The sequence below is a fragment of the Plectropomus leopardus genome, chromosome 21 (assembly GCF_008729295.1).
Source record: "Plectropomus leopardus isolate mb chromosome 21, YSFRI_Pleo_2.0, whole genome shotgun sequence".
Classification (NCBI taxonomy): domain Eukaryota; kingdom Metazoa; phylum Chordata; class Actinopteri; order Perciformes; family Serranidae; genus Plectropomus; species Plectropomus leopardus.
In genome coordinates, this window is record NC_056483.1 from 23,710,413 (window position 1) to 23,854,591 (window position 144,179).

Consider the following 144,179-nt stretch of genomic DNA (forward strand, 5'->3'; position numbering starts at 1 on the left):
TAATTTTAAATGTATGATTATGACAATTACTGATACCGTTTTTTGACATTTTTTTCCTAACTTTCTTAAAAAATATAATTTTCTAAATCCACTAATTTCTTAATTTCTTGCAATTTTTGGAACATTTCTTACTAAGTTGTCACAGCTGCCCCCTCCTGGGCTTCCCCATAACCTAACTCCAGTAACTCCAATGCTACGTGAACAGTGCCAACTAGCTGTTTGGACCTGTGCTTACACCATGCTATAAACATATCCCACTTTCACTCTTACACCAATTAACAGCTTTTGAAAGGCTGTGAAGCGGAGTGATACATGCAGAGTTAAAAGTGAACAGTCCCAGTGATGTTGTACTCCTATATCAGCACTCATGGAATGCCTCTTGACCAATGAAATTGGAACTAACTGTTGTATAAAATATAAATAATGCAACATTATATATTAAAATCATAAAAACGAACAATCATAGGGTTAGGGAGGGACTTGAATATGATACCTACATCTGCAAAAAGTGTTTGTAAAAAAAGTTTGGATAAAAAAAATAATGATTGTTAAAAGTCTAATAAAATATATTCGGGCTACAACTAAATACTTTTATGTCACTGTCACCCTACAGATTGTTCAATGTAAGCTATAGGGTCAAATGTTGTCTTTAATATACTTGTGTGGCATGGAGTAAGTGTGCAGGCATTATTTTTTTTTCCCGTATGAACATTTTTTTGTAGCCTTGCACCTATGTGATGTGCATTTATCTACCATCTTTCAACTTCATGTGTGACGCCCATGTTTCTTTTTTCTGATGAAGAATAAATCCCATACATCCTCAATTCAGGTGTACATCTTACTCACAACAACACAACACACGCAGAGCAACAGGAGCAGAAACCGCCTGTAACAGCAGCTCATAGAAAGACCCTGCACAAGGAGTTCAGCAGCTATTAACCATGGATCTGTTATCTTAAAGTCTGTCTATTTGGCCCGGAAAGTACCAGTACAGTGTGTTCCTTTTGAATCCGAAAGCAATTAAATGAAGGCGATAGGATCACTGGTGGTAATGAGAATATCCAGCAGCAAGGTTTTGTTTTGCTTCCCACAGAGACATGCCTTGTGGGAGGCTGATAAGAGGAAGGCCCTCCACCCACGTCCCTACAGCCAGCTACTACTCCGATCATGTGTTTTCTCGTCTCAGCTTTTGTTGGCACTTTATTAACAATGCAGAATGCAAAACAATGCACAAGGCAGAGGTACACAGAGCCATGAGTCAGCAAGATTCTTGCCAAAACCCTACAGCGACTGATTGCACTGGTAGATTCCTCTTGATGAAATCAACTGCTGCAATGCCTGATAGGTACAATAACCTGCAGGATGGATTGGGACATGACATGCAATTCAAGATCCCAGATACATACTGCATAAAGTCCACATCTGATTAAAAAACAGAGTTCATTTTAACACTATTTCTCCACTTCTCACCGCCCGCAGACCCAGACATTTCTTAGGAACTTCTCCATCCATCCACCAAAAGACCTCAGTCAGTCCACTGGTCTCAGTCAATCCCATATCCACCTGCTCAGCTACTCCTCAAGTCCCCGGTGGACCCTGTCCCTTTGTTGTTAGCCATTAGAGAGGTTTCCATTAACCCTCAAATTGCGCAAATTGAAACTGTAAATATAAACTACGCCACATAGAAACATGTCAATTTAAAAAAAAAAAAAAAATCCCATTCAAAAGTTTTTACACTTGCATGAGGTGGTTTTTCAGGTGATTTGAAAAAGCCATATTTCGCAAATCTGCAATGGAAAGACACATTTGGCTTTGTAGGTCACATGATGCTATGGCTATGCGCTTGTCGGTAGGAACAAGCTCCTTCATGATACAGCAGGAGCTACAAGAGGTGTTATTGTTATATTATCACACAACTATTCAAAAGAAGAGCAAACTTTGATCTTTCATTCTTTGCTCTTCATTCATTATCTGCGGGTGAACACAGAGTTGGAGCTTGTGGAATGCAGGGAAGCTAAACGCTGTTTTTCTGCACACGCTGTCCACAATGGAATGACATGGAGCTGGATGAAAGTAGGCACAATTTCCTTTTAACTATGAAAATTATTCATGTAGACTATTTACAAACTGACACCTTGACATTTGCGCATTGCTGGTGTTCTACCTTCACTTTGTCATTTCTGAAGTAAAAGTACTGTTAGATTATGACCATTTCTATCTCAGTGTAATATTTTTTGCCTTAATGTTTTTGCTTGTGTAGCCCTTTGAAAGGAATGGTTGAGAATTTTCCTCTCTGTATGAAACCGTTTTTCCTTCGATCTGTCAGTAACTTACAGACTGCAGGTGTTGTGCCCTATCTGTCTTTGATAGTTTTTTCAACCTGCACTGTGGAGAATTCCCAAGCTTCAATGAAGCAGCCATGCAATCTTTGTCTCATGGATTTCCTGTGGACAGGTTGCTGGTAGGTTCACACAGTGATCTCACTCAATGACTGTTGTACAGTCTGAACAATGTTGTTTACACCAAAACACAAGATACTGATCAGTCACAGCAGAATGAAGAACTGTTTGTTTTTACAATTATGATCCATACACTCTTAGAATAGATTTTTTACCTTTGCTTCCTTTCCCTTTGTCAGCTGCTCCCACAAAAATGGGTTGAATTAATAGGAAAAAGACTATAATAGGCATCATTATGTGCTGTTAAGAGAATAAAACACACATAGGCAAAGGCAAAACCCCACCTTTTGTCAGATATGGTTTTAGAGGTGCTGTAATACTTAGAAATCTTGTGTGTGTCCACTGCGTATCTCGAGAACTGTTTATCCAGACTACTTCACACTTGGTGAGTGTATTGTTGAGTACTAAATGATGTGCATTGCCAAATCTGCAAAGTGACCAGTAATATTTCTCTATCAGGTAATTGAAGTGGTTGGCGACAAGGTCTTTTTCTTAAGTAAAAGTAGAAATACACAGTAAGTAACCAGCATACTGTTGAGATGCATTCTCTTCAAGTTGGTCCTTTCCATTTTTGAGTTATTTTGGGGTACAGTAATTTAGAATAGGTAGGTAATTTAATATTTTTGAACTTTATAACTACGGCTGTACCCAACTCAGACTTATATTGATCAAATGTGATTTGGCTCTTCAATACAAATATTCAACCATTTGCCCTGTTTTCCATAAAAGTTCTAAAGTTTTAATGAGGATCAACAGGCTTTTTCATTTAATGTGACAATAGGCTGGTTTCCATTAACGCTCACATCGTGCAAACTGAAACTGCAAATATAAAATATGCCTCATGGAAACACTCTTCTTTCTTGCAGAAAAGTGAGGTGGTACTTCAGGTGATTCAAAAGAAACATATTTTGCAAAACTGCAATGTAAACACTTTTTTTGTTGCTTTTCTTGGTCACATAATGCTATGACTATGTGCTTGTCAGCAGGAACTGGCTCCCTCATGATGCAGCAGGAACTACAAGAGGTGTTATTGCATCACATAACTCTTCAAAAGTTGAGCGGATCATCAGGAAGTTTTGAATCCACAGAGGAATTGTGGACTATCACCTCTCAGAAATCCGTCATACATGGCTGCTCCCAAGTATAAGGGGCTTGCCTTTCCATTATCACTCCATAACACGCCTACGTGACCTTGGTGTTGTGGTCTGATATTTGGCTGTGTTTTGTTATGCGGGTGTCTGACTTTTCTCTCCCTGTCTTTGCAGAGTGAGCACCGAGGGGCGCGGGGATCTCCTGGAGCACAGGGCGCCTGGCACACCTGCAGCTTGTTCTGCCCAAATTGGCTGGCTTTATAAGCCACGCTCCCTTTGTCTCCTGTGCCGGATGATTCCCCAGTGTTTCAGCATCTCGCTCGTGCTTCCTGCGATCTCCTGCCTCTTGCCTCGTGTTCCGCTCCTGCCTTTCGTTAGTGATCGTAAGTTTTGGGTGCATCGTCACCGTTTACTTTGTCGTTTTTAGATCTGCTGTTTTTCCCATCTCGATGGTGATTTTTAGTTCGCTCCTTTTTGTTGTTACTTTTCCCTTCGGGTGATTTTTTGTTGATCCTTTTCTCATATTTTGTTTCTGTGTACCGCTTCCGGATTTGTAATAAAAGACTTTTTTGTTGATACTCTGCAACTGGGTCCTGGCGTTTGTGACTGACCGTAACACTTGGATTAGAAATAATTATGGTTAGTGCAGTGGCTGCAATAGAAATAAAGCTGCTAATGTTTTGAACATCAATCTCCATGCTTCTTGGAAAGTTACTTCCTGAGGAAAAGACATTTTTGTAAAGTAAGCAAGCTTTGGTTTTACACAAGTCTGCAATGGAAACCCGCCTAATGGCATGTAATTTATATAATATTACATGTAATATAGTCAACAAGCTCTCAATGCTTACAATGGGTCAAAATGTACCAATTTTTTGCCAACACAAGATATCAACAAAAGTCAGAGAAAGCAGTGTATTAACTTGCTCTCACCACCTGTAAGCAGTCCATGGTCTCTGTCTGTGCCAAGTGTCTGCTTCATGTCACCCACTGCTTGCATGTCAGCCACTCTGTATCAAGGAGTAATGTGAAAGTCAAGACCGCTAACTCTGCAGCAAAATCTGGAGACCAAAATGTCCCCAGGAGCACACATACGCTCAAGGATGCCTTTACTGTGATGCCATCATCCATCCTCTACGCAAAAAGTCTGCTGTGTCTTGTCTTAATGACTACCACCCTGTGGCTCTAACCCCCATCCTGATGAAGTGCTTTGAGAAATTTTCTCTCTAGCACATCAAAGACAACATCCCTGCCAGGCCTGGACCCTCTCCAGTATGCTTTCAGAACCAACACATCCACAGAGGATGCCATATCTACTGCTCTTCACTCAGTCTTCACTCACCTGGAGAAAAAGAACAGCTACATCAGGATGCTGTTTGTTGATTTCAGCTCAGCATTCAACACAATCTCTCCCACAAAGCTGATTGGAAAACTTAACACTCTGGGCTTCAGTGCAACACTCTGCAACTGAATACTGGACTTCCTCACATGCAGACCCCAGAGAGTTAGGATTGGCAGTCTCACCTCTACATTAGTGCTCAACACCGGAGGCCCCCAGGGCTGTGTGCTCAGCCCCCTCCTGTTCACACTGTACACCCATGACTGCACTCCCAGACATCAGGAGAACTCTATTATGAAGTATGCGGACAACACCATCGTCATTTGCCGTATTACAAACAACGATCAGAGTTCATACCAAGAGGAAATCAACAATATTGGAGAGTGGTGTACAGAAAAGAACCTACAGCTCAAAGCTGGTAAAACCAAGGAGCTGATGATTTTAGAAAAAAGGAGGCAAAGACACACACCCCTGTCTACATCTGTGGAGCTGAGGTAGAGCAGGTGAACAGCTATAAGTTCCTTGGAATCACTATCACTGAGAACCTATCTTGGTCATCGCACATCACCACCCAGGTTAAAAAAAGCACAGAAAAGGCTCTACTTCCTACGGAAACTTAGGAAGGCTAAATTCCAGAGCAAGATCCTGCTTAACTTCTACAGAGGAGTAATAGAAAGCATACTGACTGGAAACATCACAAACTGGCATGGCTCGTGCACAGCCCAGGCTCTACAGCGGGTGATTAAAACTGCCCAGAACATCACGGGTTCATTTCTTCTTAAACCACATTTGAGAAATATTACAATAAAGTTACCTCGTACCTTGTACCTTGTCAACAACTGCAAATGGTGGGATGAAACAGCACAGCCCTTATGTTTACACATCAGCACATGGCAACCGAAACATACCGTCATGATGGTTAGGATTGGGCAAAAAAGGCAAGTGGTAAGGTGTAGAAAAAAAAAAGTCAGTTGGTTGGTTGGTTGTTGAGCCCATCCACCTTCCCACTGGCCCGCCTTATAAGCACACTTGCGCACTTCATCACTTTATTACTGGCAGCATTATTACCTGATGCCGTCCTTCAGTGTTTCATGTGCAAGAGAGTGGTTCCTTCTGGCTGCGTTCAAGTGACATCACCTGTGCCCGTTGCAAGTAGAGACATCCAGTGCTGTCCAGCCGTCTGCCAGGGTATTATAACAATGCCACCAGTTCTCTGCCTCCAAGCACATTCTCATCTGATGCCATCTAGCTGCGATCCGGCTGAATACAGAAGGTGGCTTTTGGAGTCACGCTCATTCGCCAAAAACACTGACAAAGTGGACATTTTTGACGAGTTTTGCGTGAGAATGGGTTGCTCCAACTGATGATTCAAATCTCTGATAGTAACATTGGCAGCCAGTGTCAAGTGCAAAGTAGTTTTTATGAGCAGTTCAAGAAAACTGCAAGCAGCAATATTACAGGTCAAGTAATCACTTCATACAGATATATTTTGAACAGGCACTCTACTAGTCTATCAAATTTGGAATTACTGCATAGTTTGTCAATGTTAAATGAACTGAGTGCTGTGACATATTTTAACTTTAACAGAGGGAGATATAGTCCTCCACAGAGTGAGAAATGCCTACAACAGTTTTGTTCATCCTCCCACTTCTCTCCACAACACTTCCCTTCTCTTCATTCCCCAAGCCACATTTCCTACTTTTTCCCCTCTCTCCATCCTGCTTGTCCTGTCTCTGTGATGGCGAGGGATGTGTTGGCAACAGATGGCGTCTAGGAGGCACAAGCAGCTCCTGATGAGACAGATGGAGATGCTGGTCCCATTAACGCTCACAGAAGGGCAGGCCGCCGCCTTGCCCAGTCACCTGCACGGAGAATGGTCACACAGGTGGATAGAGGAGAGAGAAAGACAGGAATCACAGATGATGGAGGAAGAGTCATACAATGAAGCTGTAATGACCCAACAGGGAAGCTAATTCGCAGCAGCAGCAATATGTAATACAAAAATGACAAATGAGTGATGAGACTGCTAATAAGGGGTGGAGAGGGAACATTAAAGGTGCATTGAGTCATCAACTGTTATTGTCCTCTATTACAAAGCAAAATAAATGAGAACATGGAGGCCTCTGACATCATTGTTACGGTAACGGGTGGTACTAGAACCCAACGGCAGCACAGAGGAAACCAGGAGCAGTTGGTAATGGCGATTACTGTAATTACTCAGCAGGTACAGGGTAGAGCAAGTTAACAGCAAACAATACAGTCCAACACGGCAGCAAAGTCTCTCTGCAAAGTCACTGGCAGCTGGCTGGTTTGGCAGGCTGAACCAAGCTGAGGGGCAGGCAAGTGAGCAGCGCCATTAGCCCAACAACAGACCCGGTTTTGTTCAATAACAGGGAATGGTACCGTGGAGAAGGAGGCAGGGCACGTAGTTGTTGAGGCAGAAAATCCAGATCCAAGTGACAACACGGTCCAAGCTGACAAATCAGTAGGAGGCTGGCAGAGGGTAGGTCGAGGGCCAGGTGGAGGGTAAAGAAGCCAGCAGGAAAGTACTTACAGGACGCACACACAAAAGCGAATCAGACAACAAAGTAAACCAAGTCTCTGGACCGCAGGAGACCACAGGTAAGCAGAGTCTGGAATAAAGTGCTAAAGAGTCTTGCATGAGTGGCGGAGAACAGTCTGGCAATAAGCGACTGTAAGGCAGAGGTATAAATGTTGGCTGAGAATAATGAGTAACAGGTGAACTGAGTTGCCTTAATGAGGTGGGCATTGCTAGTGATGAGGAGCAGGAAAACAACATGTTGTCTCCATTGTGATTTATGATGGATGTCATCATCTTTGTGTTAGTTTATAGTTTACACCAGAGGTGCCCAACCTTTTTTGACCCAAGATCTACTTTTCAAGTAGCCAACCTCCCGAGATCTACCAGTCCAGTGTCAACATCGCAAACTCACACACATCGTTTCCAGCCTGCAGTAACTAATCTCACAACACTTTCTTGTTGTCACACAACCACTAGACATCACATCACAAACTCTCAAACACACACACACAGACAAATTCCCCTCACACAGTTGCCAGTTTGCATAGTGCGCTGTAGCACAAACCCGCTCTCTCTGCTCCTCTCTCTCTCTCTCTCTCACACACACACACACACACACACACACACACACACGCCAATCTGCATGATGAGCAATAGCCATAACTGACCTTAATATGAACCAAACAGAAAAATAAACCAGGTACAAAACAGGTATATCTCTGCGTTTGAAAAAAGGAAATCACTTCCTACCTTAATGGGAGACCTGGCACTGGGAGGAGGAGGCTAGCTTCTCGTAGTCAGGAGTGTAGGAGCTGGTTGCAAGGCGTAGGCAGGCTGCAAGGTGGTCATCAGTCATTGTTGATCTGTACTTGGACTTGATGATTTTCATGTGCGAGAAAGCAGACTAACACAAATAAGTTGATCCAAAAAGAGCTGTCAGTTTCAAGGCACATCTTCTGAGATTGGGATACTTCTCCACCACCAGTAGTATCCAGAACACTACATGCTCAGTAAAATGCCTCTCAAACTCTGACGAGATGCTCTGAACATGCTCCTCATAACGTGCACTGTCAAGCTGTGTCACACCTTTACCTTGATGTTGTAGTCCTGCTTGCATGTGAGGGAAGTTGCAAAGGTTACCACACCGCAGCCTGCTTGACATCAGCTGTAGCTTGCTTTTAAACGTGTTCACTGAACTCATCATGTTGATTACATCTTTACTCTTACCCTGCAGCTCTAAATTCAATTCATTGAGCTCGCCAGTGAGATCAGTGAGGAAAGATAAATCTAAAAGCCACTGGTGGTCCTCTAGCTTTGTATGGTAATCCACATGTTTTGAAAGCTTCAGGAAGTCCTTGATTTCAGGCAACAGCTCTGTAACAGGCCAAAAATTTACCTCTGCTTAACCACCTAACATCCGTGTGAAGCAGCAGGTCTGTGTGCTCAGCATCATTCTCCTCCAAGTGAGCACGGAAAAGCCTTCTCTGCAGACTCCTGGCCCGAACTGAACACACAATCTTCATCGCAATATCCATCACTTCTTTCATATTTAAAATCTTTCCACACAACGCTTGCTGGTGAATTATACAATAATAATTCAGGATATCCGGGAAAAATTCACTTTCTTTGCACAGTGCAATGAACCCACTGGTGCGACCGGTCATAGCAGGCGCCCCATCAGTTGTGATGGAGATCAGCTTGAAGAGCGGCAGTTTTGTCTCGGTAACAAATCCCATGAAAGCATTAAAAATATCCTCACCTCTGGTGTGTCCTTTTAATGGCAAAATGGTGAGTAGCTCTTCCTTGGCGCTCATGTCTTAAAAAACCATCCTGATGAAAACACACAATTGTGCCACATCCACCAAATCAGTCGACTCGTCAAATTGGAGGGACAAGCACTCACACGCGTCAGTATCCTTCCTCAGTTGCTCCTCCACATCCACAGCCATTCCCTCACATCGCCGTGTAGTAGTATTGCGGGAGAGTTGCACTTCTTTAATGGCCTTCACGATCTCTGTTTTATTTTTAAAGTCGTCAAAAAGGCTATCCGCTGCCTCGAGAAAGGCTTCCTTCACAATATTGAATGGCTTCTTGTGTTTAGCAAGGACGTGACTGACAGGAAAGGAAGCAATAGTTGTGGCCTTACTCTGGGTCTTTGGTTTGGTGAAGATTGACTGCCGTGCTGCAAGCTGTGCATTCAAATCCCGCACTTTTGTGGAGCGTAAAAGCGTCTTTGCAGGGAAATCCCTCTCGTAGCTCCCGTGTATCTCCAGTGTATCGTTTTAAAATGCCGCTCCAGATCTTCCTCCCATTCAGGGTGAAAATGGTAGGTCTTGGCTCGTTTCCCCTCAGCCATGTTAACATTTAGGAGTGCGTGACTGCTCTGATCGCTAGCTGCTAGCTACTGTTGACAGCTCTCAACTTCCTGTCACGCGTGTCACGCGCAACCGTAGGTTAAAGGTGACTTTTTTTTAATCTTTTTTTAAAAAAAATATTTTAAAAAAGAGAAAAAAACGTGTTTAAGAGACTGATGCATAGGGAATGACTCATGATAGGCTGCAGTGTACATTTAATACAAAATATAACACACACACACACACACACACACACACACCCCCCAAAAAACTTTTTTTTTTTAAAATTTTTTCCTACACCCCTCGACTTGGGATCAGTCCGCGGTCTACCAGTAGACCAGTAGGCCTTTATTATACGATGTAAAAAGATTTACATCCCTCTAATCGGCTCCGTGTCCCCCTCAGTATGTAAGCTGCCACAGTGGTAGAATTTCTGCAAATACAGTAGTTAAGTTCAAATCATTAAATTTTCTCAACTCATCACATGTTGCCACTTTGCAGTGGACTACCAAGTCCAAATATTATGCTCTAGGTATCCTTCTGCGTCTGCTGTTGATGTTCTGGGATGCCGCAACCATGATGTCATCACAACCACATGGTGGAACAATGCTGCACGTGATTATGTTTAGGCAATAAAAGCACATGGTAACCAACACCAGGACGTCAACAAATTAACATGGTGGCATGGATGGTTAGGATAAGGACCAATAAGGACCCTCATGCTCCTACGTCAGTGGTTGGCAATGTCCTGCCCACGGCACAACATTGGCCCTCCAACAATAATATTGGCAAGCCAGATTATTTTGATAGTCAAATTTTTTCTTTCTTTCTTTATTTTTTTTACAATATCGGACTGCCTGTCACACAGAATCTACCCCCTTCTGAAGAATGCTGATTATACTTATACTTATATCCATGTTGAGAGTGAGAGTGAATGACAGAGACAGACATGGCAGGCTGCACTGTAATAGACAGCATCTGATGCTGAAATAGCAACATGTAATGTGCGGTATGAAAAAATTATCAGCAGTTCAGTAAATCATTCAAGTGTTATTTTACTTATGTGACTGTGGACCACAGTGCCACATGTGTGAACAGGAACAAAGGTCATTTAGTTTAATTTTGTGAAAAACAGGGACACTAAATCAGTGCAAAAAAGCAGAATCTGACGTAAATGACACAGTGATGCAATTATCTGACGAATAGCCCATTACTATAAAAACACAGACTACATAGATAACCCTGAGTTATGCACTAGCTAGGGAAAAGGTATTGGCCTGATTGAGACATTGATAATAACTCCGTGCTCAGCATTCGGCAGCATGTCTATGCGGCAAGTAGCGGACCTCGCAGAAAGGGGCAACTGTTTCACGGAGGCAATGATACCATCCATTGACTTGCCGTCTGATATTATAATCTTTGCTTGTAGTGACAGCTGCACTGCAGTTAAGACACACCGGGTTTGCATTCATGAAACCAAGTAGAATGAATGCATATTTGTCTTTCCATTCTTTGATGAATGCCCTATTTTCACTGTCAGCTTTCCTCTTAAGACTTTTTGATAGTGACATTTTCTCTGGCTATAGCAGGTTAAATGTTTAGTTAACCACTCTGCACAAATAATGTAATGTAATACGGTACAGAGGAGTGGGGTCACTGATAAAAAGAAATAATTTGGAAAGTAAAACTATATCAAATAATTATTAGATTATGTTAGGCTCAAGTTAGGCTACATGGTCAGTCCAAGTTCTGTGTGTAAAAAAAAAGAAAAAGAAAAGGAGCAGTCATTTTCAAAATTAAAATGATAGGCTACATGCTTATTAATCACAAAATGAAAAGGGGAAATAAATCCAAGCTCATTAACAGCATTTCATGACTCAATTCTAAATATGAAATTCATGATTTAACTTCATAATGGGCCCATCCATGTCCTCTGTTATTTCTTGAGTTATCTTTAACAGCAGCATTAAAATCTGACACTGTCCAGCAACATAATATCATATAGCCACAACAGGTTCCAACTGGCCGCATTATCAACCAATGCCACCCGTGCAGGTATCATACAGCTGTATAAGTTGGCTTTTGGCGTCAGTATCTTATGCCGAAATCACTGACAAAGTGGCGGTATTGATGACTTATGAATAAAAATGGGATGGTAAAATATATGCATATATCTCTTTTCTTATACCTGAATGCAGAACAGAAAAAGTTCTAATGAAGTACAACTCAAAGTAATTATGACTTCAATTAATTTTTGTTGGCATGTGGAAGATTGACAGTTATTTAATTGGTGAGAAAATGTTTGCTTATAATAAATGAAATGTTCCTTTGGGTCTTTGGCAGAATACTTTATAAAAAGAAAAGTTTATGTCCAGACATACTTCTGTCACTTTGGCTCAGTCCTAAATGAGCTGAACTGACAGTCGCTGACTTCTGTGTTGCCCACTTGGGTTTTAGAGACCTTGAAAATTAAAGGATTTATGGTCCTATAGTCAGTGCTGCTGATGCTGGTTGTGTCACAACTGCAGATGATTTTCCTCAGGTGAATATTTTACTTTTCTTGTCAAAACAAACATAAAATTTGATCTTACATCTGTCCCGGTCAATCATCCGTGGTGGAAAATAACTAACTATATCAGCCCAGTCAACAAAAGAAAATATTCTTGCAATATGACAAATCTGAACAGTCTGTATGTATCATCAAGGTTTCTACAGTGACGTAGGTATAAGCTGACTTTGTCATCAGGAGGTGAAAGGGATTATGGTTGGTGTGTTACCTCAGTGAGATGCCCGCCAAACTGCAGACCACTGTTAAAAACCAACTAACAACAAAACCATTTGTGATTTAGTGATTCATCACCAGGTTTTTAGCAGTGGTGGGAGTAGTACAAAGTGCTTTTACCTAAGTTAAAGTATTAATACCACACTATGAATGAATGAATACTCACAAGTATTAAAGTGAAAGTATGTAGTCAAATCAGGAAAAAAACCCATCCATGTGGGCAACTGGCATGGAGCCATTATAGAACCTGTGTAAAATCCCATATAGGGTCTACTTTTGGCTAACTTATTGGCCACATGGGCCCCACACAGAGTGTATCGTACCGGATACACTGAAAAGATGGTTCAGGTTTCTATCAGTGTACAGTTAAACAGTAAACAGTGAATGACAAACTTCAATGTAGCAAGCTCCATGATAAAAACCAGCAAAAAAAAGCATCTGTTCTATCTGCTCTGTTTGATGCTGCCAGCACTGTCCCAGGAGCTCTTCCACCAAAGACGAAGACAGGTGTATGAATTTTCTCCTGGAACAAACACAACAAAGTAATGTTTTGATGACTCCTGAATCTGATGGAACACAACACATTGCATATGCTTCTCTGTGTTATATAATCTATGAGGGGAGATCGATATGTTACATTGGGCCACATGCAGCTGCATTCTCTTAAATTTCTCTTCTAGTTTCTGGCAAAAGAAAAATAAAAGCTCAACTCCAGATGCACCAAACGCTCTTAAACCATACAAAACTGCTCTGACCAGATGTACCCAATGATGAATCCCACTGATCATAAGTCACTTATTAATACCTATAACTTCCTCTAAACATTATATGAGGGCAGGTTTTGTGCTGTGTGCAAAGACTCAGGCACATGAAAAAGAGACATGACACCAACAAAGGCTGAGAGAAGAACTTCAGAAGGAGTGAAACTGATGTAGGCCTTCTGCTAAATAAACTTCAACAAAATAGATGTGTATTTAAGTAAATGTACGCATGCAAAAATGTATGAATTTAATATATCAAAACAATCAAAGGAAAAGCAGCAAGTCCTTATAGATACCATACATATAAGAAGCTGGAACCATGTTTTTGCATGAAAAATGATTAACACTACTTTATATATATATATATATATATATGCACTAATTTCATGTGGTTTGTGCATAAAAATGTATTTATAAAGTAGTGATCTTATAATAGCAGTGGAGTAAAAAGTACAATATTTTCTCTGAAGTGTAGTGGAGTAGAAGTAAAAAGTGGCATGAGATTAAAATACTCATGTAAAATAAAACTTCCTCAGATTTGTACTTAAGTGCAGTACTTGAGTAAATGTACTTAGTTACATTCCAGCTCTGGTCAGCAAAGAGACGTACCGTAACTGAAATTATACAAGAATCATATATATTTCTTTAGCCCTAAAAAGTAATAATCCTGTCATTATATTTACTCTAAAATATTATCTAAATTTGATCAAATGGAATTCATGCATTTTTTAAAAAACTAAAATCTAGCTTTTTCTGGGCAACAATTTGTAGTCTGTGAAAATGAGATGTTTTACTCTTAAATATCTAAAAGTGCTTTCAACCACTCGTAATATTTCCTCTTACCCAAAAGAAAACGAAAAATACAAAAATATTGTTGAATCCCAAAATCTCCCTAAACCTCCCTAAATTGGTTCTCTTTGCGATAAAAAAGCTTTTGAAACTGCTGATCCCTACTGCAGAAAACTGCATTCAAATGAACACCTCAGCATGGCAAGGTAAAATGTAAAATTAAATATAAAATTCCAAACACTAATAACCTTAAAACAGCAAAGCTGTCATGCAGGACTTGTTCCACTGCACCTAGAGTTTAGGATCACAATCCTAATTCCCAAACAGAGGGGAAAAAAGATGGTTTTGTTTTGTTACATGGCTCTGCTGATCTGTGTTTTTTGTTTCTGACATGACAAACAGACAGACGTGACGCAGGCAGTCCATGTCTGCCTTCGTGCTCTCAGATAAAGTGCAGCTGAGTGAAAGCCAAGGCCACTGCAGAGCTGTACATGAGCAGCTCTGTCCTCCAGCCACACACAGACTTTGACTGACCACTATTTCCTAAAAACTACCATTGTATTTACAGAGAATTGATTTTTTAAATCTTGTTCTGTAAGAAGTTGTATAACTATCAGCTCAGTGTCCTTCATGTCAGTGAGTCTGGCGCTCCAAAATCAAATGTCTGCAGTAGGGATGTAACGATTCACTCACCTCACGATTTTTAACATTTTAATACAAAATGAGATAACATAAAAATTATTTAAAAAAAGAATATACACAAAATACTGCATTTTCTCTTCTTTTCTATATAAAATTAAAGAATCCCGTTTTTTTTTCTGAGATAGGGTATGAAACACAAACTATGCAATGAATACATTTCTGGACATTCACCATGTCCCCTGCTGTTAAAAAACTAGTGACAGAGATGGCTGCTGTGGAAAAAATAGCTTTTTCCTGCGGGGAAAGCAAAGAGGGTGAGATTGAAGAACTAAGTTGGACATTTCTGACTTGTGGGTGATAAGTTGGGCACTCTCTTTGGCTCTTGTACTTGTTTGGGTGAGCGGGCTGGCAGCTTGTCACTGTGGTTTGACCCTGTAGTTTGTTTCTTTTTGGCTGTGTGGTTGTCATTAAGGAGTAATGTGCGTAGGCGGGGCTGAACGGAGCTTCTCACTATGATGCTGGCTTTGTGTAGTTCAACACCTTCTTGCAATATTTACTGACTGTTTCTGTCTTTTCTGCTATAATATCGCCTTTATTACTTTCTGACTAAAGGAAGCACAATTCCGATTTGAAACTGGAGGGTGCATCTTCTTTTTCAATATCACCTGTTGCAGAGCCCTTGCTTCAGCTTATTTATGTTGGTGAACTGTCTCTGGTCTCTTACATGACGTATGATGCTGAACTGAAATCACTGGCAACAACATAAGTTACAGCATAAAATAAACTGAGGATGTGTATATTAATCATAAAAAAATGGGACCACTCAGTGCTGTTCTCGCCATTAAAGGACACATTTTTACCACTTTTTGTTTGCACTGCACCTACAGAAACTCTCTGGACACACACAGGAATGCAGACTATAGATCTACTTTAACAGCCCAAATTAGAAAAAGAAAATCCAACTCAGTCATGCCACACTACTTCACACCTATAAAACTGGTAGGATACTGTTCAGCTGAGTCTGTAGCAGCACCCCTAGTGGCTCACCCCCCAAACTTATCCTGGTGGATATTTTCCGTAGTGCTATTCACCCTTAAGAGACCGCACATTTTATACACTATTCATTTCTTAATTTTTTCATAATTTTGGCTGTGTACGCATATGGCATACTTTTTAGTAAGATTGTGTATTTTGTTTAATCTTGGAATTTCCAGCTCAGCTCCTACAATGAGTCTAAAGCACACTGTGGAAACTAAGTTGTTACATTCAGACTGTGAAGTGCAAAAAAATGTGCAATTGGAACTCATTCAAACTGCAATTTTTTAACCCAAAGCCATCAAAGTATTATTTCTGCGTGTCATTCTGGGCTTTTGACTTGGAATTTCTCATTTTTACTATTTTCCACCTGATGATTTTACCATATTTGGCATGTGGAGAAAATACATGCTATTTCCACTAGTTGCACTGTCACAATCAATGTTGCTGCAAATCACTGACATACCTCAGGCTGTGATCATCGAAAAAACCTACCTTGGATTCAATATATTGAAATTTTTGTGTGTGTGTGTTTCATCTAATAACACAGAAGCATCATGACAAAAAACTGGTATTTAAAGGGTTAAAATTAAAAAAGTAAATCAGTGAATATTTGATACTTGAATGAACTCAATGAAAGTAAAAAATAATATTAATCTACAATATTTTTTTAAGCTCAATTTTAAAAAGAGCGTTTTGTGTGCAGAGTCCAAGTGTGTGTAACACTACAGTGGGTGCTAAGGGTTAAATAAAGTCACAATTTACCTCTCTCTCTTCTCTCTAATGAACAAGCAAAACTACTGAAATTCCCCTCAGCTGTTGTTAGTGTTGAGTAACCTTTTTCAGTGCTATTAACAGTATTTCTTTATCTTATACTGCCACTCTGTTCATATTTATCCTTTCTTATTATGTTTTTCATCAAAATCTCATGCCAATAAAGCTTTATTTACTTAAGCCTGTTTATCCAGAAGAGACTAATAACGTCAGTATAAATAGATGCTCAATTAAGTTTTTATATCTGCGAGGTTCAACATTTGGAAATCCAATCACTGGCAATTATTCATGAACGCTCACTTTTTCTTTTGCACATTAAATGTCAAATAAAGTCTCTAATGACTATTATTTTCAGTGGAGCTTTGCGCCGTCACCAGAACACTGTGACATCTTATTAGTGAGATTCACCCTCTGTCTGCTGAACACTGTGTACTCTCTAACTTGAATTTCAGCTTTGTGATGATAATGCCTAGAACTGGAGAGCTTAGAGGTTTGAGTCCAGAATACATAACTAAACTGTGTATCAGTAGCACTCCTCAGTGCAGTGACTCACCTCCTAAACGGAACATTTGATTAAAGTAAACTGAATTATACAAACGAGTCCTCTTGACGGCCAAACTCCAAGCGTTTGTGAGAGCTTTGCAGAATTTATGAAACTTCAACAAACATCCCAGAGGAAAGACGCTGCATTAATAAAACATTTGCTTAGGGTTCTCTAGATTGGCGCACAACTTAAATCCTCCTTCATATCATCAATGAAAACATTTAAAAATCATTTGGAGCAAAGGAGAAATTCCCCTGGATACTGGCCTCAATAGCACAAGTGTTTGGTTAGCCATAGGTCAATGGTAAGTTCATCAAAAAATGATGAACTTCAAACCAAACTTAAAATACTCTGAAAGACTCTGGCTGTGGAGGAGGATTCCTGCTCTGTTGAAAAACTATTTTCATTTCAAAAGTGAGATGTTAAGATTGATATCAATCTAATGTCAGGAGGCACGTTTCCATTAACCCTCAAATTATGCAAATTAAAATTGTGAATATAAAGTTCGTCTAATGGAAACAAGTCCATTTCGAAAAAAGTCCCATTGATCCCAAAAAAATGTTTTTACGCTCATGTGAGGTGCTATTCAGGCAATTAGAAAAATCCTTATTTTGCAAAACTGCAATGGACACACTTTTTTTTGGCTTTTCTAGGTCACATGATGCTATGGCTATGTGCTTGTCAGTAGGAACTGGCCCCCTCAGGCATGATGCAGCAGGAGCTGCAAGAGCTGTTATTGCATCATATAACTCTTCAAAAGTTGAGTGGATCATCCGCAAGTCTTGAATCCACAATTCCTCTGTGAAATCGTGGACTATCACCTCCCAGAAATCCCTCATACGTGGACGCTCCCACGTTTCAGAGGCTCGCCTTTCCATTATGGCTCTATAACACGCCTACATGGCCTTGGATTGTAAATAATGACGGCTAGTGTGGTGGCTGCAAAGCTGCTAGTGTTTTGAACATCCATCACCATGCTTCTTGGAATGTTATCACCAGAGAAGAAGTTGCAGAAGATCAACAGATATTTGGCATTTTGATAATAATCTGTATCTGTGTTTTATTTTAATAATCTCCGAAAGAAAGTGTCAGCACGGGAGCTTTTTTTATTCATTCATTTTTTTCATTGAAATTGTCACTTGACTTTATTAAAAAAAAAGTTGCTGGGAATGCTGTATTTGTTGTTGAAAGTTTCAGTTATAAATAAACATTTGCTAAAGACATTGAGAGAAAAGTCTCGTGTTGAAGTTAGTTAAATTTCAAATTTCGAAATATTGACAGAAAGACTTTCATTTTTGTCGTAAATGCATATTGCATATTAAGTATCAGTTATTGCTCTCATGAATTACTAATAATCGGTATCAGTAGCAGCCCTGATAAACCAATGTTGCTCTAAAGATGAGCACCCATCCAGCACAGAAAGCTATTTCAGAGTCAACAACACGTTATCTGTGATCTGGACACAACAATCAACCACCTCTCCTTGAGATTGGACATTATACTACGTGCACCATCTGACAAGTCTGACACACTTCGCCCACTGACTGTTCAGTGTGCAGGTGATGATGAGCTGGGAATTACATTTCCTGCACAGCTGCTGTCACTCAGGGCCTGTTTTAAAATGGAGATTGCTCAGCAGTCCTCAGTCTCCCAACTTGCCAAGATGCTGATTGTTGATCATCACTTCTTAACATCTGCCCCTCTGGTGAGGCGTGCACTGTCCTGCTGTTATTTTGGACATTTCTTGTGACAGAGGCAACAGCTGAGCACTCCTTCTCCAAGTTGAATCTGATCAAGACTTACCTGAGGAGCACCATGAGGCAGGAGAGTCTGAGCGAGCTGGCTATCCTGTCCACTGAACCTTGTTCATGAAGGGCAAGCATCAATGGCATGCACCGGGCTCTTTCTTGGCTAAAAGTTGAGGACAGAATATAAAGTCATCTCCTTGTCTCGTTTCAAAACATATGCACTAGGACAAAGTTTCGACTCAAAGATCTCATATATCAATAACAGACACAGTCATATCACTCAACAGGTCACGAATGACGTGCTGTACTTCCTGCACCTAGAACATGTGCTATGCAGAAAACAGATTTGTACAGGGTTTCTAACACAGTGGGACAAGTTGCCATGTTCCTTGAAAAAAACTACAAGTAAAATTAGCTTTGACAAAGGACTTTAAAAAGGAATATTTAAAGATAGGTCAGCACAATGAAGTTGGATTGTCTCATGGGACATGGCAGCTTGCACCATGGTACAGTCCTTCTTGGTTCTATTATTATTATTATTATTCGTAGTAGTATTTTTACTTCTTGTTGCTATTGTTTTGTATATTTCATCCTGTTCGTCTTTCTCTCTGGTCTTAAGTGACATCCTTCCTGAGGGAAACAGTTTCATTTCAATGCTGTCTCATTTGTATTCACTCAATCTGAATCTGTTAGTTGCTTTTGTTGCTAATGTAGATTTCACTTATTGGATGAGGTGTTTTAAGGGGAGAGGCATCATAGGGTACTGGGTGGGTCAGGGGATTTAGGTTTTGGATGAGACACACAAATTATGATTCTATTACCTTCTGTCTCTGGTATGTGATCTTGTGTATATTTGTGCATTATGTTTTATGGCAGGATCCCAGGAAGATTAGTTGTTGCCCTGGTAGCAACAAATGGGGATCCTTTCAAACAAATAAACAAAACAAATAACCGTGCCAGAGACAGGGAGTTTGACATTGAGTTCACTGTCGATGATTTTGCACAACACATGGTATGGCTACGTGATAATTTGTGGTTCAGCAGAAACAACTTTTCAGTGACAAGCTGCAATCACTTTTTGGCAAGTAAGAAATTGCATTTTATGCATTGCATTGGTGCTTTAAAGGTATTTACACTGGTATAATCTGTCAAATATATCACCATGAATGAAATCAAGTCATTCTGAGGCAGAAATAACCTTTTAGTGAAAAGATAGGAGCTGCAATCACATTCTGGCAAGTTTTTATGTGTTGTGTTTATGTATTGGCTCTTCAAAGGTATTTCAACAGGTTAAAGGAGGTAAAAAGGACTGGAGGAGTTATAATTGACTACTTTCTACTATGACTACTATGACTACTTTCAAGACTAGACTACTTTACAAATGTAAACAAGATTTTAGACATATTAAACACATACAAACAAATAGAACAACAATACTGTCTATAATCGCGTAAAAAAAACGCAGTGTATGCAACATATTGGACCGCATGGGTTCTTGCTGTTACAACTGAAACAAACCCTCACAACACTGTCTTCACAAGATTAATATTAATATTCATATAGATTTATCAAACAGACTATTCTGTTCACTCAAAATCAGCAGGATGAGACGGATGGAAGCGGCTGTTAACAGTTTGTAGCACAAACTTTCTCTCGTAACTCTGTTTTTCTACCTTCAGCCAGGTTTCTACAATGGGGGAAAATGTGGAATTAGGTCTGAATTTTAGGACCGAACAAGCAGGCGAAAGGACATCTGTCTGTCTGTACCTCCATACTGTTTCAGCACTTCAGACAGCAGAGTGTCAATAATCAGCACAGACGCAGCCAAGACTTACAATAAAAATATCTTTCTACTTTTATGCTTATTAGTCCAAAACAGCCCATAAAAAATCCACAAAGCCCTCAGCCTCCTCCTCCCTGCTTGTTTCTTCACTCTCTGTGTCTCAGGCAGTTCTATGTCCTTTTGCAACCACTGCACCATAGTCTCCACACCACTGACCTGCCAAAAAGACTTTGGCCTGCTTAGGGTCCGACTATCTGGCTAGTTTGAAGAAATTCAGTAAACATCAGCTCACGTGAGGGGCACAAACCTCCCAAACGCCACGTGCTGCCTGACCTGAGGTGCCCCCTCTCTCTTTCTCTTTCTCTCAAATTCCAATTTAAAATGTATCCTAAATGGACACACAAGAGATTTTTGTGCAACTTCAGAGAGAAATAAAGGCCAACAAGAGAGGTAATAATAAATATTACACAAAAATGTATCTACATATTGTCATAGTGACACAGGAGGTGACGGATCCAATTGGGTTGGGTTCCGATCCCAACGTGGGAGGTGCCTGAACATGTTCTGGCACGTTCCAGCACAAATGAAACCCTGACCATAACTAATGAGCCCATAGGTGTGTGCTCTTCCTAACTAAGGGCCCATTATAAAAGGCTGCACTGGGGCCCGTTGTTGCAGAACTCTGCCACTGTCGGAGAGTGAACATTCAGCTGCCAGGCTAAAGGCCTTTGTCCACAAAGTCAGTTTTTTTTTTTTTATCTGAATTTGTTGCACATTGAAAAAAAAAAACACAGCCTCACGTCATGTCAATCACAGCTGCACATTGAGTCCAAGACTTTTGACTACCATTACATTTTTCAGGACAGGTTTGATTTTTCTGCATTTTTCACATCCCTCAAAAGCTTTTAGAGAGAAGAAAATGTGGCAGCGAGTCACATGGTGACAAAAGAGGAGCGGTTGGCTGAGAATTGCTCAGAGCACAGACAGCTCACTTTTAACAGGCCAAACAGTAACATTCAGGTGGAGGAAGATGAAGAAGATGAGGACGTGGAGAGCAAAAGTGTAGAGACAGAGAGGAGGGCAGCTCAGACTCTTCACTGCAGATTTTCACAATAAAAAAAACCCAAAAAAAACCCAATCAAACACATTGGACTCAGTGTGCAAGTTTTCTGTTCATAACTTTTTTTTCGGATGACAGATTTTAAAAAAGCATCCAAAAAAATGGACTCTGAGTGTGCAAAGGCCTTAAAAGTGAGGGATGTGCAACCTTTCTTTCTCAGAATCTGAAGGCCACATGTGTTTGTATGAGCTGTATGTTACTGTTTTGATCTCCAGTGGAAACTGCCATAATATGGCGCACTGCCTCTTGATCAAAATGTCAATCAAATCAGGTTAATCTGTGATTTTTTCCCCCTTCCTCTTAATAACTTCTTTTAATGGGTTTATTGTGTCCCTTTAACATGAATGTCAAATTATTACTTTAATTATTAATATAATTATTTTTTTTCTTTAATTTCTCGCACCATGTGGTGGAGGGTGGGCGTGAGTGGATAGAGAAAAGTGGGCATAATTGTGTAGTGATCTATCTATCTCTGTGAAATCAAATAAAACACCAGAGTGGGTGCTGCTGGCATACCTGTTGCCTGTTGCCTCGGGCCTGGAGCCTGGAGCTTGGAGCCTGGAGCCTGGAGCCTGGAGCCTCAGGCCTGGAGCCTCAGGCCTGGAGCCTGGAGCCTGGAGCGGGCGGCTGTCACTCGGTCAACTCGCTCTCCGTGATCTAGCGTTGCTTCAGCACGGCATTTGCGGTCCATTTGTTGACATTAAACACATACAAGTTGACGGGGAAATGAGGAAACTCCACCGTCCGTCTTTTCTTGCAGCACTAACAAACATCTCTCCTCCAGCGGGCCTCCACACCTGATCTGAACCGTCTCCTAATCACGTCCGCACGCCTCCTTTCAGACTGCAGAAAATGTCTCGCGGCCAAGGAAAGAAGTGAAGGAGAATTCATCCGACAGAGGTGTTTGGAGAATCCGCACATCCTCACCTTAATGGTTTTTATGCAACTTTTTCTTTCTGAAGTGATGTATTTATTTTCGTTTAAAAACTTGATTTGTTGCCTTGTTGTTGTTGTTGTTGATGATGTTGATGTTATTATCTTAATTACTTCTTTCCGTGCGTTTTTACCTTGTAGTGTCATGGACGTTACACAGACAAGGCAGCTTTATTTGTAGAGCACATTTCATACATCAGGGCGATTTAAAGTGCTTTACAGAGCAATAAAATACAAAACATAATATATTTACAAGATAAGAGCAAAGAGATAAGATATTAAAGGTAAAAAATGACTAAATGACTAAAAAAAAAAAACTTTGACCACAGATAGGCTCCAACCCGGCCAGCCTGACAGCCATGCAGGACAGCCAAAAAAAGACAGCAACAGCAACAGAAATGGCAACAACAATGATAAGAGTTATTGACAAGACAGACCGTTTTAAATGTGAAATAAGGCAATGTTCACTACAGTTATCGCCACACGGCAGCACAGAGGATCTCTACAATCAGCAGTTTCAGGATTAGTCACTGACGTCTTGGAAATAAAATGTCAGCACTTCATCATTGCATCCTGTCAGACGTGTGTGAAATGTGAGTGAAGGAATTCTAGAGTTATGACCAAAAACATGTTACTAGACATTTGTGTCAAATTTGAAGAAATTCCCTGAAGGCCACTTTCGGAAATTGCGTTCTAAAGAATGAGACAAATGCAAGGTTACATTGACCATGACCTTCTACCTATGGCCACCAAAATCTAATTGGTTCATACCTGAGTCCAAGTGAACTTGCCAAATTTGAAAAAATATCCCTCAAAATTTCCTCTGTTTGTTTGGATGAACAACCCATAAAACATAATGCCTAATAAAACAAAACAACCCGACACAAACAGTTTCTTTCCCAGGCTGTCACTCTGATCAACTCTTAATGGCCAAAGAGTGTCAGAATAATCACTAATGTGGGAAAAATCACTGTGCAATGACCTCTCAGCTCGTATGATCCTTTGCACTGTTTTTAAATACCTCATGTAAACTCCCACATCGTTACAAATTTTTATCCTGTATCCAGTTTATCTCAGCATCTTTGCACTTCTTGTAACTGCACTATTACGCACATGGACTTGTATATATTAGCTAAAATTGTTTAATTAGGGCTTGTACATATGTAAATTTAAAACTATAATTTTCTGTTTTTATTTTTCTATATTTAATGTTTAATTCCTGTACATTGAGAGCAATGCTAACCAGAGTCAAATTCCTTGTTTGTGTAAGCATACTTGACCAATAAAGCTGATTTTAATTCTGATTCTGTGCAAAAGAGAGGCACCAGGTGCCGTGACCTGGATCTTCAGTTTTTATTTTTATTTTTTAAATTTTTTTATAATGCCTATTATGTTTGAGATTACACCCTCTGTATCATCCATGTTACCTGCTGGAACTCTGATAGGACTTGAAACAGTGTGTAGCAGAAACCACATTCACCCCTGATTGATTTATCATTGCTCAGAGAAAGTGCGTGCGTGCGTGTGTGTGTGTGTGTCTCGGTGGATCAAAGATGAACGTATACCTCGGTCCTGGAGCACACTTTGATTCTTTGATTTCACACCTTGTTTTTTGAAAAGTTTTGATCACTAACTTTTTGCAACAAATGCTACACCAGGACCGGTCTCAGTGTTCCTCGCCAGCTTTCAGCCCAGTCTGCAGATACATTACTGATATTGTTTGTTGATGCAGCGGAAGCCTCAACAATGAGTCTGATTAAAAAGTTAATCCCAGCTTTTGGGTTTTGAGTGGTGATGTTTGGATTTGTGAAGTTTGCGAAGAAACACACAGCAAAAACACTTTGTTGGTTGTGGTATTGTTTTTTTTTTTTATATTTCATGAATTATGCATCCTGTTCACTTCCAATTCTTTTTGTAAAAATTCACGGCACTTTTGAAAACAGAGCGATGATGAAAAGAAAAGAACACTTAGTGAGTCTTATAAACCGTAGACAATTTGGTAAAACAAATTGGACATTATATAACTGAAAAACACAGCGAGAGCAACAATGGTCCTGGTGTTATCATTTTAGAAACACTCTCAGCTGATTGGTCTGGCTCCTCCAGCCTGCCTGAGGGTTTCTACGCTCAGGACAGCTAACTGCTTTAGTTATACTCCACATCATTGCATTTACATCACAGGTCAGGAGAAATGAGCTTCCTGCTAAGAGTACTGCTCTCCTCAGCTTCCAGAGGAATGCCAATTTGGCTGTATAACAGGACAAAAAATCATAATACATGAACAGTTTAACACTTTGTGATCAGATTTGTCATTGCGGAAATAGGAGCTGGAAAAATATGTAGCTTAGCTTGGCATAAAGACTGCTGTTAGGGGAAACACTTAGTCTGGATGTGTTTAAAGTTCACAAGTACACCCAACAATTTCTTCTAAAGCTGGCCTGTTTTCATGTTTTCAAATACTCTAAGGTTGTCCCCCCTTGGTGTGTGAGATCGACCCTATAGGCACCTTTTCGTTTTTATGAGACACACCAGGCTTTTTACTTACTCCAGTGTAAATCCATTTGCAGCAATACTTGACACTGAAAGCAAGTGTCGTAGTAGTGGGAGGGAGGGAGGTGAATCAAACAAAACAAGACTTCATCCAGCAGATCACCGTTTGTGTCCCATGTGAAACCAAATGTCAATGTTGTTTTAACTTTACCTTATTTCACTTATGCACTGTATAAAACCAAAAGCCAATGTTTTAAAAAAACAACACACAATTTACACACAGTCATTGTGCGCCAATATCACTCACGTGACAAATTTATGTCATATTATGTTAGTTAACATATTTTAACCCACAGCATGGTCTTTTTTCTAAACCTAACCTGAGAAAATGACCATGTTTACGCAAGTATTTTAAACTCAGGTATATCCGTTAAAAATACTCTTTCTTTCCCACTGCCAGTAGAGCAGAGCTGTGTTAACGGGCACCCTGCGGAACAGGTTAGGAAACAGAAAGCAGCATGGAGGTCTGTGAAAACTTTATGGTGGTTGCTTCTTTTTCTATATCTCGAACTGACTCAGTCTGTTTTTTTTGTTTTTTTTTTTTTAACTTAGTGCAGACTAATTTGGATCAACGTTTGAACATGTTCACCTGGTGTTGTATTTTCTTCAATGCTGATCAGAGCCTGAGGCAATAAATAACAGTGACTCAGAGTCATTTGATGTGGGTGTTTTTTTACAAAGCCATACATCAGCGTTTTTTTTTTGGTTTTTTTTGGTGCAGTGGAAAAGCAAATATTTTAATTTATCTTAAACTTAACCATGACTGCTTCACAACATTAACCATGTAAATGTGTTTCAGCTGTACATCACATAGATATGCTAAAGGGTGCCATGTGCATCGCTATGAGACAAAGTGGTGTGACAAAGCCTCAGTATTTGGGGACCTGGGAAATAGAACAGGTTGCTAAGGCTCAATGATTGTCTGTTAAGCACCTCCCTGGAATCTTTGTCCAATCACAGTATGCAACACCCAGCATTTGATAGAATTGGGAGGGTTTGAACAATGTATTGTTAGAAAAAAAATAAATTTTAGCGTAAAAACTATTATGTGATACAGTGTTTTTTTTGTCTCAGGATTCACCAACAGTTGAGAGAGCTGACTTTTTACCTGGAACATGTAGCTTCAGCTTGTATTTTTAAGTCAGTACAGAGTACTTCATCATCAGATATGTAGCCATCTAATGCTATTCAGGATCATTTTGCTGGATTGTCATCTTCATATAAGTTAGTCTGAGAAATTAAAAAAAAAAAGTTTGGTAATCAACTGATGGAGCTAATGCTAACATTAGCACATGAAGAACTACTGTTTGTCTTAATCCAACAAGTATACTCCCTAAAACTTCCCATTGTCTTTTTTTTTTTTGCATTTCTCTTTTTCGGTGAATGAAATGTTAGTTAGTCAGCTTTAGAAGTGTTTTCATGGCTACATTTAACTTTGGACAGGCTAACTCTTCCCCCTGCTTTCAGTGTTCAAGCTAAGCTAAGCTAAGCTAAGCTAACCAGACATCATGTCTGTACTTTTTCCCAAAATGCTTAACTATTCTTTAATCTGAGAAACTGTAGCAGGAAACAATTAGTCTTTATAACTTTTAAGTTTTGAATGTGTGAACTCTTTTTTTTCTAATGTGGCAATAAATCAAATTAAACACTGAAGACAAGTAACCAAGTTCCTGGTGGCTCCAGAGGACACAAACATAACAACCATATTTATATTAAAAATAATAATAATACAAATAATAATATTTGGAGGAGCCGTGGTGAGGGTTCTCCGCTACAGAGCTGCCTAGCACAGTAATACTGTTAGAGACGGGGACACATTGTGCTGTACAGGCAGAGAGACAAACACACAGAGACGGGACAACACACACACTGTAGTACATTCTGGAGTAAAAACACTTCATAATTGTCATCATGCAATAAAGAATAACAGCTACTTGCTTAAAAAAAAAACATGGCACATAAGCGATCATTATCTCAATCCAGATACACATCAAATATAGAGACACTTCTTAACAAATATAAAGTTATTGCATTTTCATTATTACTTCATATAAGACACTATATGCAAGGCATACTGTGGAAATCTTCCCTACCCAAAATGGATTGTGGGTAGTGACTATGTGATTGTCCTTTTGTTATTACATGGCTTCTAGTTCATATGTACAGACAGGAAGCATCCCTTTAATGCCTTTCAGAGCTACTGGCCTCACACAAAGGGAGGGGTGGTCAGGGCTTTTCTGCTGGGGGACGTCCTGGTAACACTTTATTAACAGCGGCTCCTCAAACTTCACTTCAGCTGTTTCAACAAATGTGAAGGAATACAATGATTTGGCATGTTGTGGCCCACTAAAGAGACATTACCCAATTTGCTAATAATTTATTGGTCCAATAAATGATGTTGTTGGGGTTATCGCTGCTTAGTCTTGGAGACTAAGCAAGAACTACTCACATAGTCCATGTCTGTGAAAACATGGATGCTTCACACACTTCTTCAGTAAGCGGTTAATCCATTCATTCAACACAGTTTCAAGGAGGACACCAAAGATTAGTGTTCCCAATTTAGTGTCTGATCAAATGTCTCTCATTCTGTTACTGACTTATGATGTTGGGTAATGGCCAGAAAAGTGATTTTGCATACCGTTATGATTTACCAGTTGACCTTTGACTTCCTTGCTATAAAAGTCAGAATTTAATCATTATATCCAATTAGATATTTGTGTGAAATTTGAGTGTAGAATTCTCGATTTATGGCCAAAAACATGGTTTGTAAGGTCACCCTGACACTGACCTTTGACCAATGAACAACCCAAAAACATAATGCCTCCAGCCTCAGCTGACTCCAGCATGGTGGCATAAAAACTATATGAGGATGCTGGCGTTTATCAAACAATGAGGATCCAAAAAATTTCATGGTAAAATGGGTTATGGAAATTTCAGAATCCAATTCAAGGGACTAAAAGTCAGGATATCTCATGTTGACCATTAAAAGCTTTTGCAAGTCCTCTGACTTCATGAAAATGCAACAATGAACTGGCAAAGTATTCCTTCAATTACAAATCAACTGCTCAGCATTCTTGTCGACCATTTGCCAAAGCACACAATCAAATTTTAAATTGTTTCCTCCAGACAGCGATTGGTTTCAGTTCATTTCACAACGCTGTAATAACAACTTGTAGAACTGCAAAGTGTGAGATGGGTCATCCATCACAATGAACCCTCTGATTTCTGTCTTAGAGCTAAATTATCATGTCATGCCGCTGTAAGCATGGACTAAAACTCAATCTTTTTCATGCAAAAAATATTTTAATTTGACTACTGGATGTAAATTTTTGACAACAAGGCACTGTGCATTACTACTTTTGAAGCATCACTGAATGCACAGCCTCTCAAACCAAAGTTATGCCCTTGCTAACATGGCTGTGAAACAAGCTAAAAAGTAGGAAATCTATTATGTTACACTTTGGAAAACGCTTAGCAGAAGTACTCACAACTTGAGTTATCAGGCGACACTGGTACGGACATTAGCTGCTCTTTTATGATAGAATTAATTGTTACTCCTTTTTCTTTTTCTGTGACACATTATTGTCATTGTAAATATTACATCATGTTTTGATTTTTGTTTTTCATGCACTGGGAGTGTACTTATAATGTATGAATGATAGTTCATGAATAGAAAATCAGATAAAGTGTTACCAGGAGAAAAGCCTCATGTCGTCAGGTAAAACTGACATCTAACCAATAACACCCCTGACCACAGCTTCAGCTCTGATCTGCCTCACTGCGCTGCTGCGTGAAACAGAACACAAGCAGGCCTCCCTTAATATTTCAACATTTCTGATTGACTTTCTGTAACTTTGTTTGGTCAGTACTTGGAACCGACTTTGGAGGCTGGATTCGTTTCGTCTGAGCTGGCTCAGTCCATGAGCATGGCACTAATACTGCTGAGGTTAGAGGTTCAAAGACGAGGTCCATATACACCTCACATGTATATACAGTACACTGGGGTACAGACTGTGCATTCTCGTAACCGGAGGCTTGAAGAGTATCACTGGAATCAGACTCCATCTAATAGTTGGTTTACACTGAAGTCTGGACTGAGTGACACCAATCTGTGTGTGTGTGTGTGTAAAAGTGTGTGTGGCTGAGGGAATTTTGGGTAATTTGTTAGACAGATGTGCTGCCAGACGGGGATGTTTTGTCCTCGTCTGTCTCCGAAATTCAATCAGACACACACACATGCACAAACACACACACTCACACATAAACCCACACACAAAGCCTCAACGCAAGACAGAGTGAGTCATGAAATTTACATCCCACTTGACAGCTTCGAGAGGAGAGCTTGCTGCTGGGACTAATGGATAAACACTGCTGGTATGAAGTCAAATGCTTCTTAAAGGTCACACACACACACACATGCACGCGCACGTACACACACACACACACACACACACACACACACACACACACACACTTAAGCACACTTCACTGGAGGGAGACCCAGTGACTAACTCTTCCACTGAATAACACTGTTGATACAAAAGCTTTTCAAAATAATAGCTTTTCCACCGCCTTGATTGTTTGGCACGCAGGTGAGTCAATAGGAATGATTGTCGAAAAAGGCGTCACCACCGCTTCTTCCTTCGCCACTGAATACACTCACCTCATAACATCCCCATCATCCTGGGAAGAGGGGCAGAAGGTGGGGGGTACTTTGGAACACTCAAAAGTTAGTGAGAGAGGCTAGATAGGGATAATTAGACCTGGTGGAGGGCAGTAGGGGCTGCAGTGATGAGGAGGCCCAGGAGGAGGCACAGCCCTGGTGACAGAGGTGAAGGCAGAGCGCCCCCAGATGAGCGGATGGAGGAGGTCTTGATCTCGGACATGAGGAAGGCAGAAAGGGGGACGTGGGAGACAAGCGTAGGGCTGGCATAGTTGATGAGGGAATCGATCTTCTCGGCCTCCTTACTGCAGGCTTCGATCTGGAAAATACAAGAGAGCACGCTCAACACTCTGATTTCCCAACTCCTCCATCTGAGTCAGCATGGGAGCACTGCCAGCATCTCACTGTATCGATCTGTTTTTATTAGTTTTTAAATGCACTTTGCTTTTATGACAGACTGGATGTCAGCAAATCACTGTCATTCACCTGTTATCATGTGTATGAATTAGTCCAGTTACATGTTAGATGTAGTGTGTTTTACAGGATGTCCACACCGGACGAGGGTCAAATACCAATCCTGTGTTTGCACAGAATTCTTGCCAAAATCTGCTCCTGAAAAAGAAGAACCTGGGGATATGGGTTGTATTGTATATTTTTCATATAGTATACTTTTACACAGGAACTGTTCACAGTGCAGCTCCTTCAGCAGAGGAAATTACTGGTATTGTACATTTCCGCAAACCACAGATATGTTATATTTGCACATTTCATATGCATGATACATTGACTGCAAAAAATAATGCATATAGCTACTGTGTTGTCAGCCATTGGTTTGTGGACTTGTGTTTCAATGTGTTCTCATCCAAAGTCCTCACATTTTGCCACTTTGCTATGCAACCAACGCTGGGACGTCAATATATGCATGTTAACAAATGGTTAGGAATTGGCAAAAGATGCACATGGTAAGGTGTAGAAAAAAATGTCACATTCAGGCCATGTTTAGACGAGAACTGTCCTACTCTAAACGTAAAAGACTTTCCTTCGCATTTCAATTAAAATTAAAAAAAAAGGCATCTGTATGGCTATGCAAAAAACAAGCCGAGAAGGCTTTAGTATGCACACCAGGCCAGTGGTTGGTGGTGTAACTTTGTATTTACACACTGTAGAACAACACCACGTACCAACATAAGGCACATGCATAAAGTGCAGCCGTGATGGCATCTTTCTCACAGGATCCGTGCATTGCCAGTTCACATGGCCACAGAAGGTGTTGCACATTTAAAAGATTACACTTTAGACCCTGTTGTTATGTGAATTACAGGCCAAACCGCAACAAAAGTTTCAGATTTCGTGCAAGAGCCTTTGTCATGTAAACGGCCTCTCAGACTCCTGCATGAAAGTCCAGGGATTTTTGGATCAATTTACTACCCCTCCTTCTTGCCCGCCCTAAAGGGATTTTTGTCCAGCTGTGTATATGCAGATGCGACAGGTTCTGTCCTGCTACATTCTCAACTGATTCCCCCCTCATCGTATCATTCTGCTGCGGCAAGTGCCATCCAGCGCCCTTTAAGAGAGAGTCGCGTCATCTCTATTTACTCCAATGGATCGTTATTTCACAGCAGAACTTGGAGGAACGTGGAGCAACAAAACAGTTCCTGGAAGTAGCATTAATTGCTTGTGGTGCAGTGGAGTTGCAGCAGAGGAGACCATTTGTGATTGGCTTTAACAGGGTAAGACGTCTAAAGAATTGTTTTTTATATTATCAGCATATCTTAGCTAAATTAACATGTGCATTAAAGCATGATATTGAATTATCTGCTGCTAAATTAATAGATTTCCGTAATAACAGACATGCTAACAGAGCATCTTGAGACATCTAAACAGAACATAAAAAAACATAACTGTAAACAGAAATGTAATTTAAGGGTGAATGTTTATAGCTTTGTGATTCTGTTGACTCCGTTTGTCTTTATTATGTTTCAGCTCAGCTGATTTTCCATTGATGGCAAAGGGAGGGAAGCTGAAAGACCTGAATGAGATCACAGTCATTTATAAAAATGAAACAAACTAGGCTTAATGGGGAATTATTCTAAATACTGAAATTGTTACACTACTGTATTATATTATTAATCATGCTGTACATATATTTTTTATGGTGTTATTATGTAATCTTGTTATTGTATATTGGTGACTTACAATAGGAGTACTGGGTGCTGGAGGAACTATTTCAAGGCGAGTTATGAAAACACAGATGCCTTTAGTTTAAAAGCAGTTCAATAACATAGAAATACAGTTGAAGGCAATATTACACAGCCTGATGAAGGCTCTCCTCTGAAGCACAAATCTGACTAATTCATGCATTCACATGCGGTGGTTTACACTTTGTATTAAAATCACTCTCTTATGTTAACAGTAGTGTGACGACATAGAACAATGAAGTAGCCTAGACCTTTTTAAACAAATGAAAAAGCTTGGACACAGGGATGGGCAGGTTGACCAAGGATCAGGATCAAAGTCTGATAAATTAATAAAAATGGACCAATATTTGTAGGCCTATGACACACTAAAGACAAATGCTGAGGTTAGCACAGCAAAAGCTAATTTCCAAGTGAGTAATTCACTATGATAAGCGCAAACTTAACACAACTAACAAAGTTCCATAACTGAAGTTGGGGAACAAACACGCCTCATCTCCCGAAGCGCTTTCCCACCCAGGCCTATAAAGGTATGTCTAACCCTCTCTCCTGTGTAGCTCTTTTGCTGAAAGAGGGAAAAGAGCTACACAGGATTCAATGGAGTCTGGAGACTCCCTGCAATGAGACAGCACCCTCATCCTGAGTATCAGCTTCCTGTCCTCTGCAAGCCTTTCCTTGTTTCTTATTTTTATTAAACCATAAACAAGGCTTCCCAATGGTGTGGTCTTTGTTTGGGTAAAATGCTCTAATGCAGTATATATATATATGTATGTATGTATATATATATATATATATAATAAATATACTTTATTTTTGTAATTTAATCTTATTTAGCTTTTTTCTGTTGCCTCTGACTCTTGAGCTGCTGAAATATGGGAATCCCTCAAGTGTGAGATTAATTAGTCAAATCTAACCATAGCTGTTAAATTTATTTTTCAAATATTAGCACGTTTTACTTTAAAAAACAATATAATAATGAAACTACATAGAATGCGCTCCGTGTATATAATAAATCAATGCAGTTATTGGCTGCTATTTAGTGAATATCAGAGTTTTGTCTCTCCGTATAATGTATTCAAACAGCCTGCCACAGACTTCCGGGAACTATTTGAAGCCTCCGTGAGTCACGTGACACCTGAGCATTTTGAACATCCGTTGTTATATTCTGTTTAGTCTAGTGCACTAGTGCCATCGAGCTATCTGGTACTGGTCATAAGTCCTTGAAAGGTGGCTTATGGCACCAAAATCAATGCAAAAGGTGCAGTATTTGACAACTTATGAATGAGAATGGACTGAGATTTACTTTGTTTTGGAGCCAGCCTGAAGTAGCCACTTGGCATTTTATCAATGTTCCTAAAGTGACATAGTACATGAGTTGAATTTGTCATGTGTGGGCTGAGGGGATGGTGGATGGTGTTTTACCAACGCAAGGTGCCTGCCAAGCTGCAGACCACTTTTGAAGACCAACAAATAACAAAATGCATTCTAGGATACTGTGTTACCCACACAAGTCAGCTCCTATAGTATTCTTGATAAACCAGTCGGGGTGAGATCACTGCTGTTGTGGACTGTGCTTGGCTGGATGTGGATGTAGAGCTGGAACAGTAGTTGGCTGTGACTGATGACTGAATACAGAATTTAAACTGGGAGAACTTTGGTGAATGAATGGAAAGCCATTCTATGCTTCATCATTCAGTTTCAAGGTTGGTGGCTGTACTTTGCCAAAAAAGCTTTGTTTGAGGAGCATACAGGTGCACAGTGTTCAGATGTGATTAGAATTGTTGAAAGTTCTGGCACTGCTGCCGTCAACCTGGGGATGAATATTACTTTACTGTACAATCAAGTTGAAGATGCTGTTGCCTAGTAACAGCTAAAATTGCTAATAAGCTTCCCTTACACACTGAGACTTGCTTGTTTTCTGTTTTTTCATCTTCATCCTTGTCTTTTTACTTCGGTTGCCCTTTTTTTTTTTTAATTACAATGCCATTCATTTACCTCTCATCCTTTATGATATATAAAATCTAGTTTATTGTGGTTGTGGTACAAGAGCTAATGAAGTTTCAATCAAGTATTGATATTGTTTTTCAAAAACTCCATGTGTCTGTTTTCCTGCACACCTTCTTCTCTCTAGGTCTTTTCTTTTTAGTCCAATTGTGCTCCTGCTCAGCTGCAAGTTTTTGGAATTTCTCAAAGCATAAATGATGCATTGTACAACTGTTAGTTCTACAAGTTGGGCTCATTATTGCTGTGGCCTTGAGAGAGTGAAGCAAGAGTACTGCAGGTGAAAACTGAAGGTGTAAAAAAATGGCTGGTGAAGAGTGCAGAGATGTTGTTTCTTGTTTCATCCTAACCCGTAAAATAAAATATAGCCCTAGAAAACACATTGTACCAGACTATTTGAAAAACTTTGGTATTCAGGCAGTATATACACAGCAAGTAGCAAACCTGTAGAGGCACAAACAATCTAAACCCACTCAAACAAGGAGCAGCTCCTCTATTATATGCTGTGTTTATTCCCAAAGTGTTTTCAGCTACATTACCACACTGATTAAGGCAAAGTAGCTGAAAACATCTGGGGGGAATAAACCTAACATATGGTAGGAGTGTTGTTTACACAAAGCATTAAGCACATACATCAGCCCCTTCCATTTCTATCAGCCTTTATTTATAATTAAACAGTAATGCATGTTCCATGTAATATACGTTCAACCCACCCCTGGTATAGACATGAAATATGCAAATATATATCCATCTAGATAAGGAAAGCACATTTGTGATTAAAAAAAGAATGCTTATTTTTTGTTGGGTGTGAATGCAAAGTGATTCACAACAGTATTTAGGTCATGTATCCAGACACAGATTATATGTTAATCCCAGGTGCAAATGGGGCCTAAAGTCAAACTGGAATTGAAAAGCCCTGTGATCTGGTGATCTGTCCGGGTGTACCCAGCCTCTCGCTGGGAAAGGCTCCAGCCCCACCACGACCTTTAAGAGGACCAACGGTTACGGACAATGAATGAATGAGACATATTATGCTAATTTTTCAACAAGTTCTCATCCCAAGTCATCACATATTGCCACTGCGTCAATGCATCTGCACATTACACCCTAGGTATCCTTCTATGTCTGCTATTTATGTTCTGGTTTGCCGTTACTGTGATGTAAACAAAAGCACATGGTGGGATCACACTGCATGTGGTTCTTCAGGCATTCAAAGCACATGGCAACTGAAACCAGGAGGTCAACAAAAGCTCATGCTCAGGATTACATAACAAGGGCAGGGATGGATAAGATTAGGCAAAAGAGGCACATGGTTAGGTGTACAAAAACACCTTTAGGCAGGAAGTGAACACCAGACTCCAGCATAAAAGTCTGGGTTTGTTGGATCCATCCACTGCGCCTCCCGCTTACCCTTTATGGACCTTTATGATCCTTATATCATGTTTTTACTGGCAGTGTTTCAACCTGATGGCGCATAACAGTGTATCAAATGGACATGACAGGGTCCGTCCGGTTTCGACTCACACTGCCCGAATCATGCTGATGCTGCAGGTGCTGTCCGGTGGCGATTCATACAGATGCAAAAGGTGGCTTTCGGCATCAGAATCTCATGCCAGAATAACTACAAAAGCAGCTGTATTTGACAGCTTCAGAATGAGAACAGGCTGCATGGTCACTGCTTTAAAACTGGAGTGCATGACTTTTACTTACAAAACAACATCCAAATGACACACACACCAAATGAGTTTACATAATTCTGATTAAGCCTATCGATAGCTGGTAAAGCTATCTGCTACCACTTTTTCACCAAGTTAGGTTTGGTTCTTAAACTAGTTCTCTTCATGATTCCTTGGTGCTGTTGGTGCAAAACTGCTAACAAATGTCAAATGTTTAGGACTCATTACTGGGTTCTCTATAAGTTCATCCTTCACTCCAAGTCCATTTGCAGAAATTCTTTTAAGGTGTCCTTAAAGATATTGCATTAATTACAGTGAGATGCATGGACGAAAAGCCCAAATTCATAATGCCTGGCTTGCGCCATCGCAGAGGCATATAAACACTGTTTAATTTACACAAAGAATGGTAAACCGAGGTGAACGTTAAGATAGTTTTCGACCTAATGCTTAGCCAGCAGTATTGAGTCCATGTGAACACCGCCCTAAAATGTATGTAACATTGGGCCTCAATAAAACGTAAATGGATGAGTTATAAAAAACATTCACATTAGCTATAGAGACAAAACATGTTTTTTTTCTACCTCTTTTCAACAACACTTTCCCCTTCAGAAACACTGTAGCTATAATGTCAATGCTTCTTGCTTTTATTCAGTGGAATAGAAAGACCTTGAGCTAAAAAAAGACTGCAGCACCAACAAACACTGAAAAATCTGTGCCGTCATACCGGCACCTTCCTCCCACAGGCCCCGATGTCTCCTGTGACCATCAATAGCTATACTAAATGTGTTCACGATTTCCTTAGAAATGAATGACTAATGTAATCTTGGCGAAACTTTCCCTCTGCAAGAACGTCGCAGGAATTATGCATTCTGCTGTTGTTTCTGCTGCCTAGAAGTGATGATGTCGATCTTTTCCAGGGGAAGTTATGTTATACAGAAAAGTATCAAGGCAGTCAGGCTGAACTGATGCAGTCTGGTATTTACTTTATTCAAGCTGAACTTTGAAACACTATTGTGTAAATAGACTGAGAACTATTCTCATCATTCTCTCGACTCAAAGAGGTGCCAGTACACAGTAAAAATTCAAGGTTAATGTGAAAATTGCTGTTCTATTCTCTGGCTTCATGTCTTTCTTTGTTACTCTCCTCCTTTCCCTCCTTTAATTCTTTCCCTACACAGTAACAGACTATCTGCAGATTTTGTGGGAAGCATGTTTGGTGCTTTTGGGCATGAACTGATTCCAGTCTAAGATTAGATTAGATTGCTATCAGCAGCAGCATTTAAACACCAGCCTGAAGACACCTCAGCTCCAGATAGAGTGCAGCTGTACTGTGTTTTTAACCCACTTACTGGTTGGCACACATAAAACTCTTCCCATTAGAGCAACCTGACATGATCCCCTTTCATGACTTGAGGTAATAATATGAGATTTTATGTCATTTAAAATTACAATCAATTAAGAAATCATGTCTCTGAGTCCACAGATATAAAATACAAGAGCTGGGATAAAAGCAAAGTGATGTTTCCGTCATGCGGAGGTGCAGTCTCAGTGGTGTACAGGTTGCTTTGCCTTCCTTCTGGTAACTGCAACTCTGCAAAATGATGCAGGAAGTAATAATCATAGACTGTATTAGGCTTGGGCAGCGTCATGATATACCATGGTATTCAGAAATCCTGAAAGTATGTTTTTTCAATACCATTTCAAATACCGGTGTTTCTCATTCTATTAAAGTCACTTTATGTAGTGCACAGCACGCACCACTAGAGCTCAGTCTACGGTCTCTGTTGGTGGAACAGGCAGCTGAGCTGAAAGACACAGTGACACCTAGTGGTGGAGGGAGAAGCGAGAGAGAGCGAGGAGAATAATGGCATGTTTTTTTTACATCTAACTTGGTGAATCAAGGATTTATTTTGACCAAACCAGAGCTGGTGATTGTTGGAAAAGTGGATTTACTAATTAAATTACTAGTGAGAGTAACTAAGGTGGTTTGGGTGAGTTTATTTTTTTGTTTTTTGATGAGTTAACAAAGCAATTAAATTTGTCAGTCTTCTTTGACTGAATGCTGTTTAACCCTTTGAAAACAAAACAAATTTGCTTGATTTTTTTCAAAAACTTTGGAAGGGGTTGACGAGCAAATTAACAAAAAATGGCCCATAAATTAGCAAGAAGTAAAGAGTTGAAAGAAGGAAAGAAAAAAGAAAGACAAGTAAAAACAAACAGAAAACAAGAAAATGACCTAATGAAAATGTTGTTTGTTTATATATATATATATACAGTATATATTTAATACATAATTGAGAGAAGACAGAGAATTTAATATAGCTTTTTGGATTTTTTTTTACGTTGGCAATTTGTTGCCAAGTTGCTCATTATTTTTCTTTTTTCCTGATTTTTTATTTTCTTAGGTTTCAGAGGTTTAATAAGGAAAACAGGCATGAGAATATTACTTTTGTTTATTTTTTTTTAACAGTTTGGGAGGGCTCTATTGCATATTTATTATTCTGACAAGCCTGAAGTAAGTAGCGCAAAAATTGATTTTAACTTCTGCACCAGTCCACAGAAAAAATGTCATTCCTGGGGCACTCTGTTCCATTGTGATGATTGTCTTATATCACAACAAGCACCTCAGTCAAGTTTACACATGATCATCTCGCTTGGACCTGTAACATTTCCATAACAGTTTCATTATGAAACAACTCTGAATTAAATGCTGTCATATTACCATTCACAAGGAGTAAAGAGATAATTGCATGCCTGTTACCAACTTCTTAAGAGCACTTTATTAAATTTATCACTTCATTATCATCTCTCACACTCAAAGGAAATTAAATTGTTTCAATAAACCAGCAAAGATGAGCTAATTATCAGTTGTTAATTAGATCACATCACTCTAGAAAGGTGTTTTTTTCTTTGAACAAAAGAAGGTCATTTACTCTCTGAATTTACTGTGTAGTTGTAGACGCCCATAAAATGCTGAGAGAGCATTGCAAAGCTCTTTTAAACTGATGCTGGTGGCTGATACACAAATAACAAATACACAAATAACTTTACTTGGATTTTACAGATTGAGCAAATGTAAAATATGGCTACAAACATGTTCAGCATAATTAAACAGGTTGTTGATGTTTTGGTGCATTATGAGCATTTTGGCATGCTGATAATGATGAGCAGTACATGCTTTTACTACTGACATCATTTTATTTTTGTGTGTGTAAGAAACAACTTTTCAGTCATATATTGTGGGAGTAATTTGGGAATTTTGTATGAAAAATAATCGCTCTTTATGATAATAAAGTTAATAATATAATAATAATTTGTGTTATTTTTTAAATATGATTTACATAATATTCTGTTATGAGAAACTGTTTTTGTTTTTCAAAATATAGTATATAATACTCTATAATAAACAATGATGGCATTAAAATAATGCAAATGGAAAGTGGAAAAAGAGAACTGAGTGAAGGAGACAGACGCGTCCTCCCCCTCAGTCTTCTACTCTAATCACATCGAGCATAAATATTTATGTCCAGAGGGAGAGATGTGGATAATTAGCAGAGCTAAATACAGCCGTGTTTATAATGTGTAGGTGTAAAAAGAAACTGGAAAACTGAAAGAGCTTCTGTGTCAGGACAAAACTGTGCAACCTGAACATGCAAAAATAAATATATTCATACATAACAAATGAACCTTTATGATAATTGTATTTATTGGAGCACAGAGTGGAGTTTGCTGTGAGGTTGAGGGTCCTGGCTCCACACTCTTTAATCTTGCTTATAGTATTTTAATGCATTTAACTTGACAATTGCAGTCATGAACAGCATTTTGTCTTATAAAGTCAGTCATAAATGTGATAGCAATCTAAAATTGAGTCGTAATTATTTTACTTACCCACAATACAATGTTGAGAGAATCTGCACTTAAAAGCCACGGTCACAGAATTATGAAAAAAATATGACCTGCCTGGTCAGACCTCTATGCCTCTATGGGTTATAGTGTCATGTATTTACAGGTAATAGCAGACTTCTTGTTATTGTCCATCCAATTTGAAATTTGGAGGGGAGTCAATTGTTTCTAGTAATATAGTTTGGAATTCGTTTTGTATGACAGTGTCATGTGACCTCATGTAACTGATTTAGACATCCAGCACTAAGGCTGGTGTTATTCATTATTCATGACAACAAATACAATAAAAAAGCCCCAAACCAGTCAATCTCTAAATATTTTCTAACTTCCTGTCTGTGGCTCTTTAGCATGTTTTCATCTCAAGTAGTCGCATGTTGCTGTTTTGCAATGGGCCTCCACATTTACATTTTATGCTTGAGGTATCCTTCTGTGTCTGCTGTTGATGTTCCAGGATGCCGCTACGCTGATGTCAACACAAGCACATGGTGGGATTACACTGCACATGGTTATGTTTAGGCAACAACAGCACATGGCAACCAACACTTGGACGGTAACAAAAGCTCACGCTGGCACGCTTTTTTAAGATTAAGGGAAGTAAGGCACATGCTAAGGTGTAGAAAAAAACATCAGGATAGGAAGCAAACACCGAACTCCCTCATGAAAGTCTGGGGTATGCTGGACCTATCCACCGCCCCTCCCAACTGGCCTATGGATGCCCTTGCACTCCTTATTTTACGTCATTACAGGCAGTGTTTCAACCTGATGTCATCCTGCAGCGTATCATGCAAATGCAGCAGGTTCTGTGTGACCAGTTCTGGTCGGCTACATTCTAAATTGAAAGCACTGCAAAAGCCGTGGTATTTGATGACTTCGGAATAAGAACAGGCTGGGCTCTAAGCTCTGAAGATTTAAATCTTACATACACTTTAAGAATGAATAGCTGAATGTAGTTATCAAACATCACTCAAACAGGAAGAAATAGTGCATTTGTTGGGGACTATTTTCAGCAGCAGATTTACCACATTCCGTGCTCTAGTCAGTATTTGTGGAAACAGGACAGTGTGTGTGGGACTGAGTCAAAATAAACTACAGTGTGTGTGTGTTCATGGTAATGAAGGAACATGTCAGCCAGTGCAACACTGTAGATCACTGATGTGTTTTTAAGAGTTATGGACAACAATGGAGCTCTGCGGTCTGAGGTCAGAGGAAGGTGATAAATCAGGCTATAAACACACTATACTTTTTCATAAAAAAACAGTTTTGGTCTCTTAATGGAATTTGACAATAAGAAATGTATCATATTTATCCAGCCTGGATACTACTTAATAGATTGCAGATGGACCACATTTATAAAAAAGTTACATGCCATCGACTTTTTAAAATCTTTTAAAAAAAGAAAGTTATTCTTAAAAACAAACTGTCAGTATCATCCATCTTTCATCATCCATCATCATCTGCTTTTTTTTGCTTTAACTTCTCTCTGTGTGACATTCCCACCAAACTCAGTGTATCTATGGGGGACGTGGCTTAGCGTTTTGTGTCACTCTATCTGTGGTGTCACTCTAATATCCAGCGTTTTTGCGGGTCCATGAATGCAGCTGGTGGAATTCTTTTTAACTCCTTCGCAGCTGAATATCACTCCTGAGGTCGATTGATCTGTTGATACGTTCACAGCTGATCAGAACGATGGATGAGAGGAGATATTTGCAGATTTTTGTAAGTGAAAGAGAGTTTTAGGCCCAGCAGAATTAACGGTTCTGTTTCTTTTAACGCGCCTGACGTTCTGCTGCACGTCTCTGCCGCTACTGTTCTATAAATAACCCAGAGTGTTTTAATACGGCTCTTAATTAACAGTCCAGCTCCACTGAGACTATGGCGGGACAAATTAGACTATGGCAGCCCGCCATAGTCTTTGTAATTAATGGGAAACACTGGTGGGGCTGGAGGGCGGATGGTCTGTGTGCCCTGTAAAATTACATCGTTGACTGGAAAAACAGTGGAATTTGGATTTTATCTTCCTGGGTGGGTATCGGTTTATCTGGGTGGCCGCCCAGCAAGAGTACATGTATGGTTAACACCTGGTGTGTGTGTGTGTGTGTTACCTGCAGGGGTGTTGGCTGCTGGTCCACCGGAGTGATGAGGACCACCAGCTCGTGGTTGATGCTCAGGTAGCCAAAGACATCGCACTGTGGCACAGAGACATGAAGACGCAGGATCTGCAGGACGTCGTGGACCGTCACAGGCTGGTTCTTATTCAGCTACACCCAGAGGTGAGAGGACAAACAAGCAGGGAGGGATCAGACAGTGTTAAATGAATTTTCCTGGGCAGCTCTTGAGAAAAACTTGAGTGTTTAAAAAAAAGAAATAAATATGAAAATAAACAAATAAAACAAATAAACTTGATTTTTGGAGGGTTAGGGACTGTTTGTTGTTTATGACGGGGGTAAGGGGAGCTGCACAACGGGTCAGGTATTTAAAAAAGTATAAGTGCTGAGGAGGGACTTGTGTTTTTAATTTTGGATCAGGTGAGGGTCATACAGCTTTAAAAGGTAGTATTCTATATAGATTTTAAATAAAAAGGTCCCAGCCACCCCTTTCCACTGATAAACAAAGAACAGTCCCACAACACTGGTCAAGTGATGTCCTGTTTTGGACGGAGGGAGCTGCAACAAAACATATTTTAGCCACCTAAAAATATATATATATATATATATATATATATATATATATATATATATATATATATATATATATATAAAAAATATATACACACACACACACACACACACACACACACACATATATATATATATATATATATATATATATGTGTGTATATATATATATGTATATCAGTTATTCAAATATATAACAGAGTAAATATAGTCTCCTCTTTACTGCCCACAACAGCTCATGGATGCAGCTGTAGAGCAGCAGCTCTGCCATTAAGTGGAGTAAATTGACAGTGGAGTCTGGTGTTTTTTTTTGTTTGTGTTTTTTTAATAGGCTTCAAATATGGTTTCAAATCCCCATCAGTAAGGGCTGTTTTATGGAAAGTTAAAACAGTGAAAATATTCTAAATACGGCGTACACTTAAACTGATATTGACTTTTTAAGTGGCTTAAAACTAATCAACGAAGGCAGATTTTGCTCAGCACCGTCTGATTATATCCACGTGATGCTGCGGTTTTCTACCCCAAATTTAATGTAAATAAACAGTCATAATTGTGACTCAGTCTATATCATAACCTGTATAAATAACATAAGTTTACTGCAACTAGCTAAAAGGGGGCATATCTCCACCTGCCGTGGTGGAGTTGGACATACTTCCTTTAGTAAATGGATTCTGCTGCGGAGCAGGACGAGGACAGTAGTCCAATTAAATTACCTAACTGAGCGATGACCATAGCTCGACTTCACTGTACAGGTAAATATACAGACTGAAGATTTTCTACTACTTTTCTACATATACAGTGAAACTTCTAAACACCTGGAAATGTGTGAGTTCCTCTTTGAGAGCAAATGGCCTCAATCCTAAAGCTTTATTTGAAAGTAAATGAATAAATCTCAGCTGAATGGCTGAGCTGGTGTAAAGGCAGCCTGTTGCTGAGCAAACAGGACAGAGGAGGTCTCAGCAGGCTGAGTCGGAGCTGGAGCGCAGCAGCACACTTTCACTTATATTCTCATGGATCTCCGCAGCTGCAGATCAAATCAGCTCTGCTTGTGTTTGGTATTAATCGGCTTAATGCTGAGTCTCACTATGATGTGCTTGTGCTGGGGATTACAGCCAAGTTGACTGACAGCCAAAGGGGCTTTGTTGTATAATTAAGCTGATCGGAATGAGATGCCAGTGGGACTTATTAGCAGCTAACATGTCGGCGTTTAGGCATCAGCAGGCTTCAGGCGCTGCTGCTGTTCAACAGGCTGGGCACACACACACACTGGGGAGGCTAAGGGGAGGAGTATGAGAGGACGCTGTGGCCAAAGGTGGAAGGAAGAAACAACTTCTGATTAGTGTGTTATGAATGTTCAGTCAATTGATTTTCTTTTGGGATTTTCTACACATATATATATGCAGGGGGCACTACTGAGGCACACTGACTGAAAATTAGCATATGGACCTGCTCAGGGCTGGACTGTTGTCTGACATGACATGTGTGGAGAACATTTGAGTATGTAAAGTTACAATAACCCCCCCCCCCCATGGCCAAACACCGGCATCTGATGCTAAGACACAGACACACGTAAAAGTTTTGTGCAGAGTTTTTGATAACTTTCAGTCATGAAGGTCTTAAGATCATACAGAGAGAATTTCAACTGGATTGGAATAATTGTCTGGGACATTTATAAAAGTATACTTTAGTAGTATACTACTAGGTCGTACTATTACGACTAGTGAATTATTATTATAGTTAAACTATAATAGTTATTATTATAGTTTCAGGTAGATTGGACAATGTACACCAAAGTTACAACAGTTTCCTGTTATGGCGAAATATCAGAATTTGACGCAGCATCATGGGAAAACCACAAAAGTTTTGCATGGACCTTTGATAACTTTTCATCACCAAGGGGCTAAACTTGGACACCCCATATTTGAAGTCAATCGGATTAATCCTGTGGGACGAGTTCGCAAAAGTACTAGGCCGGAAATTGGCAAAAAATCAGCATAAAATTCGAAATGAGTGACTTCCTGTTGGGTTTGGGGGTTGGGTCCAAGAGGTTTGTTTGTGCGTCTGGGTGGGTATGATACATAATTGTAGGTGAAACTGGCCATTGGGGCTACATGTTAGGGGGCACTGTAGAACCATTTTGCCGCACCTGATATGCCAGGCCAATATCAAGTTTCATGAGTTTCTGGTTATCAGCCAAACTAATTTATAGGTCTCTCTTTTGGCTAATTTGATATGTGCCATCCATGCTTTGTATTCACTTGTTGAAGATGGCACTTGTGAGGTTGAATGAACATTGCCAGCTGTAAATTTTTGCTTAATACATCCATGCTTTGTATTCACTTGTTGAAATGGACTGTGAAAAAAAAAAATTTGTTTAAAAAAAAAAAAAAAAAAAAAAAATTGGGAACAATAGTTTAAAGTAATTCAGTGAAGACATAGCTTCATTTTGCCAAGACCATCTATATTAATTGTTGATTTAGTATCTATAATGTTATTTAGGTTAATTCTTTCCAGTAGCCAATGTAAATTTCCAAAGATAAAAGCATGTCATGATCTGTCTTAAGTTATCAGCTTACATTAAATAGTAAAGCCTAAACTGTCCAGGGCAGCAAGCTGGCGTTAACATGTGGGCTAATGTTAGCTAAAGTATATGTTGTAACGTTAGTGCCTTTAATACTGGTACTGTCATTGTTAGTTTAACATTAACATTACACAATGCCATGCGGCCAGATGTTGTTCATTTAGCTGTTCAATTCCCTAATATTTGTGTCTCTTATATACTCTTATATTTACAATAAATAATATAATTTAATTCATATTCAGTACTTACTGTCTGTTCAGTTCGGAGTGTATCCTCATAAAGTAATATTTTGGTGGTACTTGTTAAATAATATTTTCCCTTTAAAGTATCCTGTATTTTTTGTATTAATCCAAATCACTGGGCGGTGCTGTTGTGAAAAACAAGGGTCCTAGATCTGCAGTCCTGAAACTGCTGTCTGCTAGCCTGCAAAAAGATACTATTGCATATAAGAGAATACAGCTGGACATGCTTTCTCAGGATGAGCCAATCAAACACAGGAGTCAACGGCATGTTGCAACGTCAAAAATGTGACTCATTTGGCAGAAAATAATAATTCCTTGCATTCCAAGAGAGTCCTTGCACTGTTCGGTGCTCAGGCGCTACTAAATTAATAAATAATTTAATTTACTGTGCTAGCACATTACTTCTATATAAATCTAGGTGCTATATACATCAACATTATTATTATTATTGTTATTACTATCATTATGATTATTATTATTATTATCAAACTGACCTAGTTTTAACTACTACTACTACTACAGTTAAATAGCTCAGTCAAGTGGTTCCCAACCTAAGGGTCAGGCCTCAAAAGATCACCAGATAAATCTGAGGGGTCATCAGATGATTAATGGGAGAAGAAAAAGGCAGAAATTATGCTGCAGAACATAAACTTTACATCTGACCTCTACATCTGAGCTTGACTCACGGACTATATTTTAGTCCCAAAACACACTTAAGAAACAGCTGGAGGAGGATCAACTCTGTACTCAGGATGTCTGATAGGAGGGCTATGAAACCATGCTGGTTATGGTCGCTTAGCAGCCTCAGATGCAATCTGCCACTTCGCTCTTGAAAGTTGGCATTAAGAAACACCCAGCACCAACCTTGCGTTCCCTGAGTGATTAAAAATGCTGCATGTGTCACCGCCCTTAATCCTTTACAAATACAACATACTATAAACTTCAACCATGTTTTCATGTAAAATCTACAAAGTAACCACAGTTTTCAGAAAATTGTGAGTAAAAAGTAAAACATTTTCTCTAAAATATAGCAGAGAAGAAGTGTAAAGTAGCTGTAGAATCAAAAAATACTCCAACTGTCAGTTATTCTATGGCATTTGGCTTAAAGTAAGGTGCTAATTTGTTGCTAAGGTGTTTGTTTATTGGCACTCCTGTATATCGCTAACACGGTGTGTGGAATACTGCCAAACTGGAACAGGACACCCAGGGTCCACAGTCTAGGTCATGTCAGGACTTCGACCATTTTTAAAGGGACTGCATTTACTCTGCTACAGCAGGAAGTGTGTTTATTTTTGGACAATTAGAATAAAAACGGACACATTATATCAATAAGGAAAAACAGTGAAACAGCTTTACAATGTCAGCGCTGTGCTGTTTTACATTATGTGCAGTGTGCTTGGAGCTGCAGTGAAGGACTCTTTGGATTTATAGCGCTCCCAAGTGGTCGGCATGTGTAATTACATGTGAAACCCCAGCAGCATCCAGATTCAGAGCACTGTAAACCCCTTAGGGTTTAGCACTTTTTACACACTTTTCATTCTTAATTTTTTGATAATTTTGGCTTTGTTCATTCATATGGCATACATTTTGGCGATATTGTGTATTTTAGTTTGATCTTGGAATTTCCAGCTCAGCTCCTACAATAAGTCTATAACATGCTGTGGAAGCTAAATTGTTACAATGAGACTGTTAAGTGCAAAAATGCTCCATTGAAACTCATTCTAACTGTGATTTTCATCAAAGCATAAACACATGCATTGTATCATTTCTCTGTGTGTCATTCTGGGCTTTTGCCTTGGAATTTGTCATTTTGACTATTTTCCAGATGATGAAGTCATTTTTACCATATTTGGCATATGGAAAAAATACATGCTGTTTCTACTAGTTCATAATCAATATTGCTGCAAATCATTGACACATCCCAGGCTGTGATCATTGAAAAAAAGTCTACCTTTCATATAGTATATTAAAACTTTTTTGTATGTGTGTATTTTTTATTTTTATTTTCATTTTTTAATCTAAAAACATGATGGCATCATGACAAAAATCTGGCATTTAAAGGATTAAAATTCTGAAATTAAATCATATTTGATTAATTAGGACTGATGTTGTCCTAATCAAAAATAACTTAATGAAAGCAGAAAATAAATGTATGCAGATTGGTATAAGTGTGAGTATTTTACACTTTACAAAAAATAATAATGTATAAAAATCAATGTTGCTGCTAATTATTGACATATCCCAGGCTATGTTAATCAATTAATTATGATAATCAATTTGTGTAATTTTTCCATATAAAAACATAGTGACATTATGATAGAAACCTGGTATTTAAAGGGTTTAAATTCTGAAAATTAATGCATACTTTATATTTATGATTAGGCTGATGTTGTTAAAAAAAAAAAACAAAAAAAACAACAACTCAATGAAAGTAGAAAATATTATTAATGTATTACATTTTTTTAACCTGAGTTTGAAGAGTGCATTTTGTGCGCAGAGCAAAACAAGTGTGTGTTGTCCTAATGGAGGCCCTTTCTCTCCCTCAAACTTGGACCAAAATCTGACTGAACAATAAAAATAGGCAGTGCTGACTGATTACATTTCAATATTATGTTACTGCACTGCATATTTCTCTCTGATGTTTTCAGAAACATGTTTTATACGCCATACTTATCCTACACAGTGAAAATGGAGGATGAAAAATGAAGATCAAACAGTAAAACTAATCATCAGTGATCAAAATAAAAACCAAGACTCTGTTACTGAGCTGCAGCTGAGCTCTCCTCAAATGTTTTTAGAAAAATTTATGGTTTACTGTCTAACTAGAATACGAGATCTGGCTGGCTGCCATTGTTTCACATGGACCAGTCATTATGTCACCCTAGAGTAGGAGCATTTATTGGTCTGGTATTGTCTAGTGAATTTTGGTAGTTGTAGGTTTTCTACCAAAAGTGTCTTTTTCTGTTTTCTCTGCTCATGTAGCACCAATTTCAAAAGTATCTTTCCACTGCAGAGATGGCCTAGTTTTATGTGAGGTCTCTCTTTGTATCAGTGACATATTTCTTTGAACCTCAGTTTCATCAACATCTGCATTTGAGTTCTCTGTAGAGAGACGGCAGCCTTGTCGCCAAAATGACACAGATGAACTGTGAGGAATTCCTACCTTAGAGAAAGTGTTCATCTGCTCTTTGTTCCAGAGGATCTGCAGCATACTGGCACATATCGGACAACAGGCCCCTGGGAAGAGGTCAGAGGTCATGGATTACTAAAATACAACCTCCAGAAAGTAATGCTGTATACATGTCGTAAGGAAAGATCGTCAAGCAGGGTTCCTGCTGTAATGAAAAACCTGGAAAGTCATGGAATTTGCAAAAAGCAAGTTCCAGGCCTAAAAAAGTTTTGGAAGACTAAATGTATCCTGAAAGCTTTGAAAAAATCCAAGGATTTTTTTTACTCAAACCTGTATAATAACATATGATATGTTCGAGGATGGTTGGAAATTTGAACATCTAATGATCATTTGTTTTTGTAGTTTCTGACTGTGATAAAAGACATACATATAATTTTTTTTTAAAAGAAAAAAGTCTTTTCTTTAACAAAAATCCCCAAAGTGTTTATAAAAAAAAAAAACAATTTTTTTTTTCTTTAAAAATCATTTAAAAAATATATCACCTACATTTTTCATTAAAAAATCAGCAGTGATGGGTGCTTGCTGGTAGCTCAGCCTTTGGATAGTACAGCTGCATGCACCCCCCCCCCCCCCCCCCATGTACTTAAAGGCAATATTCTGTCCTGTCCGGCAGCAGCCTTTGGTTTGCTCCCAGATCATGGCCCTTTGCTGCATGTCACCTCCCCCCCCCCCCCCCCATGTGACATGCCTCTTCCCTTTTTGCACCACCCATGCCCTCTCATAAATAACAAACAGTGTCTGAGGTATTTAAATATTCAGTTCTCATCCTGTTCTAAATTAATTAATTTTTAAACAATATGTTAAAATTATCTATGACGTTGATATAAAGTAAAAAAGCTGAACCATGAAAATCAGGATTTGGCTGAACAATTTGTTTAGAATTACACAGTCTTAAAATGGTGATGTTGTGTAACTCACCTGGTGGAGTGACAGGCTGGCAGCCTGGAGCAGACAGAGGTGGACAGGGTATGACACTGCACGCAGACTCTGGGGCCACATCAGACACGGCCCCCACAGCGTGGCATGAGCCCTCGTAGTCCACAGCCACGCGGTCCGAGAAGGCATCACACACTGTGGCGTAGGTCTCGCCGTTATGGCCACAAACTTGCTGAGGCTTCCTACAGGCGTCCTGACAACAGAGCACACCAGGTAGCTCTATAAACTGCACATTTACACACATAATTATTTCCATTCTGATATATCCAAATAAGCATGGAAACTATTTTACATCTTCTCCAGTTACCTTCACAACACAAAAGCACCATGGTAACATTTCTAGCCTGAAATGATGGATGAAAACTCTAATAAATATGTGCAGAGCAAGGGTTCATCTTCTGAGGAGCATGAATTTCAAAAGTAAATTTTTTCATCAATCTCTTCATTACATTTGGATAGCTCTTGGAGTTTTGTCCTGATGGTGACACTGAGGGAAGATTTAAATGGTGATGAAGAACATCGGGAGTCATCCTCTGGGAACCAGGTTCAACTCACTTTACTTCTATGGGGTACACCACAGTCTGTGAAAACAGCTGTATAACCCTTTAACAAACACATTAACAAAAATTATACAACATTATAGACAATAGAATATGTTAACAAAATGCATCAATTTATGAGAAAAAAAATTCCCAGTACAATGCACTGCACAAAACTGCAAAAGTCAGTGTAATCTAATAGAAATCTGAAAATAAAAATAACTTCACACAACAAACATATAAAAATAAATAAACAAAAATAAAGAGATACAAATAAAAATGAATCTAGTTAAAAATAAAAATCTGTATAAAATATATGGTTAAAAACAAATTGTCAGTGTTATAAAAATATAAGAAAATTATAATTATAAAAATAAAAGTCATTTCATAAAATAAATAAATAATAGTAAGAATAAATACAGATAATAATGAATCTAGTTGCAGAATGTGTTTAAAATAATACAATAAACATATAAAAATAATAGAATTGCAGTATATACTAAAATACTAAAATGCATTGTATAAAAACATCTGTATGAAATAAATTGGGTTTTGCAAATTTTTTAGAAAACCAAATTGATTTTAAAAATGTCAGCCTTGCTGTTACAATGCCTGTGAAAGGGATAATGTGCGACTAAATAATCTAAATTCAAAGTTTACTTACTAGCTTTTTCTGCGCTTTCAGTCACATCTCAAATGGAAAAGTCATGAAAATTTGTTAGTAAAAACATGTGTGAACTCAAGTGAGATGAACCTCGTCTAAAGTTAACTGCCAAAATACTCACTCTGTTAGAATTACCAGAATGACCTGTGTGTGGAACGTCTGTCACAAGAAAATCAGTTTAGAGCCATTCACTGATGAAGACCATGAGATGCTACTAAAAGCTCTGACAAGCGAAGTGAACTTTGAAGCTGAGACTATTTTGTCCTCCATGCTGATCCCAAGGTCAAGAAAAAAAACTGATGAATTCATCTTTTTTTCCTGCATATACAATCATTCTAAATTTGATACTAACAATAAGTTCCTAAAGTTTTGAAAGTGAAATTCCTTCCAGTTCTAGCTTAATATACGGCTTCAGTTGCCCAATAGTCCTGGCTCTCCATTTCATATTTTGTGCTTCCTAATGTGCCGCACATGTCCAGTGGGATCAGGTCTGGACTGCAGGCAGGTCAGTGTAAAAAACCTACACTGTAATACTATGAAGCCACGCTGTTGGAGCATGTGCAGAAAGTGGCTTGGCATTGTTTTACTGAAACAAACAGGGACGTCCCTAAAATCCTCACACTTGTGCATTAAGAAAGGTACTTAAACTGCTGGACTATTTGCTCAGTTTTACACTGAGTGGTGAACCTCAGGTCATCCTTGCTTAAGAACGACTGAGCCTTTTGAGAATGCCTTTTTCATACCCAATAATGATACCAGTTAACCTGTCGACCCATGGAATTAAGTCTGGGTGATCTGGCTTTAAAAAAAGCATCATGATTTCTTAAGGCTATATCATGATACACAATATATATCTCTATATATTTAAATGTCCTTTAAACTAATGTTAACGATGAAAATACACAATTATTGAATGAACTGCAGTTACAATAACGTTAAAGTAGCAACTGTCATATATTTAACTACTGGTATAATAACATTTAATAAAAAACGGTTATAAGGAAGATAATTGGAGTGCATTTAAAATGAAAATTGAAAAAGGTATTGTTATAACTATAACTATAAATAAAAGCAGAACCCATGGTGCTTTTATTTTTGAAGGACCTGGCTTGTCTCAGGCAGGAAGTATAAATGTTTTTGCGGTGGACTTGAAGCTTCCGGTCAACAGTTGGACGTTATTGTTAGATACTGTTAAACAGATATTATGCCGTCTTTAACCGTGAGGATTCATTCACTTTGAGCAGGCAACAGACTAACAGCTCTCCAGTTCATATATTAGTGATGTTTCCAAGTCGCACTGGTCCCAAAATGTGACTAAATAGTCACAATTGGAGCTCTGCAAATAAAAACACACACCTCACCTGCTCACACAACTGTCACTACCTCTCATTAAATTAAACTGTTACTGCAGTGCCTTCAAACGTAATGATTTATTCTCTGTAAGCTGGAAACAAACAGCTCTACAGCTCAGATATTGATAGTATTTGCAAATTGCAGTCGTGCTCTGTGGTTGCAAAATGTGACTAAATAGTCACAGTCTGGAGTTCTGCAAAAGTCCTGCTCTGTGTGTGTGTGAGAGAGAGCCCAAACTCAAGTAGCTTACAAAAATGATGTGACAGTTGCTACTTGATGTTGGCGATGTAGTCATTTATAGTCTTTTTGCACGTCGAATAAGCCCCAATACCTCGAGTATACTCGATATATCACCCACCCCGTATGCTGAATGTTCACAACAGATGTTTTTCTGAGCATTTAACAACTTTCCCAGTCTTTGGTGTTCCTGTCCCAACAGTTTGGGAACTTCTTGCAGTGATCAAATTCAGAGTGAGTGTATATTTACAAAAAACTTTAACAGTGTCAAAGTAAAATATCCTGTCTTTTTACTGTATATAGGTCAAAACAGATTTGCAAGTTATTGCATACTGTTTTTTATTTTCTTTTTACACAGAATCCAATTTTTGGAACTGAGGTTGCATGTATGCCCACCCCATCCTATGTGCCAGGTGCAGGACAACAGATTCAATGTTTAGATTTATATCACCAAAACCAGACAAATGGGCAACATGACAAAAAGCGGGGCGCTGGTTTATACAGTGTAGACACCCAATAAGTTATATCATGTTGACATCATTAGATTTGTAATCCATGACTGGACTCTGAACATAATCAAGAAATAATCAGATTGCATCAAAACATTGTCTTTTTCAGTCAGATACATTTTGGGAGCAAAAAGCAAGCCAGTACTCCACTCAGCAAAACCTCAACTGGCTAAATGACCATCATCTTTCCTCTGCAGAGCAAGAATTCACCTACTAATATGATTTATAACTTTTTCCTTTTAACGGCACCATCAGGTTATGCATTCGCTGTCCTTCTGTCTTTGCTCTGTCCTCTACATCGCACTTAACAACACTTAAAGCTGCTCATGATTTTGCTTCCAGGTCTGTACTGCATAGATGTATATAAAAAAAAGAGAAAAAAAGATAACACAAAGCAACAGGAAGGTCAGCGCTGAGTTTATCTCAGGCAGCTGCCTCCTGCTATAACCTACTTGACAGTGGCCCATGTAGGCCAGGGTTTTCCCAGCCTGCTGCATCTGGCACAGACTGGCGTGGACCATTCCGTCAGTGTCACACACCGGCTCCACGCTGTTCTTATCGCAGGCTCCGGGCCGGCCGACGCACTCGTACTGCGGGCAATCTGACGAGTCACTCAGACACACGCGATACTTTGGGATGCACCTGGAAACACACACAATGTTTCTTTATAGATTCATCTGTACAATGCAACCTTTTTTCCATACATCAGCAGTACAGGTGAAAAGCCACAGACTACTAATTATATCTATGTGTATTAAAGGGTAACTTTAATATTATTCAACCACGGCCCGATTTTTCCCATGATTGTGTATGTAAGTGAGTAATTAGAACAACAGTTTCTAAACTGGTCCAGTATTGAGTAAGAGTGCTGCAGCTGGCAGCCACCAAACAGGCTTCTAATGTAAGCAGTTGGGGCATTTGTGCACTTTTTATTTATATCCACTGCGGTGTTTGTTTTTGCCACTAACAGACTCAGATTGTTATAAGTGTCTGATAACTTCCAGATCCCTACAGAAATATAACTTTTATTTAAAGACACAGATCCTTTCTTTTCAACAAGAAACACCTTAAAAGAACGCTATCTCCATACCCACCAAACTTCATTTAAATAAATAGTAACTTTAGCTTGTATTGAGGAAGCATTTTTTTTCCACATCTAGCTGGATGAATCACGGGTTTATTTCAACAGAAGTTGGTGATTGTTAGAAGGGTGGAGACGCAAAACACGAAGACGACTTTTGTGAGTTTTATTTTGTTCCTGTTGACTTTGAATGAAGAGTGTTTCATGATGATTAAATAAGTATCTATTTAAATGGAGTCTGATGGGTTTGGCGATACTCATTTCAGGGCTGTTTTGGGTTAAAAATAAAGGATCTTACTCTTGAAAGTGTTGTTCCCACTAGTCACTACATGAACAGTTAAGTCAAGCTCTGGATATAGCTCAATAAGCCAATTTAACTGGACGACTGTATACAAGCACCAGGGGAATATTGATTTATTGATGGAGATAAGTGCAAATCTGCCACAGCAGGTGGAGATCTGCCCCCTTTTAGCTAGTTGCTATTGGACCTTCTTCTTGCTGACCTATTATGTCACATAACAGACATGTTAGCAAGCAGGAAACAGGTTGTGTGTCCCACTGTGACAACATGGATAACTTTTTGGCATGGTTGATACCTTTGTCTTAGTTTTTTTTTTTTCCCTTCTTCTTCCTCTTTTGTTCTACGAAGCTATGCTGTTCAACTTCCGTGTCAAAACTCGGCGTGGGGACTTGGGTGCAGTCACAGAGAGACAGTTCAGGTCTGGTTGAGGCGTATATGTATAAAGAGTAAAAATAATTTCAGTCAGACTAACATGTTTACATGTATTTTAAAAGTCAGTTTTAAGTTGGACTGAAACAATAATTTGACGGCATGGTTGCTGCAAACTTGTCATTTTAAGAGAGTGGAAGTCAATATCTCCTCCCTGCTTCAAAAAATGACTTAATGACATGGTTTTTTGTCTTCATCTCGAGCAGATTCAGTACACTCTGTCAGACTCTCATGCCAAGTTTAATAAAATTTGGGGTCCTTAGAACATAGAACTCCATAGAACATATCAGGAAGGACTGATCACAGTCTGTGTCCTGCTCAGTTGTACTGTACTGTTTTTTGTATTCTCACCCTGGAACTTTGCTATCCTAGCTTGCATGGGGGCTGCCTTGATCCCCTTTGGTACTGGTCTCTTGGTCTTAATGTCTGACTCCCAATTTATGAATTGAAGCTACCCATTAAGCTCACAAATATACAAATCAACAACTCACATTCACACAGTGACAGAGATAAAAAAAAAAAACACACTCAGGAGGATATTTGGGGAAAAAAAGCTGCAATAAAAGCAAAGCAACAAGAGCAAACTGCTTCCTTCCAAACCCACAAAGACACCCTGCTCTATCACCATAGTAACCACCAAGGCTCCATACACACATACCACAACACATTAGTGTGTGTGCCTTAAGAAGCTTTATACAATAAAGCATTAATATAGCAGCAAACAGCTATTTGTAGTTTGAAGATAAAGTGAACTTATATAGCTCTCTCGTCTCTCAACTACTTAAAGAACATTTACCTTTTCTCCGTTTCTACACATTCACTCACGCACTCACACACATTCACACTCTGGTCGCTGAGGCTACTATACAAGGCACAGATATAGAAACGTAGATACCACATCCCCATGGATGTATTAAGAAAGTCTAGATACAGCCACGGAGGTGGGGTCCTGTTCATTCCTATGCATATGTTTAGCACTTTCCCAGCTAGAATGGACGTCTAAAATATTTAATCTTGCAGCTCTTTTAGACTTTCCAAAAGTTATCGAACTGGATGGTTTAAATCTAAATAGTGAAATAAGTCGTTCCGTGGAGGTTTTGACCTTGCAAAAAATTACCCACTGCTTTACAGACGTCTCTTCCCCAATGTAACTCTATGAGGAAAAGTCTTTCTGGGCCTGTGAGCATCACATGACGGACCCAAACAGTGTAATTCAACTTTTGGCCACTATGTAAAATCTGCATCAGAGCCTGCCGCACTTCCTGGGGGCTTGCGCGTTTTTGGATTGACATGCGTACGGGCGAGCGCCTTATTGAGGAGGTCAAAATCTAGTAAAATAGTAAACAAATGCATGTGTATTGAAATATGTAGATTGCACTACAAAATCAACTGTAACTTGTTTAATTCTGAACCGATTTTCATGAAATTTGTTGTGTTTTAAACATCGGAGAGTGAACATGGATTAATTTGGATTAATTTCAGGCAATCTAATCATCTAAAAATCAAGTTTAGCCCCTGGCCCATTTTTTCCTTTTCCTTTTTTTTTGGGTTTGAGAGTAAAATCCAAAGTAGGAAAAACAAATAACAGTTTGTTGGATTCCCAGTAGTAATGAATAACAAAATAAGGTTTTTTTGTTAAAACTTGCCTAATTTGGATTTCAAATTAAATATTAAAAGAACAAATGATAAAACAAGACAGATCAGAAAACCACATCTTACTAATTATATCTTAAAGAAGAAAAATGTACGCCTATATTTTAGTTTTTTGTGTTATTGTGTTTTTGTTTTTCATTTTTCCAATCATTATTTCTAAGAATATTCTTTTAACAGGCCTTAAGATCCTGTAACATTGCATTTTATTAGACATATTACAACTTACGTATGTGACAAATACGCAAATCCTTAAAGCCCTCAAAACAGTGAAAAAGCTTGAATTGCCGTTGGTGTTTGAATATCACTATACATGTTGATGAGGCTGAAAATATATTTTGTCTTTGTTTCTTTGGATTTGTAGTCCTCAGGGTGGAATTCTTCCAAAACAGCATTGTATATTTTGGGTGAGGGGTCGAAGCTGATGGCAGGAGGCATGGGGGCCGACAACGATCTGTGAATGAAATGTAACAAACCCCTCGCTGATACAGACCCCGGGGTCAGTTAACTCATCACAAGCACAGCCACCTGAAACAACAAGTGAGCGGAAGAAGTGTTGTAATGACTTTTTTATGACGGACTGTTCATTATTGGAGCGAGGGGAGGGGGCTGAGCTCAACACATCAAATTATTTTATAAGCACTAAGGAGATTCAAAGTTTTTATTTTGGCTCCAGGATGGACATACAACTTGGTTGGATTTTGTATTTATTTTAAATACCCACAGAAACCACTAGCATTTTTGAAAGGCATATGTTATTTCAAAATCACCCAAATTTGGCCATTCATCTTAGCCAGAGACTGTAAAAACAGAAATTACCTTTTGATTTTCAAATTCCCATGAGTCCTTGGACACATCATGTGCAAGGAATATTTTTGTCAGGAAAAATAACCACATCTAAGGTTCAAATACCAAAATTTAATTAAAATCACTTAATTCTACATGTTTTATTTAAACCAAAAATAAACCATTTGTACTAACCAGATCCTGTGGGGGAAAAAACTAGGGCTGTCAAGTGATTACATTTTCAAATTGTGATTAACCTTTGAATTTCACAGCATGTTTACAAGTCCATTATCTTGCATTTGAAAACAGTTTTATATTGACAGTATTGACAAGGTTGATCAATTCTCACCAGATTGTCCTGATTTGGAACTTTTTAGGACTTCCAGTTTAGTTGCTTTCTCTGATTCATACACATCGTGTATACGTGTAACTATTTTTCCCCATGATAGTAAGACAAACGGCTGGTCACAACATTCTGACCTGAGGACGCCGCTTAGACCCGAGTCTTCCAACATGTGCACTGGTCTGCCGGCAGTTTTCACCCATTTAGCAGCACTGCAGTCATCTTCTATGATATAGTTTCATCCACAGGTCTGTGGGGATTCTTTGGCGATGTGGCTGCCCGCTGACATCAGCGTGACATCAGTTTATTTGCTAATGTGCGTGCTGGGATGTGTATGTATGATATGTCAGCTTGTTAACCCTTTGAAATCGGAGTAAAATGGTTTGATTTCTTTCAAAAAAAGGAATGATGGAAATGAGCAACTGAATAATATGACTCAAAAATGACCAAAATGACTTAAAAGTAAGGCCAACAAGAAAATTATCAGAAAATTTGCACAAAACAGAAATTAAAAAAACATAAAAAAACAAAGTAACAAAAAAAGCATTAGACAATTTTAATTATATAGTTTAATAATAATGAAAACTGTTTTTAATTTTCCCCTGTTTTTGATAATTATCCTCTCTTTTCCTCTTGCTCTCTCTCTCTCAGCTGCTGAAGTGCAAACAAAGCTTGTGTGATGATGTGGTCTGTAAGGAGGATTTGCATTTTACTTAAGAAATGAGCAGTTTGTCTTGGTGATAACTCTCAGTCCCTCTCCGCTGTTTGCTCTTTACCTTAGCTCCAATACCTTCATGTGGTTTGAATATTAAAAAAAAAGGTTATTTATAGTGGGGAGAAGATCACGCATTTTACCTCAGTTACTCAGGGAGGCTGAAGGAAATCTGTAGCTGTGGGAAGAGTCATGATAAGGAAACAAACATAAAAACAAAGTCACGCCCACCTCTCTCCTCTGATAAATTAAGAACAGTCCCTTACTGTTGCTGAGTTGGTGCTCCGTGTCAGCAGCAGCTGAACCTACCTCTGGTTTCTCTGGCAGGGCTTGCTGATGCAGGGGTTGGACAGGCGGCAGCGGCCGAAGACAAATTGATGGTCCTTGAAACCCATACAGCGAGCCACACAGGCGCTGGGGTAGGTTCGCCCGTTAGACGCACACACAGGGACAAAGCGGTCTGGACAGCTACAGGGGAGGCCTGGAGGAGGACAGTGGGGGATAACAGCTATAGTATGAAGCAGGAAAGTATTAAAGGCATGTATTGTGATGGAATGAAGACATCTGACTACATTCATCTAAAATCCTCTGAAAATTAGAGAGGAAGCAGCAACAAATCAGCCGAAATGAATTAATAGTACACACAGGACCAGTGGTGGAATGGAACTTAGTACATTTACTAGAGAACTGTATTTAAGTACAAGTTCCAGATACTTTTCTTCACTTTTCTTTACTTCACACTTTCTAATTTTACACCATTACATTTCAGACGGAAATATTGTACTTTTTACTTCACGACATTTATCTGAAAGCTTTAGTTACTTTGCAAATCAAGGTTTTTGCATTAAAAAAAAAAGTGTACAAAACATGATGTCATTTACACTGTGTGCTTTGGCAACTATTTTAATCTACATTTAAGTTATTTTCTTTTTTTTAAGAGTTTGAATTTTTTTGGTTGTTTTCTTTATTTTTATGAATTAGGTACTTTGGTTTTGTATTTTAGTACATATAAGTCATTTTATTTTTTTAAATAGCTTTGAGGGTTTTTTTATTGTTTCTGGCTTAGGTAATTTGGCAATTATTTTAATAAACACTTAAGTCATTTTCTTGGACAAAAACAACAATTTTTTTTTCTCCCCTTTTTTTTTGATTTTCCAGAGTTGGGTACTTATTATTTGGCTTTGGCTTTACTTTATTAGGGGTATTAGTACTTTTACATGGACATTTAGAAAAAGGTGAATTAACACAAGATTATCAAGTGCTGTGTATGTAATGTGAACATTAATGACACTCGGTTGTCTTTTATGTTGCTGTCTGAAGTAATCAGTATGATTTAAGATTAATGTTGATGATTCAGTGTTTCAGTGAATAAAGCTGCTGAATGATTCAATGCTGCTGAATGCTATAGGTGAGAGAGAGCGGCTCTGTTCAAGCAGAGTTTGTTTCATCACTGCACACTCACATGGACACTGTGTGTGTGGACAATAAAATGGGGCATTTGACAAACAAACACACACAGAGACAGACCGGTAAATTGTCTGCGCTCCTCGTTGGAACTGTCGATGCCGAGACATTCTCTGGTTGAGCAGATGGTGTCACCGGCGAAGCAGGAGCAGGTGTGGCAGTCGACCCTGAAGGACGTCCCGTGGCCTGGTGGTATCAACAGCAAAACAACACAGAGACAACACACAAGAACACATCAACAAAATGTTACAGTATGCTGAGGATCTAATAGCTTAAATTACAAAATACATTGTTGGTGTGCTTTTCTCTTAATGTAAAAATAAATGTCTTGTTGCTGGAGCTTTTTCGCCTGTGTTGGACAACAGTGATCTTTTGTACGTGCATGCCTCTGCTCAGTGTCTCCACATGGTAGATACAGCTCACCATGTGTCCTTGAGGTCCATTGTAAATTGGACAGCTGTGACTCACCACTGTGAGTTGTGCTTGCAGGTAGGATGTCCCTCTCTGGTGACCCGCAGGCTCTTACTCTGGTACACCTTTATATATAAGGCAATTCTTGGTCTGCTCCCACAATACCTCTGTGTTTTCATTACACAGAAAAGTGCTGGACAGTTCTCACTGCATTCTCAGAAACTCTTCATGCTCTCCGTCCTGAACTCTTGTACAGAGATTGGGAAAGGGGCTTCTGGGTGTTCTGTACCCTCAGCCTCAAATTTGTTGCAAAATAACATGAAACTCAAGGAGCTGGTGTCTCTAAATGTTTTTAAATCTAAACTGAGAGACTTGGAGGCAGATATTATAGGTTGTAGATGTTGTAAGTCTGCCTGCCTGCACAACTGATTCTGTGAAAGCTCTCTTTTGACCCATAGAAAGTTCTCTTTTAATGCAAATTTTAGTGTTTATAAACTGTATTTTGCCACCCTTTGTGTCTCTGTCTGCAACTTTGTGTTTTCACAGCTGACTGTCTCTGTTAAGTCTCCCTATAAAAGAGATTCTTAGTTTAAGCATTTCATTAAGAGGAGTAAATTTGCAGAGGTTGCCAGCAAATATACAGGTGCATCTTAAAAAAAATTAGAATATTGTGAGGAAGTTCAAGAATTTCCATTAGTTATTTAAGAGTGAGTGACATTTTAATATAATCTAGACTCATTACATAAGCCAAAATGTTAAAGCATTTTTCTGTTTTAATTTTAATAAAATGGCTTACAGCTAGAAAAATGTAAAAAAAAACAAAACAAAACAAAAAAACAACTCAAACATAATCTTCAAAATTAAAACAAAAACAAGGCTAGAAATATTTTGAGTTACGTGTAATGAATGTACAATATATGAAAGTTTACCTTTTTGAATGAAATTATGAAGAAATTTGACCTTTTTCACAGCATTCTAATTTTTTGAGATGCACCTGCACACAAACATCAAAACTGTTGATAAATATACAAATGCAGCATGAATATGGTTAGTGCATACAAATAACTAGTACAGATGCCACTCTTTTGTAAATTACCAAAAAATAAAAAAAATACAATAAATAAATAGAAAAATATTATTCAAATAATTATTTAAACAAGGAAAAAAAAAGACATTCTTAATCGCAATAGGACCAACTTGGTTAAATAAAGATTAGATTAAAAATAAATAAATTAAAAAGAAAACAAACAAAAAAACATGCTCCCTACACTTGTTGTCATTTTGCACTGATTGGCTTGATTGATAGTGCTAGAGATGGTTATGAGGGTCCAGTGTTGTGTGATGGGGTGCAGCCTTGGGGGTAGTGCTGAAGTTAGTTTGTGTTCAGAGGAGTGACTCATTTCCTGAGTGATAGAGTTGGATATTAGTATGAATATGACACATCTACTAGTTCCTTCATGAGAGCAATGATTTATTAGAACTATTACTGCCCCGCTGGCTCTACTTCTTTTCTATTACATTAAAAATTCATCCATTTAAAATTCTGAATATGCCTCAGGAACATTTGCACTAACCTCGCATTTATTACTAATGTTCCAGCAGGGAAAGTTAACTTTTTCAAACTCTTACTTTTCATTTAGATGACTTCATAGGGTTTGTGTGTTTTAAATGAAAATGGGCAATAGCTAATTAAGAGGGAAACAAATAAATGCATAAAGCTAATGGAATGTTTAATGAATAAGGGCTGTGTCTCAAAAGCTCTACACACACACACACACACACACACACACACACACACACAACACTTTAATTGCTAGTGAACAATAGAGATGTTTAAATATTCAAAATAAATGAAAGTGCTACGTGCTCATGTACCTGTTGTTTTCATATCTGTGGATGTTCTATAATTCAGTTTTGTCAGAGTAGCTGCTGATAAACATTAAAGAGCTTTTGTCACGCTTATTGAAATTGAGGGGTTAAAGGCAACCAAAGCCCCACTCAGACAGAGAATCAACATTTTCCCCACAGCTTTCCATGTGTTTTCAGGTGTGTTTCCTCCTGCTTATAGTCTTCATGCTAAGCTAAGCTACATAAGTCCTGGCTGTTGTACTGAGCACACATAAAGATTAAGATTTATATCTATCCTGACAACATACTCTTGTATGCTTTTATCAGTCAGTTACAGTGTGCATCCATGTCTGTCCAGACTCACATAGCCATGACAAAAGACAATACTTCAAACACAAATGTTGCTGCAAAGAAGCTATAAATTCTAAAACACGGATGCTTCACACACATCTTCAACCTGACAGCACAGAAGATCTCCACAATCAGCACAGTTTCAAGATTAGTGTCAACAATTCAGTTTCTGACCAAATGTCTCCCCTTCTGTTCATGAGATATGATGTTGAGTAATGGCTAAAAAACATTATGGTATCACAGTGAAACTGACCTTTGAATTTAAAATGTCATCACTTCATCGTTTTATGAAGTAAGTGAGTCACAGTGACCTTGACCTTGGACCACCAAAATCAAATCAGATCATCCATGAATCCTAGTGAATGTTTGTGCCAGATGTAATGTGATTTCCTTGAGGCGTTCCAAAAAACTGTTGCTGAAATGGCATAACATACTGTGTTCACTGTTTAGAACTTTTTCCAGATTAGTCAGGATGCATAGCCTCTCAAAACCAACAAGAAAACTAAAATTACATTTGAAGGATTCTCTCAAGGCCTTCTTTAGAATTCACATTCATGAGAATGACATGCATGCATAGTCATGGTGACCTTGACCTTTGACCAAAATCTAATCAGTTTATTGTTGAGTCCAAGTTGCAGTTTGTACCAAATGTAAAGGAATTCCCTAAATGCCTTCTTGAGATATGTTGTCCACGAGAACGAGATGGAAGAGGTCAGAGTGAGCTTTGACCACCAAATTCTGATCAGTTCATTCTTGAGTCAAAGTGGGACTTTATGCTGAATTTAAGGACATACCCTCTAGGTGTTCTTAAAATATTGAAAACATAACGCCTCCGGCCACGGCTCTCGCAAGCAGGGAGACAATAAAAGGAAATGCCAGCAAGTAAATTAAACAAAATGTTGAACCACTGCTCCAAGGTGATTCTTAAGCCTTAAATTGAGCACTTGCAGTAAAATCATTTTCTATAGAGCCATGCCAACCAGTCATAACTTCTGACTGATAAGTAGCATCAAATGAGCAGCACTCAGTTCACTTCATCCAAAAATGAACAAATCCAACCTCTAACTGTGGAAGGAGCATCAGCTAGCTCATGTCAGTTCAGCCTGATATCTTTCAGCAATGTGATAACTGGTAGTTTGACAAAAGAATCGGAACAAAAGTTTCAAGGTTTCTTTATCAGTAACAAAGGGTGCATTTTTTGTGCAGATGGAAGATTCAGCATTCCGAAACAAGATATCACAGTGATTCTGACTGAAATGACATTTAAACAAAATGTATTTAAACTAGTATCATCGCAGTACCAGAAATGGTATCAAACTCTTTGGAAGGTCCTGATAAACTGCTTTTACAGTTACGTGCACACACACACACACACACACACACACACACACACACACACACACACACACACACACACACACACACACACCAAAGCCTAAACTGCCAAGTACATCATTTAGTGCTAGCTTTCCTGTAGCAGTAGCTACACCTGTACAGTGTACTGTATCTTTTTGTTCTACATCTACAGGCCACAAACAAATCGCTGGAGCGAAGAAGCTGCAATTTGCTATGCAAGGGAAGGGAACAGTCATAACAGTCATTGCCCTACGCTCCAGCTATGAGGAGAAGACATGACACCTCTTCTGAACATATAGGGATTCTTTCAACTCTGGCAGATACTGCTGAAAATACTGTCCCACCAACAACAACATTCAGGGAGCCTATCGAGCCCTGATCCAACCTAAGGAGCTGCTTGCTGTTGCTCTGAAAACAGGTTGGAGGTGCACAGAGCTTCACAAAATAGAGTCAGGGAGAGTGGTTTTCACACATGTGTGTGCAAGCCTGTGTGCTAACACACAGAGCAGCTGTTTTCTGCTGTTAACGTTCTGGTATGCCGCGACCGTGACGTCAACACAAGCACATGGTGAGACTGCACATGGTTATGTTTCGGCAACACAAGCGCATGGCAACCACAAGGGTAGATCGACAAACACACAAGCTGGCACAGATGATTAGGATTTGGCAACATGACATTAAGTATGACGTGTACATCAGACTCCTGCATGAAATCCATCCATCCACTGCCTCTCCTGTTTGCTCTACACAGACCTTCATGCTCCTTATGATACATCTCTACCGGCAGCATTTCAGAGTTGGGGGAGGAGATTTTCTTTCTTTTCTTTTCTTCCTTGGCAGCAGTTTGTGAGTCGCAAGGTAGATAATCAAATTGTTTATCCGTTCACAACTGTTGTGAGTGAATGCAAACCTTTAGACTGAGTAAACTGAACGGTTGAGTTTCGCTTTCAATGCTACTGATGTTCTGATGCCAGAGTACTCTCGGTGCTCCGACACTGCGGTGCAATCATTAACCAAACGGTATATATTTTTCAACATAATCTTAATGTACAGACCAGTTCCAAAAATGGAAAACACACCTCCTCCACCAAGCTGCACTTCCCTTGTTGTTTCTCAGTCTCTGCTACCACATGCTATGATGTCTTGATGGAATATGGTACAGAAAGCTTCACAGCACTTAAAGCAAAAATTTCTCAATGAGATGACGGTCAAGCAATCACTTTAAAAGATTGATCTAAGAGGATTAGATACAGACACAGCATTTATATTTCTTGGCTCCCTTTTAATCACGAACTCTCTCACCTGCTTCGAACAAGTGAACTGCTCTTAACTGCTTTTTGAAATTTAAACTTCCTGCGATGAAAAGATGCACTCTGGAGGATTCTGAAAAGGTAAGTGATGTCTTTATCCTTGCTGTTAGGCAACGGGAACATTTAATTTCCAGACTTTTGAAAGGAGTTTGGCTCCACACAACACAACAGCGTGTGTCCAATCAAACCAAACATCTGTCTTCAATAAGAGCAGACTGGCTCACCCCTCTTTAGAAGTGCAGGAGAAGACAAACACAAAAGCACAAAGCTAGAGGAGCAATAAACTCTGTGGGCTGCTGAAGGAGACAGGAGTGACGTGCGTTTGTCTTTGTAAACAGGGACAAAGATCTATCATTAAATGGAATGGCTAAATGAATGCTGACTAATTAGAAATGGTTAAAGCCGCTGTTTGATGACTTTGAGAGTTTTTGACTTTGGTGCCCCCCCTAGTGGCAGGATAGAAAATGATGGCAATGCATGATAAAATGAGTTGCAGTGCAATGTAAACGAAATGATGAATATGAAAAAAGACAAGTATAATCCAATACGTGATGAGTTCCTATGTGTGAGTACGGAAGAAACTGGCTATCGGCTTTCCTGCAGAATTATCTGTTCTGCAAGTCTGTAGTGCACCCCCTTTAAGGAATAAAACTGGGGCTGTTAAGGGATTTTTTTTAATTAGTCTAAAGAAATTGGATACATCACTTTTTTTGCTGTGAAAGTATTTAAAAAAAACTATTCATATTTATAAGCACAAATTCCACTCATTTATGAAGTTGTGCAGCTCCTGCATTGTCAACAACACAGTCCTGCAAATATTTCAAAATAAAATGCCTTTTTTCAACAACTGATGGGATTCTGTCAACAGAGATGATGTCAGAGGACTTTTATTTTGAAACAGAAGCAGGGATGTTTGAGTAAAACAGTCTTGTTTGTATTTCCTCATCTCTGTGACACATAGAGACTTTAAAACTGAATTAAAAGGTGGTTTAGAGTCAATGTAACTATCAAAACACCATTTTCACAACTGGCAGTTTATTTAGCAGCTTAGCAGGTTTTTTCTGTTGCAGCCACCACACTAGCCTTCATTATTTTCAATCCAAGGCCACGTAGGCATGTTATGGAGCCATAATGGAAACGCAAGCTCCTTATATGTGGAAACAGCCACGTACGAGGGATTCCTGGGAGGTGAGAGTCCACAATTTCACAGAGGAATTGTGGATTCAAAACTTCTGGATGATCCGCTCAACTTTTGAACTGACAAGCACATAGTCATAGCATCACGTGACCTAGAAAAGCCATAGCAGTTTTGCAAAATATGGCTTTTTTGAATCAATTTAAATACCACTTTATGTGAGCATAAAAACCTTTTTGAGTTAAATAGAAGTTTTTTCAAAAGTTTTTTCCATTGAACATATTTTATATTCCCAGTTTCAATTTGCGCCGTTTGAGGGTTAATGGAAACCTGCCACCTGTTGATACAACATCTTAAGCTAATGCATCTTCTCTTCTCAGTGCAACACTGACAATAATGAGTGTGTGAGAGTTCAGGGATGAACTGACTCCTGTCTTCTCACCAATCCACTTAGTAATCATTAACTATAATTCTGGGCATCGGCTAAAGACTTCACTATTAAAAAAGACTGCTGTTCAAAGGACATCAGTTTCTAGGTTGATTATGAATTTAGCATTCATGGCATCATGCTTTGTTCTCAACTGCATTGATGACACATTTTGAATTTGTCCCAAATTCTTGATTCGTATGTCTGACTGTATTTCGCTCCATAGCAATGGCCACTGAAGTTCATGGTTATTGTATTTAAAGTTGTGCACCAAATCAAGCCAACACAATCATAGTTGGAGAAACAAAAAGTGACGGCTGCAGCAAAAACATACAGGATTGTTATATGATCTGGGAGCCAAACGGGCAACATTTCAGAGAGGGGAAAAATCTACAACAGCATCACTAGTGGTGCTTATTCTGTATTCAGTAAAATTAAAATTACTTAAAATAAAAATGCTATTGAATTGTACTTATTATTTTTTATTCTTTGAAAGTCACCTGAAGGTGAAAAACGTGGGGGGAAGAGCCAAGACCACACTTTCTGTGGTTTCCTAATCCTCCTTATTTTTTGTCTAAAGATTGATTGGTATGGTAATATGTATATTTTGTAATTTTAACTGTAAGTTGTGTGTATATGTGTGTGTTTGTGTTTTAAAATAGAACTTTAAATAACTTCCTGTTTACATCCTTATTAAACAGGGAAAGAAAACAGAAAAGGGACTGTGACATTTGCTTTTGTTCAAGCAGTTGAAAACCTACAACTACCAGAATGCACTGCGCCTTAATAAACGCTCCTGCTGGGGGCTGACGTAATGCAATAAAGTTTTAGCTCAGTCCGAAAATAATGGTGGCCTGCTACTGACATTTGCTCATATTAAAGTTTAAACAGTAAACTAAAATAGGCTTCTCAAACAGAAATAGGCAATGTTTTATCTCAGTTTTTTCTTCATTTTTACAATACATGAAACAGTATGGCCCCCACTCTCTGTTTACAAATTCTCATATTACAGCCAAACTAAAATATGTTTCTATAAACATTTTAGCTGAGCATAAGGCAGTGCAGTAACATAATGTTGCTGTATTTTTACTGTTTGATCAGAGTTTGGTCTACGTTTGAGAGACAGAGAGAGGCGGGTCTCTCTCTTGATCTGCTTCAATACTCTTTGTTGTCTGCTGTGGTGGGCATAGAAAAGCAGAAGTACAATCTGTATCATCCAGCAGATTTTTTTTGCTGGGAGATGAGCAGGGAGATTTGGGCGTTGGCACCAAGTATCCCTTTAATGTGAACAAAGAAATGTGACGGGGCGGTGTTAATCTTTAATAAAACTATGTAGCATGCAGAGAACGGTGCCCTGCTGCTCTAACAGAGATGCTGTAAATTAATCATACTCATTTAAATGTAATTATCCTCTCCACAGGAAGTGATGAATTTAATGACTTCATCCATGAATATCGTCCAGGGACGTCATTTCGCCAGTGGTGGCATAACCTTTTCATCTGCTTTCCCCCTCACAACAACCAGGAGATTTAGCTAATGGATTAAATACTTCGGATTTGAACACTTTCATCTCAGCACTGTGTGCTGCTAGACAATAATAAGCGTGTACAGCAAATCAACTTAAGGCCTGCAGGCCAAATCTGGCCTCCAATATGGTCCTGGCTGGTCCACCAAACAATTTTGTAATTGACAATAAAAATAAAATGATACTCACTGAGAACTGGCTTTGTACTTTTGGGATATATAAAGTGCCAGAGTGGATAAAACAGCATCAACACAGAGCTTGTTGAGCAATAAAAGTGCCAGTGGAGGATCTTCCACACCCCTAACAGAGGTCCTAGCTAAGATCCTAATGTCTTGAAATCCAAGAAAGGTTTTAAAATCACAGAAATAAAATGTCCTGTAGCGTTGACTAGCTCACCTTGGCCCTTTGCTCCAACAAATGCTGTTAAGTCCTAGAAACGTCCTAAAATCCTAGAAAAATATCCAACAACCCTAGACATGTCTTACACTAGAAATGTCCTAAAAGCCTACAAACATCCTAAAATCTGAAAGATGTCCTAAAACCCTAGAAATGTCCTAAATCTTAGAAACATGTTGTTTAAATCCTAGAAATGTCCTAAAATTCTAGAAAGCCCTAAAATCATAGAAATGTGCTAAAATCCTGGAAATATGCTTACATCCAAGAAATATCCTGAAATCCTAGAAATGTCCTGAAATCCTAGAAGTATACTAAACTCCTAGAAATCTGAGAAACGTCCAAAAATAACAGACCTGTATGCAACTGGCCGCTGGCCCCCAGTCATTTTGCAGAAGTAACCCCAAAGCAAAGCAAATTGAGTATCCCTGCTGTAAAACATATGCAGACTTCTGTTGCAGTCTATCTGCATCAGTGGAAACTGTTTGGACTTTTAGATTGACATCGGGTTGCTCTTACTCTTCCTCTGTCCTCCCACGATGCACGGCTTGTTGGTGTCCACACAGGGCATCTCCACACAGTTCTCCAGACGCCCGCTGGGACCACAGCTGCACACCTCGTAGCACCCAGCAGGACCAGTGCGAGTGGGCACCTGGATACGGGCGTCCTGCTGCACCAGAAACTCTGAGGCCTCGCCCAGTTTACAGCCTGAAAACAATCAAACACACACACACACACATTCACACAGACTCATGAGCGCCATGCTTCAGAAACAGTGAAGCTGCTGAGGTGTAACAGTATGTGGTGGTACCTGGTACACAAAGGTATGGCTGACAGTTGAGTTCATCGAGGCAGCCCTTCCTGTTGACCTGACAGAGGTGGTTGCTGGGGCAGGGGTTGGGGTTGCATGGATGGATGACCTCCTCTACGATGTTGTTGCCGAGGGAGCTGGGGGCTGGAGGGAGTGTGTGAAGGGGCAGGGGGGTAGGTGAGGGGTGGATATGGAAACAACATTAAAAATGATTGTCAGGCAAATGACAGTATTTTATGTTGGTGACAATGCCGATATGTCAATTGAATGTCATTGTATTGAAGAGGTTCCAAAATAAAAGCCCATTCCAAAGAAAAAAAGCCCTTACGTAGTGTTTTGGGTGAAATCTAAGATAGTACAGCTGTAAGACAGAGCTGTCCCCCAGTAATGTTAGAAATATTTCAACTGATCAATTTATTTTTAAATCACCTTTAAATCATAACACCACTGTCAGGGCAATATAGTAGCTGGCATTACAGAATCAGACAGTAGACAGGAGGAGCTGATAATGTTGGTGTCTGAGTATCAGCACCACAGAAGCAGCAAGATATTACAGCACATATGTCACAGCTGAAAGGACAATCAGCACAACAACACATAACAGTTCATCTCCACACAGCTCATGCTCTACTGTCACATTTATTACTCAGCTGTACTTCATGGGTTTTGTTTTTTGAATTTGTTTGCTTGTTTGCAATTGATATCTATGATTTTGTCTTAAAAGAGTATATTATTTTTTATTGTAAAAAAACAAAAAAAGTCTTTAGATGTACACACACAACCACAACCCATACCAGCCCCTCTACTGGATTATTTCTCTCTCATTTATTTTTGTTTTTCACTGTTAATTGATACACATTGTTTGAATCAGAATCAGAAATACTTTATTGTTTCCCGGGGGAAATTGTGGTTTGTTTCAGTCGCTCTGATGCCAGCATAGAAAATTATAGCAAATAATAAGTGCAAGCACAACTATATAGAAATGTAAAAGAGAAACACAGTAAAAGCAGTATGTGAATATATAAAAAATAACAGGATATACAATACGCTGAGTATTTAAAGTGTGTAAAAATATAAATGTAAAGAAATACAGGTATAGACAATTAGCACTAGTATGTTAATATCTAAGTTATAATATGGATGATGTGCTGAGTGTCTGAAGTGTGTTAAATATAAAACTTAAGCTAAAATGCAATGTATTAAACTTGTACGTAAGTTAAAAACATAAAAATATAAATATGTGTGCAATGTTACAGAGAACAAGATGCATACCTGAGTACAAATACCAATAAGAATATATACAATATATACAGTATGTGTCACATGTTAAATATTGCCTATATGCAAGAGCTGGAAGAATATTGCACATAAGAATAACTGCACAGAGAATTGCTGTGGTTGAAATATTGCACCAAATATTGCAGTTCAGACAGTGATATAAAGAATTATTGCACCTTAAAAACACCATTGCATATTTAAAGAATAATGATTATATTTCTATTGTTAAAAAAACATTTGTCCTTGGAGCTTATGTGCTAATAAAGCACTTTGAACTGAACTGCTGCTGTTTCTGCTAAATGTATAAATAGCCAAGTCTTTTGTAAAATTTAAGTCAAATCAGCTTGATGAGAAGATAATGTTGTCAGTGTCTGTCAGTTTCTGTCCTCTCCTGCCCCCTGGTGGCCACAAACACATTTACTTGCAGATTTGGCAGAGAGAGCCTTTAAAGGACTGAAGCCAGTATGATTTTCAGAATCTTATTTGGAGGTTTTAAAATGTTTCTTTCCTTTAACAGCACTACATCTGATTGCTATTTTCATTTCTAACTGAGCCAACATTTCAGTGCTGACTCACTGAGGTATCTGTGGAGAGGGATGCAGCGTTCAGGGTCATCAATGGGTGACAGCAGCTCACAGATCCTTTCTGGAGTTTGTCCTTCATGGAAGCGTTTCCTGTCTCCACACTGGGTAAGGATGTCCACACAGTCTGACCTGAGGACAGATAAGAGACAAACACTCTGACACCACTTGAGACAAATATATAAGACGCAATCAGCAGAAAGTGGTTGTGTGTAACTTGGATTTTGCAGATACAGGCGGACCGTCAGCTGGACTGAGAGCAGAGTGAGAGACTCTGCCAACACACACAGCCTGGAGCTGGGTGTGTGATGCTGTAATGTCATTCAAGACAAGTGGGGCTTTAAAACCTGAGAGGAGGCTTGGATCTGACAAATGGCTGAACAAAATGTATAGCCTGAGGGGTGCGCACACACACACACACACACACACACACACACACACACACACAGTGCAGACATGACACAGCAGATCCTGAGAGCAGGGCAGGGCCTCTCCCTGTCCATCAGATGTCAGACTCATGTATTCTGCTCTCATCACTCGGTGGTGACTGCTCCACAGAGGAGGAAGATAATCAGTGAGGAGAAGCAGAATTCACCTCGTGTTTTTGTGAGGAAAAAAAAAAGGTTGTGCCAAGACAAATGTCAACCACAAAAGTTACATGGAAGACAAATGATTACCAGTTATTATCATGAAGTGAGTATACGTCCATAAAATCCGTCTTAAACGTTGACAGTTGTCTTGATGCTAGTTTTAATCTAGATTTTAGAAAACTGTTCTACCAGTACATCCAACAACAATAATAATAATAATAACGTTTTATAATTTCCTGAAACTGTCACTATATCCTGTAGTATCTGTAGTCAAACTGTTCAGTTGTAAAATGAGAGACTTTACTCCGGCTGATGGGAAGCGCTTGGTTTGGTTAGGCTTGTGTTGCCCTTTTGAATTCACTTATTTAAAAAAAAAAAAAAAAAGATATAGGCTAACTTTAATTTTCCTCCCCATTATTGCTTCTGGTCATTCACCCTGGTAGTGTTTAATATGGGCAGTAAGTGGTCACAGGATGGTAGTGGACATACTTGCATATGACGCTCCCTCTGGACTTGCTGTGGCAGGGTTTGATCTGCAGCGAGCAGGCCACAGCCTTCCACATGTCCGGCAGGCACTTCCTGATGTCCAGCACAGGGATGTTCATGAACGGCATCTTGATTGTCCCGTTGGACCACAGCTTAATGTCGTTCATGGCGCCCTGGTCTGACTGGACGTTACAGCTGCGGAACAGCTCTGTCGGCCTGAGGAGGGACAGACAGAGGTGATTTCACAAGAACCCAAAGTGAAATAATGCTGAAAAATTAGGTAGTTTTTGATATTAAAGTGTTTAACAATGCAGGGGGCTAAATAAAAGTGCTTAGAGGGAGTCTCTGTGGATAATGTGAGGGTTGTTTTCCTCTCCCACTGCACCAGGAAGTGTGTTTGATGTCTGATTGGTGGGTTTGGTCTCAAGTGAGTCAGCTAATTGGTGGTTTAAAGGGAGAAGGTTCCAGTTCTGGGTGTGGTTCCATCATTCCATTTGCTCCTGATGAGTGGATGCTTTGTTTATCTTTAACGGACGTGTGTGTGTGTGTGTGTGTGTGTGTGTGTGTGTGTGTGTGTAACCCTGCATTCTTAACTTGGTCACCAGTGGTTTTCCTCTGAAACCTAAACTAAATGTGGCAATCAGATGATTGTTATTGCAAGCAGCTGAGCTGAATCTCTGTCCTCCTGAGCTCAGGAGGTCAGTTTTCATTAACCCTAATATTTTTTTGGCTTTTCTAGGTCACATGATGCTATGGCTATGTGCTAGTCGGTAGGAACAGGCTCCCTTGGGCATGATGCAGCAGGCGCTACAAGAGCTGTTATTGCATTGAATAACTAACATGCCTACGTGGCCTTGGGTTGGAAATAATGACGGCTAGTGTGGTAACTGTAATAGAAATAAAGCTGCTTATGTTTTGAACATCCATCACCATGCTTCTTGGAATGCTATCACCAGAGGACAAGTCACAGAACATCACTCACTGGAAACGTAGTCGTCTCCCAATTTCATTTTATCGACATTTTGAAAATATTCCTTAAGTTTCGCACAAATCTGTAATGGAAACCCGCATACTGGTGGAGAGTGTCAGTCCCAGCAGTTTAATCACGGCTGCTGCAGCACACACAATCAGGACTCATCTTCTTTAAAAATAACTACAGAGAACAAAGGAGACATTTTTCAGGTTGAGAAGAACAAACCCACTGATCACAACTTCACACTCCATTTTGTTGTGTTTTCCTTCCTTTTAATTCATTTCCAGCTCAGCACTCCAAACTTCTTTGCTAATAAATCACAACTAACATCACATCTGCTGTTAACGTAAAGCTATGACATTGTTGCAATGCCCTGCATTACTCTTTGGATGGAAAGAGTAAAGCCTTTATTGTGCAGGAACATTTGTTTTCACAGTTTACATCTGCAACCTGTTTCACTTTTCATCAGCTAAAATGTGCGTCATAGGTACACAACATCAAACTGCTGCGGCCTGTTGCCATGGTGCAGGTGTGTTTTAATCTCAGTAATGTTGGCTAGTCTCTACCATGCTTGGTCTGATTGTTCTCTTTCGCCACAAATGCTGCAGGCTTTCTGGTATGTTTTAAAATACTTATCTATATGTTTATTACTTTATTATATATATTATTATTATTATATATTGTGTTCTGTAATATTTGTTTAAATATAAAATTATTAGAATTCGAAATATAGTTTTATTCTTTTCAGAGTCATCCCTTCTTTTTTTTAGACCATTTTAAGGTTTATTTTTTGTTTGCTTTTTTTTTAAATCATTTGTACTCATTTCTTGCAACTAGTGGGACATTTCATGCCCAGACGGTCCTTGCCTTTTCCCCCATGTTTTTAAGATCAATTTGCTCTGGTCTCGAAGGGTCAAATAGCTTTTGAAAGACGCCTGAACGCAGCACAAGGAAACTGATGTCCATCAAGGTATTAAAGGGTTAAATCCCTGAGCTCAATAGGCTTATATTTGGGACAGACGTCTACAGGCTTTTATTTCCTTTAACACTAAGCTGTTGCTCAGCAAAGATGGAAATAAAATCTTACAAAATACAGTCTACAATCTCATCTCTTTCGTATTTGCTATGCTGGTATTATTGTCTTCTCTGGTGCTCATGGTTTCAGTAAAATGAACTGAATGACTGACTTGAAGAGAATCTTGCCAAGCTATTAATGTGTGTAGCATACCTATATCGACAAAAGTTTATATATTACTCATGGATCTCGCATGGCCCAATGTAGCGCCTGCCAGACGCATTGTGGCGAGCTTAGAGCAGCCAACGAGGTGCCTATCTATGCAGCAAAGGGCTGGAGGCAAAACCTGCAGCCGCTGTGTCAAGGACACTGCCTTTGTACATGGGACACCTGCACGACCCACTAACCTACTGGGTGCTCTTAACCAAGATGTAAGTTTTATTTTGTTTGTATTGATTTTTAATGAAGTGTGGTTAAAGAGGATAAAATTGCTGTTCAGTTAAATGTAGTCTGGTGAGTTTTGTGATGGTGATTTTTGGCTGTTTCTGGTTAAACAAAAAGGGATCTTACTTGCATAACAAAACAGTCTATTCTTTTTTTATGCTGTCAGACACTTATAATAACAATCTGAGCCAGTCAGGGCAAAAACAAGCACATTTAGAGGGAGGTATACCGACACTGAGAGTGGTTACATTGCAGCCTGTTTTACTGCTGTGGGCTGCAGCAGTTTCTTGCAACACAGGACCAGTTTAAAAATCTTGCCGTTCCCTTTCGTCACTTAGACATAATAACATGCAAAACAGTGTCCAGGTTCAAAAGAATACCAAACTTAGCCTTTAAACATTGAAAAATGAATGAATGAACTAAGTGAGTCTCTTTAGGCATCAGTGAGGTGTTTTGTGACTAAAAAGCACCCAGTTTTGGACACAATGCTGCTCATCAGGTTGGCAGGATGGATTTAGGAATTTGTTTCTAATTTAAGGTTCAGACACTTTTGTGTGTCTTCCACCTGCTGAGACACACAGAGACACACACAGTGAACCACTACCTCCAGACAAGTGTTTGTCTTCATGCTGCTCCTGGCTATACAGTGCAGTGTTTGAACCCCTCAGGGAGGCAGAGGGCTGTACAAGGCTCCCCTGGAGAGCCCATCAAAGAGCCGCACACACAGTTTGTCTGCCTGAACTTCAAATCCCACAATGCCACAGCATGAGCTCTGTGCAATCATGATCTGAAACCACAAACGTGTCCAAATATTGTCTTTGTGAGTAATAACAGAATGCTAAGGATATAATCCAAGTGCCATTTCAACAAAACTTTCAATCAAACTTTGACAGAATAATCTTTTCTTTTCTTTTCTTTTTGAAAAATGTAAAGGAATAAAGCTTTTATATCACAAGTTAAGCCCAAATTTCAAGTTGTCCAAAAGTAGCATTTTTTATTTCGCTCAAAGCACTGCTCTGCCTTTGTATACCCTCATAGAGACATCCGGTGCTGTAGCAGCCCGTCCCACAGTAGTAAATGTCTAAATATCTATTTTTGTCTTTCATTGTAAATCACTTTACTTTTAAGTTACTATTTATAGTTTTGCGAGCAGCATGTAACACCCACAATGCACTCTGCAAAGCTACTGGAAGGTTTTTTGTGCTCCTGCTGTCATTTGCATAGAAAGGGGACAATTTTGCACCAAATGCATTTATATTGCCTACTTAAATATGTGAAAGTAGCAAAGGAGCATTGAAATGCTGTTTGTGTAGCAGTGTAGTTAGGAGTGGATCTCACCATAAGAAGGTGACTTTTTTTTTAGTAAATGTTTAGGTTTAGTAAGTGTTTTAGGTTGTTTTCTTCTCCTCAAGTTTAAAAAATATTCAAATAAAAAAATATGTCCATCTAGGTGTCAAAGGGTTAACATATTCAGCAGCTGCAGGAATGTATTGGTAGAACTATAACTGAGTGTTTTCAACAAACTATAAAGTCATATTTTTAAATGATTTCTATTGAAATTAGATTTGATACCCTGATCTAATTATATTTCATGTGTAACAACAAACTCCTGTTCATCGCTGGTGTAAAAGCCAGCCGTGGTTTCTCAGAACGCTGCACAATATCAGATGACTGCAAGCTTTCGTGGTTGCTTCACTCACCAGGTGACCTGCAGACCGCTGCGTGGATATGTGAAGTATATTTGGGTTTGTTTTGATGTGTGTGTATAAGTGTGACTTCCCAGTGCAGCCTTTGAAGCCGTTCCATTTGGCCTTTGGCCCATCTGTAGACAGTGTGTAAAACATGCTGTGGTCCTGATAACTCCAGGGTCACTCCGGGTTCATTTATAACAATGTCTCTTGTTTTCCCTCTCAGCCTCTTTCTTTCCTTCAGCTGTTAAATGATGCATTTTCACACAGATGTTCAGAGGCGCGGTCTGATGATACGCTGATAAAAAATACGAAAGGCAACATTTTCTAAAGCAACTCTAGGTGTGCTTACTTTGTTGTATGACAGTTTTAAATGATTTAAAGTTTAACTTTTTAAAATCTAAGCAAATTGGCTTGACTTCCTTTGAGGGAAAGGTAATGGAGCAACTCAAGGTGAAATGACAAGAAATTAGTAGAAAGGTCAATTACCTGAAAATTAGCACAAAAAAGTAAAAAAAAAAAAACTTGAAAAAAGATTAAAAAAACAACAACTGATTATTGTTATTTGTAATTGTAAATATATGTTGACAACAATTATAAATATAATTTTTTTTATACATTTTTACCGAGCTTTTTTATTCTTTTTTTTTAAATATAATTTTCAAAATCTACACATTTCTTGCAATTTTCTGAAAATTTCTCGTCCAGTTGCTTGTTGCCTTTTTTTTCCCAAAGAAATCAAATGAACTGCTCACAAACGTTTAAATACTTGTAAACCATGTGTGAACACAGCACAAAAAAGTCAAGTCGATCCATGTTTCAAAGGGTTAATTTGTTGCACATGTAATATTTGTGTGGGGGATGCAGACTATTTGAAGTATTGAAATGAAAACACTGCAAGGACATGAGCAGCCAGATGAAGTGTGTTAAATAAGTGTACATCATCCGAAGTGAGTTTCAGTAATTTTGAGTTTGAGGGTCAAGTCCTACAGGCAGTGGAGTTAGGAATTCCCATCTAAGTAATGAGAGACTAGTTGAACTAAATTTTAAAGCAAAGCGCTGTAAAGCTTGTATATTGCACCATGAAAACCTCCCATGAGTTGAGCCCCGCTGAGTGTGGTGCAGTCTGACCTGTTGTTGAAGTTGGTGCAGTAGGTGAGGTCCTTGCAGCCCAGCTGACAGGGCTCTCTGACATCAGCCAGGCAGTTGATGAGCTCCGTCTCCACCGGGTTGTACTCACAGAGCTGGTCAAAGTCCTGCCAAGTCTGGCTGCCCAGTTAGTGCTGATCTCCTGACACATGTCCCTTTCAGAGCACAGCACAAACGCTGGGTTAGAATAAACACATTTCACCTCAACCTGTACTCTGCTTCACAACAAGAAATAGCTCAGTACCCCCGAGCAGCATGCCGTACCTGCAGAGGGACGTGTTGGCCTTGGAGCAGCAGTGCAGCTTGGCACAGTCCATCTTGGCGGGGTGGGGGGTCTCCTCTTCAGGTGGGGAGGGAGGGTGGGCGCTGCCTAGAAAGCACTGCCACATGGGCTCCTGAGGGAGAGGCTGGGAGCCGCACTCCTCGATCAGACCCTCCATGATCTCGTGCTCCGTGCTCATGGTGCGGAGGATCCGCCGACATGCCACCTGGCAGTGCGTGGCCTCTGCTCGGTCACAGCAGTACAGACCTGGATGGGAGAGACAAATGGATTGACAAGTGCTGGAAAATGTAAATTATTATGTAAATATGACTGCAGAAAATGACATGTGGTGCCATAGACATGCAACATCCATGTTACCCACTCTCACTTCCATGTTTAAATAATAATCTGTTAAGAGTGTAGTTTCTCTTCTGCTCCCTAACATTTTTTTTACACTTACTTAAGGATGAAGCCTTACATATTCCTTGGTATGATCAGTAAATGGCCAGTGTGATGGAAAATATTGGTACTTGTTTTGTCATTTTTATAACATGGGACAATTTTTTTCATGATGCAGTTCAGGATGTTACCACATTTCCATGTCATTACCCTTTGTGTTATACTTTGCAATGAGATGTTAACCCTTAGGCCCCGCTTTAATATTACACACACTCATATCACTCTAAGCACAAAATGCGCTTTTCTCAATCAGGCTATGAAAAATATTATACATTAATATGATTTCCTAATTTAACTAACTTTTTGAGTTGTAAACCTTTAAATGCCAGGTTTTTGTCACAAAGCCACCATGTTTTTAGATTTTCAATATAATACATGCTAAACAGATTACTTTATTTTTTATTTTTTTACAGCCTTGGATATATCAATGATTAGCAGCAACACTGGTTTTTATACATATTTTTTTGAGCAGTGTAAAATACTCTGCACAGAAAAAGTGCTTTTCAAAATCACGCAATTAAAAAATATTGTACATTAATCTGATTCTCTTTTTTAAATTGAGTTAATTTTTTTAACCAACATCAGTCCTAAATATAAATTCCAAGTCAAAAGCCCAGAATGACACCCAGAAATAATACAATGCACGTTTTATACTTTCATGGCAATGGGATCAAAAATGTCAGTTTGAATGGGTTTTAATTGAGCATTTTTTTGCATTTCACAGTCTGTAGTAGTCTACACAGTGTGTGTTTAGACTTATTGTAGGAGCTGAGCTGGAAATTCCAAGATTAAACAACAATACACAATCTCGCCAAATTATGCCATATGCATGAACACAGACAGATTGATCAAAAAAAGAAGAACGAAAAGCACGTAAATGCACCAAACGGTCCAGGTTACTAATGTGCTGACTGTCAGGGTGACAATGGGGAGTAAATGTAGTTGCTCTTTAACGTATTCTGTATGTTTTGTTCCTACTATTGTTTTACAGTCACTAAAAAACTTAAAAACTGAGCTTGTGTGAGTGATGCCTGCAGTGCTGGTGTGTGTCAGTGTGTGTGTGAGGTGTGGATGGACTCACTGTCTATAGGGCTGCGTATGGGGTAAGACTTGGTGAAGTTGGTGACGCAGCCGAGCAGCTGAGTGCTGTGACTCTGACAGTACTCTTTGACAGCGTTGATCTGGGACACAGTGGGGGTCGAGTCTGTCCTGAAGATGGCCTGGCAGTACTCCCTGCATGTGGTGTGACGCCCCGCATAGCTGCAGCATGTTGAGCCCACTGAAGGAACACACACATACATACTTAAAAACACAGACTGACTTAATGTGAGTATTGTTAAGAAAACTACAAATAGCATCTGCTTAAAGGAATAGTTTTGACAGCTTGGAAAAAAAAGTATTCACACAGAGTTGGAATATAAGATCGATACCACTGCAAGAAAGTGGCAAGAGAGGAAAAGGGTCACTTCCAAAATTTTCCAAAATGTAAAACTTGAGTAACCATCTAGGGCTGCTCCCTGAAAGTCAGAGATACGAACTGAAGACCCTCAGACGACTAAGATTCTTTAAGTCTACTTCAAGTGTACTTGAATTAGGGCTGGGCGATATGGCTTTGATAAATATTTAATAATACTGCAATATTTTAAGGCTATATTGCGATACACAATATATATCTCAACATTTTTAAATGTCCTTTAAACTATTCATACTAAATGATGGTAATTCCCATCTTTGCTGAGCAACAGTTTTATGTGAATAGAATTAAAAGCCCGTCTCATTTAGACACCTGTCCCAAATATTACCCTGTTGATTCACTGATTCAAACAAATAATAGCCCAGGCTATTAATTGAAATTTAGCCTGTAAATATGGTTTTCCTGCTAAAAATAGACAATAGGCTCTTGTGTGTGTTTATTTATTTATTTAGTCAGTTTGTTTTGTTTTGTTTTGTTGTCTGGTATGTCATGTTAGATGTCATGTATGTGCCAGGAAAACATGTTAGTAAACAGTAGAGAGCAGCATGGAGGCTGTTGAAAATGTCAAGGTGGTTGCTTCTTTTTCATTTCTGTTACTTGTTCAATCGCTCTTTCAAACTCAGTGTGACTAATTTGGACTGATGTTTGAGCTCTGCTTGGATTTTTGTACTGTTCTTCTGTTCTGCAGGTTGATTTCACTGCGGTAACCCTCCGGCAGATAAAACACTCAGATGTGATCAGAAAAAACAACAGACTTCTCCACAGGAAGTTACTGACCTCACATCCTTCCAGGCCTCTTCTCTGTGTGTGTGTGTGTTGTGTATTTACAGAAAGAGAAACAGAGAAAGAACACAAACAAGCCCGTCTATTGGTCCAATAAGATAGCGGTGTGTTTGATGGGTTTATGTATTTATTGGCTGGAAGAAGATTTGAGATCTGTGTTTGCAGTTGTTGGCGTCTTCACTGTTTATCTTGTGTATGTGTGTGTGTGTGAGTGTGTGTATGTGTGTGCGAGTAACAACTTACTTTCATTTTTGGAGATGCAGCTGTAGAGCGAGTTCTGGAAGGAGAAAAGCAAAGCTGTGGTGATAGATTATAACACGGTATAAAACAAAAACGCGCTCTAAAGCTCTGTTTCAGTGGCTTTCTACACGTCATGCTCATTTATGAATTATCAAAACGTACTACTTGAAACCAATTAACATGAAGTTTCTGAATTCTTCTCGGACTTACCTCTGTGACTTTTTTGCATACTTTTGTTATATCATTTTTAGACGATGCCTGTAAGGAAAATGGAAATTAAATCTTGAAAACCAAAGAGCAAACAGCATTGGTGGACATAAAGGTCTGAGAATGTTAGAACAGTTATTCCTAAATAAAGTTGGACATCCTGTATTCACAAGACCTCACCTGTCTGCATTCCCTGCGACACTCAGCTGAGATAGCCAGCTCACAGCAACCCAGCCCCACCCAGCCGTCTGACTTCCTGGATACTCCTGAAGATAAATCAAACACCACAAAATATGTTACGTGTATCTATTTCATGGAGACTGTTTTATTTGTAAAATCTTGATCAAAACCTTGATTTATGTGTTATCTACTGCTAATATGGTGGTCATGGTGCAAAAAAGGCTTGGTAGATTTAAATTAATTTTGGTAAAAAGTTTTTTTTTAAACAAGTATTTTATATTTGGTAAACCAGAGAACGAGAGCCGGTGCACAGCCTTTTATTGAGCAGCTAACAGCAGCTAATGTTAGCACCAAAAGCACACAGGTACAGCAATGAGCACTAACCACCGGCTAACCGGGGAGCTGATTCAGCCAGAAAGACAGAAGTATTTCATGTCATGTATCATATGTTTGTAAAGAAATCACTGATATTGCTTTACGCAGACTCTAACGAGCCCATTTCAACCACTCGTAATTCCTGCTTTGTGAAAAAAAAAAAAAAAAAGTCCAAATTATGTTAGTTTTCATACATTCAAAAATTTAAAAAAAACTGTCAAGGGACATTTCTCTAGCATCTCAGAAACAGAAATGTTTCTTTTGTTTGCACATGTTGTAACTACAACACTACATTCAATTTTTTATAAGGAGCTGTTTCTGTTTTATATGCTGCTAAGAAGAAGTTCACGCTGCTAAAGCTCCATCATTGTTCAGAGTGACAAAAGGTCATACTTTATGATGTGAGTTTTAATAAACAAATGAATTAAAATAAACATTTGAATAAAAAAACAACAAAAAAAACAACAAAAAGTTACAAATAAAGACAATTTCTCAGAGCTGCTACACTACTGTACTATATCAAACCGAACTGTGAAGTCTGTAAACCCCTACGATTTAACATGCTACACATATGTTGAGTTCAAACAAGTTTCACAGTATGTTGTTAAGAGTTGAGGAAAGGCATTCCGAGAAATGAAGGAAATCATTAATTAAGGAGAAGTGGTTCCATCAACAGAGTAAATCCCTGAAAGCAGCTGGAATGCAGTGAAACACGAGAGGGATCGATGATATCCCTGACTGAGGATCTGAGGGAGGCGGTTGGGTGTCTGGACGCCAGTGTTTATAACAATACCTCCCAATCTGGAGGCTATTAGGCGTCTGACAGGTAGATTTGTTCCGAGCACAGGCAGCAGGATTTAGGCCTTTGATCCATCGGCTGCTTTCTGCTCTGCTCAGGACCGGCTCGCTCTCCTCTCTCCTCGCTTCACTTTCTACCATTACTCTCATCCAGCTGGGTACACACAGTAGATACAGCTTGGATTAAATGTCATGTTTCACCTCATTTCTTGAGCTAAAGTGTCTCCTTTTGATTTACTGTAAGCACAGTCAGTTTAGTCAAATAGATATGAGTGTTATACTCTGTCTCTAGTCATTTTCAGTGACCTTTCATAGACAGACTCACCAAAGTTAGAATATTGGAATACTCAGAAGAAAGAAACCATTTTGGCACTTTGGCATTTTTGGCATGGCACTCTATAGTTTGGGTAGATGTTAGGTAGGGTAAGGTACCGTACCCTTCTGTACCCTACCATACCATTCCATACCATACCATTCCATTCCATACCATACCATACCATTCCATACCATACCATACCATACCATACCATACCATACCATACCATACCATACCATACCATACCATACCATTCCATACCATACCATACCATACCATTCCATACCATTCCATACCATACCATTCCATACCATACCACACCACACCACACCACACACACCACACCACACCACATACCCATATACCATACCATACCATCCTGATGAATTTCAGTCTAATATTCTCTCTCTTTAAGCTCTTTTTTGGTCTCCATCAACTCCTGAGAGAAATATCTCTCTTATAAACATGTCTCTTAAGCAGCTAAAATGACACCAAGTAGTCTTTAACTGTGTCTGTCTGCTGTGTGCTGCAGAGCTTTTTTGCTGAAAAGGTGCTTTCATAACCTGCTGTTTGAGCTGCTACTGTCTCTAAGAGGATGTGGAATGCTTATTTTCACGTGAAACAAGACAACCTAAGGCATCCATTAGTGCCAACTGTGTCATACTAGCTTGTCAGGAAAGGGGCGAAAGAACCTCTAAAGCTTGGCTAAACTTTTTTAAGGGAGAAAATGAAATAGCAATTTTCACAGGGGTCCCTTGCCCTCTGACCTCAAGATATGTGAATTAAAATGGGTTCTATAGGTACCCACAAGACCCCCCTTTACAGACATGCACAGACATCAAGACCTGCAACAGTCATGGTTATCTATATACAGGCAATGATATTTAACAATATTTCAATTATATTTAATTTTGACCCCACCATTACAACAACAACACAAACATTTTATTTATTGTTGCTTTAAATACTGCAGTCTGCTTCAAAATTCAAATCCCCTGAAACTAGGAGAGAAAGCCACACATGCACTGGTATGAGTAAAGCAGATTTGGGGAGGGCCCACTAATTGGACCTTTTAAGGTGCCCAGCCTTCTCTGCTACTCAGAGATGCAAAAGTCAGGCATTTTTGAAATGCTACATATAAAGGGCTCAATATTAGAGCTCTTGTCTTACCTGGAAGTGTGGAGTTGATACACATCCAAAGTTCATTCTAGAAGATAAAAGAGGAGAAAATGAATGTCAGTTGACGTGAGGTTTAATAAAGCAACTAACATAGTGCAAAGAGTAAGTTTTTGAAGCAAAACTTGTAAATACCACAGCTAAGAACATAAGCGAAATTGGAAACATCATGCAATTTTGTTTGGTATGTTGCAAAATATTTCCCATTTCTTATACACGCAGTTGCTTTTACAGAATGAAGCAATGCTACTTATCCTCCTACTGTCCTCTAACATAGCTGGTCTCCAGTCAGACTAAGATTAAGTCTTGGGTAAAACCATGTATATAAATACACATCCATGGTTGTGGAACAGTGCACACACTCCACTGGTGCCTTCTTTCGGCCACGGCACTGGACTGTTGGCTGCAGCCTTATCCAGTCCATGTATTCTCATACAACAGTTTGTATGATATCTGACGACGTAGTGCCCTCACAAATGGCACCACATCATATTGAAAAAAAAAGAAAAAACGATTGGGTATCATTACAATATGTACTTAACATAAAATACATATAATAAGGTTTAGGAAGAGTAGAAACACTGTGATAGTGTAACTTAAATAACTCAAAGTTCAGGTGGTTTCACAGTGGACATGAACACCTATCTCCTGGGGGAAAATCTCATTTGACCCATCCATTACCCCATTCTGCATCCTTATGTCTAGTTTTTCTGTTTATACTACTTACTTCCCTCTTTGTCACATTGATCATGTGATTACAGGCTATCAGAATAAGTGGGTTATTTACAAATTACTGTCTCAAATGTGGTTTAGGTACTCTGGTGCATCACTTTTTGCAGTATGAGCAGTTCATGAGAACAGCCTTATCATGTTAGTTTCAGATCCATGCCTCACCATATAAAGGGCTTGTAATTACAAATGTCTAATGAGCATACTAAGGGTTAGGTGTGAATCATTTTCGGGTATGTGTTGAGAGACCCTTGGGGCTAAGGTTAGAGGTACAGTCATTATCCAATCATTATAGAAATCATACTGAACAATCAACTGAGATGGGAGTAGTTGGTTTCTATAATTTCACAGAGAGCAAACATGAAATTCCTCAGATCAAAACAGTGTTGGAAGACAAGGAAACATATGAATTCTATGAACCTCCCGTTGGGTTTGTGGTGCAGTGTTGTGGGATTAATCATCACAAACAAGCTCGGCTGTCTGAGAAGGCAAAAGAGAAAAACATGGAAATAGAAATGTTGTAGAAAAAAACATCCCTTTCATGCTCCTCTGCTTTTACACGACAGTCATTTGTGTAAAGTTGCCACGTCACTGCTGTTAACACTCCCCCTGTGTCTGTTGGCCAGGGAACAAAGGTTCCCGTCAGCAGGCGTCAGCATCATTTATGAGGCAGAGTGAGGAGTAACATCGTCTTTCGTGAAGCATAAACTTGATTTGTGATGAAGCAGGGGCCAATAAGGCAACAACATGACAGCAGTAGTAGTGCTGCAGCTTAGATGAGCCAAAGCAGAAATCCATCCAGTCCATCCTGAGAGCCGGGGCTTGTGACTGTATGGGTCTAATAAAAGGTCTTTGGGTTGTTTTTTTTTCACAGAGAATGTAGCAGGACCAGAAGACCAAGACACCTCAAATCTGTCTGTAAAGCTGCTATGTAACATTAGCTTTGTGATGCTAACAGTTGTCACTGTGTGTGTCTGTATCACATGTATTATCCCCAGAACAGGGTTGCATGCCAACATTTTCAGAGCAAAAAAGAGCAGGCTGGTGTGAGAGTCTCTCTCAATGGAATATTTAAAAACAGCAGGTTTGCAGTGGTTTAGAATGCTGGAGCACTCCTGAACGATGTGCTGCCAAGGTTTTTTTTGTTTTTTTCCCAAGTGAGGATTAGAATTTGCAATTGATAAAATCTGGTTGACGTTAATATATAGCGCAAATGGAATGGTCAGAGTTGTCATATTGAAAATTAAGGTGTGTTGATGGATTCACGCTGTCAACTCATGCATTGAGCAACATTACAAGTAAACATTCCACCTAAAAGTTGCCAGCTGTCGCTTGAGTAAAAGGATAATACGGGGCCTTTGCTGTTAACGTGCTTATTTTCTTCAAAATCAATCTTTTCTACAATCCTTAGTTCTAACAATATCTAATCCTGTTTTACTGAACATATTCGTCTGAACTCAGAGGCCCATATGAACATTCACAGGAGAGTGATTATGCAAGATTTGTACACATGCTGGTAGATGTGATGGAAACAAAGGTAAAGGTAGAGGTACAAGAGATAGTCTTTGCCGTTTGTTACTTTTTGCCAAATATTATTATCAACTTCACCAAGAGGTGGACTGTTTTTTCTTTCCTTTCTTTGTTGTTGTTGTTGTCTTTCTTTCTAAAAAAAACAACATTGTATCATTGGTATCACTGTCGCCAGTATGAATAATTTTTCAACATATACTACTAATTTATTTTGATTTAACTTTATGTCTTTCACACTTTAATGTTAAAAACAGAAAATGTAAGTGCTGTATAATGTAAATGAATTTTAATTCAAAATAAATAAATAAATAAACATTTTAAATGTTGCAGGAAGTTTGCAAAGCGAATTATTTTTTCTAAGTCTCCAGGTGCTGCTTTCATTTTATAGTTTTAGTTTATTAATGGATGTCAGACCTGTCACTGTATGAACAGTGGTTAAAGCAGCCACAGGTCAGCCCTGAACACAGTGTTGATTCTCTACTGACCAATCAATGGACTGCACGGTTTCTAGCTCCACCTTTAAGTCCTGGATCAGTGTGCTCGGTCCCCCAAAGCAGAGGGATGATGAAAAAATGTTCCAAAAAAGTTCCATTGATATCATCCACTACATTGCACAACAAAAGCGCAAAAATACTTAACAAACTAAACCGAACTAGTCATGTGTAGTGTGCATGAGACACGACTTACAAACTTAATTAACACCGGTTTTGAGTGTTTCTGCTTTATAGGATCACTATCAGAACATATCTGGTGTTCATCTGTACTGTAAAGCCATGTCAATAGCTTTCAGTCAATTTACATCAGCTCAGCTAAATAAGAGCAGCACACATGTTCATTTCAGACTGCCTGAGTCTAATTACTGGTGTGTTTCTAAAGGTCCATAAAGGGACACGAGGCGAGCACCAAACCAGACTCTCTGCTTTCTAATTAGCCACGGTGGGAGGAAGGGTTAGGGGTGTGTGTCTGTGTGTGTGTGTGTGTGTGTGTGTGTGTGTGTGTGAGATTGTGTGGTTTAACCAGGTGCTCCAGTATTCTGGTAACCACAACCACCAACCCACTTGCTGTTAAGGTCTAATGAGAGAGTTGATGCTAATTCTGTCTTCAGTCAAGATATCACCACCAACAACACAGTATCTGACATGAAGTCATTTCGCACACCGTCAATAATTAAACAACTATTTACATTTTTGTAGTTTCGCTTTCAATTTTCACAACATGCACTGAATAACACACTTCATCCAACCAATAAAGGTGGAGAGGAGCACATGTTACATTACTGTAATTTTAGTGAACACCTAAATGAAATTATCTCAGTTCAACAGTAGTTGAGTAGCATTTAAAATAGTCTAATAATATCATATTTTCTTTGTCTTTTCCATGAGTGGCATTATGTCGAGTAACTGTGTCTAAAAACTCGGACATACTTTCAACCCATGTCCGCGGAGAACTGAGCATTTCTACCTTGAAACATGAAAAGTAGCTACAGTGTTGATGTAATCGAGAGAGTGGACTCACCATCAACTCTGGACAGTAGCTGGGTAACCTCTGGAGGAGATGCTTCAGACGAGACTCACTCTTTATAGTGGCGAGCTGTGAGGAAAGAGCAAAAATGTTGAATGAATATAACACCACCTTATCCATGTGTGAGTCTTGTATAAAGCCAGTAAAACATTTACCTCTTAAACCAAATGAACACAGCTTACATCTAAAGGTGCAGCCCATCCCTGAACACACAGACATCATGTACAGGACACTGCTGGAGTCAGGAGAACTCATTCTTGCAGTGATGCTCGTTGCCAGGCGACCAGCTTTGCATGGGTGTGTATGAAATATCGTTTTCATTGACAACCTGCCTAACTTTGTGTTTCTTGGAATGCCTGTGTTTTTGGGGCATACGAACATTTTGTTAACCTTTGACTGCATCTTTTAACATTTTATTTATATTTATTAAGGTCTTATAACTCTATGTATTTTATCTCTGCTTCTGTCTATTGCTGTTGCTGTTGCAGCTTTGCATGTCTGCATGTTATGCTTAGTGTGTGCCCTTGCTTAATGCTGTGTGCATGGCTATTTGTGCCAAAATGCTACATGTTGTTGCTGTGCTATTGCTTTGTACTGTGGCTCTCCTGTTTCTTGTTGCTTTGCATGGTTTATGTTCTGTCTTGGGAGTTGTTTGTTGTAGCTGTTGCTATCTTTATGGTGCCCTGCAGCTGTTGTTATGTGAATTTTATCATTTTACAGGTTTCACAACATATTGCCGATGGACTACGGTTGAAAATTAGCCAGATGGCTAAAACTGGCACATTCATAGAAATGTTGATTAATGTGTGTTGACCTTGTAAATAAAACAATGGTGAAGGTGGTGTACAAAATTCACCACAAAGTCAATAAATGAATCACATATATATCCAAATAAATGTTTTCCTAAGGAAAATGAGCAAAACCAACGTATTTTTTTTGTGAGTTTTATACGTCACACTTTTTTTGTTTAACACTATTATCACATTTTTAGAAATAACTAGATCTCAGGTTGTTTCATCAACATTGTTAATGTGTCATGGGACCACTGGCACTGTTTTCTATCTGCATTTGAAATATTTGGCCTGTGTTGGCAAAAATATCATAAAATAACTTCTGTGCCGACTGTTAGTATGTTGGTGAGTCTAATGTACTATGAAAATAATCAACTAATTGCTCGAAAAGCAGCCCGCTGGCCAATTGCAATCCTCAGAAACAGTTTGTGCCGGCCCTGGACATGAAATTCAATACTTTTACCTTTCAGTAGCCTACATTTAAGTCTTAATTGTAGAAAAGCTAACAAATTTTGGCTAATTTGGTGCTAAACACATTTGATTTTTCACAATAAGATTCTTCACAACAAAAGTCCCCTGTTATTTTTGTATGTAAAGGCTTTCATTTTGATAATACAGAAATGTTGGATTTTCAGCAGTAGCAACTTAACAGACTCCTGTATAGCTGAAAGCAAGAATGAAACAGTCAAATAAAGGAGATATATGAAGTAAAAGCAGGATGCAAGAGAGAAACTAAATGCAAAACCACAGGGATTCAGCGAGAAGCTACAAAAGTCGGACGGGCATCTAAATATGGTAAATATGATATTTCTGATACTTCCAAGGAGGATCAGAAGGCAGCATATGGACTAGGTTTAAAAGGGTCAATCATTCCACTTCAGATTCCAAATTGTTCCCCTGACTGGGTTTTTCCCACAGAAATGGTACTGTTCCTGCTAATGATCCAGGAGACTCCTGAGCATTGTGAATATCATTTTGAAATATTGGTATTTGAAGTGGGAAAAATACTTCACTTATTGAGTCATTGGAGGTGATGAAGATATTTACATGTAGTAAATCATGCTCACTTTGATCCATAAGAGGGTGAAAATGTTCTGGTTGCACCTTCAGCTATACAGAATGTTTCCGCCACAGAGGAATGTGATCCAGCCATGGGAAAGGCTTGGATAATGCAGTCAGTCCCAACACTTCAGCGATATGCTCACTGAGTCTTCCAAGTCTGTGGTGTGTATCCACACACACAGACACACACACACACACACACTTAGCCGTAACACATCCAAGTGTTGTGTGAACATACAAGGCGAGAGCCTGGGAGAATGAAGCCACTGCCAACACACTCTGGCTGAAGTGTGAAGTCAAGAAACCAAGTGGGCGAGATTTACAGCTTCACACACTCAGACTGCCGGCACGATTAGAGAACTCCACTCTTCCACAGCTATTAGACATCGCAGTGATTTCGAACACGGCCTGTGAAAACTGATAGGCAAGGAATACCAGAGATGCTTGATGGTCTGAAGTCACACTGTCGTGATTTTTATCTCCTGTGAGGAATGTGAAAAAAACACTGTTCATTCAGTCGTTCTGCTATGTGGAAAAATAAAACTATAAAATGAACAATAAGCAAATATTAAGCAAAGTCTGCTCTCTAATCCCTGCTCCCCAGTGTAAGTGTGTGCGGTTTGTAAGCCAGAGCTTTTCTGACTGTAAGGGCGAGATGTGAGGTAAAGACCATGCATGAGGTGAAAGTTGGGTCAGGTGTTGTCCACATGCACTTGCATGAATTTGAAAACACCGCTTTTTTGCCTTTCACATGCAAACTGTGTTTTAGGTCACTAGCTGCGTTTACATGTACACTTTTTCTCAATCTGATTGAAATCAGTCTGAAGATTTCAGGTCAGCTGTTTACATGGGATGTGCTCTAATATGATCTGGTGTTACATGCGCAGAAGCATGTAAAAGGAGTAGCTATGTGACATGCACAAAAATTATGAATATGGTAACTTGACAGGGTTGCCGAGTCTCTCACTGACAAATGCAAATGGCACTTTTCTCACACTCTCACAGCACAAGTGCATTTTCTTGCAGTGAAAAATAAATAACGGTTAACTTCTGACACCATCGCAGCGCCCTCTCCTTTCCTCTCACCATACAGGCAGGAGGATATTTATTGTCTGTCGTCTATTGTTAGTTCCTTAAAAAATTGGATTACAAACAAACTCTCGGCTGTAGTCTATTTCTGCTTGAAAGTTGCCATCTTCTGGAAGTGGAGAAACATACGTCTTAACGTTCCCTTACGTGAGGACAGAGCATGTGCGGAAAGAACACAGCCAGAGATAAATTGGCTTCATCATTTACATGATACAAATTTTCTTTAAATCGGTTTATGAAAAGGTTTAAACTCCCCCTCAACAGCCATTTGAAATCTGAATGGGTTCAGGCCGGTTTAAGCTGATTGAGGTATTCATATGGATCATGTTTAATCTGTGTGGGCTTTTAAACCTATTCTAATCAGATTGGTAGGCTCCATGTCAACGTGCATATTATTTATAAAAAATGTTAAAATGCCATGATTTTTATATTCCTGGAACACTAGATGTTTCCATCTACCTCTTTTATGTGCAGTTTTTAATTTGTGCATTAAAAAATAAACCCTGAGTGGAAATGCTAAAATAATAATAAAAAAATAAAAAAAATAAAAATATTGCAAAAAAAGTTTTGACGCTTGGGGAAGGTGGAAAAGGTTCAGTCAATAAATTATGTTATTGTTACAGTTTAGGTGCTGCCAAAGTCCACTGTCTCTATTTGATTACTAAAGTGTCCTCTTATTTGTAATTTAAGTAAAAAAGATGTTTGAATAATGTTTGATTTCAGCAGCTGTAGCACTGAGCTCTGTTTGAACATTGTCCATTTAAAGCTTTTTTGTTTTGGGGGACATGTCCTTCATGGCAGGCTCCAGGTGCTCAGAATGTGTTTGTAATCAGGTGTTCTTGGACTATTCTTAGTTGAAGCAAGCTGAATCAAAGGGCTGAAACACAGATTGCCAATAACTTCAGCCACTGCTTTTCGGAGTGCCTTTACATCCCTGCTGAACCGACAGAAACACACAACAACAAACAGAGCGGCGGCGATTCACTGGCAGATAATCAAAGAACTCTAATGCAACAAAAGACCGACTCTGATAACCAAGGAGCCAAGCGGGCCGTTTGTAAGACTCTCAGTGAGTATGAAAGGTGAACGAGTGTTAGCTGGCAGACTGATGGGCTCTTTCTCCAGAGCTAGACTCATCGGGCGGTGCACGCTGCTTCAGTACAGAAGCAGTTTCCAATCATGTGCCATCAAGACTGAGAGTCAGCAGGTTTTCATTCCAACAGAAGTCAAAAAGAGCTAATTCTGTTTCTAAGAGCCTCTGTGTATGAAGGTGTGTGAAATTAACTTATGTGGTGTTTAGTTGGAATGATTTCCTTTAGACTTCTAGATTTGTTGACTGTAAACAAAACTTTCAGGAAATGTTCTCACTGGGTCCATGTGTGAACGACAGTCAGTACATTTACACGATGTTCGAAAAGTTGAATTATTGTCTTAGTCTGACTAAAACTGGACTTTAAAATACATTAGTCCAAGACTAAATCAAATTTCTTGAAATAAGACTAACACACCCTGATAATGTGATTGGAAGTCGAGCTATTCCATCATGTAAACACCTCAGTCAGATTTTAACTGGCCTTCTGGGTGTGCGCCTTGTCACCACCATAGGTACTACACCGCTTTCCCTCAGTGGTTAGAGATAGGGACTGTTTGTTATTAATAAGGGGCAGGGAGCGCTGCAAAACAGGTCAGGCGTTAAAAAAAATGTAAGCACTGAAGAGGGACTTGTGTTTTTAATTTTGGCTTAGGTGAGCAACACAGTACTTGAAAAGGTAGCATTTTATATTTGTTTAAAATAAAAATGTCGTCCCCCCATCCCCCGCGATAAATAAAGAACAGTCCCACAACACCGCCACTGATGCTAAGTGATGTCCTGCTGTGGACGTGCTGCAGCAAAACATACTTTAGACATCTAAAAAAAACTGAAATCAGTTTAAGTGTACACTATATTTAAATCTTGTCTCCTCTTTAGCTTCCACAGCAGCTGATGGAGGCAGCAGTAGAGCAGCAGCTCTGCTGTTCAGTGGAGTAAAATGATTTTTCTCAGTGGAGTCTGCTGTTTTTAATATAACGGCTTCAAATCCCCGTCAGTAAGGGCTGTCTTACAGAAAGGCAAAGCAGTGAAAATATTCTAAATATAGCGTACACTTAAACTGATGTTTATATTCGTTTTAGGTGGCTTAAAACTGATCAATTAAGGCATAGTTTACTCAGCACTGTTTGATTATATGTGACACAAATTTCTACCCTGACGTTATTGTAAATAAACAGTTATGATTGTGATGCGGTCTATATCATAGACTGTATAAATAATATAGGTATAGCAACTAGCTGAAAGGGGGCATATCTGCACCTGCTGTGGAGGAGTCAGGCACACATCTGTAAATAAATGGATTCTCCCCCGGTGCTTGTATACTGGGACAAGGACAGTAGTCCAGTTAAATGGCTGAATCGAGCTGCGACTGTTTATGTATTTACTCTCACTGCCAGAGGAGGGAGACAAAACTTCCACACTCCAGCTTTTATAGACATATTAACATACATGTAATTAATCACAAGGACCATCCAGATATTGAAAACCCTACGATAATATTAAACCCTTGACTCTGAATCATGGCCCTGATAACAAATCCCTAAGAAATGTCGGTACTTTGATGGCAAGTTGTTGACATTTGTGACATTAAAGTTAATATACTTGTATTCCTCTTTTATTAGAAACATACCAAACTGCGGTATCAGGAGAGCTTGGAACCACATTAGAACCTTTATTTTAAAAAAAGGCCATTAGGGCTCTCCATATAATCAACAGAACCTTTGAAGAACCGCTCATTTGTGTGGGTGTAACCAGGCACAAGGCAGCTTCCATTAGAGCTAAAATGGTCTTGGTGATTACAACGTGTATCTGACACCCACCCCCACCGCTGACACACACACACACACACACACACACACACACACACACACACACACACACAGACAGACACTTCAGACATTAAGCACAACCTCTGAGAGGTATTTTGAGGCCATTACGCTTCTAAACGGCCATTATCTTTCCTTCTTCATCCTTTTCATCTTCATCACTTTTTCTTCTTTCCTCCTCAACTTTTTCTTTCTTTTGAGATGCCCCTCCCATTTCTGCACTACTTTTTGTCCTTCTTCTTCATCTCTTGTTTAATGCCTTTTCTATCTGTTTTCTTTCTTTCTTTGGCTAGCAAAGTGGTGATGTCAGCCAGTAAGAGCACAATAAGTTCTGTCCAACCTCCCTCTTCAGTTTCGCCCCACTTCAAAAGCAGGAGAAGGGTTTGAACTCTCTGCCTGTTTGTTGCTCGTAGAGAAAAGCTTCTTTTACGACCATAAAGGAGGACATGGAGGCTTCAGAGAGACGGACCGGGAGAAAGAGACAGGGAGAGAGAGTGTGTCACCTGCTCCCAATTGAAAGAGGGTGAGACAGAACTTTTATTCTGCACTTCAAAGAGCCAAAAGACAAAAAACTTTACACCACTCCCCTTCAAAAACCTCTATTCATAGGCCGACTATAATGGGCTGAGGGGTGGGCGTGTGTGTGTGTGTAAGCGTGTGTGTTTTTACCTGGTCACAAGCTTCTTTGCAAGGCGAGAACTCGGCAGCATGTTGGCAACAGGAGGGATCTGCAGAGAGACGCACAAAGTTAGGCCTGATACTGCAGTGAAGGCATTACCGTTAGTTTACAGCATTACAGTTGGTAGAGCTCAACATGTTTGTCCTGAGGATGGCGCTCAAGGAAAGGTCACGGGGCAGAGAAACTCAAGTTATGGCCAACGGGCCAAATCTTGCCCCCCATAGGATGCTGGGTGGCCTGACAAGCATTTTCTAATTCAAATAAAAATAAAGTAATTCACACTGGGAATTATTTTTGTCCTTTAAGTATACATAAGGTGCCAGAGTGCATAGCAGCATTAAAACAGAGCTTGTTTTTAAAAAAAAAAATGCCAATGAAGGATCCCCCATACCCCCCCACAGAGGTCCTAGCTAAGACCCTAATCTGTAAAATCCTAGAAACTTCCTTAAATGCTAAAAATATCCCGTAGTCCTAGAAATGTCCTAAAATCCTACATCCTAATGTCCTAGAAATGCCCTAAAATCCCTGAAACATCATAAAATCTTAGAAATATCCTTAAGTCCTAGAAATGTCCTATAATCCAAGAAATTTCCTGAAATCCTCGAAATGTTCCATAATCTTAGAGATGTTTTAAAATCCTAAAAACGTCCTAAAATCACAGAAACATCCAGAAGTCGCAGTAATCCCCTAAAATCCTAAAAATGTCCTAAAATCCTAGAAATGTCCTTAAAATCCCAGAAGTGCCCTATTATCCTGGAAAAAATCTAAAACCATATACGTGCTAAAATTCTAGAAATATCCTAGAACCTTAGAAATGTCCTCCAATTCTAAAAATGCGCTGAAATCCTAGAAACATGCTAAAATCCTAGAAATGTTCTCAAGACTTTAAAACATATACAGGGCTGCCGCAACCGGCCCCTGGCCTCCTGTCATTTTTGTGCAACCCCAGCAAAGCAGATTGAGTATCTCTGCAATAGAGCGTCCATAGTGGAAAGGGTTCATCCTCTGGGATGATGGAAGACTCACTGAATTTGGGGAAGTGTGGACAGATAGACACTGACTGTGTCTCAGTGTGGGATGATGTTTACAAAGAGTTGCAAGGAGACATTTCAATCCTCATGTGAATAATATCGACTTGTCTATTAGCTAAACACAAGCAATAAACACACAGAGAGGCAGAGATGTTGGCTGGCACCAGAGCTCCAAACCACAGCCCAGCCCAGGGTTCCAGTAAGAGACTTGGCTCACCCTGCTGCTCCCCCTCCTTGTATGTGCACTTCACTTGACACTTTAACACAGTGATGCCGAGCTGGACTCTTCCAGTAATTTTGAGTTAGGCTTAGGTCAGGGTTATGTTTTGACCAATAGTGGCAGTGTTCACAATGATATTCAACATGGTTCAGTCTGTAGTGCTTCCAGAGGTCCATCATAACCCCAAGAAAACAAGACCAGCCTGCCTGAATGACTGTCGTCCCGTGGTACTCACCTCTGTAGTGATGAGGTGCTTTAACAACTGCTTAAGGTTAACATCTGCTCCTCCCTAACCAACACTCTGGACCCACTACAGTTTGTCAACCTATCTATGGAAGACACCATTGCACACATCCTCCACAGCAGCCTATCTGACCTGGAAAAACAAGGCAGCTGTGTGAGATTACTGTTCATTGACTTCAGTGTTTAACGCCATATCTCCCTCCAGCCTTCTAGACAGTAGTGTGGCAGGCGTCACGCCTGAGCAGGTGGGTTTCCATTAGAGATCTGCACAAAAATTAAATAATATTTTCAAAATATTGACAAAACAACTGGACGATGACTGTGTTTCCACTGGGTGACATGACATCTCCTCTGATAACATTCCAAGAAGCGTGGTGATGAATGTTCAAAATACTCAGCTTTATTTCTATTGCAGCCACCTCACTAACCGTCATTATTTCCAATCCAAGGCCACGGGGGCATGTTATGCAAGCAATAATGGCCACTTACACATGGGAGCGGCCATGTATGAGGGTTTTCTGGGAGGCGATAGTCCACGACTTCACGGAGGAATTGTGGGTTCAAAAACTTCCTGATGATCTGCTCAACTTTTGAAGAGTTATGTGATGCAATAACAGCTCTTGTAGCTCCTGCTGCATCATGAGGGAGCCAGTTCCTACAGACAAACACATAGCCATAGCACCATGTGACCTAGAAAAGCCAAAAAAGTGTTTCCATTGCAGTTTTGAGAAATATGGCTTTTTTCAAATCACCTGAAATACCATTTCATGCGAGCATAAAAACTTTTTTGTGAAACTGATGTGTCTCCATTCGGCGTATTTTATATTCGCAATTTAAATTTGCGCAATCTGAAGGTTAATGGAACCGTGCCTAGTATCGCGCCATCCTCCATCCTCTCCACCTCATGACAACAAAGTCAGCTCATTTACTACATCACTTTAGAAACATAAATATGATATGCATTGCTTGGCCAATGTAAAACTGAAGTGAAACGTTCTTTACTATTATATTTTAAACAAGTGTCTGTAATTATTTAGTTGAAAGAATAATAAACAGAGCTGTTAATTCTGTTGTATCTTTGTCCCTATTTGGAGCTCTCTCTTCCCCCTCGCAGCCAGCAGCCCCTTTGTTACACTCTCCCAAATTGACTGCCACTGGCAGACATTATGAAACTTGAAGGAAAGTGAGGGCACTTGACAGGCCTGACACAGGCCGATAAGCACCCACTCACCCGTATGTGTGTGTGTGTGTGTGTGTGTGTGTGTGTGTGTGTGAGAGAGAGAGAGAGCAGCCCTTCATGGTTGTGTGTCTTCAGCTGCCTGACACAGGAGTATCTGGATTCCATCACTGGGTCTGTTACACTCATCTTTGATGCTCTAAAGAGGAGCAGGCTTCAACTGTGTGTGTGTGTGTGTGCGCGCGCGCGCGCAATGTGGAGTGTGTGCATAACAAATGGAGAGAATAATCAAGAGTAAAACTAAAACCTGCTTTGTACCCTAAATTGAGCTTTTTAGGGTTTAAAGAGTCCATTATGTGGTTGTACAGAGTCATGGAGTGTGTTTTAGTATGCAGATCACTGGGTTTATTGTGCCGGCTGCTTCTCTGTTCTTTTGTTTCCTCTCTATCTGTTCATCTGTCATAAAAAAAACTTTGCCTTACTAAATGTATATAACAAGAGTGAGTGTACATTTACAGCCAGAGCTCAGCTGAAGTTCTCTCTCCAGCTGAGCTGTGGCTCTGCACTCAAACCTGATGAGGCGGATTATACAGTAATAGCTCCTTTCACACGTAACACATAGCACTTGTTTGTCATTTGCTCAACATTTTTTGGACTAGTGGCTCTAGTGATGGCAGTGTCTGCCTGTGAGTCCACATTGAAAAATCTCAACAGCTACTAAGTGGTTTGAAATAATATTTTGTGCAGACATTCATGAGTATGAATCCTACTAATCAATCCTACTAATTGATGGGATTGTCTAAATTTTTTGAAGGTATTTTGTCTAATGACAACCAATGTTGTGAAGTAAAGGGCAGATATGTCAACAAGGCCCCCAGAAATTGCATAGCGCATTGAAGCAGATTTTCATTGTGGCCAATTATTGTCACCTGATGCCCTAAGACCAAAAATAATTTTTCCAATGACAATGGCAATTTCCAATGGCAAAAAAGATGTTTGTAAATCAGTGTAAATTTTTGTCAGCGTCATAATCCTCCTGAACAGACTCGTTACAATACAATAAGGATTTGATACACTCTGTCCGATACCATTTGGACAGTGTAGAAGCCAATGGTATCAGTCTGGAACAAAGTGGTGAACCGACTGATTGATCGACATGCAGTCAGCCATGTAGCTGCAGACATGTGGCTAATAGGTTTGGGTGGTATGTATTATTTCATAACTCTTTGAAATTTCATCAGGGTATATGTTATATAATGATTTAAGTCCACCAGCTGTTTACAGTCCTGTAACACCTCCCTTGAACACTGGGTGTTGTGGTGTCTTTCAGCTCAGCTGCCTGTTTCACCAGTAGAGACCGGAGACTGAGCTCTGGTGGTGCATGCTTTGCACTACATACAATGAGTTTAATAGGTAAGCCTGTATTTATGACAGGACTGAAAAAAACCATACCTTAAGGATTTGTAAATACTCTGATATACTGTGAAACTGTGATATCAACCAAGCCTCAGTGCTAGCATTTTTTTAAAAATCAACTTTTGTTGACATTATTATGCTAATTTTGTTAATCTGTCAGCATACTTTCTGGCCTGAAAGAACTGAGAACAAATGAATGCCCCAATACACACAAATACACGCACACACACACACACACACAGAGAGAGAGAGAGAGAGAGAGAGAGACAGCCTTTTCACACAATGGCAGGTGACATAATAATTTGAGGGCGGGGGAGGGATGATGGAGGCCATTCAGTCATGTACAGTACGAGGCCCCTGGCTGGCTGCTAATGAGCGCTGGCCCCATTCTGGCTCAGCATACACACAACAGGAACAAGAACTCCCCCTCAGCTACATTGTTACATTCAGTCTGTGGAATGAAGCACAGTGTACCCCTCAGCTAAATTGTTGAACTTCATTCAGCCATCCAAATTACACTTTACTGTTTCCTTAATACCACAGTGTGGATACTCAGAGCACAGGGCTGTTACCCTGACTGTTCTCTATTAAAAATGTGCCACTGCAATGTGAATATTACTATAACAATAGTGTGTCTACATTTAGAGGTGAGACTAAAGTGGTTAAAAAAATACTTTTTTTAACTTTTCATATACAATTTTGTCTTTTAGTTGTATACACAAGTGATCAGATGGGATACTGATCATTTTGTATTATACTGTATCATGCAGATCATACATACAACAAACCCCTGGTCAAACTTATTTGGAAGATGAAATTAATGTGAATGGTAAAGCAACACTGGTTTGGTATGAACTCCCACCACAATTTACACACCAAATGCCAGGATCAACTTTGGCCTACTGTACTTGCTGTAGTTACCAATATTTCAGGACCAACACTCTAATGTGGATACTGTCTAATGTAATTTTATTTAGACAGGGACAGTGCACAAAAAAACATGAACCTTATATAAAACAAGGGTTGATGCATTATACCAGGTTTTAGCAGAGTTGCTGGTTTCTGCCTGAAGTCCTTGGGCAGGTAGGTGGAACAAATAAATTAAATGCTAATGGACACCTGGATCTGAATGACAAAAAGCCATCATATTAAGAGACAGTTGAAGCCAATGATGTGTATATGTCATGTCTAAAATGGGCTTCTGAAAACTGAACTTTTTAAGTATCTTTAGCCTAATTTTTTGTGTACCACTGCACACAAAAAACTAATATCTGCTAACTTTTGGCTTTTTAATGCAATGAGAATGCATACAATCGGCATTCACACCCGGGTCAAATGACTCTGCAGTAGACAAGGGTTTTCAGCACCTCCAGCTCCAATCGGGAACACACCCGAATGAACACGCTAATTTCAGCTCCTTAACTGGTGAGATGCAATGACACGCCGTCACTAATTACTGTCTGTCTCCTTCTACGCAGCTAAAACACTGATCCAAACACATCTGCAGAGTTTAAAAGGGGGACGTAATAAATAAAAGATAAATAAATAAAAGAAACCACTGAACGGTTTTCAAAGACCTTTGATCCTACTGCTTTCTACTGTTTACCTGTTCTCAGGCCTGTCCAATAGTATCTATCTGCAGGCTTGCAGGCAGCAGTTTCAGGACCGCAGACTCTTTAAAGGTTTATTCCAGCCAAATATTGTAGTACTTTATAAGGATACACTCTGAACTGAACAGAGCAAAAGTACTGAATATGAATTAAGTTTAAAATGAAAATAAATTTGTTTAAAATGAGACACAAATATTGGGGAACTGAACAGCAAAATGAACAACATCTAGCCGCACGGCATTGTGTAAGGTTAATGTTAAACTAACAATGACAGTACCAGTATTAAAGGCACTAACATTAACGTATACTTTAGCTAACATTAGCCTACATGCTAACGCCATGACATGCTTTTATCTTTCTTCATTTATATAGGCTACTGGTAAGAATTAAACTAATTAACATTATGGTTACTAAATCAACAATTAATATAGATGGTCTTGGCAAAATGAAGCTATGTCTTCATTGAATTAGTTTAAACTATTGTCCCAAATTTTGTGTCTCATTTTTGAAATATTTAACTTAATTCATATTCACTACTTACTGATTCTGATTACTTTTTCACAGTCCATCTTCAACAAGTGTCGAGTGAATACGAAGCCCATATCCAACAGCCAAACAGGGTGCATGTATGGAAAAACGAGGGTCCTAGATATGCGGTCCTGAAACTGCTGCCTGCAGCCTGCAGATACACCCTTCTCAGCTTGTCTGTGACATTGCATGAAAACAGGCTAAACAGTGCGTTTAGCCTTGCAAATTTTGTTGGGAAAGGGGTATCTGACAGCACACACACACACACACACACACACACACACACGCACACATACACACACACGCACACATACACACACACCTTATTTCCAGAGATAAGGGATGTGTCAGCATGAGGTCTAAGACCTCACCAGGGGGAACACGGGGTCCAACTATGGGGGGTTACTCAAAACACTGGGGGGTAAATTGCATTTTTTTTTGTCTTTGTTTCAGGTCCCATCTGTAAATCACATTAACAGTATTTTGTTTACAGCACCTGATGGTCAAATTGAGTTTGCAGATTCAAACCACGAGTAGCTGTATAGTGTCAGTCACATCACTATCTAAATGCATGCATGCATCTGTGCTATGTGTGCAGAGACATGTTAAGAATCCGAAAACAACTTCCCATTCAAACCAAACAGCAACAAAGAGACAGCAGAAAGAAAAACAAGCAGCAGGAAGAGGCTTCTTCTGACTGGCAAAAACAAAATGCATGACAATTCCACATTAACTCTGAATCTGAATTCTTGGTGGTGACATGGATGTGGTGTGAAATGGTGAACTCAGCCAGCTGGTGACCGTCTCTGAGCCAAACTGGATGCGTGTGAAGTTTAAAGAAATATGTTCTGGAGTGGAAAACACCAATGTGGTTTCTGGGGAGTGGACCAATCATGGAAGCTGGGAATGCAGCATATTCTTTGAAAATTTCACGCAGTGTTGTGCAACTTTTACGGGAAGTAAAGTCGGATTCAGATTTGAAATTTTAGAGTTTATCAGTGTCAGGGTTGTTTTTAGGTCACTGCAGAAAGGCTTTAGGTTTAAGAAGCAGGAGAGCCACTAGGATCCTCCACTTCTTCTCCTCTAGCTGGTCCACACAGCAGAGAAACAATATTTGCTATTTAAGCTTTTATGCTCCTGAAAAAACTGAACTAATATTTTTAAAACTAAACTAAAACCCATCTATTAACTTCTGCTTTTATGTATGTTTAATCATTTTGTGGTTTTATTATTCATACCTATTCTATTATTACTGTTACTATTTAATTTACTCATTTTTATCAAATATATATTGTTGGTAATGTTTCATTTCAATCTACTTTATTTGATTAATATTTTACTATTTTTAACATGCTTTTTGTCAACTGCACAAAAAATGTAAATCACTTAAAAGTGCATTGATTTATAAAGTTTGATTGATTGTATATTATCTTTACAATTTTATTAACATAGAAATAGTGTAAATAATCTTTTGATAAATAAAATACACAAATATATAAAGAAAAATATTCAGACCACAGATGAGTGAAATTATAAGCTAATAAAGCATAGAATTACCACTTTGGGTTTGTATGCCTCTGCACACCAGTCAAGTTGCTCTTACAGTTTACATCCATGTCTGTGAAAACATGGATACTTCACACACATTTTCCCCTTGCCAGCATGAGCTCTACATCAGCATTGTTTCACAGGATTAATGTCACAAATTCAGTATCTGACCAAATGTCTCTCCTGCTATTCCTCAGTTATGGCTTAGAGTAATGGTTTCTGCTGAACATTATGGTGTCACAGTGAAGTTGACCTTTGACCTCTTTCATATTAAAATGTTAACAATTGTGTTAAATTTTGTAATAGTAACTGTATGAATTCTTGAGTTATGGCCAAAAACATTGTTTGTGAGGTCACTGTGACCTTGACCTTTGACCACCAAATTCTAATCAGTCTATTCTTCAGTCCAAGTGGGCATTTGTGTCAAATTTTAAGAAATTCCCTAACGGTCTTCATGAGATATCGTGTTGATGAGAATCGAGCGGATGCAAGGTCACAGTGACCTTGACCTTTTACCACCAAAATCTAATCAGTTCATTGTTGAGTCCAAGTGGACGTTTGTGCCAAATTTGAAGAAATACCCTCAAAGTGTTCTTGGGATATCATGTTCATGAGAATGAGACAGGTGAGGTCATAGTGCACTTGACGTAACACCTATGACCACCAGAATCTAATCAGTTCATCGTTGAGTCTGAGTGGACGTTTGTGCTAAATCTAAAGAAATTCCAAGGTGTTGTCCAAGGTGTGAATGGGACAGATGAGGTCACAATGACTTTGGCAGAGGCATACTGGGAGATCTTTGCATATACAGATAACATGCAGTGTTACTGGCAGAATGGTGACCAGGTGTCTTGAAGTATTTTGACAAAATAAACAAGATAATGTGCTCTACAAACTATGAGGCATTACCTTAATATACTGTCTGTGCAGCATAGAAAGGTAAGGAGTACTTCATGATAATTTAAAAATGTCCATCCTGACTTTGGCTCAGTGCAATAGACACAACCAAGCAGAGCATATGTTAACCAGCCAGCAGTAACAAGTTTCATTCTGTAGTCTGACCAAAGGACAGGTTTGATGTTAATTAGCTACAAATCATCAGTGGTGAAAGGGTAAACATCACAAACTAAATAATAACCTCTTACAGCTTGTTAAAGCACTGATTTAAATCATGATTTTGATAAACAAATGATGAACAGTCCTGCCTTGTGTGAATGTTTCTGGACATGAGCCCATTTCCATACATGTACTGTTATTATTAATTTACTGATGGAAAAGTTAAATCCAGGAGAGGCAGTACACAATTTAAACTGAGTCACATCTTGAACGATTAAAGAAAAATGTGACTTGAAAACAGCTGTGATTTACTACACTTAATTACAGTCAACCACATTCTAATTGATTTAGTAAACTAAATACTGAACGGCTCATCATTTACATTCCAAAAAACATTCACAGCAAAGTTTGGCATCTGTTGACCCCCACTGCAGTAAAGTAACTAATAGAAGAGAACACCATTATACTGAGGCCAAATACAGCAGTGAGAGTAAAGTCCATTTTAAATAGACTTTAACATGGAAAGTGCCTTTTTTCTGTTGTAACCAGTCCAGGTGATCAAGGAATACAGACCATTATAGAAAGCTATTTTCTGCAGTTTTGTTTTCCCTCCACTGAAGTGCCACCCAGCAGAGCCACCGGGCCACTCCACTTCAAATGGCCAGAATAAAAAGTACTATTTCAACTATGACAAACAATCTAGAAATAGCAGCCACGCTCGCGACTGTGAGCCAGCTGCTGTGACGATAAGGAGAGGAATTTCAGTGCACCCCCTTGTATTTAACTGTAACTTTACGCTGGGTTTCCTGCCAGCCCGTTTCCTGTGTGTATGTGTGAGTAGAAGGAAGGAGCGGACAGAACAGCGCAACTTGCCACTCTTTTTCACGGCATTTGCAGGTTCCAGAAAGCAATAAATCAGGCCTTGTTCAGACAAAAACTAAAACTTTTTGTTCAATTCATTCATTCATTCCCTTTCCTGATTGAACAGCAAAGTTGTTCACTGTAAATCTGACATGCTGATCACAAAAACTCTATAGGAAACTGATGCTTTGAGAAAAGTACATGAATTTAACTAATCTCATGTTAACTTTATATCTCTTTTTAAGGTTTACTTAAAAAATTGTTGTATTTAATTTATTTTTTGAAGTCAACTGAAAAACGACAAGTGAAATTAATTTTCTTTTCTAAGTGACAAAATGTATTAAACCTTATTACTTATTAAGATTATTTTCATTTTAACGAAATGCCATTTTTAGCATCTTAAGGCAAGTGTTTGTGGAAACAAAAAATCCACTTTAAAGCTTTTTATAGAAAAAAAAATCATTTTTTAGCAAAACATTTTTTAACAAAACTGGAAATATCCAGACTAAATCTTTCTCTCTGACTTTACTTGAGATATTACAGGACAGGATGTTGTGCCGTTTAATCACAAATATCAATCCTCAGTCAAGCTTAAGAATGGACTCAGTGATGAGTTGAAATTGTGTTGCTCTTGCTGAAATTGTGAGTTTTTAAAAAGTCTTGAAATGTAAGATGATCACAAATTATAATATAAAATTATTATAATGTAAAACAATTCAGGACTGATCATGGTGTTAAATAATAGAGCATTACATTTAAGAGTATGACAGGTTTTGTTTTAAAGTTATTTGTTTTGTTTCTTTGGTGTTGCTGTTATTCTGACTTATCCTTTGGTTTATCTATATTCTTTTTCGGTTACTGATTGAAAACATCTGTGTGAAATAATCTGTTTCCCATGATGCGTGTAAACCGAAATAAAATTAGTCATTCATTCATTCAAGCTTCAGCTTGCAAGATACATTAAACTGTTCATTCAAGTCTGACTAACTTAGTTTAATTATCACTATCACTTACTATCACTTACAAAGAACAAGTCCATTCACTCACTATTTTTTAATTTGCAACAACTTCACAAAATTAAGTCAATACTTCGACAATGTAAGTAAACTTAATTAATTAACAAAATGAATATAATAGCTACATTTACTTAACTTTATAGAGGCAATGTGTTTTTTTAAAGTAAGATGTGATGACGTCTTTCTATGTTTACACTGATAATGCATAAACGCTTGTATTGTGTGTTCAGAGAGAAGACATTGAGAGAGCCCCAAACTACCAAAGATGTGTCGAATATTGTGAATATTGTTTTATCAAGAATGTTGAACATTCAGTTTTAATATCTGGTTCCAATAAATGGTTTCTTTTCTCCTTCACAAAAGTAAACTTGTAAACTGGAGCAGTTGCTCCTCTAAAAGTCTGCCGGCCTTTTTCTAAAGCATGGTGCCGTGTTTTCATTCTCCTTCTTTCAATGCAGCTATTGGTTTAACTTTATTTCACTTTGGGGATTTTAAATGACTCGTGGACTCTTGACACTCAGTAGGACCGCCTACTGAAGGTCAGAGACTGGAATCATCTGTCGGAAACCCCTCAGTCTACTAGAGAGTGCTTCACATCAAGCAGTCTTTTTTTTTGAGTCTGCTGTGCAGAATACTTCTGGTAAATTTTGGTCCCCAGATTTTTGCTGTGAAGTGAGTGCTCCTGACTTTCACACTTGTAACAAGCTGCTGTGTGCATGTTGCAGCGGCACAGAGGAGGAGGTGACTCTGCACACTGGGCTCTGAGATAACTTTATATTCTTAGAAGTAGTGAATTTAAAGCTCACAGCAACTTAATGCGATACAGTCTCTGACTTTCTCTTGCTTTCTAGTGTTGGCAAAAAGTTTTGTTGCACAAATCTAATCGGTCATTAGCGGCGTTAGCTTTTTGTCGTTGTCACACTGAACATCCTGCTGAGCCCTGTTCAAACTTCATAACTTTATATAGAATAAAAACACATTTTTGAATATCTGTATCAAATGCCCAAATCCGATTCGAATGACATAATTCTGAGTCAGGTACAGCCCTAACAACAACGTAATGGCTGCTTTTATTTTTATTCTAGTTGTTTCCTTGTTGTAAAAAATAACATTTTATTTTTGTAATAATTCATATTTTTCTGAGGAATTTTCTGATTACTGATTAGCAACACTAGCCTTTTTTTTTTTCAAGAGAAGGTTAATGCTAAAGATGAGGTATGACTAAATGCTGTATGTGAAGATGGATCAAATGACAGCTCCCCATGAATAAAGTCAAAACATCTGGATAGCCTTCTGGTGGCTAGCTGCAGTATAGCTCATAAAGCTAGCCTCTTAAACAGGACACGGGCCAAACTAAAAACTCAAACTACACGTCAAATACATTTTTGCACTACACTGTCAGAGCACTGAGAATACTGTTATCACCAGCATGTTATTGTCACTGCAGAACAAAAGTCAGACTGTAAGCGGGTTTCCAATAACCCTCAAATTGTGCAAATTGGAATTGCAAATATAAAATATACGTTATGGAAACACACTAATTTAGAAAATATGTATCACTAAAAAGTTTTCACACTCACACGAGTTGATATTTCCGGTCAATCCCACAAGCCATATTTCGTAAAAAACTGCAATGGAAACACTTTTTTTTGGCTTTTCTAGGTCACATGATGCTATGACTACGTGCTTGTCAGGAGGAACTGGCTCCCTCATAATGCAGCAGGAGCCACAAGAGCTGTTACTGCATCGCTCAACTCTTCAAAAGATGAGAGGATCGCAAGAAAGGTTTTGAATCCACAATTCCTCGGTGAAAACGTGGACTATCGATTCCCAAGAATCCCTCATACGCAGCCGCTCCCACGTATAAGGGATTTGCCTTTCCATTATCACTCGCATAACACGCCTAGGTCGCTTTCGATTGGAAATAATGTTGGCTAGTGCGGTGGCTGCAATAGAAATAAAGCTGCTAATGTTTTCATCCATCCATCACCATGCTTCTTGGAATGTTATCGCCAGAGAAGTCAAATAACATCACTCAGTGGAAACACAGTCATCTCACAATTGTGTTTTATCGACATTTTGAAGATGTCATTTAAGTTTTGCACAAATCTGAAATGGAAACTCGTCCAGTGAACACTGACTTCTTCAATGTTACGTTTCACAGATGAACAACAGTGACATGTGTGTTACACATGAGCATACACAGAGCAGAGAAGCCTCTTGCATGCCACCGCCCTCCTTCCTGCATTCCTCAGGGCCGCTGCAGACTCCGCGGGGGGAGACTTTAATGGAAGAAGGTCAAAGGTCACTTCCTGTGCATTGATTAATTGAGATTTGCCAAAAGGAGCAGAGCATTAAGGGATCAACAGAGCATGTTTGGTGGAGAAACAGAGCATTTTTTTCAGTATGCATTGTCAATGATAAAGTAAAAAGATATTATAAAGATATTATAGGATATTATAAGATACATAATTTTTTACTTTCCTCGGAGTATTGTCTGAATTTTTCTGGGGCTTTTCACACAGGAGGAATGACATGTGGGGATTTGATAGTGATCCCTATCTTACAAAAGTAAGATGTAAGACAATTGGTGACATGTGAGACAATGAGAAACTTGTGTGCTTCTTCTTCAGCCTGTCTGACAGTGTTCAGTGGGAGACACTGATGGGAGAAACATTTACTTGTTCCTGATTCAGAACTGATATCGTCTGCCAGATGCCTCAGACTGACATCTGTGAGAGAGACGTGCACAGACTTCAGGGACAGTAGCGGGACTGCTCTGTTTCAACATGATGGTGACGGACTTACAGTAAATAAGGCTTTTACAGAGAAATGAGGCTTTGTAACAGCGGCTACAATTGTGTGTGCATGTGTATTAATGTTCCGAAATCTAATATGAAAGCCAGTGTTACATCAGAGCATGAATTTGTTAATCAGTGAAGTTTGGAAATCTAACAAGTTGTCTTTCAGTAGGAGGCAGCCATAAAAAAGCACTTTGGACATGGTTGGCACCCCTCGCTGCTGAGCTTTAGGTAAACATGACGACTACTTCACCGGCCACTAAATGTTGATCGCCAGGAGGGCAGAGAAAACACAGAGAGCATGGACCTCAGTGTAGACTCTGTGTAGAGCCGCAGCTCAGCTCATGTTTATCTTGGTTATGGAAACTTCCATCACTGTCACAGGATTTACAGTCAAGGTATGTCTTTACATCTGCAATTTCAACTGAATTTGGCTTTTGCGCCGCAGCAGACTGCAGCATCAGTGGGCCTGGCTTATTATGTATTGATGGATGCACATTTATCAGACATGTAAATTCACAAGCTCACAGGATACATGGTGTTTTACTTAGCAACACAATGCTAATTGTTATTTAAAAGTGTGCTGTTTACAAGCTTTGGGAGTAATAGATTACATAGAAAAGCGTTTTATAATCAGGAATCGTAAAGAGGCAAATTTATTCTGTTTAAGTTACAAGAAAAAAGATGTAATCAGATTACTGATATAGTATATGTATTAAAATTTATTATTTAATAATAAAAATATTAAATGTTCCTGTATTTGATGCTTGGCAGATGTTTATCTTGGACCCTGGCTAGTAGTACTAATAAAAATGATAATAACACTGACAATTGTAACTATTATTGTTGATAATTTACTATTATTATCATTATTAAATTAGTACATTGTGACCAAAAAAGACCTATATATACAGGTATGGGTGCTGTATAAATATGGTAAAAGTATTAAAATATTCAATCCACAGATGAATGCACACAGTCTACTTTCAGAAACTGTGACTTGAAAGGAGCTGACAGGACTATAGTGAATTGATGATGTTGCATCGGTACTATATAAGGATAGAAACTGTCGCACAGTGCCACTACAGTCATTCCTGGCTGCAATGGCAGTGCAAAGACACCGAGAGCACAGACGCGTGGAAGACCTGGAAATGCTGACCAATCAGAGCAGGCTGGGCTTTTTCAAGGGTGAGGATGAGACGAAATAGATCCATGGATAAAAACAGGCGCAAAAAAACTAAGTGTTTATACATAGGGTGAATAAAGGTATATTCAGGCAGACATTATGAGGGAATATATATATATATATAATTAAAGCATTAAAGCATCTTAAACATGTTCTAGTAAAAACCCCAAATACAAGTATGAAAATTTGCAGAATATGGGACATTTAATAGCCAACTGAGTCATTGTTTAACCATACAGACTATAGGTTTTGCTCAATTTTGTAGCAATCGAGAATACACTTCATATACTGTGAAACACACTGTATATAACAGATTCAGATCAAGTGCAAATTATTGCATTTCATTTCAGTCTCTGGAAAATGTCTGACTCACTGAGTAACCAGTCACATGCTGACCAGATGTAAACTAGGTAATATACAGACACACACCAGCCACACATCCACCAAACCTCCGGAACACCTAAATCCTATCAGAGACAGAGCAGATGTCAAACACAAACACACACACACACACCTCCAGATGGTAGAGTGTGTCCTGCCCCCTCATTTCATATTCAGTTAGCAGAATCAAAGGAGGATGAAGGCCTGACCTGCTGTATCCTGTGTGTGTAATGGGAAATGACATAATGAGGGGCATATGGCCACATAGGGGGAGCTGAGGAGGGAGAGAACGGAGAGGAGTGGGGAGGCAAAGAGGAGGAATTCACTGATAGGAACACTGTTCAGCATTTCAGCATTCAGTCAGGTGTTTAAATGTACATACATCTCTATCAGTTGACAAGTGAGAGGCGAGCCGAGCTCTGGCAAAGTCTCACTCCTGACGGTGATTCTAGTTTGCCCACATTTAGGACCATATGCACAAAGGATTGCTCTGCTTTTGCAGCCATTAAATCTGTGCAAATGAGAGAAAAAGATAGCATGCGATCCACAAAGTGTCCTGGGTGTGCATGTACCATTTGCATGTATTTAAAAGAGGGATTATTGAAATATTCTACAAAAAATTACCCCTTTTCTATGCAAAAAGCCTTGTTGCAAATATCATCTAATTCACAAAGACCAGCACTAATTACCACAGGCAGTAACAGTGGTGCTATTTAACGCCATTGAGACCAGTTTATTGAATATTCCATTTGTAGTTTGTTTGTTGTGGTATTGACTAATCACGTTTGAGAGGCATCTAAACAGTCTGTGTGGAATGAGAAAATAGTGGCCACTGAGCGATCTCAGAACCCATCGCCTTAACTGCCTTCATATTGCAATTCTGTTAGCTAAAGACATGAGTGAATGTTTCCGTACACACTGCACTGGAGTAAATAGTGCCTACTTCTCTAGAAATTGAATCAAAAATTCTGCATCAAGCAAGTTTCTGAAAGAGCATCACCTCTGACAGAGACCAAAGAGCAAAAGAGCACAGATTTAACCACATAAGCAAAGGTCACAAATCAGGGTAACACAGACAGAAGCTGTGTGGTAGGAGGCTGGCATGGAGAAATAAGAGAAAAGACAGGCTGATGAGACACTGTCATGCATTAACTCCAGTCCAGTCTGCTGCCGTCTGGGACACACACTCAGCAGTGCTTCAGGAAGTCATTTGTTCTGCAGCAGCAGCATGCACACCAGCCTCACACTATGTGTGACTTTGCCTCTACATCACACCGATTGTAGCCAGTCAGCTGGAGTGTCTACGACAACAACAACTCCAAACTATTACCATTCAGTCATTTCTACTAACAGAACACATTGTCTTTTACAATTATTGTAAATGCAGCACAACAAGAACAATATGGAATTTATTTTGGTTATCTTAAACTCGATATGTTTAATCCCCTTGACTCTTTCTCCAAAACCAAACAATGAGCTGACACACTTCTCTTCAAATCTGCCTTCAGTCAGCCCATTCAGATTAAATGGAAAATAAAATTGTTACAGCTTGAGTTCAAGTCTTGTATATTGCTTCCAGGAAAGCATTTGTTTCAGATGAATTCATTTTGGGGGGAAAACACAGAGATAAACATACTGAATACAGTTTAAAGGCACTGAAGAAGACTTTCAGGAAATGAGCAGAAAATAAAATTATACTGGAATATCCTTTTACTTCTTTCTAAAACAACAAATAGTTACCGGGCAGATGATTCAGAGAATACTAAACATCTTGACTGATTCAGCCTGACATCAAAATAAATCTGAGAGGAATCGGCGGTGGATGAAGCAGTCACTCATTTTTCTTAAGTTATAGCCCAGTGTCAATTTCAAGTAAAAGTCCTGCAATCAAATACTTAACTTTAGTTAAAGTATTGTGAGCAACATGTGTCAATGGTATAAAAAGTTAAGTATTTATTAAAGCCCTAAGATACCAACATTTCAAATGCAGAAAGTCTGAAAATCCATTACTTCCACTGGAATCACTACAATCATAGGATCTACTCGAGGAGGCAGAGTTAATCCGTGTTCCTTGTAGAGTTCAACTTAGGCAAATTCTGAAGCACAAATTTGTGCCACTGGATAATTGCAAGACATCTTGACAATGGTGTCCTTTGAGTCCAAAACAGAGGAAGCTATGGTAGCTTATTGGCAGAGCAGCACCATTCACTCTGATTTAACGCCCTCTGTCAGGGTAAAAACGCTTTCACAAAAGAGGAATGGTTTGCTGACAGGAGTCAATTGAGGAAATACATTTTTTGTATAACCTGAAACTTACTGAATTAGCAACCAGGCTAAGCTAACAACTTTGCTAACTAAGTGTTCGCTGGCTTGTTAGCTCTGTGAACTTCTCTTCAATTTTTTTGAATTAAACAAAATGTCAGGAGAAAGTAAACAGAACAGTAGATGGAAAAAAGAGAGAGTCTGTGGCAGCTACTTTTTTAGCTTACTGTATTGTGCTGCATTTACTGTTTAGTTCAGTATCACCTCTCTCATCGACCTGGTTTCCAGCACTGATAACACGAAGCAGTTTTCAAGGAAAAAACTCTGATGAAGCCACTGAACTGCTGCCTTCAAAAAGCAGCAATACAGTCAAGAGCACTCACTTCACAGGAGAGTGTGGCGACCAAAAAGTCCCACAGCACACCGACCAGAAAAAAAAAGGGGGTCTCCAACTGATCTGAACTGGACAACATGACAGCTCCCCCAAAGTGTAACTTTTCAATCAGGATCGCCCCCTGGTGGCTGTCTGCAGTATAGGTCATAAAGCCTGCCCCTCCATGTTAGTGAGTAAGACATAGGTGAAACTAAAATCTCAAAGTACACACCAAATAAATTGTTCCCGAAGATGGTTTCTGTCACTGAAGGTAGTTCTCATCATCCTGATGTTTGTTCAAGTGTTTATTTTTAGGACAAGTTCTGATGAGTTATTATAAAATACAAACGGGTGGAAAATCCATGCGCTCTCATTCAATGGAGCTACTCGTGATTGATCGGATTGAGGTGTTTTGGCGGGAAATCCCCCACCACGGATATTGCTACTGAGCAGAATATGGCTCTCAATCACCATCACAAGATGGCATGCCCATATCTGGAATATTTCAACCTCAGTTAAGCATAACGGGGGAAAGCGAGGGCGGGTCCATCTTTACATACAGTCTATGATTACAGTGTACAACACCTACTGAAATACACCATATGCTACCTGCTCAGGTACACTGTTCACCACCTGCTCATGTATACTGTATACTTCCTACTATGGCATACCATACATTACCTGCTCAGGTACACCATATGCTACCTGCTCAGAGACACTGTGCACTACCTGTTCAGCTGCACCTGCTCAGGTATGCCATAAACTACATGCTCAAATACACGGTAAACCTGCTCAGACAAACTGTACTCTACATAAGGTACACCATACACTGCGCATGTGTAGTTCGACAGAAAAAAAATTGTACCTACATGCACCTGCTCACAACAAGGTCAGTGGATTATCTTGAGTAACTGGGTCATGTCTTCTGGTAGGAGACTTTGTTGTTGAGTTTTTCTTTTTTTTTTTCTGCACTTTGAGCAGCAAAAGTTGAGTGCCATCTAGTTACATTATGTTGTAAAGAAGGCAGAATATCTCCAACACTCAACAACTCGTACCAAAACTATATAGATTGATAAACAGCACTATGGGTAAGAGGTAAATATGTGTTTTTGATTTTGGGGTGAACTGTGCCTTTAAATTGAATGATGACAGAGAAACTTAGGTTATCTTCTTAACCTGACTGGCACTGTGGTGCACAGCCCCCGACCCTGACTGGGAAGCTTATGTCATTGTTTTGGAAAAGCTCAGTTTACCCCATACGCACGGAAACACAGAGCTGGAGTGTTACACACTCTGTTATGTTCTGGGAACAGAGCTGAACCTGAGAGAAAAAGGTCTTATGAATTGAATTGGCTAGAAGTGGACGCACTGTAAGACAGCCCAGATGTTAGCGTGTGGCTGTGATGTGTTGTGGACAGCTGTTGACACCAGTGTGTTATCAGTAACCCCTCTGAGTGAATTCAGATATGTAAGAGTTAACTTGACTTTCTTGTAGGTGTTAAGAAAATAGCTGCAGATGCATTAGAGCAGGGATACTCAACTTGCTTTGATCAGGGGCCACTTTTGCAAAATGACAGGAGGCCAGAGGCCAGTTGCAACAGCCCCATACATGTTTCTAGGATTTTAGGACATCTCTAGAATTTTAGGACATTTCTAGGATTTTAGGACATTTCTAGGATTTCAGAATGTCACTACGTCATTTTAGGACATATAGGGACTTTAGGATATCTCTAGGATTTTAGGATATTTCTAGGAGTTTAGGATGATTCAAGGATTTTAGGATGATTTTCGGAGTTAAGGACATTTCAGGGAGTTTAGGACATTTCTAGTATTTTAGGATGTTTATAGGATTTTAGGAGATTTCCTGGATTTAAGCACATTTCCAGGATTTTAAAATGTTTCTATGTTTTTTAGGATGTTTTTATGATCTTGGACATCTCTCAGATTAAGGAATCTAGGAGTTAAGAACAAAACAAGAATTTTAGTACTTTTCTAGGCTTTTAGAACATTTCTAGGATATTAGGACATTACAAGAATTTTAGGACATTAATAGGATTTTGCAACAGGCTGTAAGTTGAGTATCAGTGCATTGAAGAACTAATGGTTTATGCTTAATAATAATTGTGGTGTTGATGAAACTGTTGATGCTGACTTCTGTAGTAAAGTGGCTTGAGCTCAGTGTCTCTGGGGAACACAGTCACTGGAATAATCTCAGCCATTGCAGTTTTATAGAGCTTATTGCCCAGAAAGACAAACTGTCAACCCAAGAGCTGCCCCTTAATCCTCATATTATTTCACTGGGTGTATTTCTCCTTCTTTATATTTAGCCTAGACAAAACACTAGCAATGGGTTGCTGGTTGTAAAACATTATATTTTATTGTCAATCCAAATATCAGTATACCAAGGGATGGCCAAGAAATTTAACTCTGCATGCTGCACTTTAATCTTTGTGTTCACCAAACTATAATTAGGTTTGCAGGACTCAGGCCCATGGCTGCTCACAGTGGACACGAAAAGAAAGGGGCTGCCGTTCGTCTCCCTCCTTCCCCTCCTCTTCCCCTTCTGCTTTGAGGAGTCAAATTGGTTCCAGATGCATTCTCTCACGGCTAGCCGCCATAACCAAATCACAACATGAAAGAAACGCAGACAAGTTTCGCAAAACTCGGTAGAGGAAGTATGGAATGTATGGAATTTCTACACAAAATAAGTGTAGGGAGGAAGTTTAGTGAAGAGGCCATTATCTTTGTAACCGGATGATCACTTTCCCACATGGTGCTGTATGTTACACCTTTTTAGATATTCGGAGACCTTTATTACCGTCACATTGGGAGACAATGTGCACCCCAAATGAGGATCTGAGAGCTGTGTTTCTTTCATGTTCCTGGCAGATGTGTCGGAGAAAAAAACTGTACAAAGTAATATTTAGCCAGAGCAAATCCACATCCTGCACCCATATGGACTCAACTTCAAAGACCTACCCACCAGCATGTTAGACCAATTTATAACCCTGCCCATGGAGCCCCTCCGAACAGAACGCTCGCTAAAGGAGGCTGGGATACACACTGGCAAAAATAATATTACAGAGAGACAACAGCTGAAGGTCTCCTGAGAAGATGTCTTACCAAATGGCTCAAAAATGTAGCAACAAAGTGCAAAGTGGCAACGCAATGTTGACTCGGGCAATTAACAAGTGAAAGCAACTCCACGGCCTGTTTTCCTACAACACCAACACACACCCCTGTGTTTGTAGAACAAGTTCTAGTGCATTAATTAGCACCCTGAAAAGCTAATACACTAGTCAAACAGACACATTTGGCTCCCATGCTGTTCTTACTTTAACCCTTTCAAAACCGGATTGACATTTCATTGTGCTATGTTCAGACACCTTAAGCAAGCATTTAAAGCTCTGAAACCTGAGAAAATTGTTTTGATTTATTATAATTATTATTATTATTATGGGGGATTGTATGAGTATCTAGCTAATACTTGGGTCATAATGTATATTTATTATTATATCTATTTATTCATGTATCTTTTTCACTTTTTAGAGATTATTCACTGTTTTGTTTTTGTTTGGGATTTTTTGTTTGTTTGGGGGTGGGGGGGCGGCTTTGTGTGCATATCTTGCCAAATTTTGGGTCATAATATATAAGGTATATCCATTATTATTTCTATTTATTTATTTTATTTTTTGCATTTTTTACAGATTATTGCTGCACTTACTAAAGCTGATTTTAATTAGGGAATTATATGGGAATAACGCTTAAACACGAGGAATTTATGGGGATAAATGTGTTTTGGAGGTTTTGGGGTGGATGCCGAGTTGCAGCAGGTCCTACAGATTCGTTAAATGTCTTAACAATTATTCACAAAAGCTGTGTATATTTGACAATAACAAAAAGGGTTGAAAATGCTAAATCGTTCATAGTGTTTGCCATAGCAGTAACGATCCGTATTTCCCCGGCTATTTGTCACAGAAGGAACCGAGTAAATGTACTTTCAAAACCATCAAAGTCCAGCAGTCAAATAAAGCAAGAGGGAGCTCTAATGTCCTCCTCTTATTAACTACGCTACGGTTGTCCTTAAAACTTCAAAAGCTCATCCGAGACATTTTCCTGTTCTCAGAAAACGCTAAACAGGATGCTAACCCCATACGTCGCGTTCCTCGAGACGGGCAGAGCGTCACGCTAACATTAATACCAAAAACACATTAATTTACCTTCGCTTTGCTTTTTCGCAAAGATACCGACGTAAAAATAACCACTAAAAACCTTGCGAGCATAATTAATATGTATTCTGTAATTCGGTTTGCAATAAATAAACTAAACATGACTAAAATGGAACTTTTACAATTGTTCCCCCCCGTTATTCCCACAGTCAAATCACACCTAGACACTCCGTGGTGGGCGGTAGCTAGCATTTTGAACTAGATAAAACGTGTGGGTTTTATTGATAAAAGAGCAAACTGCTGGACACCTCCTAGCCCGAATTTACCAGAGGACTTTTATGATTCATATGAAATCTACATTACTAGTCTGCGAGGTGCTCAAACTCACTAATAAGCAAGAGAATGTCACATTGTGAAGTTTGTAAAGGAGGTTTGGTTCACTACATAAGAGCGGAATGTGACGAGCCAACAGAGTGCCAGCTGTCAGTGAATCAACAAGTTAGTCCCGTGCACGGGATAAACGGTTTTACGGTGCAATCGTACACAGTTTTGGCATTTTTTACAAAGTTTAACAATGCCGTAGACATGGACAGATGACATATAGCTGAAAGAAGACAGAGACTCACCCTGAGCTCGGAGCGGCTGGCTGTAAAAGTTTACGGCGAGGAAGAAACTGATTATCTGGAAATACACACGCATCTTATTGAAATCCTAAAGTGCATCGTGGACAAGAAGACTTTGAAAACACTGATGCCGTGACATGCTCCATGAATCCCTGTTAACTCTCTCTCTCTCCCTCTCCCTCTCTCTCACTCTTTTTCTCTCTCTCTTCACAGTCCCCGGTTCTGTGTATGGACCGCAGAGGACATGCGCAGAACGGAGAAACCGGTTAACGGTGACCACCCAAAGGCTTTCTCAATGAGGTCTACTGTAGCAAACATTCTGATTAAATTCCAGATGAAAGGATACGAAACTGTGAGTTTTAAACACAAATATGGCCCTAATAGTCCTAGAAATTAGCTGAAATCTTTGAAATCTCGTAAGATCCAAGAAATGTCCTAAAATCCTAGACACGTTGTAAATCATAGACATTTTCTGAAAATCCTATACATGATGAAATCCACGAAATGTCCTAAATTACTGGAAATGTCCGAAAAAAACAGTATAGATGTCCTAAAATCTTAGAAATGTCTTAAAATCCTACAAACTGAAATCATATATACACACACACACACACACACACACACACACACACACATATATATATATATATATATATAATCCTATAAAATCCTAAAAAAAAAAATTTAAAAATCTAACATTTTTGAAACATCCTTAAATCTTTTTTTCTTTCTTTTTTTCTGACATCTCACTTGTATATTTTGCCATGTTAAAATCAATTTAGGATGGCAGTATCCATCACTCTGGTCCAAACTGAAGAAGGATCCTATTGTCATTAAATGTGATACAGATATTCATGTTGTCCAGAGGATGAATCCAACGGATATTGTTGATCTTTTGACTTTTCCTCAAGTGTCACTATCAGGGTTCACACCTGTAGTTTTGAGTAAAATATCATAACAACTATTGAAAAGATAACCACTGAAATTTGTGTCAGCCATTCATGTTCTCCTCTGGATAACAGCCTAACTTTGGGTGATCCTCTGACTTTTCATCTGGGGCCATTGTCAGAACAAAATTTTGACATATGTCACAGGATAGGTGAAAGTTTTGATCCAGAACCCCATTATTTTTTTAAAAATACAATAATTAATTTAGAGGAGTGTGCAGCCTTAGCAGAGATATTTGCTCACTGGTTTCTCCTGGCAATGTGCGAGTGAGAGCGCAGAAGACAGAGAGGCTGCAAGGGGGAGAGCTGACCAAAAAAGACAGCAATATTAGAGATGGATGCACATGTTACACCCATACACCCAACACACAGCAGCCAGTCAGTCAGTGGTGATATTAGGCTGGTCTTAGTTAGTTGAGCCCATTAGATTTGTGTCTGACTTAATCCCGACTTGCTCGTCATGCAAAATTGGACAATGATAATCTCGAGAGATCGAGGAGGCTGCATTCTTCAGAGCCAGGTGCTGCAGTTCCTCTCCAACAACTTCAAGACCCACGGCATGATGGAAAATGTCTCGCCGTCACCCGATCTAACAGCTTGGTTTAGATATCGACACAATAATATGATGTTTAATATGAACTTTTCATTTTTGTTGAACTGGAGAGAGTCTGACTTAATTTGTCTGATTTGGAAGTTCATTCAGGTAACAGAATACATGCTGTGGCTGATGGTGAAGTTCTGTAGTACACTAAATATCACAGATTATAAACGCTACACAGTCTATCGTATCTTAACATTGGACTGTTTCAATTACTGAAGTATTAAGCAACACAAAGACTCTTAAAATAGGATCTGCACAGATGTGTCCTGACTATATCTGACTGATCTTTAATGAAAGAAATACAGGACAAGAAGTTGTCTTGTATTTCTTTCGTCTGTTTGTGACTGTTATTTTTTTCAGTTTATTTTTGTTTTGGGGGGGACATGTCTGCTCAGCTGATTTATATACAGTTGCAAACTATTATGATGCAGATTCACATCCACTCCTCTAGGCTGCTCTCCTACACCAGGGTCCACGCCAAAAAAGGACTTAGTGAAAAAACAATTAAAATCAGTTTCATAAATATTTTATTGGTCGTAGGGGGAAATTGTGATGTTACAACATAAAAAATTATAGAAAGTAGAAATAAGAGATAAGAGGTACATTTCAAAAAAGTAAAATAAAAATATGTGCATTATGCTTCAATTTCACACCAGTATTAAAGAAAACATTTAAAAATGTGAAATATGTATAATATGCTAAGTATGTATGTAATCACATAAACACAGCCTGAGCATGGCTCATTTTGCTCATGCATTTAATTAGGTCAATTGACACTTACAATGTTCATTTTGTATATAAATCATCATTTAAAATGAATATGCATTCATAAGTAAGTAAGTAAACAAATAAATAAATAAATGAATTAATTAATAAATATTACTGAGTGAATATTAACCTCTACACTGCTAGTACAAATTTCTCATAATTACAACAGCTTTTAATGCTGTTTGTGAATCGAAATAAGATATTACCACTATTGAAAAAATACATTTTTTTCTTGAATTTTTTCATTAAAAAAGTATTTTTTAAAAGCTAAAAAAGCACTAATATCCCATAGAGGTGTGTTGTACAAGTATTTGTAAAGTTGTTATATGTTCAGAATACACAGAATGCTCCGACATATTCGTTATTTCTACAAATCTGCTCTTGTGCTTGTAACACCTACACCGTATTGCAGCTTTTCTGTTGAGGCACTAAGTTGAGGTCAAAATAGATCAAACTTATTTGAAACAAAAGAGAGGAAACAATGATCTTTCACTTTGACCAAGGTGCCTCTGTTAGCTAAACCTAACCCCATGTGAGATTCAGGAAGTGAAGCTCTGTTAACAAGGTCCTGTATTTTGTACATCCATCATCCACCCCAACTGCCTTCCTGCAACTATTACTACCATAACATCTTAGACTGAAAAAACCTTTCCACTCAACGTAATCCGGGCGGTAATTATGCTTCCCTCAATATGTGCCTGGCAGCACAAAGTTTATGAGAGCATCATGTCTGGGAGGATTGCACATAGTGTTCTTGGCTAATAAGCATAGTTAAAGCATGCAATTAGTCAGACCAAAAGGCAAAGCAATAATAAATAAATACAATTATATTTATGGTGAGCTTTTTCATGGCTAAAAGAGTTTGCAGAGAGTCTGCAGACTTTTTTCAAGAGACTGCTCAAAGTAAAGGTTTGCAAAAATGTTTTAGAAAAAAAAGTTTTAAAAAAAAAAATAATTAAACAAATCAATGTCTTTCTTTGTTTCATGAAATGTTTTTGTTTAATTTTGTTAAACTGATTTGTTAAAAATCATTTATTTGACTCTTCATTAGATCCACTCATGATGTCCATGAGCAAGCGGCAGGGGCGTAAATATAAGGCAGGCAGTGAAGTTGCACTGGGGGGGGCAACAATCTGTTAACCAACAGTATATAAAGATGGACAACATGACAGCTCCCCCAAAATGTGGCTACTTAGTCTGGATCTCCCCCTGGTGTCTGACTGCAGTATAGGTCATAAAGCCTGCCCCTCCATGTTAGTTAATGAGACATAATCCAAACTAAAACCTCAAAGTACAAGCCAATACATTTTTCCCAAAGATTGTTTCACTGAAGGTAGTTCTCATCCCTGTAATGTTTGTTCAAGTGTTTGTATTTATGATAAATTTTATGATAATTTTTTATGATAAATTAAATGATAAATCATAATAAACTCTTTAAATAAGTTTTAAAGAGTTATCATATTATACAAAAGGGGATTTTCCGCCATGACTGACAGCTGTGACAGCCAATCTGTCCATTCACATTCAATGGAGATGCTCATGATCGGTCAGACGACGGTGTTTTTGGGGAACTCCCCCCACCGTGGATATCGCTGCTGTGCAGATGCAGGCTTTCAAAGACATCACCATCGCAAGATGGCAACGCTCTTATCCGGATATTTTAACCTCACTTCAGCATGGCAGGGGTAAGTGGGGGCGTATGTCGTCTATCTTTATATACAGTCTATGGTGTTGACTGGAAGGGGGATGCTTGTGAGTCATTCAGATTGTGTTTCACCTCTGTTCAGAGAGGAACGTTTGTTTAATTTAAAATGTATGCCATCAAAATGGCAAACCCACCTGCACCATAGTTTTCATTTTTTCTTCTTTTTTTTGTAAAGTTGTCTGTATATGAAGAAAGCTCATCACATTTCCTGAAGATGCTCTATTTTCATGCAAACTGAATATTTCTATGACTTTTACCTTCACTGTAGGCTATAAATTAACTTTCTGTTATCATTAACAATAATCTGCTAATTTGTCTGATAATTTGTCAAAGTTTCAGCATGAAAAGATAACCATTCAGGTGAGACAGATATGGCAGGTTGCCAGTACACCCACCCAGCGATAGGAAGTGTTGTTTTCCAGGGGGCCCTCCCAGTCTGTCACCTCATTGTCCCTCCTAATGCCATGTCAGCGGGGCCAGGCGGCTTTTTGTGCCACACAGCCGTCAAACGGCGGGGAAATGTCTGTCCAGGGAGACATCCTCTTTTGTAATGGGTCAAAGGTCGTGAGTGAGGAGGATGTCAGGGGCTGGAGTCAGCACTTTGGCCCCATGTGGCTACATCATGCTGTTGACAAGCATGAATGGTGAGGGGCTGGCGAGGGAGGGCCCACTGGCAGCAGAGAGGAGGGGAATGAATCATGTATTCATGTAGATGTACTGAGGTCATCTTGGACAGACACACAGTCCTTTGAGTTTAAAACATATGACATAGTACTCTGTGTACTACAAGGTACTATTCTATCACCCCTGAAATAGAATTTACTATTAAATCAAATTGCAACTTGTCACAACTCATATAACAATCCACTGTAATGTACTCATCTGCATTATCTTAAATTCATTAACTGAGCCTTCATCAGTCATCAATTTAGAAAAAATGTTTAACTTTCAGTTGTTTTAATGCATTTTAAATACATAAAACTATTTTAACTATATTAGAAATTATATTGCAGCCACATTAACTGCATCATTATTCATTGATATTACTCAAATGTAATGAGTTAATAGTTCAAATTCAAAACATTTGTAAGTGGTATATTTTACAGATTAAAATATATTATTTTTTCTTTCATATTAAGTATATTTTAAACATACATGAAATAATTAGATCAAATGGCTGTACATATTTGCTATGTTACTTACTTTTTAAAGTATCCCTACCACATATTTATTGTTATTTTTTCAATTCTATATTTAAGTTATTGAGTGTTGCTGTACTTGAGGCTATTATTCATTTTAATATGTCTATAGCATGTTTAATATTTGCACCAAAAACCAAAGCCAACTAAATTCTTTGTATATATACTGTACTTATTAGCTTTAACATGTGCTGGCATTGATATTTACTTGATTTGTCTGAATTATTACACAAAATGAAGTTAGGATTCCTCAGATCATTATTAATAATTATACAATGTTTTGAGTATATGTAACATAGCTGCCTAGGATTTGCATTATATTAATTTTTTGGAGTAACAATGTCACTTATTTTAAGTCAGAGTGTACTTGTTACCTAATCTCTGTACCTAAACAGATATCTACATCTATATGTATAAGAGATCTCTGTGCAACAGGACAAGTTTTGATCTTGAAAGTGTTTTTTTTTCTTCTGTTTGAAGTCTGTTTGTGGTTGGAGTAGTACTGACCAGGTGGTATCGAGCTGCAGGTAAACAGTCTGTGTAGAGAGCAAAAGTGGCAGAATGCCCAAATACAGTCATAAAACCCAGTGGCTATTGTTGACAATTATCAACTATTGATGACAATTTTCTGTTTTGAAAGTATATCTTTTTATAGATATTAACCGTAAGGCCAGCATGTGGAAAAGTAAATCTTGGCTTAACCCTACACTGTTACATGTGGTTTAATATAATATACAACCCATTACATTTGTTAGATCTTAGGCATCTTAGATCTTAAAGGAATATTAAGTCAGATGAGAACAGACATAAATGTGCTTTGGGTTGCAGTTATGTTCATAAAGCAGCAGTGAACCACACGCTGTGTTGACAGCAGCATTGATTATACCTGAAGCATGTAGATGTGTGGACACATGGCTCAAACACATCAGATCTTAAACTGACAGGACACTGCTACTACCTATTTGTCTTAGAAACATGGCAATGTGTCCAGGACTCTGCATTGTTTGATTAAAATGGGAAAGTGAAACTGGCTAAGATACAAGCAATGTTCTGGGTTTTATTGATGTGTTGTCACGTTGCCAAACAGAGGTTTGCTGCATCCAACTACTCCTTTCCAAAAGGAGAGCTGACTATCAGGTAGCAATTAACCAGAATGCAACCCTATAAATGTCTTCAGGTAGAGACTTACTCAGAGTGTACTTTTGTATGCCCATATGTGTGATTCATTGTGTCTTCATATCTCAGTGATGTATTCTAGAAGTCATCAAACTCCGGCTGCCCTCAGTTATATGTCCTGATCCTGTCTGGAGTGTCCTGATCTTGATGGTTTTATCTTGGTCGCCCTGACCTGACTCCACTCTCACAGAGTCCATGACCTTGTTCTGATGTCCAGCCAAATGAATCCTTTCCAAATGGAAAGCTGCCAAGCCATCATTGTTTCAAGGTTGGTTGGATGAGGACAAGCATGACTCATCTAAACCTGCAGCATCTTTCCAATCATTCTGCTACTACATTTTTTAAGGTTTGGCAAGGCTTTTGAAATTATTTTGAACAGGAATTCCCCTCTCTTGATGGTGTACCACCAGTCCATTCCAACCAGCTGTGGTTATTTGCTTGGGGCCCTGACACACCAAGCCAACAGTCGGCATTCGGTCAATGTTGGGTCGTCGGTGAGCATCTGTCATTCTAGCATTTTTCTGTGTCCCACACCATTGGCACTAGTTGGTCCTTGTTGGCTGTTTTCTGGCCAGTTCAACATGTTGAATTGGTGTAAGAGGAAGCATAGCCCATCCATGAGAGAAATCACTGATTGGCAATTTAACTCACTGCACAAGAAAAAAAAGAAGTCAGTAAAGTAAATAAACAACTAAAGTCACAAGGACATGAGATCAAGATAAACTTGATATATTAGTATGCTTTGGTTGCAATTGTTTGAGTAATTATTTGCTACTGCATGGTAAATGTCATTTGTTCTTTTAACATTGGATTGAGTTGTTGATGTGCTTACTGGCTAACAAGCATCTTGAATCTGTCCTGACATTCTACCTTTTTTAGTGACCAGTATAGACTACTATTGCCTGTTGGTAAGGAAAGTTATCCCCTCTCAAAAAGGCACAGAGCATACATGCAAGTTAGTTGTGGTTGTAGTCTTTTCGGGGTGTTCAAGCGCAACTTTGTGGCAAAGACTTAAGGCAAAGCAACAATCTGCCTTTCTTTATCACTAGTTCTTTAGTGTGTCTGGGCCTTAAGGGATTTAAAGTTTGAAACCTGTGCATTGGAGTCGTTGATTGGTGCATCATATGTGAGGTTGAGCACTGTAATTATCCACCAATATATTCTATTTCTTACAGTATGTATACACACAAACATCTGCTTGAGGCAGCAGCTTGATGACAAGCAGTCTGGAGGAGTAAGGAGTAGTAGTAAGGAATCTGTAGAAGAGAGAGTCTCTTGTTTTCAGTGGGGGCTACAGTGCAAACCCTGAGGCCAGAGGCTCCATCCGTCACTGACTGGCCAACTGGCTCCCAGCTTCTGCATAAAGCTCCATTGTCATGGCAGATGGAGTTAGGCACCATGATGGATTCAGTGTTGTTGTTTGCCATTAGGTCTGTCTCTGTTTCCGCTGACCAGATGTTTTAATTTCAGTTATTTCAGCTTTACAGATGTCTGCCAAGTAGAATATGCAGTTTTATGAGCTTCAGCAAGGTTAAGTCATGAATAATTAACAAGATTGATGTTATGTAATGATGCAATTAGATATTTTGGCGGGATGGCTCTGTTCTGGGCACTCTTTGACTTTCTATGCGCTCACATGGAAAGCCAAAGGCTGAGAGAGCACCTTCTTGCCCCCTGCACCTATGTGGAGAGCTTAATGTGGAGAGAACAAACCTCTCTGCCCTTCTATGCACTTACATGGAAAGCCTCCAGCAGGGTGAGCAGCAGCAAAGGATTTAGGATACAGAACAGAGCAAGTATCAATCACAAATAGAAATGACATTGATAAGTCAGACATAGCATGAAAATGAGGAGCGGAGGTGAAAGCAAGATGGAAAGAGGCTTGCAGAAGAGGCAGGGACAGTGGACAAACCAAAGCAGTTTAAATAGGCGCCCTGAATGAGATTTAGCAATTGGAATCATCAGCTGACTCCCTTCTAACAATCAGCTGATCTATCAGCTGATGGGGCTGCTTGAGATCAACAGATGTAGCTGGGATGTGGGCGGAGCTTGACACCATGGTTTACCTGAACTAACACTATGCTCAATTTTAGATTTGAGGTGAACTGTCCCTACTTATGTTTATTTTAATTTTAACTTATATTTTTATATTGTTGGAGTCAAACTCTTTTGGCTTCATGCACCACTGAGCAACTTCCCTAGGCTTGCCTTCCATGCTGTGTCCAGGTTTTGCCCCCCACTGAAGCAGTTTACAGTGGTGCTACTCCCTGCGTGCATTTTAGTGTTTCACCGATATTTGTTAGGAACTCTCGGCTTGAAACTGGGATGTCTGGTCACCATACCAAAACCTAGCCAAACCTTAACAAAGCAATCTCATATCATAAACAGATTTTTTTTAAACAGGAATATGTTATTTTTTTTGGAAAACACAACTTGTTTAGCTAATTTCACTTCAGTGTGTCTTGGTGGTGATTAAAACCATAAATTCAATTTTTATTTTTTACAAAAGATTTCTCAGCCTATCACGGTCAGATTTATATTTTCTTGCTTCATTAACTTCCAAATCCAAGTTCCCAGCTTCAGTGTCCCATCAAAAAACGTTCTGCCATTTCACAGTGGATCATTGTTTCTCTCCATTGAGCTCACCAGAAGTTACCAAAAAACCCCCCCCCCAAAAAAAAACTAAGAGAAAGTACATGTATCGCTAAAAAAAGAATAATTTTCCAGGTATTTACCATGCTTACCTGTCTATGCTTTAACAGTCATATTGGCCAATAGTGAGGGACCACCGATAAAATCTCCAGAGGGTGTGTCCATCATTCTTGTAATGGGTTACACACACTTCAGTGCCATCCCATATGTTGACTAGTGAAGGCTTGTTTAAATTCTATTCTCTGCTTTTCCAAAGGAGACATGTCACATGTCTCCCTGTGACATGTTGGTGTGTGGGGTTTCCATTCACACCTATGCAGTTATGCAGTAACCAAGGGGGTGTGTGTGCGTGCGCAGCACTTTGTTTTTGTGTATGCCCCTCAGGCGGCATTGCGTTGCCTTTCAGCACCTGTCAGAATGTGAAAAACACACACACACACACACACACACACACACACACACACACACACACACACACAGACGGTGTGAATGGAAACCCAACATTTCCCAAGGCAAACAGCACCTGTCAAGCTCACACTAGCTACTCATGTACAGTATGTGTTCACACTAGCTTCACGGTTGAGGTAGCATGCACACATGCACACAGTCACACCTCCAGGATGCTGTGAAAAGTGTGTGTGTGTGTGTGCGTGTGTGAGTGTGTGTGTCAGGGAGAGAGAGAAAGAGGAGGCTCTGTTAGTGTTTTGCTGTCAGCCATGATGGATGGGAAACAGAGCATATGGTTTGCTATTGTTAGTCAGTAAATCCACCTTAACTATAGAGCTGTTTGCTGGGATGATGGCAGGGGTAGACCATGACTCACAATGCTATTCAATGGAGAGTGAAGGAGAATAACATGAGCCACCTGTGGCCCACTGTAGAGCCAAGACTGTCAGCTGAGAGGACTGTGTGTGTGTGTGTGTGTGTGTGTGTGTGTGTTTGTCTGTGTGTATTTACAAAGATTGAGTGTCCTTGTGAAAAAAGAGATTGCAGATTTTTTTTTTTAATGAGAGCTACAAAATGGAAGGAAAGTCTTTCAATCTATATTTTCATATTGACAGTGACTGAAATGTGTGATGTGAAAGGTGTCCATCAGTGTGATGAATCCACAGAGGATCGTCACCTTACTTTGCAGTTCTGTTAAACTTTTGCTGGGGGGTAAATATCGGATTTTAGACAGAAGTTAGTTCCGACCAAGCAATTTGATTGGTCGAGAGGCATTCCATGAGTGCTAAGTACAACATCACAGCAAATTTTAACTCTGCATGTATTACTCCGCTTTATGGCTGTTCTAAACCATTAATTAGGCTCACACTAGTGATCTGTAGTTTATTTAACGTTACTGTAGATTGCATCAATGTTTGAAGAGCGAGGAAATCCTATCTGACCAGCATCATCACTTATAAAATACCTGAGCACAATTCTGCTTGATGTAAAAGCCCTCTAACTGCAGCCCAGGAGGGGAGCAGTTGTGACGGACGAGTTTTAGTATATTGCCGTTCACTGGGAGTAAACCAGCTGTCACAGATGTTACAAGGATGTGTAATGAGACAGAGACACACCAACCACAGCCTGAGAGACACCGCCATACACAAACTGTCTCATGCTGGATTCAAGGCGATGAAGATCATGGCAGTGAGACAACACACACTCAAGAGACGTTCTGTCTTATCAATGCCATCCTGCCACGTTGCGTTTTCACTGGCCCATTAAAGGGTACAGTACAATAGAGTAAATTTATATCATACTATTTTTTTGGGAAGCGGGCCCAATAACACTCCGAAGTTGCACTAAATTGCTACATAATAGCAAGAGAGAGAGCAGCATTAGGGACTGGTGACTATTTATGAGAGGGAAGAGGTGCTTTGAATAATTTTTTAAACACTGGGAAGGGAGTAGTACTGTTCGGGACACAGATCTCACAGCTGGGTTTTAAAGGTATGTTTTCTTAGTATTTGTTTCACAGTGTGAAATACTCACACTCATACCACTTTGCACACAAAATGTGATTTAAAAATCAGGCAATAAAAAAACATTATACACACACACACACACACACACACACACACACACACACACACAAATTACTATATACTTCTTCCAAAGGAGATTTTCTAAAAATTATTATAACATCCTGGGATATGTCAATGATTAGCAGCAACATTGACTGTGACAGTGCACCTAGTGGAAATAGCATGTATTTTTTCCATATGCCAAATGTGGTAAAAAAATGACATCATCATTTGGAAAATAGTAAAAATGACAAATCCCAAGACAAAATCCCAGAAATGACACCCAGAAATAACACAATGCATGTTTTTATTTCTGATGGCTGTGGGATCAAAAATTGCAGATTGAGTGGCTTTTTTTTTTTTTTTTTTTGCATTTAACATTCTGAATGTAACAATTTAGTTTCCAAATTGTATTTTAGCCTTATTGTAGGAGCTGAGCTGGAAATTCACAGATTAACCAAAAATACACAATTTTGCCAAAATATATGCCATATTCATGAACACAGCCAGAATTATAAAAAAAAAAGAAGAATGAAAAGGTTAATAAAATGCACTTTTAACTCTTACATATGGCAAACATGGCTGAAAGATTTTTGGTTTTTTGTAAATTGTGGCCTCTTTATACATACAGCAGATATGCAGTAACTTTACTGTCCAGTTGAAGTCATGTTTCTGCCCTTTCTGGTTCTCAGTTCAATATTCCAGGATTCAGTCAGCTGTTTCCTGTTTTGCTACCACCAACTCAACATTTTTTATCAGTTAACAACTAATTCTTCAGGTTGTTGGCATTGGTTTATCAGGAAATGAAGTTCATGAAAGTTTGCAGTCTGTGACAGCAAGTGACACCTTTTAATGAGTCATTAAAAGGTGTCACTGTAACGCTGTTGATATAAAAATGCAGCTTTATTACTATCAAGCCTCTTGGTATAATCACAGAGAGATGTGTGTGGTTGCATGAGTGTGTGTGTGTGTGTGTGAGTGTGTGTGTGTGTGTGTGTGTTTGTGTAAGGATGGTGGGTGGTGGGGACTGTATGAACACCTTGAGGCCATATGTGAACCAAACCTGCTCAGAAACGTTGGTGTAAAGAGGAAATAAAAACCAAAAAAAAAACATGCACACACAAACAAAGGTGCAGGCAGCCCACAGACCAGAATGTGGCCTCTGTGCTTTGTGGTTTCAGGATGCCAGTGAGCCAGAACTCTTTGATTGAGTCTCATTTCATCTGATACCAGAATGAGTTGAGGTCGCCTCACATGTGCTCCAGCTTCCTGTTTGTGGTCTTATTTGGGACTGTGGATCAATGGCTGTGTGCTGCCCAGCTGACACCTGTCACTGCTGAGCACATTAAATCACACTCAACTGAATGAAGCATTTCTACAGCTGTTTCATGCTTCTTCTTTAAAGATAAGAAAGTAAAAAAAAAAAAAAAAAGCACAATTTAATGTTGAGGATTTCCGTTCCCTCACTGCACACTTCATTACCATCAGCGCTTTATTGTATTAATGTTTAATCTTTGTATAATTCAACTCAAAATGTGTAACATTTTCAGATTAATACTTCTTGACTGGATATAGTCTGAGGCAGACATGTTGTAAGCATGTTGTTGGTTGAAACTCTGCTGACGCAGGAGCCTTGCACGGTATATATAAGATGAGATTTCTTTGTTCTCAGACAGTCAGACTCCTGGACTGGACTCATGGTGTGTCAGTTATATATTAAGCCAACAACATCTGATCCTGCTGCATCATGTGTCGTTTTTCAGAATATTTTTGAAAGTGCAGTGGTTTGGATGACTGAGTTTTCGACAAAGAACTGACTTGAGCTTCAGTCTACTTTTCTGGCTGTGGTTAGGACCAATTTTGACCACAACAGTTTCCACATCTGAAATTACATATAGCCAATACATATCATGCTAATTTGTCCTATGAAATGTCCAATTCCATGTGCAAATATATATATATATATATATATATATATATATATATATATATATATATATATATATATAGTATATAGAATGTACATATAGTTTTTCATGACATTAGCTTACACATCTGTTTTACTTGTATGGTTCAAGATACATTATCGTGTATTAAGACTATAAAGTATCCACTTCCCACCAACACACACACACACACACTGCTGAAGCATCCAAATTCTCAGAAACAAAGCTATCTCAAAGCTATCATCTAACATCTAACCCTTGAACACTCCAATTTCTCAGGTTTTGAAGTTGTTTTTTGTTGTTTTTCTGAGAGAACAAAGGGAGCTCCAAATTGATTCTGGAGAACTGATGATGTCCAAACATTCATTCAATTTAATGAAGAAATGCATGAAATAATATTAAACTCCCTGCTTGCACATCTGCATCTGAAGGAAGCCAACATGACCTTCCAGACCCACGGTTAAGAAGCTGAGCTACAGGCTGTTGGCTGGTGTTGAACGTGTTTACGTGTCCTAATATAAAGTGTGGAATGTGGCAGGTCTCTCCTGGCAAGATCATCTAGCAATCTTTTATTTTCCACATGCACAGGAGAATGTAACATGTTTTTCTTAATTAAAGCTAAGGTTTACAATCAATACAGTATGTGACGGCTGAGACAGCAATAACTTAAGGTAAACTCCACAGCACACACTTTCACTTCAATCTAAAGACCTTTCTTATGAAACTGTCATTTTCAAATAATCACAAAGAGAAAAAAAGAACGAGAACAATAAGGACAGCCCTGAGCTCAGAGAGTTGATTCCCTTCTGACCAATCAACACACTGCAGTGTTTCTAGCTCCACCTTTTACTGGCAGGTGTGTGCTAGGTACCCCAAAGCAGACTGATGACCAAAAATGGGGATGGTTCCAATGGTACTAAAAGTACCTTCCACAACTTTTCACAATGTAAATGCAAAAAAAATGTGTACCAAACTGAACTTAACTGACCTGCTGGTTAAAAATGCACCATAATATAGTAGCAGAGTAACACCAGTGCTTTCGGCAGCACACTTGGTGTTCTCCTCTTGAGAAATTGTTCAAGAAGCAAGAAATAAATATAACAGCCATTCATGTTGTACCATCCACACTACAGTCAGCTGGAGTGTTTTCCAGTGAGACATGCAGCCAGCTGTATCCACCCTATTTCTGCAGCAGCAGCTTAAATATAGCCACATACAGCGACTGGTAATTGTGGCCTTAAAATGGTCTTTTTATAGATGTTTTTCAAACAGAGGGTAAAGACTCTGTGGCAACATGTATTATTGCTGCGCTGAATAGATATAACAGACAGGCTGCTGATGTCATCTGTTATGATAAAGCCCAAACAATTTTGTAGGGGTTAAATGCACCAGCTGCTTCGGCCAACACGTACATCTACATTTAGTTAGCTATCAAAAAGAGTCATTATAAGCTACATCTGAGATTCTTTACGGAGTTGCTATGGAACTGGATGTCAAAATAACTGTTTCAAAGTAACTGCTATTGTCTGTTTATCAGTGGTTTTGGTAACATTAAATCTGTATTAATCAGTTAGTTGATTTATTTATTTCTTTATTGACTGATTTAAATTTACTTTCCATTTGGAGACAGCACATTTAAATTCACACACTAAAGCTCCACAATGTTGCTGTTGTTTGGTTTTGTGTATAAGAAAGCAGCATCTCTGTGTTAAAAGGGATACTGATTGTATTATAAATTTGATTCGGCGAAATTGTCAGCAGCCACCTATCAACACACACACACACACACACACACACACACACACAGAGCAAGCATTGATCAACATCATCTGTCTCCCTACAAAAATCTGATCTAATATTCACTCCCCATTTAGTTTCAGTTAAATTTAGTTTTATAAAAGCTCTTTAGCTAAACCTCCAGCTAGCATCTAACCCTGTGTGCCTGCTGTTTGGTGCTGAGCAGCTAAAGTGGCTTTAACACAGCTGTTTCACTGTAAACAGCTGTTTGCTGCTGCTGGAAATGAGGCTGATTACATGATTAGAGGATGAGCTGCAAAATCTGGTGATGATTCTCTGCAGATTCACTATAGCACACATATATATTGATCTATTGTTCACAGAAAATATTGATAAGAATACTGATTCGGTGCAGCTGTAAATTTCAGATTTTCGCCTGAATTATAGCATGAAACTGAAATAGAGGCCAGTATTCTGACCTTGGTGTGATTTATCTTGGTAAATCTGTATACTACAGAGCCTAACTCTGTCTGAGTGGAAAAGTACAGAAAATGGAACAGTTTAAAATAAACAATTGCAAAATATTCTCATGCAAGCCTGCATGGAATCAGATCCATCAGCAACCATCAGTCAGACTCTACTATATCTCCAGCGTTTCAGTCACTCATCTTTTTTATACAGCACCACAGACAAACGGCCTTATTTATTTACCACCTATGAAAATGATCTATTTCACCATATTTTTATTTTAACTCTATTTTTGTGACTCAGAAGCACATGGCACCAGCGCAGTGGTCAGTGGTGCACAAACCCACGTAGCCACGGGTGTGCCTGGATGTGCCTGAGCCCTCTAAATCTTAAGCTGGCACACCCAGAATAATCAAAAGAAACTTGTGTGTTCACTACCAAAAAAATGCTAAAGATATTTCTTACTATTTTGTACACTATTGCCTGCTCATTTCAACTCTGTGCCAAGTTGAGTGGCTAAATTTCTGATGGAGGCCCCGCTCTGCCCTCGCACATAAACCTATTTGTTTTTGATGTCATATTATATCTGTCTGACAACATTTTTGCTGACGATGTCACAATCATTTGGCCAGATGGAGAAACTGTGGTCTCAACGTTCACATTATGGACTCTTGCTTTGCTTTTTGAGGGATGATACCTAATGAATGAAGCTGAAATAATCTTACACTCTGCTATATTGATGGATATATGATGCTTACTTACTGTATTTAAGTGGCATGCCGTCAGTTTGTTTTTGCCACATAGTGGCATTGTGCAGATAGCTGCTATGTACCTTATACATTCAGCCTAAAAAAACTCAAGGCTGTGTGATTAGCTTGCGAGTAGAAAACCTGATGTGATGTAGTTACATAGGTTGCAGATGTACAGTTAGTGGAGCACTGCAGTTGCCACAACTCAAGGTTTGACTCTGTTTTTTTCAACAGTTGTCATCTCAACTCATCAGACGGCGGCGCTCTGTCAGTGACCTTCCACATCCTCCTCTGACATTTTAGGTATCCTTCTACATCAGCTGTTTATGCTCCATTTATGGTGATGTCAACAAATGCACATGGTGGGATGAAGCAGCACTGTCCTTATGTTCACACAACAGCACAGATTGTCACAATGGTTAGGATAAGGCAACAAAGTCACAGGCAGTTAGGCTTAGGCAAAAGAGACAAATGGTAATATGTAGAAAAAAAACACACACACCCACTCGGGAGGCAAACTCTGGACTCCTGCATGCCAAAAGCACTGACAGAGCGACACTATTTGATAAGTTCTGAGTGAGAACGGACCGGTTGTACCATGATGTTTTGGGGGAAATACAGCTCATTCTCATTCTGGTGTCTTCAATCACCTTTGTTCTCTCCATGATTTTGGCATCAAATACCAACAGCAAAAGCCACAGATGCCAAAAGTCACCTTTTATGGTGGTATGATTCGCTGGCGCACAGCTACAGTTTGTAACATGGTGGACGGAACCTTTTATTGTGTTATGATACGTTGTTGGACAGCATTAGGTTAAAACACTGACGGCAAAGACATAATGTAAGGAGCTGGCAGGTCTCTAGGGGGCAGGCAGAGGGGTGTTGATTGGTTCAACAAATACTGGACTTTCACCCAGGTGCTTTGCTTCCTGTATGAATGAAAAGACAAACCATTACTGTATGTTTTTTTCAAACCTCAAAACCTACTTTTGTTGCCTAAATCCAACTGTCTGTGCCTTAGTTGCTGCATTTTGTTGCAGAAACCCAAACATGTGCTTTTGTTACCTAAACCTAACCCTGTGCCTTTATTGACATCCTGGTGTCGGCTGTGGCATTCTAGAATGTCAATAGCACCATGTTTAATTACAAGATGTGGACCCAATTGCAGTACAAAAACGACAAGCAGGTTCAAACAAAAAGTGAGCTTTAATGCTGATGAAAATGTCCAAAAAACTAGCAGGTAAACAAAATACAAAGTGCAAATTAAACACAAATTAAAGAAAAACCTAAACTGAAACCAAATAGGATAACAAGAACTTAGGGGTGAAAACAGCAACAAACATGATGGAGACAACAGGAGGACAAATTTGTATTTCAGTATGGAGTGTCAATCTATGGAATTCTTTAGAGAATGATTTAAAGGGTAATTTCAATATCTTTCAGTTCAGAAAAATGTTTTATGAAGAAAATTATTAGACAATATGAAGTTGCCAGGGATTTTTTTTTTTTTTTTGATTGATGGTGAGTTGCTGTGTATGTTTTTTTTCTGTCTCATTTTTCTGTAAGTATTGGCTGCTAACAGCTGGACAGATCTTTTTGATTTTTTGATTTATTTTTGAGTAAGGGCCTGATAAAATATGATTTTCCTCTCCTTGCTCCTTTTCGATCATGGACTACAATTTAGCAAATAACCTGTGGTTTGAAGTTAAACTGTTTGTTTCCATGAGCCGAATAAAGAGAAAGTGTGTCAAATGCATGGGAGGATCACAGATGAACTGAAGAGGAACAAACAGAGACACAGGTATACATACACAGAGAACGCATCTGGAGAACAACACACAGCTGGAGGAGGTGGACACAGGGAAAGAAGGGAAACACAGGGATTGGCTGAATATCGAAGGTGTGGCAGGGAAAACAAGAGTGGAACAGCTGATGAAAGCACAACTAGTGAAGGCCAGGTGAAACTTATCAGGAAAACATTAAGGCTGGAAAACACTCAAAGACAGGACAACCACACGCAACACATAAGGAGTGATACTACAAAATAAATCAGGAAACAGAACACGAGAAAATGTTTCTTTTTTTAAAAAAAGGCCACAATATCACACAGAACCTAATATCATGGCAAACAGCAGATGCAGTAGGATAACTACAGCATAATATGTCGATGTGACAGTCCACTGACAATGTGGAGAGGGCAATTACTCTTATAATGTTAAAATGAGAGTTAGAAAAAAAAGTGTGAAGGTTGATCTACAGATTCAAATCACTTTGGTTTCTGCACGTTATATCCCACAGGACCTCATAAATTCTTTCCACACTGCTGGGTGCACAGAGCATTGGTTCTGGCTTCTGGAGATAAAATGACCAGACACATGGGACACTTGGAGTAGAGTCTGAAATAGGATGATATTAGGAGTACATTATGAGAAGGCATGATAGGGCACAGCCACTCTAACCTCCAAACGACACTAGGTGGGTTTACATTAACCCTCAAACTGCACAAATTGAAATTGCCAATATAAAAAACACCTAATGGAAACATATCAATTTTGAAAAAAAAAAAAAAAAAATTGACAAAACTGCAATGGAAAAACTTTTTTGGCTTTTGCTGGTAACATGATGCTATGGCTATGTGCTTGTCAGTAGAAACTGGCTCCCTCATACAAGAGGTGTTATTGCATCACATAAGTTTTCAAAAGTTGAGCCGATCATCTGGAAGTATTGATTCCACAATTCCTCTGTGAAATCGTGGACTATCAGCTCCCAGAAATCCCTCATATGTGGCTGCTTCCGTGTATAAGGGCCTTGCCTTTCCATTAGCACTCCATAACATGCCCACGCGTTCTTGGATTGGACATAATGACAGCTAGTGTGGTGGCTGAATAGAAATAATGCTGCTAATTTTTTGTACATCTATCGCCATGCTTCTTGGAATGTTAGCGTCAGAGAAGTCGCAGAACATCACTCAGTGGAAACGCAGTCATCTCGCAATTGTGTTTAATCGACATTTCGAATATATCGATTAAATTTTGGGCAAATCTGTAATGGAAACCCACCTAGTGTGTGTTACATTAGACTGATATGCTAATGAAGGAAGTGACAGCCTCAAGCTGGCAGTGTCTTCAAGGAGAAAAGTTTTTGTCCATTGTTAAATATACAGCACATAAAACTTTGGTTCCTTCTGAACACATTCTGTTACTTTATTACTGTGGTCTTAGACACATAGACACATTGCCTGCTGTGCGAAATGCAAAGTGACAGACATATTGTGGCTGCAGTCTGTCAGATACTGAAAGATTCAGCTGCCTCAAACCGTGTCCGTCACAGTGCAACCCTATCATTAACACAAAAAAAAAAAGATTTGGTACATTCGTGGAATGCCTTGGTAAAACTTAACAAAGGGCAGAAAAGTTGACATCGATATGCATATTTGTTTACTGTACTACAAGTGGAATGCTTTTCCTATTCTGCTTCAGGCTGCTGCTGTAAATTGTAGACATAGAAAAAGAATGACAGTAGAACTGACATTCCCATTATAATCAACATTTAAACCACAAAGGCTTCAACCATCAATCAGCCACCACATATGTTCTATGCCTGCTTTAGAGGAAATAACTCTCTGTACTAGCAGACGGCCGTCGTCCATAATTGTCGATCCAAAAGCAAGACTATCATGACACTAGTTAGCCAGTTAGCACTTTAACAGAACAATCCAATGTTAAAGAAAAAAGCAAATTTAAGAAAACACAAACCACCAGGATATGTTTCTGCTAAAACTGCTCTATGGCTAAAGAAAAAAGATCTTATCTTAAATAAGATAACAGCAGTGAATGTAGATGCAGCATCCAGTAGCTCCTCAAATCCTTGCTCCTTTTTTTTCTGTTTTTCTATTTTTTCGACTCCATGGCCTCTCCTGACTTGACTTTTTTATGATACAGAAGCACTTATCAACACCAGGAAAAGTTGTGTGGGGTTTGGACTGAATGCAGCAGACTGCGAGAGGATCCCCACCAACAGAAAACAGAGAGTCGCTAGTCAGACCAGAGGGGAGAAATGAAAACAAAAGCACCGCACAAAGAGAGGGAGGACAGCTGGCATCAGGGCGAGGCTGACCTGACTTGGACCGAGAGCTGTTCTTCTATCAAGCCTTCTTCTGGCTAATGTCTGGTCGCAGGAAAATAAAGTGGATGGATGATGTGATTGAGGCTCACTCAGCAATCACAGGGAAATCACAGACTGCTCTGCACACATCTTCACAAAAACATGGTTAATCCCTAACATCCTGTATCAAGCTGTTGCACTGGATGGTTGGACCTTGTTCAGAGCCAAAAGGACGCAAAACTGATGCAAATTCAAAAAATGCACTGCAGGAATTGTATGATGCCTTCAGCAGCAACATGCCCAAGCAACCGGATGAAATTTTCATTGTAACTGGTGATTTAAATAATCTCATCCTTCGGCTCAAAAGATGTAGCAAGATCAAGGACAAATTGTAATTTCATTTCTTTTAAAAACTTTGTTTAAAAAAATGACTTATACATCTGCCTTCTACCTTGTATAACAAGTTTGTTTCAATCTCACTCCCCCATGACTTCAGCCTTTGTTTGCTTTTATTACTTCTGTTTCTTTTCTTGTACGCTGAGCTGAACTGCCAAGCAGAATGATTTCATTCACTGAAGGGCTCCAGCATCTCTGATACCAATTCATCATTATGGGAACAAAGTCAACAAGGTTGATGAAGGCCAGCCGTTGACGGATGCTCACTGACAGCCCAGTGATGTGTCTTAAGATGTTGTTTAGATGTTAGGATGTCATTAGAAGCGACAAAAACTCTTTGCATACATGCAACAAGTTATTGAATGACTGGAGGAACCACTACCCCCAGCCCTTATATTCATTACTGATGCATGGTGTAGCAGTTGAGACTTCCATGCAGTTTGCTGTGAGTGGACGGCCTCTGATCCCAGCAGTGGCCTCAGTGTGAAGGAGGGCCATGTGTATGGATGGACATATGTGCAGCCCATATTGCTGTTTTGAAGTGCAGCATGCACATGTAAGGAGGTATTTATTAAGGATGCATACCACACGCACAAACACATTAGCAGATGTGGATCTGAGAACATGTGATCCTTTTACATGATGTTTAGCGTGCTAGGAGGTTTCCTGACAGATGTGATGTTTTGGACCTGCTGGACTTGTGAGGCGCTGATCAAAGGTGCCTGATTCTAAAAATGTTACAACAGAGTAACTTGACATCAGGTTGAAAAACAATGTTCCACTTTCCTCTTAAAAAGAGATTCATGTTTCACCTCTGACCACACCCAACAATGATGTCACAGTGTATTGTATATTTTCCACAGAGACGTTGTCAGAGGGCTTTTTTTTAAACAAACAGGAAAGTTTGAGTAAAACAGATATATTTGTATTTCCTTTACGAGACACTTTCTGACAGTTGCAGAAATTTGGTCGTGCGAAATAAATGTTGCAAGTGTGCAGGTTGCTGCTTTCAGACAGTCTTGCGGGTGAAGATGCTGGATGTGGAAATCCTGAGCTGGTGTACCTACATGTTGCAGTTGTGAGGCTGGTTGGATGCACTGCTCAATTCAGAGAAACAACATTGAAGATGAGCTCCTGCAGTCAGCATGCCCATGGCTCGCTACCTCATAACTTGCAACTCCTCTGTCATTGTGTTGTGTAATCAAACTGCACATTTTAGAGTGTCCTCTTATTGTGACCATCCCAAGGCACACCTGTGTAGAAATGATGCTGATGATACCAAGGGTTAGGGTTCAAATGTTAAGAAAAACATTCACTCAGCCTCTATCCCACATCTTGCAGAACTACATATAATTATGCCACCATGGACAAGGCAAAACAAAGTTGTGTAACCCATGGTGCACTGTAGACTGTAGAACATTGTCATGGTCTTAATGCACTTTTCAAAATTAGCTTTAAAAAATTTAACACATTTATATTATTTCCTATTTTCTATTGACTTAATTTTTTAACCAACATCAGTCCTAATCATAGATACAAAATATTCATTCATTTTCAGAATATTAACCCCTTAAATGCCATTTTTTTGTCATGATGCCACGATGTTTTTAGATGAAAAAAAAGTGAATTATTTTCAATATACTATGTGCAAAGTAGATTATTTATTTATTTATTTATTTTATCACTGCCTTGGATATGTCAATAATTGGCAGCAATATAGATATTTAGAAATGTTTATTTTTTGTGCGGTGTCAAATACTCATACTCACACTGCTCTGCACACAAAATACATTTTTCAAAATCAAGCTATTAAAAAAATATACATGGATATGATTTTCTACTTTTATCGAAATAATTTTCAAAACAGCATCAGTCCGAATCATAAATATCAGATATTCAGTAAGTTTCAGAATTTTAACCTTTTAAATACCAGGTTTTTTTGTCATGATGCCACTGTGTTTTTGGATGAAAAAAAAAAAACAGAAATATTTTCAATATAATACGTGCAAAGTAGATTTTTTTTCTGTAGATTTTTTTTCTGTCTATGTGATGTGGCCCGCATACCCAGAAGAACAAGATGTCATACACAGTATGCTGTGCATACGGAAGTAAACAAGTCCGTAAAAAGCAATAAAATGAGCCCCAACCCCAACCCTCCCCAACCCTCTTGAAGAACACAACCCTTTTGGAGGATGGCTGTCGCATTCATTTCTTATGTAAGATCATCAGACTGCTGTACACAGACGCAAAATACAGACAAAAACAAGTTGGAACATAGCAAATGGAGACAGATCTTATTTGCGTTTGTGTTTTTCTCGGGGATCAGCTAAATGTCAACTGACAAGGCCCACAAAGAGGGGAGGCCACTTGTGTTTCTGTTCTCAGTTAATATAAAATGTGGTTTGAATTTTTTTTACGACTTTCATGAGCCCGTGGTGTTCTGAACCCAGGCTGGTAAAAAACAGGAAACAGAAACAAGAAAGCAACATTTCTGACTAGCTTATTATTATAACATGGTATCGGCAGTGTGGCTCTTTGAAGCCTATTAACAGTGAGCTTTTTGTAATGATTACATATCATCAACAGTCATTGATCCTCGTTTCTCTAATTCATTTGGATTAAGGTGTGAGCTCACCTCCAGTGATGTCACAGCAGGTGTTGAGCTGAGGGGAACCTCCTGCTGTGACATCACTGACTGGCCTGTTTCCAGAAGTAAGGCATGCTGGGTTTCCCACTTACAGGGAGCAGCTGGGAACCAGTGATCTGCTCTTTGTCATTCAGTTGTAATCAAACTGCCATTTTTGACCCGGAGGGACTAAAGTAACGTAAGAAGACCTGCGTGTGTTTGTACCCTTTACTTTTTGTGCAGCAAGAGGTTTAAATTTATGGTTTTGGTCTCATTCTTGAATGAATTGTAATTCTAGTGTTAGTTAACCCTTTTTGAGACCTGGAACAATATACTGTTTATACTTGTGCTGTGTTCAGACACCTTTCAAATGCATGTAAACCTTTGAAACCTGCACAAAATGATTTGACTTTTAAAAACATGGTTAAAAAAGCCAACAAGCAGCTTGGCAGGACATGTCCCGCAAATTCAAGAAAACAAAGAGAGAGGGAGAGATAAATTATTAGAAGTTAATGATTAAGGAAAAGGGGGGAATTGTTCAGAAAACTATACTATTATTATTATCATTATTATTATTAGCTACTTTAGTTTTATTTTATTACTTTTGGCTAAATTTCTGGTATTTTTCTTGTAACTTGTAACTTTTTCCCATGTTTTTGAAAGAAATCAAAACAAGCCAATTTGCTCAGGTTTCAAAGGGTTAAAGAAATACTTTACTCACAAAATGATAATTTTTAAATCACTTAGCAATGCCCTGTTACCTTAAATTTGAGTACACGACTGGATATTTTAGACTTGGATTATACTGCATGAGTTGTGTGAGTTTGTAAACAGATGTTTTGATATAGTTTTGCTGCTGTTAAATGTGGTCCCTTGTTTGTGAAGTTTTCTTCACAAATTCAAGGTAACACAGCAGAACTTTTGGATTCCAAATTTTTTAAGCTGCAATTCCTAGACCACTAGATGCAGACCAAACCCCCAGAAACAGCACCAGGCTTAGTTGGCCAGAAGAGGAATTACACTGCCCAGGTTTGTAGCCAATGCCATGAGGCCAAGCAAGTTTTTTTCCGATCGACATATACAGTACATGGTGAAAGAAATGTTTGAAAATTAGTGGATAAATGTGTTTGAGCTTCACAGTCCCTATGAAATTACTATCAGGATTTGATCCATTTCCTTGGATATGATTTGAAAAATCTGTAAGAGTCACAAGATTAAATAGTTTTTTCCCTATTCAAGTTAGCAGAGCGCTAAACCGGAAGTTAGCCATTTGATTAGTGGAAAACTGCTCGGCCGCAATCGACTGCTGCAAGTCTCTGGTACACATGTACATAGAAAAGATCCATGTACTCTCATACCGTGGAAATAGAGTGTTTTGGGCTTTAATCAGCACTGAGCAACTTTAATAGGAATGAACAGGGTTCCACCTCCGATGCTGTACGCAGGTCTCTTAATACATCCATGGTGTATACCATTTCACAGATGCACTGCAAACCTGAACTTAATTAGACATTACCTGAAGAATGCAAATGAGACTTTATCCTGACAGCTCACCTTGTACAAAGGTTTTGTTGTGTCAGATTAAGCACATGTTTTGGTAGAGCAGCACGTTGTGTGGAGACTTCACAGCAAGCAAGCTGATGTGTTGTTGATGTTTTTATCATGCGACTGGTGTTAAACCAAAAGTTCAAGAGCGATCATTAACACGAGCACCCCAACAAAAATGTCAGACTGGAGAGATCACAAGATTTTTGAACTTCTGTTGGTTAGGTTTAGGCAACAACAGCACATGGCAAACAATGTCAGGACATCAACAAAAGCACATGTTTAGGATTAGAATACAAAGGCACAGGTGGTTAGGTTTAAGTAACACAAACACATAGGTTTACAAAAATCATCAATATTTGGCCCTACATACATAGGGGAAGCAAACACCAGGCTCCCAGGTGAAAGTCTGGGGTTTGATGGATCCATCCATCACCTCCTGCCCCTATAGGGATGATCCAGCTCCTTATGCTACATCGTTTCGGGGAGCATTGGCGACATAGTGTATCATAACACTGCAAAAGGTGGCCTTTGGCGTTGGTGTCTGATGCTGAGGTCACAAACAAAGCAGTGGTATTCAACAACTTTGGACAACAGGCTGAAAGGACACATGGGGACAGTGATGTCAATGTTTGAAATGATCAAATCTATTTTTGTATGTACAAAGAGTATAACTAAGCCTTAAAATAAAAAAGATGCTGGCTGTAAAAGCAAAAAAAAAAAATGAGCTAAAAGATTCTGAAAGTCTCTGTAGAGCTGAAAGACTGCAGAGAAGGTAATAATTCTCTGTTGGTTTCACAGTACAAGTGATACCTTTTACATCACACACAGTCATTTTGATATTGATGAGTGCAGTTTGAAGTGCTCTGCAGGCAGCCATATCAGCACTTGACATTTACAGTCTCCTGCTGTTGGTTTGTGGGCATCTTCTTTTTATTTTTATTTTCCCAAAAATCAACAATAATTATGGTCGACAGCTGTGCCCGTATTGTCATACTTGCGTAAATAAGAGCCACAGTTTCTGTGATGCTCCACCATCGTTTCAGCCAAACCCTGGTCCTCAGGGCTGCCCTCCACTGACAGCACATAAACTGTAATTTCCAGCTAAAACTGGGATGATCCAAACCACAGGGGGGAAAAAAATCCCATTCTGAAACAACACTCAGTTTGCGGTGTGAAGCTGTCGCCAGACCACTTTAACCCCGAAATAACCCAAAAACTCAATTTAAACAAATAGGGTTTTTTTCTATCTTCATTCTTCTTTTGTTTGTACTCAGTGGAGGTCAGAGGGAGCTCTGCACAATCTGGACGATCACAGAGACTTGCAGAGACCTATAACTTGTTATTTTCCAGTGAAATATTTTCAAAGCTGCATTAGCATTTCAATAGAAAAAGTTGGTTTGATATTTTTACATTAGTTTTCCTGATGTTGTGGATTTGAAAGGGAGCTGTGTGCTGTCAACATGAGGGGGAATGAATTTTCAGACACATTTGATAGCTGCAAAAACACAAAATTATGTCATTCACAATCGAAAAGCAGTTATCATACATACTGAGGACTAGTTAAAACCAGTACGTAGGACAGGACCAACAGCACTGAAGTTTTATGAATTGATAAATAAATCATCAGGTAACATCTGAAAATCACCTGAGAGAGTGATTTAAGCATTGGCAGGAGGATGTCCTTCTAGCTCTGCTCCCCCCTCATCATCTGTCACTTATCATGACAAGCTGTCCATTGTCAAACAGCTTCTCCTCTGGAAACTGCAGCTACAAAACCCCTGCAAGGAAGCTATTCTTTGTGCTTCCTCTGTCTACCTTTGCTGTCTTTTGTTGTCGCCTCTTTTGTTCTTTCTGGTCTGTCCATGCTGCACCCATCGACACAAAAAACCTGAGTAAATTGCATATTGTGATGGCACTAATTATTGTGCTTTCCATAATAGTAGTAGCTGAGAAACAACAAAAAAGAAAAAAAAAATCACTTTATACACTTTCACATCTTTACTAATGTTACAACTTCTGTCTCAGTTGTTTTGTTTTACTCTATCAACTCCTGTGTCCCTGTCTCCAGCCCATCAGCACCTTCTGCTGGTCAAGTTGTAACCTCTCACCTGTACCCTGTACCCTGTACCTGGTACGTGGTACGTGGTACCTGAAACCTGTAATCTGTATTCTGTATTCTGTATTCTGTATTCTGTACCTGAACCGTACCCTAAACCTGGTACCTGCAACCTGCAACCTGTAACCTGTATCTGTACTCTGTATCTGCAACCTGTAACTGTAACCTGTAACCTGCACCAGTAACCTATATGCTGTACCTGTAACTTAGAAGGTAGAAGGTTGATCTATTAGTCATTTTTTCAACAAAGTTTAAACGAAATTTCATTTGTCCTTGATCCTGCTGCATCTTTGGAGTTGAAAGATGAGTTGATAAAAATCAGGAGCTTCTATGAAAATTCCATCTGGTTGTTTGGGCATGTTGCTGCTGGTGGCCTCATTCAATTCCTGCAGTGCATTTTTTGAATTTACATCAGAGTCTTGTGTCCTTATGGTTCCCAACAAGGCCTGTCTAGTGCAATAGCCTGATCTAGGATGCAAGGGGCCAACTGTGTCCCTGCTAAGACGTGCGCAGGGCAGTCTCCGATTTCCCGGCGCTAAACGAGTCCCAATCACATCACATCCCATCCACTCCACTCTCTTGTGACCGGACATTAGCCAGAGGAAGGCTTGACAGAGCTCTCAGTCCAAGTAGGGTCATCCACACCCTGATCCTTGCCAGCTCTCATCCCCCTCTTCATCCAGCGCTTTTGGTTTTGTTTCTTCCCTCTGGTCTACCCTATAACTATAACCAGTACCCTGTGTCCAGCCCGCTCTCACTCGGGTCATGTCAAATACATCTGCTCTGTCAGTGCTTTCAGTGTGCGTGCCAAAAGGCACCTTCCAGGTCCAACTGGAAAGCAGCTGGATGGTGTCAGATGAGAAGAGACTCGAACAGAACCAGTGCCATTGTTATTATATATGGCACCGGTTGCGTCCACATGCAATGCTGAAGGACAGCGTCAGGTAATAATGCTGCCAGTAATAGAGCATAAGGAGCACAAGTGTGCTTATAGGTTGGGCAGGTCCCACAAACAACTGACTTTCATATTGGAGTCTGGAGTTTGCTTCCAGTGTGGATGTGTGTGTTTTTTTTCCTTCACCTTACCATTTGCCTCTTTTTCCTAAACCTAACCATCTGTGACTTTTTTGCCTAATCCTAACCATCAGACAGTAGCGGGCTGTGTCCCACCATGTGCATTTGCTGCCATCATCATAA

At 39.1% G+C, this 144,179-nt stretch overlaps 1 protein-coding gene across 1 annotated transcript; it reads right to left on the bottom strand.

The window, feature by feature from the left end:
* Nucleotides 1-24,709: 24,709 nt before the first annotated feature.
* LOC121960524 (reversion-inducing cysteine-rich protein with Kazal motifs-like) lies at nucleotides 24,710-116,411 on the bottom strand. Its single transcript, XM_042510269.1, is given in 22 exon segments — nucleotides 24,710-30,225; nucleotides 41,784-41,939; nucleotides 48,343-48,416; nucleotides 49,288-49,498; nucleotides 53,060-53,249; nucleotides 58,219-58,390; nucleotides 59,437-59,559; nucleotides 68,649-68,837; nucleotides 68,941-69,084; nucleotides 70,795-70,931; nucleotides 71,879-72,091; nucleotides 77,127-77,268; nucleotides 77,271-77,299; nucleotides 77,409-77,673; nucleotides 78,947-79,144; nucleotides 80,366-80,399; nucleotides 80,573-80,620; nucleotides 80,750-80,835; nucleotides 83,409-83,445; nucleotides 87,189-87,263; nucleotides 93,722-93,780; nucleotides 116,236-116,411. Coding segments are annotated over 22 exon segments (2,880 nt in total). The 5' UTR covers nucleotides 116,309-116,411; the 3' UTR covers nucleotides 24,710-30,000.
* Between the last annotated feature and the right edge of the window lie 27,768 nt (nucleotides 116,412-144,179).